Source organism: Takifugu rubripes, chromosome 8, assembly GCF_901000725.2.
Source record: "Takifugu rubripes chromosome 8, fTakRub1.2, whole genome shotgun sequence".
In the NCBI taxonomy this organism is placed as follows: domain Eukaryota; kingdom Metazoa; phylum Chordata; class Actinopteri; order Tetraodontiformes; family Tetraodontidae; genus Takifugu; species Takifugu rubripes.
Genome location: NC_042292.1, coordinates 960766 through 1102026, shown reverse-complemented (window position 1 = coordinate 1102026; position 141261 = coordinate 960766). Strand labels below are relative to the sequence as shown.

Sequence of the window (141261 nt, the reverse complement as noted above, 5' to 3'; positions counted from 1 at the left end):
TTACTTTTACCTCTGAGATCGTCGAAAAAGCTCCTTTGCTGTACGTTGTAGCTGCATGTGTTTAAGTGGCTCATTACTCCTACTGACTGGATTAAAGCTGTAGGTGGAATGATACAGGCCAACGTCACATTCTACAAACCTAACAACATGATGTCCTTCCACATTACCCGCTCTTAATTGGAGAATGTCAACGGAGGAGTGTTTTATCCAGAAAGATGCTGAATCGGCTGCTATTTCTCTTGTTATTACCTCGTTTCACGTGCCGCTGCGCATCCACAGCTGATAGCTGTCTTTAAGCGTATCACTCAAAGCTCGCAGCTGCTGACAGGACGTCGCCTTTCCCCATCCACCACTGGTTCTGTGCTCTGCCTACAGAGCAGCTTATGTAACAACAAGCAGCTACACACCCTGATCGACAGTAGAGGAGATTTTATTTTGAAAATCACATACTGATACCGTACTATCATAGTTGCCTTCCATCCCTCCCTCTACCTATGAACAAATCCATCCCTCCATCTAACATCCACCCATCTGAATCACCAGTTTTATTGCTCTGTGAGCTACAGGCGGTATAAACTGTTAAACAATTTCAGATTCTCTTCCTTCCAGTCACTCTAACCTTTAATTCAGCTTATGTTATTGAGGTTGTTGCCTTTGATGATATTTGGGTTGGATGGTAAATCCAGGAAAGGACGCCAATTCATTACCAGGCTGATATACAAACAAGCTAAATTAAGAAATCAATTAACCAAATGTGCCGTTGTTAGACTCCAGGCCAACACACTAAAATTAAACTTTTAATGGTCGACTTTAAGCAACAACGATCTCCTTTTGTTCCTGGTATATAAGTGACATCTCTAATCACTAACAATAATATACTAATAACACTAATATACAAACGCAACTCTCAGATTTATATAAAAAATATATCCCAGATGCATAGCAGAGGATTGTGTACAGGATCGAAGTAGTAAAAACAGATCATTCAATTGTAAACTACTGCATACTGCCTAACGGATCCATGCTAGCCAGAGAGATAACCACCTGCCACCGCTTCTGTTTTATATGTATTTTCATCACCAAGTTTACACTGAGATTCAACTGCAGTCGTTTCATCAAATTCTGAGAAATTCTCAGACTTATGTGGAGATTTCATGGGTTTCTCAACATCAGTGTCACACTTAATCTCAGTATCCTCAAGAGAAACTCTTGAGTATTCCTCTAGAGAAACAACTGAAGGAAAAATCAGCTGTAAGTGTTTGTAGTGAGTGGTTCAGTGCATTTCCTGTTATTTTCTTGTCCAAAGAATTTGGGCTCAGAACAAATCATTCACTCTGCATGTTAGCGTCATTACAGGCTTTGAGAAGTTTAAAGGCTACAGTCAACTTAATTTGCATGTTTATGAGTCTGCGAAGGCTGCAGTGCCTTTAGAAACACATGCAGGAAGCCAGAATCAAATCTGTCGATGTTTTAGACGGTAATGTCTCAAATACCCAGTTTTAGAATAAAGTAACTTTGCACATAACTTAAGCCCATGTCTTGTTTGTTTCCTGTATGTGCACAAACATCTTGATCGCTGTGAATACAGCTAGTGTGATCTAAGGATGGACAAGCAGTAGCTCCTAATGGAAAATGGCTTTGGCAGACCTATTTTCTTTCTTTCCACTCAACTGTTTCAGTTGTGTACTAAGGCTTGTGTATGATCCCCCCACCTCTCTCTCTTTCTGTCTGTCTTCATACCCTAAGTTGGAAAAATTGTTAATTTGCACTGACATGAGCATTCAAAAGAAAATTCCTTCTATTTTCTCCGTCTGTCTTACATCAATGCACGCAGAGTTAAAATAAATATGGGAAAGGATTTTGTAACAATGTAAATGTATGTAATGTAAAGCAGGTTTATTCCTTCAAAAAAAATAAAAATCCAGGGAGGGCATTTTAGATGGAACAAACCATCAGTCCTGAAAGAGTAAAAGCTTGTTTCACAGCACACTGCACAACAAATAAGCACTACTGCAGCGGCGGCATGTGCGCCTGGACTGATTGCTAACCAGTCAACTCCGAATGGCTGCAACACACACTTCATCACAGCAGGCAGAGCACACCACCTTTACACTTTACACTGCATTACTCTTCATAAATCATAACAGAGACCTCTGAGAATACAAACAGCCGAAAAAAGAGAGGCATCAGTTATTACCTTTGCTGAGTCATGAATAATAGATCAAGCTGCTGAATAATCCCTGGGTGCTAACTAGTGAAAGGCCTGGAAATAGAACTAAAAAAAAACACATTTCCAGCATCACAAGCTCTGCACGATAACCTTCATTCCACCAGCTGTGACAGAACTGCCCTTTAAAAGTTGTGTAATCTGTTTCTTTGTTTGAACATCCATCCACCTTAAGAAAGGGGTCCTGGTTCCGATCGCCACAGCAACAGTGATTCTATGGGGTGTTTTATGGCTGCCGCATAAATCCGCTGCATAGATGGATATAGGTGGCACCTCTGAGGTAAGTGATTGTATTAGAGCTGTTCACCCTGCCACTATTTCAAAGCAACAAACTTTGCATCGCCTTGGAGAGCTGAATAGCAAATACACCCCCGTACCTGTTCCGTCAGCCACAGATCAACTGCGCCCTCACTTGACTCAGGGTGGGACTGCATGTCTCCAGCCTCTCCCCGAAGAGACGCTGGCTGTCTCTGTGGACACTCCCCCGCATCAGATGCAATTCACCATCACACCCTCGTGTGTGTGTGTGTGTGTATGTGTGTGTGTGTGTGTGTGTGTGTGTGTGTGTGTGTGTGTGTCTTTCTTTCTCTCTCCCTGCACAAACACACACTCCCCTGCACTCAGGCATAAAGTCAGGTAATTGATATTTAATTTTAAGAAGGCTGCATTTCCTCCTCCATCTTTGTGGTTAACTACTTTACTTCCCACTCGGTTATTTTGATGATTCGGGAACTGAAATAGCACATTCCGATAAATGGACTTTTAAGTCTGAGAGTGGCTACCACGAGGTGTTTTTATTTTTACCAGATCATTCAGTTCGATAACTGGTTTTGTCGTACGTTTTATGTTGATTCGAAAAGACCAGGGGGCTGCTGACTGATATTGTGACCATGACAGATGAGAAAAGCTGAGCCCCATGTCACGTTCATATCATCATATTCATATCAGTCATATCAGCTTTGTCATTTTTCCCTAATGACCTGAGGGTTCGTGATGATGTGTGTTTCACAGTGATTAAAATAACAGTGCATGAATTTGGCTTTAAATGTTTGACACTCATAGTCTTGATAAAATGACTCTAAGAGCAGTAAATCTACTAGTTGGTTTGCATTTGTATAAATGTTGATGTGGTGAAATTGTCATTGCTTTTGTGAAGAAGTTAAGCTGGACAGGTACATTTCACATCAGCTATCTGAAGTTTAAGGCAGCAAAGTTAAGTTCCAGTCATCAATGGAACCCCTAAAGCTCAAAATCATTTTAATATTTTTCAATTTTCAAATGAAATCAATATATGTTTATTCATGATGATTCTCCTACATGTAATAGCAGTTATTTATTTATGAAAAAAAGTTGTGGAAATAATTGATGCATAAGAATTTCCCATTTATTTCCGTTGTCATGGCGCCCTGATCGATTCCAATCTAAATGTCATCTGTGCTTCCTCAAAGTTGTTTTGCCCATCTGAGACTGTCACTAGCTGATGAAATAAGCGTGCATTTATCATGTTTAATACTATTCATTATCTGAATTTCCAATCACTTCATAATAATGTGAGATAAATCACAACCAGATAAAGGTTATGATATTTATCAAGTCTGAAATGTACAGTACTGATAATAAAGTTACCCTTTTCCCACTTGTATGGGCTACATATCTGAACTGTTTAATGTGTTATCTAAATTTGGGTCATTAATATCATGTGCTCTAATCAGTTTTCTGTTCAAAGCAGCAGGCGCATATTTACAATAATGTTAGAAGACATAAACTGGGTGAATTGAGTGGAGTTTTGGCTCCTGGTGTTTAAAATGGTTCTGACCTGCTTCAAGAGATCTATTAAAGTGCGGCTGTGCAGAATCTGAAAGCAAATCAAGGACTGCAGTAGTCCATAAAAAAAGACAAAATAATCAAGTATGATTTTGTGGTTCTCTCTCTCTCTTTGCAGTCTTCCAAACTACAACTGGCTCTGCACCATGCCACAATTAAGACTTATTAATTATTAATTATTATCCGTCTTGTTATTGCTGGATTAGAGTGCCATCAGCGCCTTATTCATTTTTCGGCAAGCCGGAGCCTTGTGTGCCAAAGAACACTGAATGCAGGCTGAATAGCACCATTGTTGCTCTGCTCCCCACATTTCATTCCCCCCTCTGCACCACTCTGGATTTTCCCAACCAAATGCGAAAATTGCCCGGAAAAATCGTTTGTTGACAATTGAGGTGGCCAGTCGGGTGGGGAGGTAAAACGCTGGTGCAATTCCTGAGCCAAGCAGGAGAATTAGGGTAAATGCAGGCGGTAAAGTCAAAAACTGAAAATTACATAACATTATTAAACCTAAGAATTTACTATTTTAACGAATGTATCCTTTGCCCTTTAAAGCACATTTATTCAATATGCTTTTAAGTGTGTTACTTCAGTGGTGATCTATGTTGTATTTCTTTCTTGGCAGACTCTGGCATATATGCTGAAATTCTGGAATCTGTACAAATACAAATGTGGTTAAGAGATGGCTTTATTTTATTTCCAACCTTGTGCAGGAAGTGAAGATTATTTGCTATTGCTACACTGCAGTTTGAATTAAATTGCATTTATAAATGCATAAATCTGAAGGACACTCTGAGTAGTCCACAATTTCTTCATAAAACAGCACAGTTATCAATAGTGTCCTCATTCTGTTTCAGGAAAAGGCTGTTTTTTCTTTAACTGGTCGAGCATAATAAAAGACAATGTAGAATCAGTTTCAGGTAGAAGTTGCAGTCCCACCATCACCCCCTGCAGATATCCAGTTATTATAAACTCTGAGGAGGAACCATGTATCAAACAAAAGAAAGAGAGGGGCAGCAGTGCGCAGCGGCTTGACTTTTACAACACAGTGGCCCAGCCTTCTCTGGTTTGATCCACTGGGGAATACAAATAAGTGGAAAACGGGACATCTGCATTCAGCTCAGCATCATTCAGCCCGGAGAGGGGCAGCTGTTCTCCGAGCAGAACTCTCTGATTATGCTTCACCCTCACAAGGTACACCTTGGGATAATGCATATATAAAGTGGCCCATCTTGTTATTGTTATTTTATACCATTAAATCCCATTGTGCTAGATTATTCCAGAAGTCATTGTTGTTGCTGTTTTTGTTCTTGTTCATGTTGTTGCTGTTGTTGCTACATGGTTGCTGTTGTTACTGCTGCCCATTTGGCGTAATCTATTCACTGTCACTCTTAAATGCTTGCTGGAGCTGCATATGAGTTAAGAGTCCACCCCTGAATAAGTCACTAGTTTATCGCAGGGCCTTATGTGAGCATTTGGGGGATCTGTGCCTTGCTCAAGGGTAGCTCGGCAGTGCTCTCAAGGTGTGCTGGTACTTCCCCCCTGCTACGAGAACACCTCCCAAGTTTAGTTCCTGCCAGGACTTGAACCGAGAATCCTCCACTTCTATGTTCGGGGAGGATTGTAGCTTTGTTTGTTGCTTGCAAAAACAGAGAGAATTCAGATGTCAATCAAACAGATCAAAGAAGAGTGGAAAGGAAGCAAATCAGAAGAAGAAAACAAAGCCACCCCCTTTGAAAATATAGGAGTAACAGCATGGCTCCGCTGTGGTGCAGCAGGGCGACATGTTTCAAGCATTGACAAGCTTCTTCATATGCACTGAAATTTTGAAACACAAACAGGTGTGACTGATGTTTACACACACACACATCAGTCACAGAAGACTCATTCATGTGCAGAAAAGGTGACACTAGCGGCAGCTGAAAGAGCTTATCATGGTGCAACATACTGCATCACCACATACAGGCTCATTCGAAATAATATGTTGCACAATGATTACAGGTCTCTTGCAATCAGACCTGAAGTAGGGCCATTTTGAACTTGACTATTTCATGTCCACGCCTAGACCAGATATTGGATGGGAGAGAAAAATCAGTTTATTCTGTTTTGTATTAGTAGCAACACCTTTGTAGCAAAATATGTACTTAAAACAATATTTTACTTACAATGATACCGAAAAGCATTACACTTCAAGGATAGACCGATGAGATGATAAGGCTGTTGAAGTGAAATGTGGATTCAAACCTGGAAGAGAATGTGTTTCTTTCTTTCATAAAGATAAGCGTACTGCATGATTGTAAAGAAAAGTTAAACTGCAAATAACCTCTGCAGCGTCAACAGCCTGAGCACAGCCCTGAATCTGTTTTAGCCTCATAACGGTGCTGATATATCCTCAGTCCTTTGTCGCTCTTTTATTAGGTTATATTTCTGAGTTTAACGTATTTTGCAACATGCTCCAGCATTTCCACTTTTTTTGCCCTTTCTTTACAGCCAATTTGGTGATACTAATGATTTATGTTCCTGTCTGTCCATCTGTCTCAGGTTAAGACAGCTAATCAAATCCAATAACCAATACATCTAAAAATAAGTGTAAGGGAAGCCTGCCAAATTAGACACAAGAAGTGGTGCAAAGAAAATAGCACAGAAGGGAAGACAGGACCCAGTTAAAGACAAGAGAAAATGACAAAAATGAAATGAATGAATATGGAAAAAATCTGCACCGAGTGATGAATCCATGTCTGCCCTCTACAGTACAAAATCAAATTGCATAAAGTCCAGAAGAGTTTGCCTTATAACATCCTCTGATAGACAGGCAGGCAGGCAGGCAGGCAGACAGGCAGGCAGACAGATAGATCGATCAATCCACTTTATTGTGGAAGGTGCTGTGTGAAGGTTAACGATGTGCTCCATTCATTAACCTGAGTTAAGAAATAATGTGATCCAACTTTAGCATTTCACTCATTTTTATAAATTCTTGAAATGTGAAAACAGTCATTAATTCTCACCTTTTACTGTGTCAAGTCTTTTAGAAAAGTGACAGCCATGGACACATTGCAGTGGTCATTAATCACACATCACAATGCATTACGTTCTATGCAAGGCTTATATTACAGAGAAGGGAATCAGAATAGAGACGCCAATGTAATATTCTCTGGGAAAATCAACTGAAGTACATATAATTATAAACCTTAAAAACCCAATTTTCCCTTCTTTGAAGGGGGTTTTGTTACTCATGCTCTGTGGGACCACGCCACAGCATTTTGTTTTGGTTTTGGTTCAGGTTTTTTTTTTTCAGCTCACAGCAAAGAACAACCCAACCTAGATTATATTGTGTTTTTACAAAATCCTCCAGACACAAACTTCAATCTGTGATGCTCAGTCGGACATTTTGTGCTGCTAAATCGTAGCAAACTGAAAACGAGGGCACGGAACACAAATCTAATGCCAGCCACGGGGTGGTTTTAGTAGCAGCTGTTACATTTGTTCAGCTTCAAAAGAGAAAGACTGAATTTATGAGTCAGGATGTTGTGATAAAATTGCAAAGGCCGGATTATACGTGTAACCACAAACGCTGTTTCCTTTATGTAATAGAGACATATAAAACACTGATCATTTAAATGATATTCAGTAAAAAAAAAACAGCCCCAGAGTTACACTTTAATGTAAAGCGTGGGTGGCAAAAATGCTTGAGATTCGAAAACACCATACTAGTTTGAATAGAGATTTGTAAGAAAATTGACCAAAAAATGACTTATTAGCATATATACAGCATATATTATAAGCATATATATATATATATATATATATATATAAATTCTCTTCCTCGCCCCTTCTGGGCGGTGCCTCCTTCAGACTCGGGTCCTCTACCAGAGGCCTGGGAGTCTGAGGGTTCTGCGCAGGATCTTAGCTGTTCCTAGGACTGCGCTCTTCTGGACAGATCTCTGGTGTGGTTCCTGGTATCTGTTGGAGCCATCTTCTCAGGTTGGGTGTTACTGCCCCTAGTGTCCCGATCACCACTGGGACCACTGTTGCCTTCATGCCCCACATTCTCTCCATCTCCTCCTTCAGCCCTTGGTACTTCTCCAGCTTCTCGTGTTCCTTCTTCCTGATGTTGCTATCACTCAGGATTGCTACATATATCACCACCACTGTCTTCCGGTGTTTATCCACCACCACTATGTCAGGCTGGTTGGCCACCACCATCTTGTCAGTCTGGATCTGGAAGTCCCACAGGATCTTGGCCTGCTCGTTCTCCACCACTTTCGGAGGTGTCTCCCACCTGGACCATGGGACCTCCAGTCCATATTCAGTGCAGATGTTCCTGTACACTATGCCAGCCACCTGGTTATGCCGCTCCATGTGTGCCTTGCCTGCCAGCATCTTGCACCCTGCTGTGATGTGCTGGACTGTCTCAGGGGCATCTCCACACAGTCTGCACCTGGGGTCTTGTCTGGTATGGTAGACCCTGGCCTCTATTGCTCTGGTGCTCAGGGCCTGTTCTTGTGCAGCCATGATTAGAGCCTCTGCGCTGTCTTTCAGTCCGGCCTTTTCCAGCCACTGGTAGGTTTTCTCGATATCGGCCACCCTCAATTTGCCATATAGATAAAACTCACAACATCTAAATTAAAGACAAACACATCTCAGTATCTTGACTGCATATAATCCATTTACCGTACAGAAAAACTTTAGAATTGTTTTAGGAAAATTGTCAGTCCAAATGTCAGCATTGGATCCGTTACAAACATTGTTTGCACTGAGGCACATTTGAAACCATCTCTTTATTTTTGTTCATAATTAAATGGTATGTGGTGTTCCACACCAGCTTCATTATCTCTTATATAAACCTCTCAGTGTTAAGTATCTGGCATTGAGTGAACAATGCAGCATGCCATCCAACTAGTACAATTAGAACTTCACTATTTTAAGAAGATAATCTGGTTGCTATTACCACCAAATTACTGATAGATACACTTGTTGTATAACACCTGCAAATCACACCATCATCTCTCATGCTCATTGGTCCCCGTTCTGATATTTCTGGTGCAACCATCCAGCTTGAGCTTCTGATAGACAAGCTGCTGGAGAGGCCTCTAACCAACACCACAGTCTGGTTCTTGGACTACATCATTGGCTAGCCATAGTACATCAGCACAGATGAGTACACTTCTGAGGTGATCACAAACAAAAACAAAGTACCTCAAGGGACTGTACTGGTGCCATTCCTCTTCCTAGTCTACACCTCAGGCTGCCACTGATCTGCTGCCATCTGCAGAGGTTTTGGTTTATCAACCGATGAATCAGCAGTGACGATTAAGAGGAAAGGGGACTGAGCTTCACTCAGCGTCACTACAGAGCTTCACTGAGAGCGTAACATCAACAAAAAATGGCACTAATGCTGGAGTTCTGGAAGAAGAGGATCATGTCATCATTGAGGGACAGGAAGAGGGTAGACTCATTCAAGTACCTTTGGGTGTATAGCGATAACAAAACTGGTAGAGCAATACTGGGCCGTTCTTTAATAGCAGACAAAAAAGGGTAGGAAGCTCAAATCATTCGACAAAGTAAAGCCTCTCTGGAGACAGTGGTGGGGGGACAAAATCATTGCCATCCTGGAAAACTGGTGTCCATTTGTGCCCCGTGCTAAAAGACTGTTCAGGATCACTGCACATCAGTCTGTGATCATGATGTTCTACACCCACAACCCCCCCTCCTCCTCCCGTGTTTGTCACACTCAAGAATCACATTGTCATTTTATTGCATACATATTTTGTCCCTTTTTCTCACAAATTTTATTATATATAGTTCATTTTTAATTGCATTTTTTCATATCATTCCTTAAACCCAATGGATGATACTTTAATCTAACAATGATGTCATCTTTTTATTGACTGCAGCTAATTATGTAAACTTCCTTTCTCAGTGTTTCCAGACTGCCTAGGATCAATATTATCTACAACATCTTACTGTGACCAGGGGCCTAACCCAAATGCCAGAATGGATAACGACGGTCTGTGCATGTCTTTCGTGAAATTGATCATTCCAAGCACACTGCGGGGACTGGTTACGTGCTCATCTGTGATTGAACACTGACATCAAAAAAGCCTGCCGACTCAAGTTGAATCAGTTTGCATGTTGTTCAAATTAGTCAGAACATGGCATCTGTGTCTCGCATGCCCTGCAGCAAACAACAATTTTATTACTTAATAACAGGAAGGGGGCAGCAGGTTGGGGTCTGATTCCACTGGTATATTTTTAAAAAGATTCACCCATCCGAGACAGCACATAAAGTAGTTGGTAATAGAAAACAAATCCTGCCAGTGTGCAGTTTTAGAACACACAGCTAGCAGCAATACAATCTCCAGAATGACATGGCTGCGAGATTCTTAAAGATAAACCACTCATCCTTGAAATGACTATTGGCTTTCAAGGATCAGCATGTTTATTCGAATTGTAGAAATCAATCCTACAACACGCAAACATTATCCAATTGAATAAAAAAGAAAAATCTTTACATTGAAAGTGATTGCAAGATTGCTTTAGAATGCAAAATTACAGCAAAGAACCATGCACTTGTGAGCATGTGCTTCTATGGTAACTGGTAAAGGCCTCATTTTTTCTTTTCTGTTTATCCAAGTGATCATGCGTGACCGATTAAATCCCAAACTGGAGAGCGGTAGAAAAAGTTGGGTCCATTGAGTTTTAAGGCCTGCTCATCATAAAAAAGATCAAATGTGTCTTTAATGCATACGGCTCTTATAAAATATGAGGCTGACACATTAGAGAAACAATGAAGTGGGATAAAATGGGAAATGAGAAATTAACCTCATTATGAAAAATTATCCTAATATCAGTTTATTAAAACCTTACTTTTACTGTTTTCACTGATCTTGAGTGGGTTGGAAAATCATAACATCTGCTTAAAAGCTCCTGTCAAGCTTGAATTTCTAAAATCGTAGTCGTAGATTATAACAACATATCGATATGGAACAAATGCAAAACGAGAATGCGCTTTGGGGCTAATGATGCTACAAACCATGGCATCTGTTCCTCCCAATTCCGGGATGAATTTTCAGCTTTATATTTGGAACAAAGGATAAATATTTAATCAGTCTGACAAACACTGTGGAGGACAGACAAAGTGCTTTAACTAGCTTCAAGGTTTGGCAAATAGCAATTATTCATGACACTTTCTATTTGATGTTGGCTGACTTATTGGTGGAAAAGGGGAAATGCTTTGTCTGTCCTAGAGCCTAGATTTAAGACTAATGTGTAAGTGTAGAGTGGTAAGAGGAAGGGGGGAATGGCAGTATTTGTGAACGATAGATGGTGTAACTCTGGGCACATCACTATCAAGGAGCAGCAATGCCGTAAGGACATTGAACTGTTGGCCGTTAGCATGAGGCCTCACTACCTGCCAAGGGAGTTCACACATGCCCTCGCGGTGGTTGTGTACACCCACCCCCCCCACTCTGCTAACGCCGATGCAGCCTGTGATGTCCTGCTCTCAGCACTGAGCGGGCTGCAGACACAGCACCCTGACGCCCTCCTCCTCATCTCTGGAGACTTCAACTATGCCTCTCCATCATCTCTGCCCAAATTCACCCAGTTCGTCACTTGCCACACCAGGGACAATAAAACACTGGATCTGTCCTATGCCAACACCAAGGAGGCATACCACTCTCTCCCACTCCCTCCCCTGGGCCGTGCTGACCACAACCTTGTACACCTCCAGCCTGTGTACAAACCTCTTGTGCAGAGGCAGCCTGCTGTCACCCGCACAGTGAAGAAATGGTCCGAAGAAGCCGAGGAGGCCCAGAAAGACTGTTTCAACACAACCCTGTGGGATGTATTCTGCGACGCCCATGGGGAGGACATTGACAACCTCACCAGCTGCATCACTGACTATATTAATTTTTGTATGGAGAACACCGTACCCACCAGGTGTACGGAGCTTCTCCAACAGCAAGCCCTGGATCACCCCAGACATAAAGGCCCTCCTGAAGGAGAAGAAGAGGGTTTTTGTGTCTGGAGACAAGGAGGAGCTGAAGACTGTGCAGAGGGAGCTGAGGAGGAAGATCAGGCAGGAGAAAGACAACTACAGGAGGAAGATGGAAAACCAGCTGCAGCACAACAACATCTGTGGGGTCTGGAAGGGACTGAAGACCATCACGGGCTTCAAGGAGCAGAAGTCCCAACCTGTGGGAGACCGGGGGTGGGAAACGACCTGAACTTGTTCTTCAACAGATTTGATCAGGTACCCACCCCTCCCCCAGCCCAGTCTCCTCTGCTGCTACCCCCGCCACTGTCTGTGCCCCCAATCCACTGTTCCTCCTGTCCCCCCTCCCCCTCTCTCATGACCTTCAGCTCACACATACCTGACTCTTCACACTCTGGCCCATGTCCATCCCCCCCACCAACACCTCCCTGCTCCAGCCTGTTCCTCACAACACACCAGGTGAGGAAGGACCTGAAGAAGAACAGGGCCAGGAAAGCGACGGGTCCGGATGGCATCAGCTCGAGGCTCCTGAAGTCCTGTGCAGACCAGCTGTGTGGGATCTTCAGTCACATGTTCAATCTGAACCTGAAGCTGGGGAGAGTGCCTGCATCGTCCCAGTGCCAAAGACACCGCACCCCAAGGAGCTCAACAGCTACAGGCCGGTAGCTCTGACGTATCATCTGATGAAGACGCTGGAGAGACTCATCCTCGATCACCTGCGCCCACTGGTGAGCTCCTTCATGGAGCCATTGCAGTTCGCCTACCAGCCGAGCATCGGGGTAGACGATGCCGTCATCTACCTCCTCCAGACCTCCCTCACTCACCTGAGAAGGCTGGAAGCACTGTGAGCAACATGTTTTTTGATTTCTCCAGTGCATTCAACACCATCCAGCCCAGGCTGCTGGGGGACAAGCTGCAGGTAGCTGGGGTGGATCACCACCTCACAACATGGATTCTGGACTACCTCACACAAAGACCACAGTTTGTGAGGGAGAAGGGCTCCGAGTCAGATCGCCTTCTCCACTGGGAACAGATCTCGCTCCTTTCCTGTTCACCCTCTACACCGCGGACTTTTCATACAGTTCATCATCATGTCACCTCCAGAAGTTCTCTGACGACTCTGCTACTGTTGGCCTCATCACTGATGGGGACGATACGGAGTACAGAGGACTTATTCAGGACTTTGTGGACTGGAGCCTGCGGAACAACTTCCAGATCAACGCTGGCAAAACCAAGGAGCTGGTGGTGGATCTGCGCAGGCGTAACAACCCCCCGCCCGCACCGGTGAACATCCTGAGAACAGACGTCGATGATGTGAAGACCTATAAGTACCTGGGTGTTCACCTAAACAATAACCTGGACTGGACACACAACACAGACGCCCTTATCAAGAAGGGCAATAGCAGACTATTCCTGCTCAGGAGGCTGAGGTCTTTTGGAGTGCAGGGACCACTCCTGAGGACTTTCTATGACTCTGTGGTGGGATCAGCCATCTTCTAAGGGATAGTCTGCTGGTCCAGTAGCATCACGGACAGGGACAGGAAGAGGATGGACAGACTGGTAAGGAGGGCCAGCTCTGTCCTGGGATGTCCCCTGGACTCAGTGGAGATGGTGGGAAATGGGAGGAGGATGGCTAAGCTGTCATCCATGCTGAACAACACGTCCCCCCCCCCACAGGACACCCTGGCAGCACTGGGCAGCTCCTTCAGTGAGCGACTGCTCCACCCTCGCTGTGTGAAGGAGAGGTATCGCAGATCTTTCCTGCCGACTGCTGTCAGACTGCACAACAAGCATAATGCCCGATAGCACAGACTGAATATTATATATATTCTGTTATGTAATTGTACGCACCCTCTGTACTACATACTGGTATACAGGGGCTGAGTATCCATTTATCTGGATTATTGTATATATATATACATCCTTTTGTATAGTCTCTATTCTAGCCCAATTTTATTTTATTTTTTCTGTGTGCTTTTGCTGTTATTGCGCTGTAAATTTTCCCATGTGGGACAAATAAAGGATCTGAATCTGAATCTGAATCTGAATCTGAAAGTGTATCCCTAATGAAAGGACAGCCAGCAAGTGTGAACTTAAGAGGCCTGTAAGACACAGCACCAAGCTGATGCTCAGCTACCGTAACTCATCTAAAAGTAGCATTGGTTGGCCATGTTATGGCAATATGCTCAACATTATTGGCATTTACTGTTTACTGATAAACAACAACTTATCCTGAAGCACTGATAAGAGAGAATGAACTTTTTGCTTTCAGCTTCAGTGACTCAGAGATTCATGAATCAGGTTTAGTGAATCAGAGACAAAACAAGCTAGGAGGATTTTTTCTGCATGTGTCAAAAAGTGTTACTGGTTTTGCTATGATCTTTCTATAGTTTGATGAAACCTTTATGTGTAGCAAATTACCCCCAAAATACAAATGATGTTATTTCAAATTCCAGCTCAGCTTTCATCATTCATTAAAATATATTTTGTGAAAAAGCAGAGGAGTGGAAAAGTGAAAAACATGCAATAGACCATTTCAATTGTCTCTCTCCAACTCAGCAAATTGTAATATGCAATCACCCATTTAGGGCAAAACTCATTAAGTGTGAACAAAATGTGAGAAACTTCTAACATGCGTACAGGCATTGAGTTCTCTCATTGCAGCCACAAAATGTGATTAAGTCCAGTGGACATTTCCATGTATACACTATACGTTTCTAAAAATGCCCTATAGGTTGCACCTGCTCCCCCAACCCCAGTCCTTACAAATGGGTCATTTAAGGTATCGAGTGCCAATAGATGCTAAGCTTTTGGGATGTCGCACTGTTGTTGGATGAGGAGATGTCCAATTATTCCAGGACACCAAACTTTTAGCCTCATCCTCTCGGGTAAACTTGTTCCACGGTAGAAAGCAATTGAGTTTCCTGGATTTACCCCACCCCCCTCTGCTGCCAATGTATCCGCACTGAGAATCACAATCACCCCTTTCCTCCTCTTGAAGGACATCCAATTTTCCATTCCTTATATAGCTTGTCCTGTTTTTTCTGAGGACACTGGAAGATTTCAGACAGTCTGAGTGGACAGGCTACTGCTCATTACAGTGATCGTTGCAATGTTGTTTCTTTTGCACATCTGCTGCCTCTGAAGGTTAGCATCCTAACACGAGAACAGAAATTGCTTGAACAGCATTTGTGTTTGGGGGAAACAGCTATTTTCGTCAGGAGCGCTCACTCTTGCACTGGCATGGCACTAAAACAAACTGACATTATGATGAATCATGTTCATGATCGTGCAGTGAGTAATGGTCATCTACTCACACCCTGCCACGTAGATCTCAACTCAAAGGACAGTTACATGGTTACAATTGATGTGATTGTCCTAATGGCCTTTAGCAAGGCATCACCTCATCCCTGTCATCTGTCACATCCAGCAAGTTATTTTGCCATTATCCTCGCACCTACATGCTAGACTTCCATGGCTCTCACGGCTTCTTTACAGCACTGATTTCTTCCCACTTTTGCTTCAGCTCGGCATCCCATTTTGTGATCATGGGAACTATTTGATCTTTGGACAGATTCATTTTATCTATGTGACCTTGAGGTTTCTTTCCAACAGCTCTGCTGTGGGGGTGGAGTGGCTGGTCTCACTTTAATTTGCCTGTCTTTAAAAAAAAATCCTCAGCAGCTGGTCTGAGCCCTGAAGAGCATAATTACTCCCAGTATTTTGAGGCAAACATGAAAACATGCAGCCAACTCCAAATCTTTCTTCCAACATTTTTATGAAAGAGACACTTAATTACTGTATATGCTTTGGATAATGGACTGATATCTGAAATTGGACTTCTTCATTTCTTTTATTAAAGAATGGCATGGATTCTAGGCTGTGTTCTGCACATGCATCCTGTATCCCAGCTCTGCTTCATGGCCACAGGCCTGTCACCGGCAGCCACAGCCTTTATTCACTGGCATGATTAAATCACAGTTTAGTGTTAAAGCCTTGTGAGCCTCAGTCCGACTGGTATTTGAACAAATGCTGAGAGTTTTCTACTTGGTTATTCTGGTTACTCAGGCTTTTAATTAAAAAAAAAAAAAAAAAAAAAAAACGGGCACAAACCTTGATAAAACGCACACAGACCACTTCACCACTTACCGCCCCCTCCTGTAATCTTTTATCATCAAATAATAAATCTTAGTGTGTTTCTAAAACATCAGACCAGGGACGCTACAGTTAATGTCAAATTTTAAAAGAAAGTGCCGCAGCACTAGACAACTTCTAACCAATAAATGGCTTTCGGTGCGTGTTCTTAATCATCACTGTGTTGGGAATGGAAATTTATATTAGGTGAACAGCCCATAGGTCGCAAAGTGGGGCTAAAGCACTGTCCGTCATGTCAGTTATATAAAGCCTAAGGAGACATTGTCATATTAATTTTCATTACTTCATGATTTCCTTAGTAAAACATTCAGGAGTGAGTAAGTGCATGTAATCCATCTACTTACTGGCCAAAGAGAATGTTTTAGCATTATTCTGGAAAGTACAGTATTGCTACAGATACCACTCGGGTCTTACGGTATAATGGCATTGCTTTTGTTTTCTGTGTCGTTTTAACTGAGTAAGAGAAGGATTGTCTTATGGTCATGATACATTAACCTGTAAGACATTACACTGAGGCTCTGTAAGCAAAAGTGCCAGAGTAGCTGGGAAAGGCAAGAAAAGGTGAGCAGACTGTTCCAGGTGTCTTGACAACAACAGAAGATGTGATCCCAAAATGTTTCCTAGATGAGGGTTGAAGGGTTGAACCAAGACATTTGAGACACCAATAGAAAGGCTTTTTGTGTGATGCCTACTAGCTTTATCATACAACATAAAAAGGGATGCACGGGTGTGAAAAGCAGTTGTTCCATGGACAACGGTTCTAACGCTTGCTCTGGGACTCCAGAAGTGCAGTCCACAGCCTTCAGACTAAAACTGTTTCTCAAGCACTACAGTTAATGTAAATCATTTCAATTTGGAAGCCTCACTTTGAGAGTATACTTAAAATTGAAATGTAGCAGCACATATCAAACAGGTCTCACTTTACTCACCCTCGCAGATAGTAAAGTCCATTTCCTCCATGGAATCATCCTCATCCTCCGAGACAGTAAGGGTCAAGATGCAGGTTTCCCCACACTCTGCATCCAAAGGAAGCAGGAATCCAGAACCTCCCTTCTGGGCCACAACACTCCCAGTCCATAAGGTAATGAAGACCTCTACCCCACTAACAAGAGCGGATCAGACAGTGGGAGGTGATGGTGTTTCAAATTGTTCTGGACTGGCTTGGAGAGATGATTGGTAAGGTGAAGTCACATTTCGTCTGGCACCATGTGGATTGTGAATGGCCTGATTAAATTAGGTACCACCTTTTTGGTCACCATCGGGAGGGGGAAATCTCAGGTGGAGAACCACACTTGATAGGTGGGAGCAGGTGTGCAGCAGCGGTTAGAGGTGACAGAAGAGCATCCCACAGGATGACAGAGGATTGAGAGCTCACAGCCATGTCCTATAGTAGCAGACAATGAAGGCCAAGACATACGTGAAAGAAACCTCCTTCTCTTGTGCTAGAAGTAGCAGTGATTGACAGCCATGCACATTTATACATTGAAAAGGTGAGAGACTAGTAGCAGAGCAGACCGTGGAGTTGCAGTCATATTGAACTCACAGTAGTTGAGATGAACAGGAAGAGGGGTTCTTGGAGGCCATGCACCACAGCGCTACTTCCAGTTCTTGGTTCAAACGTCAATGCTCTTCATCGGTCTGGAGATTGAACTCAGACAATAGACTGGTAATGGATCCCAGTGTTTTGAAGGAAGTTTTACAAACTGGGGTCTACGGTCTGACACCACATCACCTGTGTGGCCATGCAGGCGGAGCAGGACCAACCGAACAGTCTCCAGGTTCAGCAAGTATACTCCACGCTCACATTGTGATCAGTCCACACAAGAAAAGGCTCCTTGTACCATCCAACCAATGGCATGTCTGCCACAGCATAATATGCTTATGGTGTCACTCATTGCCTCTTGGGGATAATTCAAGTGTTTTTTCTGATTCTGAGTGTGCTGGTGCGCATAAAAATTATGTAGAATCAAGAGGCAAAGAACTTCCAGCTCAAAGCACACTTTGAGAGGTAAAGACAGGTTCTGTTACGTACAGCACAGACTTTTTGTATTCCAAGCACGTTCATGAAATGTTGTTCTGTAGGCATTACATTTATGTGCCTCTTCCAAATGAAAGTGGTCTTTCAGGTCACAAAAACAATGAAGTCCAGTTCAAAAGTAATTGGTAACTTTCTGAAATCCTCAAAATGAGTGTTTTCATCAGTATGAAATGGTTTGACGTACACCATTTTGGTGTCTGTGGTGATTTAATGAATCATAAATTTTACAATTTTTGCAATCCAGTAGAAAACAAGGGGAAAAAAGCAGATACTGCAGCATGTAACTATCTGCTCACTGCAGATGGGCAACTTTGTCCAAATGTCAAGTGTAAGATAGTTATGCCTACAGCATTAGCTTACAATGTATAAGGATAAAAATAAATGTAAGTCTATCAGAGAGAAGTGACAGAAAAGTTTAAAATAAGTTGTATTCCAACAGAGAGAATATTACACGTGCAAGTTTTGTGGTGAGTGAATTAATAGCCATGAAGCTGAAACCTCACGCCGAAGGAGAGTTCGTGAAGGAGTGCCTCGTAGCCGCTGCTGAGGCGCTCACGCCGGACAAAGTAAAATTGTTTCAAAGCGTGATTTTTTTTTAGTGGATAACTACTGAACTAAGACATATATTGTTATGATTCCAGTGGCTAACGGTATGTTTTTATGGTCAAGGAATCTAAATATGTAGTCAAAGTATATGTGGGACTAATATTTATGGTGGAAAGCACAATATGCCAGGAATTGTTGCACTTGGCGGAGGTCTGCGCTCTCCGAGTGCTTTCTAGTTGTTATTATTATTGTCTTTATCTTTCTTTATTTTCATTTATTTTCCTGATTATCTTGTTGTATTGCAGTTTTTGTGAGTAGAGGCCTCGAACAGGCCCTTACGGGTCTCTTGCCTCAACTCTGCACCTCTTTTTTTATTGTTTTGTATGATCATGTAAACATATTTTACTTGTTTGTCATTTTATTCAATTTTTTTTGGTGATTTTATATGCATGTGTGCTAAATAAATAATTCAATTTCAAATGCAGCAATCATGAGACTTAGTAACACAGTGGTTATAGAATTTTCTTTTTGTCTTTTTTTTGCATCCCTAGGTATGTGTTCATAATAGTATGGCCCTCGGAGGACTTTATAAAAATTGAAATGGCCCTCGATATGAAAAAGGTTCCCCACCCCTGGTCTAGACCTTGAAATGCAATGAAATGTTTTTACTTAGATATTCTGCACACATGCCAACTTTTCCAAATAATTGTTTTGTTTTTGATAATGTGATTTTAGAATACAAAGTTTATGTTTTATGAATTAAATTGCTGGAAACAGTGCTGATACTATAGTTTTTTGGGTTTTAAAAAGCATCTGAACACATGACAGAAAAATTAACCCATTGACTGAAGTGCAAATGGGCAGAAAGGAGTGTTTTCGCATAAGACTCAGATAACAATTTGGATGCTAGAGAAGTGTAACTGTATGTGGTAAAGTGCTGTTTGATTGCAGTCCAATTGTAAAGTAGCACAATTTAATGGCTTGTGTAAAACAGGGCTGCTTGCATCCATTAATGAGAATTTTCCCACTGTGCTGCCAACTGGTCAAGTAAAAAGCCTGTAACCAGAACGGTATATTTGATCAGACTGCGTGGTATAAAAAGCATCCATCCCTGGTTAGGAGGGGGAAACAGCAGGTTTAATGTACAGTATACATTTTAATAAATACACTAAAATAAAATGATAAAACATTTCATGAAATATTAGGAGCACATTTGAATCAGCCTGAGTCAAAAGCCAGAGAAAAAAATGAAGTCTTCAGCAATTATTTGAGGCTGCACAGATGAATGCGATACCATGCAGTGGGAGCTTCTTTGGACATGTTCAGGTGAATAGTTTTGGAGGATCTACAAAAGTTATTGTTATGTTTTTTTCTTCCAGCACTTTAGACAGGAAGCGCAGATTAGAATAGGTCTAATGTCAGCAAAATGAGTTTACATCCACCTTTTTCATTTTGATTTTTTGGGACATTGTTCTGTGTTTGGAAGCTGTTGGAAAGTGGCATGAAGATGTGCATTGACTAAAACAAGAAATACTGAGTCACCTGATTCAAAACCCCACCTTGAAGACTAAATGAGAGAATGCTGTCTGAGGACCAGTGTGCGGGCTACAGTTTATGTACAATTTCAAATGGTATGAACAACAACCGTAGATATATTGTGTTTCAACCTGGTGCCACAGACTGCCATGTTATTACAGAACAATTGAAAGTTAAAAGGAAACTGTTACATCACATCAATTGTATTTTTTTATTGGCATTTATAAAAGATTTGGAGAATATTCCCTGACCATTTTAGTTTAATCCTGTAATCATATTACTCAATGTAGCAAATTATGCAATGAATGGTATTTTTTTCTTACTTTACCTTTAGATTTCTAAGACAGCATGAGATGGTTTGAGCCAGATGTCTGTTCTAGGGATTCCCTTCCCCTGTTTCTAGACACCAGACTAATGCTGTGTGTGTGTGTGTGTGTGTGTGTGTGTGTGTGTGTGTGTGTGTGTGTGTGTGTGTGTGTGTGTGTGTGTGTGTGTGTGAGAGAGAGAGAGAGAGAGAGAGAGCAATTTTGTTCAAACAACTTCTGGACTGGGATTTCTCTATTTTGTTTAAATGTTTCTCAAACTCAGGATTTAAATTCACGAAAGGAAAAGGGTTTGCAATTAAATGTCTTAATGATGTAATTATTTATTTTTTACAAATACTGTTTATTTTTAACATTGGAGATCTCACCCAGGTCTGGAGGACTGTGGGCGTTCCCGTTTTAATAAAAACTTCCTGGACAGCAATGTCACTCTTCTATAAAACTATGTCCTATTGGTTCATTATCAGATCTCTGCTCTGTTTCATCCAATCACTTCGTGATGACCGATAAATGGGCGGGACTTCCGTAAGCGCTAACGCTTCAGCGCCTCAACCGCTGGTCTAAAGGACTGAAGCGCTTTAGTTGCTACATGAACTAGTTCAGTACCGGGTTCAGTCAGATTTATGCTTTAAAAGTGAAACACATTAACATACACGGGAGGTCAGTGTCGTTTTTCTTTTTAACTCCAACAAAGGTTATCTGATATTGTCGCTCGTATACGCTAAATGCTCTGCTCACTTGACTTTCACAAACTGCTAGACTTTGATGTCTAGTTTTTCTTTTATTATTTCGCATGTGATAGTCAATACTGCGTGTATACCATTTCTCAGTAATAAAATAATTAAAAGCAGAATTCATGTATTTATTGTCATCACTTTTAGATCATTTTACTGTGCCCTTTACTACCCTTGTAATTACAGCCTGTGTAATGAAGTAATGATAATGTAATGACGTCATTATTATCACCTTCCTTTGAAGCAACATATTCAATCAATAATTTTATAGTATATTAAGCTGGGAACAATCCCTTGTCCACTTCTTCTTTCACAACTGTAGGACACTCCTTACAGCAAATTCATAGTTTTGGTCGTCCATTCATATTATTACTCTTATTTTTCTATCTTTTTCCGATGAAGACGATGACTGTCTCGAACCTGTCCTTTGCTGCCTCTGGTTTCCTGGGTATCTACCATGTCGGTGCTGCAGAGGCTTTCCTCCGCCACGGAGACAAGCTGCTGGTGTCCCTGAGGGCCTGTGCGGGGGCATCAGCGGGGGCCATGGTAGCTGCTGTGATGGTCACTGCTCCTGACAAATTACAGGTAGAGCGCTCATCTTCTCGCTGGTCCCTCAGAGCAGTAAAGCTAAAAAAAATGACTGGATAAACTTGCTGCTGCTGTAGAAAGTCTTTTTCCACTACAATCTGAATTGAATAATGCAATTTTAATTAGGTGCAAACTTATTGATCTTCCAATCAAAACAGGATAAATACCCTAGAAGCTAATTTAGTTGTTCGATGGTATTATGTACGGTATATACTTTGAGAGTCCAAAACTGCTTGTATGTGGCTCTTCACATACCTTCACACAATAAAATGTGTATGATTTAATGATGTAATGATACAGCTGGCTGTTCCTTAGATTTAGTGTTTCTACTCTGAAATTTAAACTGCAAAGTAGGCTACAGAGAGTGCTGGTAATAATGGGCCAGATTCACCAATATGTTCTTAAGAATCTTCTTAGATTCTTTCTTAAGTTGTTCTTAAGAAGTTCCTTAAGAAAACCCTACGTCGGATTCACCAACGCGTTCGTAAACCCCAGAATTGTTCGCAGTTGTGTTCTTAGATTGATGAATGCCATCTGTTCGTAAGTTGAAAGCGCGTGCCAGGTGAGTCTAATTAACATACGATTAGCATAAGTCACCGCCCACCAATGCCCATAAAAGGAACTGCAGCAGGACCTGTAGACAGAGCAAAAAGCAGCAAAATGCCCAAAGCTTGCCTCTCCACGGCTGATTTCTGACGCCGTGTTGAACAATCAAGAAAGGATGGCTAACATGCTTGATAAAATTGCCTCAACCCTGATGACTATAGCCAACACGCTTAAAGAAATCAACGAGAATGTAAAAAAAAAATAAGAATGTAAAAAGAATAAAAACGTGTAAAAGCTGTGCTCTGAAACCGGTCTCTCTTATTTTTTCTTTTTGAAGTGAATCAAGACTGTTAGACTAAAATTGTGACAATAATGCATTTTATTCACAAACGGGCAATTAATCGCGCTCGAACGTGAACCGCGTGCCTGCAGTCTGGCCCCATCATTGCGTCAGGACGCACATCCTCAAGGGGTTGTGGCTCTGTGTCCAAACACATCCAGCGCCCCTTTAAAATGCTGATGGTGCGTTCAATGGTGGAGCGACTGCGCGCATGCATCTGATTGAATAAAATTTCCTGTGGAGTCTAAGGGTTGGTCAGTGGTGTCAACAACCAGGGAGCCAGGGCATATCCTCGATCCCCTAATAAAATAAATCAAGATAAAATCAAATAAAAAGACAGTTTTGGCATGGTTTCCAATTTGGTTGATTAAAGTTAAGTCATTGGCACATTATACAAAAATAGGAAATAAATAAATATGACATAATTATCATTGTAATATGAAGAAAACACAACCATGCCAACATGTCGGCACTGAAATGTGCGTAAGAGTACTCCTGAGTGTTCGTAGGATTTGTTCTTACCTACGCATAAATCCAGGATAAGAAGAAATTGGTGAATGCCACAATCTTCGTAAAATGTTCGTAAATGGGACTTAAGAACAAATTTGTTCGTAAGAACGTTTCGTGAATCTGGCCCAATGTCCTCTGTCATACAAGCTGTGATAATAGCGTCTGATTTAAAGAAAAATTCAACATTCATGTTTGTCTCTGATGTTCTTTTTTCTCTTGGCAAAGTGACTTTTTGTTAACCATTTGTCAAACCGTGAATGTGCTGTAGGTAAGATGTAATACCTGAATTAGGATCAACAACAGGTTTTTTTTTTAAGTAACGAGAACAACAAACAGTTACAATAATCATTAATGCTGGATTCATAGTAAAACTTTCTGTTACAGATGACTAAACAGTTTGTCAATGAGCTGGCTGAGAGTGTGAGACATCGGAAGCTTGGAATGGTTGTACCTGGACCCAACTTGATGCTAACATTACGGTAATCATTCCACGGTGATAAAATCTGAAGACATGGCGTAGGCTTTCGTACAGAAGTCTTTAGTCTGTGTGGAGTTTTTATGATCTCCCAATGTCTGCATGGGTCCTCACCAGAAGCTGTATTGCTCTTGACCTGACTGTGGTTTTATTGTTTTGGTTGAATTTTTTGAACATTGTTTTATATTTGACAAAAGACGGCTTGTGTGAATTCTGTCCAGACAGTTGATGGAAGTGGTTTTACCCATTGACGCTCACCATCTGGCTACTGACCGTCTCCATGTTTCCATAACGAATCTCAAAAGTGGGAAGAACCATTTGGTGTCCAGGTTCACCTCCAGGGATGAGCTCATAATGGTACATGCCCCCACTCTCTAAACACAGGGATCTTACTTATACCTTAATTTCATAACACTGGCGCATACATGTAGCATTATTTCATATCCTTTGCTGTCCACATGTGCCATCTTGCTTCTTAATGATGCTTCATTTGTATCTTCACCAGGCCCTGTTAGCTAGCAGCTATGTGCCTGTCTATGCTGGACTTAAACCGGTGGAATTCATAGGAGAGGTAATGGCCTCATCCCATTATAATTGTTATTTATACCTTTATTTGAAAATTGAATAATCATCAAAATGTTTTTAGAATTCTGTTCTATGTGCAAGAGTCAGTTAAATCCAGAAACTCTTGTGTTTTGTTTTTGATTAAAAAGACACCAAAACGGATGCATGCTCGGATTTACATAGATAAAACAAACAAAAGTTAAGGCATATGCATATTAATGTAAGTTCTGATTAAACCTTTCAAATGTGTCTCTTTCAGTAGAAATGGATTGATGGGGGCTTCACTGACAGTCTTCCAGTTCTCCCAGTAGGCCGTACCATCACCGTCTCCCCCTTTGCTGGAATTCAGGATGTGTGTCCCCTCCACAGCGGCCAGTTCAACACACACCTCAGGCTGGCTAACATGAGCATGATGGTAAGAGATGGATGCTTTAATCAGAGCGATCAGGGGAAAATCAAACACAAACAACAGCTTGTCCTGTATTCGGGCACGTTATAGTTGTTATTCTACTCGGGATGGTGGTCGGGAAGATGGCAGTGACATCTGTGTGTTTAATTCCTCTTTAATATGCCAAAAAAATCCTCTTCTGATGTTTAAACCATTATCCGTCGCTCATCGTCGCACACTGACTTCCCTACAATCGTTAATCTCTAAATATGTTAATCTTAAGATTAATATGATTATCAAAGTACAAATTAATATTTTATTTACTGTTCAGCTTTTTTTTTTATGACAGACAACGGACAACCATTTAGAGTAGACTTTAGCTCTGGCCCCCTCATGAGAAGGGTCTGGGCTCAATTTTAATAGGAAAAACAACAAATGCGTCTTTAAAATTGAAAGAGATTCATTGAATTTGATGAAGCCAAAATACATCTTTAGTAGAAGAGGTGAAGTGCCGAATCTAGCATCAAGGTGGGGTCTGAAAGAGGAAGTCAAGAAAGAGGAAGTTTTCACATTTTCCAAACCATCCCATTCTGTACATTTCAGGGAGCAGCCTTTTTTTAAATGTTGTATGTATGACCCTCTATATCTATACATGCTTTGAAAAAGAAATGTATGTGATTGTATAATTTTTTGTGATTATTTTTAGCTCTCGGTGGACAATCTGAAACGCTTGCATCAAGCTCTGTTCCCACCACCCCCCAGCGTCATGCGGTTGTTATGTGAAGAAGGTTTCAGGGACACGGTGAGGTTCCTGAAGAGAGAGGCTTGGATGAGCTGACACTCTCCCGGAACCTCGGAGAATCGTTGAAGGAAGGGGATTTTTCCGCGCATGCCCTGAATTTAGAACTGTGCTTTTAGTTTTGTGTTACCTGATGCAACATTCTGAGGGCGAGTGCACAATCAACATCCTGCACGCCGTCGTCATGGGCGACGAACGCTCCCTCGGGACAGAACCGCCACGTCTGAGGTGCCGGATGCTTCCACGGGATCCGTCTGCTCGACAGGTGAACGCGTGCACTGTTGCACGGGTGTGAGAGCGGCTCCATCATGTTAAATAAGGTGTCTGTTTGTTTTAATCATATACGTTGAGATGAAAAACACAATTATGTGATTGGAAACTTTGATATTGACACACAGGCCAGTTTTTAGATGAGAATTAGCATCTGACCTTGATTTTTGGATGTCAGTGAAGTGTATTTAAATAACTTAGTTTATGTCCTCTGTTGGTTTTATGAACATGCAACTGTAGAAGCTGTTTCCTTTTCCTGTGAAAAGAATGTGCAAAGAAAAGAATCGTTTCTCATTAGAACAACTCATTGCCTCGTCTCATTCACCTGCAGCTAATTGACAGAATGCTAAAATATCAGCAATGAAAACCTCCCTTTAATCAAATGTGGCCTCTCAGACGCATCAAGAATTTATCATAAAGTGTTTGAGTCTAATAAGTTGGATTTTTAACAGGACGTTCACGTATTTCCTTGGATTGAGGGATCCAATTTTGATGTTGATTTGAGATCCTTCTGGAGGCGAAAGGTGCATTTGAAGACGCCGGCCTTCTGCTTCTTTTTCACCTGGATGTCTCTGCAGACACCAGTCGCGCCGCTGATGTTCTGATCCGGAGAACAGAGAGGAGTCAGTGACAGATGCTTCCTCTCCATCCCACAGGGAACAAACCTCTGCGTCTGACTTGTGATCCAACAGGTCAGGAAAGGATCATCCAGAACGTCCAGGGGATCAGCTGGATTCGACATCAAACTTTTAAATGTGGCAATGAGTCGTCAATCTTCTGCTCCTCCATCCCTTTTTATTCTTTCAGAAGAAATTCTGGAGTGTCTTCTTCATTGAAGTTCTAACTAAACACAAAATCCCTCATGTGTCCTCTTTAATCCAGCAGGTAATCTGCTTGTCGTGTGATCACTTTCAATGAGGCCCAGCTCCTCCACACTGAAGAGGTTGACAGCTAAAGCCATGTGTGAAACCGACACGCTCGTGCTGTAAAGGGACGGCTTCTCTGTCCAGCCCTCCAACCAGATGAGATGACCACCACCCCGTCTGGAGCCGGGCTAATAGTTTTAAGAACAAGGGAGAAGACTACTAATTCTTTTTTTAAATAAATGGTTTTATAAGCTGACAGTGATCAGGGGTCAGGTGGAATTCATCCTAACCTAACCTTTGTTGGATCGCAATATTCTCGTGTCACTGCCGATCAGCGTGTTCTCTGAATTAAGGCTTTAAGGAGAAACATGCCAATTTCAAAATGTATTTAGCAAATAGAATCGATTCAAGATACAAATAATACAGAGCTCCAGGCCAGTTCAAAACCCTACAATAACAGAGTCAATTGTCAGGGCATGAAGTCTGACAACCTAACTATCCCTTGACCCAGTCTTTTATAGAAACCCATAGGCAAATTATTGATGCTAATTCAGTCGAATGTTGTCTTCTGATTGGATGACCTCCTCTTCTCCTTCCAGTTCCATTGGATGCTGGCACAGTCCTTGTTCTCCGTTGTTTTTAACTGTTTCCCAGAGAGCCAGGTCAAAGTTCTGTCCAGTGTTACGATGTTTGTTTAACACTTTCAGCCTGACCGTTTCCCCTGATTACAATTAGCTAAACAACAGTCATGTCAAGGAAGGGTCAACTGACTAGTTATCTTCATGAGACTAGCTAATGATTATACTTTCCCTAACATCTAAACTAATTTTAACAGAAAACAGAAACATACAAAAAAAAGCAGACACAATTCTCTTCACCTTGGATGGTGACACCTACGTGATCCCAATAGAACTTCATCCATAAATGGAGTACGGGTAATCCACCTTATGAGGGGCCAGATTGCGTCAGAAATGAAAATCTCATCGAAACGAATCAGCATCTCATTGTAGGTGTTCAGAGAGGTCGTCAGTTTATAATAAATTTGCGCTGAATCATATGCAGCACGTTCAGCTGTCGGTATTTGTATTTGTTGGCTAAAAGTCCTGTAATGCTCAAACTCTTTCTACTCGTTTTCCTGCATTTTAAAAACTAAAAATTGCGGTCTGATGAGGGTGATGATGAAGATGCAGATGATATTCAATGCCGGGAACAGGTGAAGGTCAGAAGTGCAGCGTTTAATAAAGGCAGTTTAAAAGAATCCACACTTGGGTTCTTCAGTGTCTGAGACTTGTTTGTTCACCCAGTTGTGGCACTGGAATAAACAGGTTCTGATTCTAAGACAATGGCGACTTTATTGTGTTTTTAAAGTACCGTAAAGCAAATCTGGATGTCTCCAAATAGGGATATTGTTTTACATCTACAGCAACATTTGTTAGAAGACATCATCAGCTAAAGAAAAATAAAAAAAACACATAAAAAGTTCAAGCTTCTGGATCTCTCAACAATAAATGTATTTAGGCCTCAAAGTACACGTAAAGTATAGTTTAGTGTGGGCCCAGTCCTCTACTAGATGTAATATGAACCAGTAACATATTCATTTAACAGCCATTGAAAACAAATTCAGGGAAATAGGCTGCAAAGGGGATTTAGCTTTGACACTAAAGGCACAGGGAATGCTTCCCACATGGAGTATTACTTTAAAACAGAAAAGAAATAAATGCGATGCGTCTCACTGCTCCACACAGACCAACAGATTCAGTGAGTTTGTAGCAATACTGCAGCATATAAACATGTCAACATATCAGACCTGCATCACTGAAGTCCCAAGTACAGTAAATTTAAAATGGGATGCTTCAGATATTCCCTGAAACAGGGATAATAAAACAGCATCCATTCAGGGTTTTTTTGTATTTGCATCCTCTTTATTTCTCCCCCAGAGTCTTATAGTCTTCAAACTCCACCTGACCATGTTTTATTCAACCCCGCTGCTGTGCAGCAGCATCATAAAACACATTATGAACCCTGCAGTTTAACTAGCAAACAGATCAACATCTAAGAAACTGTGCTGCATAAACATGCGTGTCATATATCCTGCTACAGTTTCCTCGGAGGTGTTGCGCTCGCTCACCTGCTGACTGCGTTCGTAAAGCTCAATTAATGATTCCCTAAAATTAGTTTCCACTCGGGGTGGATCTACTCGTTTGGAAAATTCTGCCTCAGTAATGAAGCCACAGAGAAGCCTGTAACATGCCGACAGGCCGGCTCCAAATGCCGATTTACTAGTGCAGGTATGCAGCTGCTGACTTCAGGGTGTTCACCCTCCATAATGAAGTAAAATGAAGGGGGAAACGATGTTGACACGTGTGAAACATTAGATCCTGACGTGCAAACAAAAAGCAGGTGAGATTTACGTATGAGTTTCATGAAACACACCCCATAGGAGGGTGTTCTTTTGTGGTTTAAATGACCTCCGACCCTGCTGACCCCACTCTCCTCTTATACCAGCAGCTTGGACGATTAATGTATTTCTATGATATCTACCTCTCCTCTCTCCTCTCCCTCTCCTCTCCTCTCCTCACCTCCCCTCTCCTCTCCTCTCCTCTCCTCTCCTCTCCTCTCCTCTCCTCTCCTCTCCTCTCCTCTCCTCTCCTCTCCCCTCCCCTCTCCTCTCCTCTCCTCTCCTCACCTCTCCTCTCCTCTCCTCTCCTCACCTCTCCTGCTCTCTCCTCTCCTCACCTCCCCTCCCCCTCCCCTCCCCTCCCCCTCTCCTCTCCTCTCCTCTCCTCTCCTCTCCTCTCCTCTCCTCTCCTCCTCTCTCCTCTCCTCTCCTCTCCTCTACCCCCCCTACCCCCTACATGAGCCTGGTCCTGCTCAAGGTTTCTTCCTGTTAAAGGGGAGTTTTTCCTTGCCACTGTTGCTTGTTGGGGGTCAGGCCCTGGGATTCTGGAAAGCGCCTTGAAACAATTTTGATTGTAAAAGACACTATATAAATAAAGATTGAGTGATTGGTTGAAATTTCAGAAGTTTAGAGATTTTTCTTTATGCTCTTTCAGAGGTCAAAGGTAGAAATCACAGTCGGCCTTATTCCAGTTGCGCATTTGACGTGAACTCCTTGAATTAGGGCCACCGAGGGAGGGATGCAAGTGAAGGAATAATGAAAGGAATGCTGAATATCCAGTTAGGATTTAAAAATAACCATTAACTGCTATTTTGGAGTTCCCTGTCTCATTCAAGTCCACATGGACATGTAGTATGCAGAGGTCCGGGATCAAACCGGCAACCTTTTTAACACTGCCGTGACTACGGTACCACCACAAGCTCTGGACACATCAGACAACTGATGTGACAGTCAGAGAATTCTTCCATTCGTGAAGAAAACGTCCAGACAGGCCTGTGAGAAATGAGTCTTGCTAAAGTCTATAATCAAGCTAAATGATCCATAAATGCAAAAGTAGAGCGGCGCATTTCAGGAAGGATGGAAGCGCTCTCATTTTTCAGAGTTCATGAATATTTATGGCTGTTTTGGTGTTTACTGATACCACTGAGAGATTTAGTGGGAACAGTCCTGAACTGCATAGATGTATAGTCTGGAAATGACCTTAACATGCTCAAGACCTGTATATGAAATATTATATTGTAAAGAACAAGATACAAAACATTACCGATGAGCCCAAAGGAGGGTTGTTTTTTTTAATGGTGGTAAATTTGGCAGCAAAGTTGAAAGAAGAGGTTTAGCTTTACATGCCAGTTTGACTCTATGGAGATGGGTCTGTGGACTCTGCATCTAGTTGGCATTAACCTCATCAAACCCATCGAGCGAGGCAAATAAACACCAAATTGCTTCCACTTATTCCCAGTCAACTTATTTTCATGATGAAATCACATCTGAGCTTATTACGCTTAACAAATCACTACCAATTCAAATTGCTCTGCTCGGTCCAAATTTAATTAGCCTCAGCTCGTTCAGAGACAATCGCTTACACGCAGCAATTTAGGGCGTAAAACCTACGACATTGATCGAGGCTAGCCTTACTTCAATATTTTCAAGTGCATTTTTTAATTGTTGTTAGCCAAAAATACATTTACCATTTATCAGTAATCAATTACCTGCATGATAAGTGTTTTTAGCTGGATCAAGAAAACCAATAAAAAGGGACAACGGCCTAATAATTCCACCTTAAACATCTCCCGGAAACCTTGAAACAAATTCATTCTATTTTTAGTCATTGTGAGGTGGCTCCTAGAGTCTGACTGGCAGCAGCCGTTACACATCACGGGAACTGTTCCCAAAGGCCAACAACTCAGGGTTCGCTTTTCAAACTTGTTTGGTGGGGAATCCATTTAACCACGCCTGACATTTCATCACTTCATTTTAAAGGTTCGCTGAAGACCTGAACGTAAAAGTCTGTCGGGGAAATGATTAAAACTGCAAATCGTTGGACGCCGTTGTGGAAAAGTGCTCTAATGACTTACGCAGCAAGTTGTGGGAGCTTTCAGCTGTAATTATGTCAGTTCCAAATAATTGTTTTTTTATGGATTACATCTCCTCTTGCACACGCAACCTGCAGAGCTCAGTGTGCTCATTTACAATGTTCGCCCTTATTGTTTCATCCTCATGGCTTTGTTGCCGAAGCACAGAAATGAACATTTACAAACGCAGTTGTTAACTTTTCATTATCGTCTTAATTATTGAAACCGCAATAATATTCCCATACAAATAAACCACATTAACGAATTTAAAACACAAAGTAAGTAAATCACAATTTTAAAAAAAATACATGGAAATTGTAAACAAGAGGGGATCTAAAATAAACAAGATCCTTAAGGAACTCCAAAAAGCAAAGGTGCACAGAAGGTGGAGGCATCTTTTTATAAAATATCTATCCAGCAGACAGAGAATCAGCCTGTTTTGTTTTTTAGCAGCTGTTTGCGTTAGCTTAGCACCAACAGGCAGAGAGAAAAATTAGCTTACGGCAAAACATTAAAGTCAATTTCAAAACTATTTTCATCAGTCCACAATCAAGCAGTTCGAATAAATCAAACAAGACCAAACCAAAAACATTTGGTGATGTCAGTAGAGCTAATGAAGCTAATCCAAGCAGCGATGAGATTAGTCCCAACAGCCAAGATTATGTTTTTATACCTGGTGTTTAGTGTCAACTTGGGTGATTTGGAATCTAAACATTAAAGCAGGCGGCATTAAAGAAGTGAGTCAGTACCAGTTGCTGTTTCAGATTAAACATTTTTATCATTTCGAGGATACCCGATTCTGACCCTGATTAAAGTGGTCCTGCTGTTTCAACCCTTGCATTACACTGGCGTTGCGCTGGCTTTCTACTGACAGAGCTGACTGAAGCTGGAGCGGCACGGCTGCAGCCACGGCTTCCATACCACGTTCCCCAGTGACAGCTGGCTTTCCACAGGCCTCACAGTCCTCTTGTGTGCCTCCACAGCCTCCTCCATTGCGCTCAGGACGGCGTGAAAGGCCGGCTCCGTGTCAGGAGTCAGCGGCGTCGTTTCCGACGGGTCCCGCGATAGGTCGAAGAGCAGGGGAGGACTGTGGTAGGTCACGTGCTCCGGTGTGCAGAAGCAGACGTGCGTGTGGAAACAAGCCGTCTCGTTCTCCGGGTAGAAGTTTGGTGTGAAGTAAAAGGCTTTCCACACTGAGCTACCTAAGGGGAAGGGGATGAAACTGCAGCATAACAAATTTGCTCGAGGCTAAATAATGTGGAGGATCATGTGATTAACAGTCTGGGTGACCACAGCTATTAAAGCAGACTAAAAACCAGCTGTTTCTTTCTAAAGTAACTCACTGTGATTGTTCAGTCTTACTGTTTTGGGGGCGCCATCTGACTGCGTTCATGTAGCTGTTGCAGTAATGGAAGAGAAATTCGTGGTTGGACCGTTCAACTCTGCCCTGGAGCAAATCCATGAGGTCATGGCCGTCTATCTCCCTGCGGTCAGATCATGCAGTGATGCAACATATGTGTGTCAAAATGGTGAAGCAGCACTCATGAAATAGTACAGACACTTGACAAGGTCAAGTTATACTTCTGCAGCCTAAAATCCAAATCAGCTTTCTCGTACTCACGAGCTGGACGGGCTAGTTCCCTTAAACCTTCACATCTAGTGAGGGAACAGTATTGCAGGGTAATGCGAGGAGCACACCTCCTCGGGGAACTGCCACCCTGTGTTTGGGCTGGGGTTTGAATGCTCGTTTAACCTAAAAGAGCCATTTAATTCCGCTTGTGGGATCTCCCGAGGCAGACTGGTCCAAGGGGAAGAGCCAGGCAAAAGGAGCATGAAGAACAGACTTTACCCTCGGGGAGCCACCCAAAGATTCAGTCCTGGGTGTTCATTTGGCGAGAATCTAGGTTGATTTAACATCAGGACATGGGTCGGTAGAAAAACCCAGATCTAGATAAACTGATGATGTAGACGGTTTTGATGACAGAAGTCAAAGAGGAAAAACAAATGCAAACAGGCCGCACTGTCTTTAACTGGACTTTCTATGGGTCGAAAGAGGCGCTATTAGGACTCATCTGGCTCCGAAAGAGCTAAAGTATTGATGGGAATCTTCAGAGAAGACAAATTTGGCTTAATGGTGCCTGAATGTTTGCCTTCAACTGAAACAAGAGCCGCAGCAAATTGAAGGAACTCTGTTATAAGCTGAAAATGAAATGGCCATCAATCTATCCTGATCCAGATTCTGATGTAGTACGTTTTCTCCTCTGCACAAATTCTGCACAGTCTTGTTTTAAACCTGGACATAATTCAAGGATACAGTGGATTTTCTAAAACTGAAGAGTGAGCGTGTGTGTGCGTGTAAATACAAGTGTAGGTGTTTGCTACATTTCAAGTGGGTGGTTGTGGACACGTATTACTGCTGTCCATTTGTCTCCACTCTACTATACCTCAATGCCTCCTTTATTAATATATTACAGTCATTACGTTATCGGACAATAAGCTCTTATTTGTCAGTTGTACAGTATTCGGGGGTGGTTGAGAGCATTACAATCGCTGGTCATGTCACAATCGCAAGTGTGAGTCACAGTCAATAAAAGTGGAAACACACTTCATTAGCGAACACATTCTGCTCCACTCGCCTTTTTAAAATGCGACCCAGATTTCAGGCTCTACTTGTGTTGACTGATGCCTGGAAGGAGTATCTGTGTCACGGCTCAGACTCACCGGTCCAGCGGGACGGAAGCTCCGCTCAGCTGCACCACCGTAGGAAAGAGGTCCATGTTACTGGTGGGCTCATCTATCTTCCTGCCGCCTGGAATCTTCCCTGGCCAGCGCAGGATTCCAGGGACCCGGATCCCTCCCTCCCAGTTGGTGGCCTTCCCTGCTACTCAGAGAAGCACATTAACAAAAGTACAGGATTAGTTATCCAGAAATGCATGTCAGAATGCTTCATCTCCCAGCAAGAGTGGGATGATAACAAAGGCACTGAGATTTTTCCTCAGGACAGGCCACTCGCAGACATAAAAGAGCATCTCAGAGCGTCTAGCAAAAGTCTCCCTGCTCTTTGATTCAGTCCAAACACAAAGATTTCATCACGTCTCCACACTGTGAGGCTTTGTTTGCCTCTCTGAGGATGAACCAGTTCACAACTATTCTAATGTGGAAAAAGATGATCCTATTTTCAGTCTGAGGCTACAGCCAGAAACTACTTTTTGGCACACTTGCATGAAAAATAATGTCTAATTTTAGATGAGCTCCAGTTCCTCAATCTCTGCGAAGGATTCTTGCAGGGAGCCTTGAAATTTGGTTGATTAATTTTCAACCCTTCGTCTGTTTTCTGATGACCATAGTTTCCTATTCCAGGCAGCTGGAATCTGTATGTGGGGCAGATTATTAAGGCTGCTTACAAGGAAACAGATTTCTAAAGTGACGAGGTGATTTATGTCATATTGTAAACAACATGAAGTTTATACCCAGATCAGATAACTACGGTAATACAATGATCTGAAATCTGATTAACTCAACTGGATTTCTCCCAAATACGTTGATGATACGCATCATTTTGATTTGTTTTATTTCTTTACTGGAGTGACTACGGAGGAAATCAAAAGACAAGAAACAGCACATGGGAAAGCTAACCATCAGCCACTTCTGGAGTAAGGAGGGGACAAATTTTAGGTTAAGTGGAATAAAACCCCACAACAATCCAACACTCATTGTGCTCAACGTGACAAGGTCCAATGTTCTGCAAATAACAGAAAGTTGAATTGTCACTTCGCTTATAGGAAATAGAGCGGATAAACAGCCTGAAACATTTAAACACGGGTTTGCTGCTTTTCTGAAGTATATCTACAAACTTTGAATAAAAACTACAATTATTAGATTACTCCCAGGTATAAGACTTTTATAGTCATGTAAATGTTGCCATTAAATCCACATTAAAAAGACATATTTCAATACACCACCTTTATATATGCCATTCCATCCTCCCTGGACCACCCCAGTGGCTGAGATTTCCTCCACATGACCTCCCTGGTCTGAGGTCAGATAAACCAGGGTATCGTCTTTCAGATTGAATTTGTCTAGAGCCTGCATGATCTGACCTGAGAGCAGACACGGGGGACATATTAGAAATTTAAATAAACACCCAACATTCAAATACATTCTTCATATTTCTACTCTACTTTGGTAAGATGATAGCAAAGGCGCTACTTTCCAGAAATATTAAGGCATGTTTTGTTTCTTCATTATTTATATAAAACACAATAATTATTTGCCATGCAGGAGTCTCTAAATGCAGATGTCACCCTGAAGAGAACAAAAATATCAACCATAACAGAAAAATCACTTTTTGTTTAAGTTCAGTGATTAAAAACCTTCAGCCCTCAGCTTTTCCGTCTTCTGAGTGCGCTCCTTCTGGCGAATGACCAGGTCGATATTTTTGATGGTTCGACATAATGACAATCACAGACTCACCTACACTCCAGTCCACTTCATGCACAGCATCGCCGTAAATGCCATGTTGGCTTGTTGCTCTGAATGCTGCTGAAGCAAACATGGCTGTGTGGACTTGGAGGAAGGAGAAGAAAAGAAGGAAAGGCCTTGCAGAGTTCCTTTAAAAAAAGATGGTTTGAATAAAACAGCAATGAAAAACCAATAGCAGTTCAGAGGCAACCTTTCACAGTCTCTACCTTTCTATGAAGTCCACGGCCTCACGCGTCATCCTTTGGGTCAGATTTTCTGATACAAACGGCTGCTCCACAATGCTGTGGTCCTTCATGAGAACACAGTTGAATAACGGGATAATCATGATGAATCCTACTATGAAACTCACGACCAAAACCGCTGCAGCCAGAAGGCAAAAGGTCCTTTTTCTGCTGATACTGATGAGTCCACTGAAGTACAGTAAGACTGTAGAAGCCAACACGGTGCCTAGCGTCCTGTACGGTAGGTACTTATGGATCTGAAAGACCGTACCATGTCCTGGCTGGCAGTCCCGGAGGTTGGTCAACGGGATCCCAAAAAAATAGTTAAAGCCGTGAGCATTGGGGTGGTGGCAGTGATCATCTCTGCTCTCACAGTTGAGTCCAAGGTGCCATTTCCCTGAACAACAGAAAATACGATGATGTAAAGCTTATAATATATTAATTATACTGCAGTGCAATAACCAGTAACACAGCAAAGTGTATATATAAAAGATGCAAATGCAGCATATCACAGACTCTAACCCAGAGCCATAATCCCAAGGATGGCAGGCAAAATAAATTGATTAACCTCAAAACTGTGCAGATGTCCTTCAAATTGGATCATTAGATGTCATCAGATATGGTATTGACAGTTTTCCCACTCATAATGTGTTAAATGTAATGTGTGTTATGTTACTATACGTAGAGTATATTAATATAACTACACATACCTATAAGAGCTGTCTCGTAGCCTTGTTGCTGGGCAATCTTAGCAAAGGTAACCTCTTGGCTGGGAAGACCTCCAGATGCCGCATTAAATATAAAAACACCTAATCTCAAATTTCCAGCCATACCTGTAACAGGAGGAGACGTGTGAATAGAAACGACGACGTTAACACAACACTGATTCCAACACGAATGTGATGATAGTGATGTCACTGAACTAGCCTGATCGTACAGGGTAGCGCCCCGTGAGAAACGCTGCCCTGCTGGGAGTACATAGAGCCCCCGCTGCAATGTGGTGAGTAAGCTTCACCCCTTCCTGCGCCAATTGGTCAATGTTGGGAGTCCTGCAAAATCACAAGAGTAGCAGCCAACGGGCTGTTTTAACATTTAATTCACAGGCAACGTATCATTTAAAAGAGCTTTTTATTTACCAGCCCCATCTCATGAGCAATTGCTCATAATCACTTACCTGACATTTTCTGCTTAAATGCACTAAAATTGTTTGTGAATATGAATTGAAATGTGTTAACACTCACAACTGCCCCTGATCAATGAGAACATATTCCGACAGCCAAAAGAGAGCGGATAAGTAGATGTGGTAAAATCAAATTGATTGGACATAAACAAGAAAGCAAAGTCAGTGCATATTTACACCAAAGAAGCTCTTGTAAATTAGACCATTTGAGACTAATTCAAATTCAAATTAACGCTGCTTACAAACTGCTTTTTTCACATTTAAAAAAAAAAATGGTGTTGAAGCAAATCTTTATTTGATTCTTTCCATCAACATCACTGCAAAATTGTGAAGTACAAATTATTTTGTTTTATTTAGTGATGAACAAAAATGTGTGGTTGTGTAACAGGCTTCTTTATTTTGCTAAGTGTTAAGAAGACACAGAGCAGTGAGTTTATCATACTTAAGTGTTGTGTTGCCGTAGCAGCCCAGGTCCCCAATTCCAAGGTCATCCACCATCATCAGGACAAAGTTTGCTCTCCGGGTTTTCTGTAGAGACACCAGCTCTAAGAACCCCAGGAGCAGAAGAGAAGGTGGCCACCGTGGCTTCATATTTTTAGAACAAATGTTGACTGCAGGCAAAAAAGAAATTTAAGCAGTGAGAAGACTGTCACACAGGTTATTGCTGCCTTCCAGAAGCTCAAGTAAAGCCAACCGGGTCAGGACATAGCAACAGTTTAACTAAACTTGCCCCATTACAACCATACTGTAGAAAGTGCAGGGTCAGCCCAGGCTGTCTGTCACCCAGTAACTGCTGGGATGAGATCCCATTGGCCCATGAGCCTGACTAGGAATAAGCTGCAGTTAACACAGTGTCTGCAACATCTGCAGTCAAGTGTGTCAAGGCAAAACGAGAGCTACTTGCAATTAGTTTCAAGATCAACTGTTAATCACATCACACATGTGTAATACACTTCTTATTACATGACACCTCAGACTGCAGTTCAAATAAGCCATTTGGACATTAATAATGTAAAACCACAGTATTATATTTATGATTTCAAGCATATTTTGCATGCACACTTTAAGGAAGCATACAAACGTCTACAATGTCATATGTATTACTTTTACCTTAAACTCAGAGAGGCGACGGGAAACATTTCAAACCTTCCGGAAAAGCGCGAGCGAGACTTAGCGAAATCTCGCGATCACGTGATCGTGTGGGTGAAGTTCTGCTAAATGACGTTGCGATTTGTTTATTTGTTTATTTTTAAATGAAAAGTCTGTCAAATGGATTTTTAAAAAATTAAATCTGGAAAAATAAAAATGATTAAAAATAAATGTGGAAATAAAGAAAAAAATTGGAGAAATGTAAAAAGGAAATAATAATACAAGTAAAATAAAGCAGAAAAATAAACTAACAAGTCAATTAATAAATATACATATCTACATCTCCCAAATAAACTTATTTTTTTGGTTATTTTTTTGGTTATTTGTTTGTGATTTGGGGTGGAACAGGGAGACATCCTTCAGACCTGCTCTGTTTTTAATAAAAGAAGCTCCTCTCTGAACATACAGTCAGCGTCCAGATGACATAATATGACAAAAACATAAAAAAGTAAAGTTTGAGGAAAAAGTCATCCCTACTAACTTTTGTGAATGTGAAAAATAACTATATGTACAAAAATGCATTTAAGGATACTTAGATGTTGCAAAACACTTAGTATTTTCCTGCAATCACCCTTCCAACTATTTAGAATTAGGTGCACTAAACCTTTAAACTGACAGAATCAATGTTGTGAATAAACCTTCAAAGTTGTAAGAAGAGATATTTTATCTTTGTCAGAATCAGACTTTACTGTTCTTCCGAAGGAAATTCTTCAATTAGAAGCTTTAGACTTCTTTAACAATTAAATATCGGTAGCTGACACATATAATTGAGGCAAGTGGTAACCCAGGTGAAACAGTTCTCTACCTGGTTGTTCAAAAAAACAAAAAAACATCAACTGCCCTCAAGGCCTAAAAACATCTGTTATGCTTGGATTATATTACGACCACAATAGCAGAGTCAGACGGTGACGAATGGCGGAAATAAAATCTTTTAATATACAAAAATGAAAAAGCAAGCCAATGGACAGAAAAGACTAGCTTTTGGGTAGGAGGTGACTGGAAACAAGCTGGTCACGGCTGGCGGTAAGCAGGAGGTTTCAAAAACCCACACAGTGGAGGGCAGCAGTGAGGTTTAGACAGACAGGACGGGATTATCTGGCAAAGTGGTGGCGAGCCATAGGTGTGCCTGACTGCAGGTGGAGTGTGCTGTAGCCACGCCTCTAAGCCACAGGAAGACAAAAAGGAAGGAGGTAAAAGTTGGGGAGAGCAGAGGAAAAAACACACAATACTCAGACTATGACAGATACCACTGCTATAAAATATGATTCGGTTTATGTGGGAGGATTTTAGAGATTAGAGGCAGTTATTATTGTGCCTTTTTTTTATTGCCTCCCAAAGTTTCACAGCTACAAATTCTTCTTCACAAAGACTTCAGTAGTTTGACGGGTGGAGGACAGAGAGGGTAAATTTAGTGGTGAGTTTGGTGTGAGTGATTTTTAAAGAAAACTGTAGCATAATTAGGTCCCCGTGTTTTTGTCTCATCTGGTGTCATCTTCATCCGCTTATCCAGGGCTGGATCATGGAGACAGAAGTCGAAGCAGCGATGCCCGGACTTCCCGCACTCAAGACACTTCCTCAAGCTCTTCCAGAAAGATTCCAAACAATTCCCAGGCCAGCCAAGAGACATGGAATTTACAAAGTTTTGCATGTACTAAAACAAATTTGATGTCACCCACAAAATAATGTGCAAGCTGATCTACTAACAGTGTACAAAGAAGGTTCTGTCTTTGAAGTGAGCGAAACAACAGACACTGTCCATTTCGCACCTTGGTCTTAATGAATATGGAATATAAATATGGAACATTTTCTTCCTGGGTTAGCAAAATGCTGGGAGGAAGAAAATGCTAGTGCATGCAGTATGATTTATCACACCTGGGGGTATTTCCAGTGATTGCGATTGTGTTTAAATACGTTAGTATGTCGTAAGGGCAGGCACAAATCGCTATTTGCACAATGGAGGTTGTCATTTTGCCAGGCGGAGACACGGGAACAATGAACAATTTTCTCAGTATTTGGAATAACTGCAGAAAAAAAAATTGAGACTTACCTAACCGGCCATGCCACCTCGCAGCTGCTTGGAGTTTTGCTCCCAGATGTACTAAATACGATTAACTAAGAATGAGCAGGTACATAAAATATCCATCCACCAGGGAAGCACTGAAACCAAAAAGGTTTTATGCGGTTGCAAGTACGGTTGTGTTGGCTAGGCCCTACGCGGACCAGCTGTTTAGTGGGCTCAGTAATGGACTGGGAATTTTTTGTCCTGACAGAAACTTGTAGAGAGAGATTTTCTTTTGTTCTGCTCTGTGAGCCTTTCCCTCAGCCACCTTTTTTTTACTCCTTTTTTTACTTCCTCCACTGTCCTGTTTGTTTACGCACGTTTTTTCTTTGGCACAGATGTCACGACATACCAGATTTCTTTTTGTGATGTTTAGATTTATCTGTTAAAGGTCACAATTTTCCTCCTCTGCAAGCACTTTTAACTCAGTTGAATAGAATATTGTTTGGTATTTTCAGTCTTCCTCTACACTCACCGTGGTGGGAAAAGGCTGTAAACTCCTTATTTAAATAAAGCACCTTACAGCTGTAGTCACTTGGCTCATTTATTTTAGTAGATCACATGTCATTTACTATCTTACCATGATCATGCAATTTAGCGCTCCTTATCGAACATCTTAGTAAATCAGGCCCATAGTTTTCTCCCCCCGCCTTCTGTATCCATCTACAGGTCTAGTCGCCTTCATAGCTGCATGCTGACCTGATGACCTCTGACCCCGCTGACCCACTCAACTCCTATACCAGCAGTTTGTTACAATTAATGTACTTGCATGATCTATGCCTATTCTCTCTACCTGTCCTCCCCCTTTTCCTCTCTCTCTACCCAGCCCCCATCAGCAGGAGGGCCCCCCTACATGAGCCCGGTCCTGCTCAAGGTTTCTACCTGTTAAAGGAGAGTTTTTCCTTGCCACTGTTGCTTGTCTGGGGTTAGGCCCTGGGATTCTGGAAAGCGCCTTGAAACAATTTTGCTTGTAATAGACACTATATAAATAAAGATTGATTGATTGATTGATTGATTGATTGATTGATTGATTGATTGATTGATTGATTGATTGATTGATTGATTGATTGATTGATCGGTTATTGAGTGATTGATTGATTGATTGATAGTCTTCCTCAGGGCCTCCTGGGGGACATGTGGGACATGCCTGGAACACCTCCTTAGGGAGGCATCCAGAACCACTGTCCAAGTCATCTCAGCTGACTTTTCTTGATGCAAAGGAGCACAAGCTCTACACCAAGCTCCTACTACAGTAAGAGTTACTTTTAAAGGTGCCACCAGGCCATCCTGCAAAGGAAACTCATTTTGGTCGCTTGTATCTGTGATGTTATGGAAGCTAGACTGGCCGTTATATTGAGGGCTTCGCCTTTTGACTCAGCTCTTTCTTCACCACAATACACTGGTAGCATAACTGCAGAGGGTGCAGCAATCCACTTGTCAATCTCACAGTCCATCTTTCCCTCACAAGAAGAAGACTGAGCCCTGAGATACTCCTCAATTTGAGGTAGCACTTCTTCACTTAATGCAAAGAGGCCGGTTCACCCTTTTCTGTTTGGGAACTATGGTCTAGGACTTGAGAGTGTGGATTCTCATCCCAGTCCCTTCCCACTCAGCTGCAACCCAACCTAGTACACAGTGAATGAAGTCAGCAGGACATCATCTGCAAAAAGCAGACATGAAATTCTGTGGTTCCAAAACAGGACCTGTGAACTGTGTAATGTGAACCAAGCAGAGACAGATTAGCCCTTAGCAGAGGGCCTTGGACCCCATACTCGTGAAGAAGCCCGACAGGATAGTATGAATAACACATTTGGATACCTTTCCAGATCAGGAACGCACATGTTGACTCATTTGGCGAACTCCCTGGAATGCTCAAGCACTCTGTCAAGGGTCTAGAGCTGGTCCAGTGTTGTACGGGACGCAGAGTGTTCAGAGGTGTTCAGTGAGGCCGATCCATAGTCCTTCGCCATGGGTCGGCCTCACTGAACTCCTCTCAGACCCCTTTTTGCCTCCAGAACAGAAGTCCTTTTCCCCTTACTTTAGGTGTCTGCGTTTGGGGGTTGCCGCCACAACAGGCACCAGAGAAATTATGTGCACAATTCTGAACTGTCACATTGACAATGGAGGCCAAGAACATGGTCCATTCCAACTCAATGGCCCTAGCCTTCCTCAGAATCTGGGAGAAGTTATTGATACCGACCTCCATAACAGAGGACTCGGCCAAACATTCTGAACAGACCCTCACGGTAGGTTTAGGTCTCTCACGGTCTGTTCAGCGGTCAGCTTCATCCAATTCCCCACCAGATGGGAATTGTTTGATAAAAGAACAACAAATCTTATTATCAACCTCCAGGCTCGGGTGTCCTGGTGTCACTGATGGACATGCTTCTGCTTGAACATAGTGTTTGTTAAGGAAGCTGTGACTAGCACAGAACTCTAATAATAGAACACTACTTGTGTTCTATTATTAGAGTATGTCCAGTATACATTAATGAGATATTCATAGACATATTGTCTGTCTATGATAGTAACTGGAACTACTGAATTAGTAAAAATAAGCTTTTTCAAAGAGGTAGGTTTTGAGTCTGATCTTAAAAGTAGCGATGGAGTCAGCCTCCCGTACCTGGACAGGGAGCTGGTTCCATAGCAGGGGGGCCTGGTAGCTAAATGCTCGGCCCCCCATTGTACTCCTGGAAACTCTGGGAACCACAAGTAGACCAGCTCACTGTTGTTGCCCACATGAGCATTATATAACATTGCATTCACCAGTCAGAACATTATCAATTAGCATCCCATGGACTTCAAGAAGACAGGGTACTCTGCACTGTTGTTCAGTTTGGTGTGAGGTCATCACACCATTGCACTGGCCCCTCATGGACCTTACTGCAGCTGTTGAGCCTACCGAAAGGCAGACCCATGTCGCTATACCGAGCCCATGGTCAATGGAGCAGAAACCAAATGCTCGCCTGCGAACCCCAACCCTAGGTCTGGCTCCAGGGTTCCAGGGTTCAGAAACTTGGTCTTTTTGGGTGAGGCTAACCACACAAATTCTCAATGTATATTAATTAAAACACACACATGCACAAGGACAGAAAGGGATTTTTGGGTTGTATCCAGCAGAACGAGGGCAAAGTTTGAAATCATGCATATGACAATGAGGATTTAAACGCATGCAAGTCAATGCATCTAACACAAAACAGAGCTGCTGTGGAAGAAACAACAACAATAACAACAGCACCAAAATGAAACAGACTAAATCAAAATTCCGGACCTTTTGGGGTTTCTGTCATGCAGCAAGAAACATTTTAAATTCTCTCTGACAAAGAAAGTTCCCCCACAAAGAATAAAAAGTTAATGAAGATGAAAACACATTTCTTGTGATTCAGGGACAAAGTTTTTCTCCCTAACATTTGTTCCCTCTAATCTTGTTTTTTTTTTAATCTTGTGTCTATATTTATCTACTGATTGCTGAGGTTGAGAGGCTGATTCTGAGTCTAAGTCTGGAGGACTTTTTTATCAATCGCCACAGTCAGACTGATGTTCAAGGATCTTTTGCAGGCAGGGACAATTTTCAATTGCTCTACATCTGCAAGCAGCTAAACAGTATAAAAAACATTTATCAATGGCATCACAGTTGTATTTTTTTTATTATTGAGGCATTTGCTTTTTTTAAACTTTACTGTTTTTTTTCTAAATATTTTGTTTTGATGTCTATCATTGGTCTATTAAAGAATGTTATTATGGTATCTGAATAAGCTTGTTTAATGGCTTCTTTTAAACTTTAAAGAGACAGATACCAAATGTTTATCAGAGATGTGTAGAAATGGAGTCGGAAGCTGAAATGTCAAAATGATGTGTTAACAGCCCAGCTTACATTTGAAAAATACAAGCATCAACATCAGCAACGCCAGCAGTTACCTAACATTTATAACATAATATATGTTAGAATTACATAATATTTGTAATAACACCCTTGTGCCTAAAATATGCCATGCATGCAAATATGCTAATGACCAAATTCTTCACTGAAACTGATTATGATTGACTGGAAAGAAACTTCATCACAACTAGTAGCATCTTCCAAATTTGCACCTGGAAACGCTTGACAGTGAAATATACCATTAAGGCGGTGATACCTGTAAATTAATACAGAAGGGGGGGGGGGGAGAAGCAGAAAAACTACACAAGAATCAGCATAACTAGTCTACTTGATGAGGAGGAGGAGAGGAGAGGAGAGGAGAGGAGAGGAGAGGAGAGGAGAGGAGAGGAGAGGAGAGGAGAGGAGAGGAGAGGAGAGGAGAGGAAACCATGACCCAGTGGGGTGACAGAGGCCTGTCAGGTGATCATGTTTCCGGACCCCGGCAGCCTTGGCCTATAACAGCATAACTAAGATGTGACCTAACGATTAGACGAAGTATGATAATTTGTCTGTCTATGATAGTAACTGGAACTACTGAATTAGTAACAATAAGCTTTTTCAAAGAGGTAGGTTTTGAGTCTGATCTTAAAAGTAGCGATGGAGTCAGCCTCCCGTACCTGGACAGGGAGCTGGTTCCATAGCAGGGGGGGCCTGGTAGCTAAATGCTCGGCCCCCCATTCTACTCCTAGAAACTCTGGGAACCACAAGTAGACCAGCATTCTGAGAGCGGAGCGGTCTATTGGGCTGGTAAGGTGTCACTAGCTCCTCCAGGTAGGATGGAGCTAGGCCTCTGAGGACCTTGTAGGTCAAAAGAAGGGTTTTAAAAATTATTGTAAATTTAACGGGCAGCCAATGAAGCGATGCCATTACAGGAGTTATGTGATCTCTTTTGTCAATACCTGTCAGAACTCTGGCTGCAGCACTTTGGATCATCTGGAGGCTTCTTAAAGAGTTGTTTGGACACCCTGATAATAAAAAATTACAATAGTCCAGCCTGGAAGTAACAAATGCATGGACTAACTTTTCAGCATCATGCCGCGTGAGTAGCTTCCTGATCTTTGTGATGTTCCTCAGGTGAAAAAAGGCACTTCTAGAGACTGTTTTAATGTGTGAGTTGAAGGAGAAGTTTTGGTCAAAAGTTACTCCTAGATTCCTCACAGAGAGACTAGATGTTAATGAGATACCATCTAGAGTGAGCATGTGATCTAACCTATCCCTGAGAGGTTCGGGACCAAACACCATGACCTCAGTTTTTCCTTAGTTAAGGAGAAGGACATTTGAAGACATCCAGGACTTTATGTCTTTAAGACAGGTCTGAAGCTTCGCTAACTTCTCTGTCTCCTCTGGGTTCATGGATAAATAGAGCTGAGTGTCATCAGCATAACAATGAAAATGTATCCCATGCTGCCGAATAATGTTCCCTAAGGGAAGCATGTACAAGGTGAAGAGGAATGGTCCAAGTATAGAACCTTGAGGAACTCCATGGCTAACCCTACTGTATGAGGAGGGAACACCATGGACATACTGGTATCTATCAGATAAATATGATCTAAACCAGTCTAATGCTGTCCCTTAAATCCCAATCACATGTTCCAGTCTATGTAACAGGATGCTGTGACCAACTGTATCAAAAGCAGCACTGAGGTCCAGCAGAACCAGCATAGAGACCAGTCCATGATCTGAAGCTATGAGAAGATCATTAGTGACTTTAAGAAGTGCTGTTTCTGTGCTGTGATGAGCTCTAAAGCCTGACTGAAACATCTCAAACAGGCTGTTTCTCTGCAGGTGATCCAGTAACTGAGTCACCACCACCTTCTCAAGAACTTTAGAGATAAAAGGAAGGTTGGATATTGGCCTATAATTTGCTAACACATCGGGATCCAGTGATTTTTTTTAAGCAACGGCTTAATCACTGCCACCTTGTAGGACCGGGGTACATAACCTGTCACTAAAGAACCATTGATCTGGTCCAGGACAGATCTGCCTATCAATGGAAAAACATCCTTCAACAGGTGTGTTGGGATGGGATCTAAAAGACACGTGGTGGTCTTGGATTTCTGAATTAGCGATGACGCCTCAGAAAAATATATAGGGCTGAAGGAGTTTAAGGGCTCATTGGAGAACCTGTATGTTCCCACAGTCAGCACATCTGGTGATGATCCAGTTGTTGGGACGGCCTGGTTAGTTTTCTCTCTGATGGCTAGAACTTTATCAGTGAAGAAGCTCATGAAGTCTTCACCACTAAGGGAAGAAGGGATACGTGGATCTAAAACACTGTGACTCTTGGTTAATTTGGCCACAGTGCTGAAAAGAAACCTGGGGTTGTTCTTATTTTCCTCAGTTAAAGAAGAAAAATAAGCTGTTCTAGCCTTGCGGAGGGCCTTTTTGTAGACTAATAGACAGTCTTTCCAGGCTAAATGGTAGCTGTCTATTTTACAAGAATGCCACTTCCTTTCCAGTCTTCGCACTTTCTGCTTGAGGGTCCTGAGAATGTGAATTATACCAGGGGGCACACCTCCTCTGATTTACTATTTTCTTTTTCAGGGGGGCAACAGAATCAAGCGTGATTCTCAGTGAGGTTGCTGCACCTTCAGCAATAGAGTCAACCTCAGCAGGGCTAAGATTATAATGATTGATCCCTGGGGAAACACACAGTGGTCCTGGGATCAACGCAGGTATTGTTTCCTTAAACTTAGCTACAGCATTATCTGAAAGACATCTGCTATAGTAAGACTGTGCTCTGAGCATAGAAGAATCCTTAATTATAAATGTAAAAGTGATCAAAGAATGGTCTGACAGGACTGGGTTCTGAGGGAACACTGACACATGTTCTACCTCAACACCATAAGCCAGAACTAGATCTAGGGTGTGGTTGAAGCTATGAGTTGGTTGGTTTATCTGCTGGAGGAAACCAACTGACTCCAGTAAAGAAATGAAGCCATTTCTAAAGCTGTCATTTACAACGTCTATATAGATATTAAAGTCTCCAATGATAATGACTTTGTCCGTTCTAAGGACCAAGTCAGATAAGAAATCAGAGAACTCAGACAGGAACTCTGAATGTGGCCCAGCAGGGGGCCGATATACAACTACAAACAGAAGTGGCTTTTCTGCCTTCCAGTTCAGATGGGTGATGCCAAAAGTCAGGCTTTCAAATGAACTGGAGCCATGTTTTGGTCTAGGATTAACTAATAACTTGGAGTGATAGATTACTGCCACTCCCCCTCCTCGACCAGTAACACGAGGAATATGATCATTAAGATGGGTAGGAGGAGTAGATTCATTTGTCCTTTCATTACACATTCAGTTGGCATGCATCTCTCTCTTTCTCTCTTTGTACATGTGCAGATGTGTCATCAGTTCCTGTGAATATCCAATAAACATGGATATTGAGCAGAAAAGCCAGTGAGTGATTGCAAACTGTCACCAAGCAGACGTTGGTGCCTGCAGCTTGCTTGCAAAAATCAACAATCCATATTGACGAGGCCCCCAAGCTACTGACTGCTGTGCTGGATCTCTCTCCAAAGAGCAACAATGTTGCCTCAGTAGAGGCTACAAGTAGAATACTCTCAGATACTAGCTTGAAGCTAGTAGCTTGAATCCATTTGATTCAGTTTTGGGAATTTAGTGACTTCAGAGTTATAAACTCTTTCAATTTCTTGGTCTAGGATACATACCGCGTAACGGCATGAACGCATCGCAGTAGTTGTGGCCTGTATTGTTACTGTGTGTAGTAACGTTTCTAGTCATGTTAGGGGACAGTGTTGAGGGTTTGTGTAGAGATAAGACCACAGGTCTCTTGGTGTAAGACTCCCCACGGAAAACAGGAAATTTAGGCAAATAAAGGTAGGAGAATCATCCCACAACAAACACGTAAAACATTTTTTTTCCTTTTCCTTTGTGTTTTCATTTGCAAAGGATCATAACAGTTAAGTGGATCTTATGAATCAATATTAAAAATGGCCACAGACATCATGTTAGCTGAGACTTATGCCATATCAGTGAAGTATCCTATTATTAGTTCTACATCTTAAACCATGAAACTTGAGAAGCTGTAAAAGATCTTTTTAATTAAATGCATGATTTATTTGCATATCTATTTGCACATGCAAGTCACCGCACACCTCTGTCACTATGTGCTCGACAGTTATTTTTCACGGTCCATCTGCTTAACACTTCCAAATAGTGTGGAAGAAGCAGCTGGTGAGGAGGATGGAAAATATTATGGGCAGTACAACTTCAGAACCTTTTGTTCTTACATACACGTACATTGATGAAATTACATGCAATTATTGTGTGGTTAACTTAAAGAACTTTCAGGATCTTTGTGTTCGCAGCTGTTAAATGCTTGCGCTATTAAAGATTTCATGTTATTTGAGTTGTGGATAATTGATTTTTATCATACAGCAAAAGCGTAAATTTAAAGGGATACCTTTCACGCCAGCTTTGTGAAGCTTCAGGCACCTGACTGGGCACCATTATTCTCTCACCTGAGTCTCTTGGCTATCTCTGAGTGTTCCGGAGCAGAGATACATCAAGAGGTCATTCTTAAGGTCAACACTTTATCTTTAGCCCAAAAATTGTTCTCTAATGACTGTGTTTCAAACAACAGGACATTCTACATAAATGTGGCATGTGTCACATGTCACATTTGTCATTCTGCTCCATATTTAACCATGCTAGTGCTGTGCCTGGGTGAATATATGATGCAATATATGATCAGTAGGTAAATAGATAGGTATGTTCTCTACAAAAACAGCACAGAGGACGACTTCAGAGGGAAGGATAAATCCCATTGAATGAAATATGTAAGTCTGCTTGTTCATTATGGAGAGCACGTTCATGCTACTTCTTAAATATGATCAGAAACCGACATTTAAAACCATCATGTATAATGTGGAGGGTAAACGTGGTCAACATGGAGACATAAAACATTTCCCCTTTCTGCCCCCTGCTGGACTGGCACAGAGTCACCCTTTCATATCGTTCCTGAAAATTATCATTTCACACAGTTCATTTCATGCATCCCCTTTGATGCCTTATACATCAAAAATCCATTTTTTTTCCCTCTCTCTCTCGGCCAAACCTGGTTTGGGCGTAAAAAGAAGAGAACAAGTTGCAAACCTCTCGCAGCATGGGAGAGGTCGGGAAATCTGCATCCTCAACTTTAAAGAATTACTCCGGGAGGCAGAAAATATAAATGCATATTTTCTAAAGCAACCACCTACAGTAGAATTGTGCATCAAAAGAATGTGAAACCACTCGGTACTCTGGCAGTCTTTGACCTTTTCATATGTGGTGGCAATATCCTGAAATCAGGCATCCATTATTGTTCTTATTAAGTCACATTGTGTACCTAATTAATCAATATGTACATGAAAATATTCAGTGCATAAACATGCACATGCTTTGTAGTTATGTAACTAAAGATTATTATTAATTAATTCGACTTCCTATTTTCAAAACAAACAGCCACAAAACCACAGAGGCTCCATTGAGATCCAAGTCAACCCTGCAGAGTCATTCTTGTGTTCAGCAAACCATTCCTGAAGCCTTTTTTTTGTTTCGCGGCATTATCCTGCTGAAAGCGGCTATCAGCCATTATCAGAGATTTTTATTTCCATCTCTGGGTGGACGTGGCGTGCAACAGTGCTTGGGTGGGTGTTTCATGTCAAATTGCGCTGTGTTACGATGAATCTGTACCCAGCCATCCACCAAAAGAGATCAGACCAGTAATTCATCAGACGGGGCCATCTTCATACATTTCCCACTGGTCCGTTTCTGATGATAATGTGCACGCTGTTGGCAGTGGGTGGGAGCGCTCAGCATTGGCGCCCTAGACAGGCCTCTGCCATGCAGCCCCATAAGCAACAGATTGTGATGCAGAGAAACCCAGTAGGTTGCTTGTTGTGTTACACCACAGGGGTAATACATAAGCATCTATCAATATTTTAGCCCGGCATCCTTTCATGAGCAGAGCCCTCTTCCGTCCTTGGAGCACTTTTGATGGACACTGGCCAACACAGACTGGGAACCAGTGCTTCAGTTTGGAAGGTGTTCTGACCCGCTCATGTAGCAATCTGCGCCTGGCCAAATGTTTCCATCCCTTAGGCTACCCAGTTATCCTGTTTCCAATACATTCACTTTGAGGATAAAACAAGTTGTTTTTGTTATATATCCCAGGAATCATGAGAAAGAGATAATCGACCTATTCAACGGAAGGTGTGCATATGTGTGTGTTCTTGCAACATAGTGAGGAACAAAATAGACACATAATACACACAAAACACACTAGCAAATTGAGGACAGTTGACCGTGAACCTGTGTGTCTGTGTGTGTGTGTGTGGGTGTGTGTGTGTGTGTGTGTGTGTGTGTGTGTGCGTCCTCAGGCTTGTTTTGTTCTCACCCTGTGAAGAATAATGGAGGCAGCCTTTACACCATCATTATTAAATTTTCTCAACGGACAAAGGTCAGAGCTGGAAAGTGGCAAGAAAATAAGACGGTAGTGAAAATCAAATAAATCTTCGAGCCATGCATGCACACTGGCATGGATCCTTTTCTTTATTAAAAAGGAAAGAAAAAACACCATACTTTACAGGATCTCTGGTTGTATTGATATAGGTAAAAACATAAAATTCAGTTGTATTTTTGCAGAATGCCCGGTCTCTTTTATACCACCTCTAATAAATAATAAACATTTGTACAGAATTTACAGAGTAAAGAGGAGCTATCGTTGTAAACAACAAACAAATCTTATCACTCAATCAGTTGCATCAATTGTTGGTATTTGCATGCATTTAGAGGTCTTTTTAAAGGTGCATCAAGGGGAAAGCCCTGAATGTACTTAAGGAATAAAGTCTTCAAGTCAGCAACATGGATGCAGCCGGGATTGATTTTTGGTTTGTTTTTCTATCAGTTGTTTTTTTTTACATTGCTTCCCTAATTGTGTTCCACCAGTTCCAATTCTTAAATGTAATTAAGACAGGACTAGTCCTTCATTATTTTAGTCCAATTTCATAATTTGGATTCTCCTGGTCCTGTTTCCAAAATGTTCTCTTCATAGTCCCACAGGTCACTTGTTGCTGCTGCTACTACAACATCATGCTACATTATGTACACTCGCACATCACAAAGAACCTGCCTACTGGTACCGGGTATTCATACATTAGACGCCGGGTTTCGGGTCAACGAAGGGACTGAACAATAGCATGTATGGTCAGCACGTCTTTTGTTCCATCTTCTATAAGCTATCAGAGATTTTCCGTTATATTTTGGTTGGATTTAAATGAAAGTGCAGACATAAGCTTTCAATGACAATGTCAATAACATCAGCCCGGTGTTGAGGCTCTGCATTCTCGCATTCCGATGAGCTGACAGCACTCACTGTCTCTCCATGATGGGTTGTTTATGGTGCTTCCTCAGCCTGGACCCTACATTAGGGAATATGGAACAAAACATACATTTTGAAGCTGCTGTTAACAATAATAATGATGATCACGCATTTTAATTAGAGTAGCATTACACAAGGTATTGTAAGATACTGTCTAAATGTACATTTCAGCTGCAAAATCTGGAACAGACACACAATGCTGTTTGTCAATTGATTTCTCACTGTGCTTGGGGATGCTTTGGCGTGTAGGAGTCTGGAAGGTTCTGGAGGTTGTAGGTCCTTCTCCATCTTCAGTGATAGCCTGGACTTCCAGCCTGTACAGACTTGCAGGGTGCATGTCTGATACCACCAGAATATTATGGTCCTAAAAAGACAAGGAGAAAACACAGGAGCGCTAAGGTTAATGGACCCTGAGGTTTGCCTGCACATAAATGTTGATGTGGGATTCATTATTGTTTTCTCACAGCTCACAGAAACGCTGGTGCAGAGGAAAAGAACGATTTTTTAAACAGGACCTTATACACCCTTGTATGGTAGCAAAACATTCAGTAATACTGTTATATTATTGCCATAATTTAAAACAAAGGATAAAACTATTTTAAAATCAGCTACTTTTGAGAGAGGTGTTAAGAATCAGATAGACGCTGCATTAATTTACCTCATTTATACATCTCACATACTGATCAATTGCACTGAGAATCTGGGTGGCACTGAATTGGAATATGAATGCAGATATGAAGGAGCAAATGTGTGCTAGGGAGCGGCTGAGGCAGGAAGATGCAGTTTATGTTGCAAGAGCTCAGCAGAACCACTCTTCAAACTCGACTAACCCTCACTCAGTGGCTTCAGCTGTCGCTAACTTTACACCCTTTTGTAGCAGAGTTTGGCTCATTTCAAATGGGTTGATTCCATACATCACATCTAATTTAACAGCCTATTCAAGCTGTCGTTGTAGCTCAAATTAATGCAGCATGTAAATGTACTGAGTAATATATTAAAAAGGCTGTGTAAATGCCACATTTACAGTAAATTGTCCTTTACTGTAAGTAAAGGACAATTTACTGTCAGCAAAAATGCAGAGATTCAATTTTCTCTCTGAAAAAGATCACTACATTTCTCATGCTGGGGAATAGCTGATTAACGCTTGCTTAGTGTTTTGTTTCATATGCCTTTTTTATTTCTTCAGGCTCTTTCTGTCTGAACCATTAATTTTTATGGAATCTTTATTTCTAATAATCTACTGGAGGATTGTGGGGCAGACACGATGGGCTGTGCAAACATTCAGTCTAAAATCGTAATGAAATGGAAGTAAGTCTGTATAATATGTTTTTACCTTATATTATCAAATAGAAAATGGTGCAAATTGTTTTGAGCAGTTTAAAAGTAAATCTTCATGTAGTTATTGGAAAATGAGGAAAATAGCAGCACTGACCGGTGGTAGAATCTGCGACTGTGATATGAGGCTTTGAGACATCTTGTTGCTGTGGTGGTTGTTGGGGACGAGCTCCACCCAGGTCACCCGGTAACCTGTAAGTGGCTGATGGGATGGATTTGTGATCACATCCCAGCTAAAAATGCCTGTGACGTTGCCACCCCAGAGCTTGAAGGACACCATCAGGTTGGCTGCTTTCGCCACAACCTTCAGATGGGACTCTGCTGGAGGAAGCACAGCTGGTAGTTAAACCAGTGCTGAAGGCAAATAGAGCTGACACATAATGTGTGGTTTAACATACAGCGGGTCTTCAGAAAGGCTCAGAAACAATCTAATATCGATAATAAAGAAAGAAACTGGGATGAAGGTCCAAGCATCTCACCTTTTTCCCCAGGACAGATGATGGGTTTTGGACTTTTGTCTTGGATGGTCAAGCAGGAAGGTGTAAAGAAGCTGGTGCTCTGAGATGTTGAGTGACTCCTCTTACTGACTGGTTGCAGGAGCACTTTATACTTACAGGAAAACAGCAAACCCTGAAGGATGACGAAGCTCTCCTAGGGCAGGAAAAACTAGAAAGTATGAATATGGTTTCGTCCTGCTGCCCCTGAAATCAACATACCCGACAGTCCCAAAAGCCCCTTCTGCGAAGTCCTTTGGGCATTATTGCTTTGATAGTGACAATATTGCTGTCGATAGACTACCTGTGAAGTGGTCTTTGCCATGGGTTTGGTCTGGTTGTGTCCGCAGAACTCCGGTCCCCAGCGGATTATGTAGTATTCAATGGAAGGATCTAGACAAACAAGTGGCGTGGTCATGTGAGCGGTTTATTTTGTCTATCTTACCCAGAACAAAAGGTTGGTACCAATTTATTTGTCTCAGACAGAGGAAGGTCACAAACACGCAGCTTGAAAGCTCAACAAATACATCTAACAAATCCCCAGTAGTCTTTTTCTTTCCCACACATTGTGGCCCTCCAGCTAAGACCAGAATTTTTTTTCAAGGCGTCAGCGCTGTGCATACAGAACACAGACGTGAGATCGATCCTCTCTTCTGCTACCAGCTATATCGGCCACTGATGTAAGAAATAACCCTGAAACTGGAATATACTCAACAATAATGTCGATACGGGATAATAATTAGAGTGTTTAGAATTCTAAAGACTTCTAGAGACTGAGATGTTTTCACATTTTAGTGTGATTTTCAAGTTAAACAAGATAATAATGAAAACGGGTAAAGTGAATGGAGCCTATATGGGTGAAGGCAGGGTACCCCCCCGAATGAGTCGCCAGCTCATCGCGGGCCCCTATGTGAGCATTTGGGCGTTCAGTACCTTTCCTAAGGGTTGCGCTTTCAACGCTAATTTTTTGGGGGAGATGTTTGCTTGTTTTTTGGCACACTGAGAAAGCACTCAAGAATTGTACATTTGAATCTCCTTCACATACAAGTCACAGTCACACATTAGCCTAACACAAAAATCCCACCCTACAGACATGTCGTTGCCTACATACCCAGAGGTTTCTGCCAGTAAACATGGACCTGCAGTTGTCCATCCTGGTAGAATGGTGTTCCCACATCTACAATGTCACCTGATGAGTTCCCTGAATTTGTGACTTGAAAGGGAAATGAAACTTCATGAGGTGAAGCCAACCTCTACTGTAGTGGCATATAAATCATTCTATCACAGCTGATAAACATCAATTAAGACCTTCTTTAATATTAAACATCAAATCAGATATAGCATTTGTCACTTATACTAAAAAGACATTCAAAGAAAAAAAATGTTAGAAGCATTGTCACAATTTATTTAACTAGAAATTAGTTTTCTATTTTTTGCATATTATTAGATTTACAAAATATGTGAAAAAAATCTCAATCTCAGAATCCAGGGGTTTTTTTGCAGAAAGAGCTCTGACTCTGTGTAAAGACTAATCAAGGCCTTCCCAGAGGACTTTCTCATCTACTTGTCAGTATGTCATTACCATGTTTCTGACTTGTGGTCCGACCACAGATCAGTTTGCCACTTCATCATCATGATCAAAGAATATCTGCTCTCGAGCTCCTGGATCTGGTTTGAATGTGGTTTTCTTAGCTGTCTTTTTAAAATTTCAGAATGTACTGCAGGGAATAAAAAGAGTTCTTTGCTTTTTAATATTGAGGAATATGGACGTTCCTTGCGCTGGTACGATAGTGAAGTCTCAACCACTCGGCATTATTTCAATATGTTACATCTAATTTTCTTTTTTTGTCACCATTCTTAGCTCATTTTTGATTCAGAACAGGTTTTTTAAAATGAAGGCCCTTATAATATTTAACGTTTGATTTGATTCAATACTACTTTTCATTAACAATTTGGGATTTTGGACCTGACTACAGGTTTAGGCTGTAAACCATGCAGCATCCTCTGGAGTTTTACCAGGGCTACACACACTGTAAATGCTTGTGCAGTGTGTGAGGACGTACTCTGTTGTGTGCTGAAGTGGATGATGGCCCGAGGGCCTTTGAGTGGAGTCTGACCCCAGAAGGACACCGCCTGGACCTCCACACTGTAGGTCCTATCAGAGCGCATGTTGTCCAGATCCACATGGTTCTGCACAACCAACACACACACGCACACGCACACACGCACACACAGGGTTATTACACTTGATTTACACAACATCGGAAGAGTCAAGTGATCACAAGGAGCCCTGAAATCTTAACTGCTGACCTCTGGGAGTTTAATGTGCAGTCTGAAGTGCTAATAAACTCAGCCAATCATGCAAAAACCTCAGAAGAACACTCAAATTAGACTCTTAATGACACACAGTGAATACAAAGTAGACCTCCTGCATATGCTACTTTTAGTTGATGTGTGTATAAGCAATGCACATGTTGATGGTCATGCATAGCACAAATATTACCTGTTGGACTGTCTTTCGTCTTTTGTTCACGGATGAGGCAGCAAACTGTCCAGCGTGGCTCCAGCTCCAGCTCACCTTGTAGTGGTGGACAGGCACATCCAAGTCTGCGGGCATACTCCACTGGAGCCTGGCCGACACGACTCGTCCAGGACCGAAGCTCATGTTGGCCACTCTCAGCTCAGTGGGAGGAGGAGGATTGGAGGGGTCTGAGGAGGAAAACCAAACTCTTTCATGAATAAAGGACATATTGTCTGTCCAGGCACTTCTGATTAGGCAATGGCATTTTTAGCCAATGAATTAGTATATCTAGTGCTGCAGTCACTGGGCAACAATTAAAGTTATCAGTAATTCTATTGTCTTGTGAAAGGACAGCTAAAAATGAAGGCCACCTACTGTCCTAGTAGGTTTCAAGATACATGTCTAAACTGTGGTGAACATACAGGTACCTGCTCTCAAAACCACAACAAAGTGTTAAAACCAATCAGAAGACAGAAATGGGTTCTCCACCAGTTAGATTTGAAGCTGGTGAAGGGGGCGGGCCAGGCAGGTTTGTTTGGTTTTGAGAATATCAGAATTGCTGCGAAAACCTTAAAGCAATGCATCCTGATAAGCCATGGTAAACGCTTATTATATCACAGCTAAGGGGCCTTGTTCAGCCTGACAGTGTAGCCTAGGATCATTTAGGCTAGCATGAATTTAAGTTTGGAGCTTGTCATTGTTTCTTAGACATGGAGTGACGTGCTAACAGTGTCTACGCTCATTATACCACAGCTAAAAACCAATCAGATGGCTTCAATTCACCTTTCCACCAAAGTGATTCACGTTATGGCTGCTTTTGGTACCGTGTAAGGGACCGACGCGTTTGGGGAGGTCGAATATGCAGGAAATCAGAAAATAATTTGGGAGCCCTTGAATCTTGACTTCATCTACTTCATCCTCAGCAGCTGCATCTTATTATATTCAGCTCAATTCCTAGAAGTTTTATTATTGATAGCATGACCAGCATCATTAGGGAAGCGTGCTTTTTAGTGTTTCTGATTTCCTGTTGACTAAGCGTTTACCCTCAAAAATGACCAGAACAAACTCATCTCTTTCACAAACACATACTGTATATATCAATGAATAATGTGAGCGTAGGACCTCTGCTGGCGTGGATATGCCTGCTGGGCGTGGTAAAACCTCTAGTCCCACGGGTGTTGGTTGCCGCAACCCTAAACTGGTACCAGCGGCCTGGTCGGATGTCCACGAGCCTGGCCCCCTCCTCTGTGGTCTGGGAGGAATCAGCGAGAGTTGTGAAAATCCACACAGTTTCAGAACAGAGTAAAATACTGACAATAATCTCATTGTGTGAACACAAAGTGTGACGAATCACAGTGGGTGAGTGACTTCAAGCTGGGTTAGAGAAAGGCCTGCTCATCTTTGAACGTGCAAAATATTCCTATTCATTTATTCTGTCTGTTTCATTTATTTTTAGTTCACATTTCTCCCACTTTTGCTGTTTGCATACAAAACGTTGGTAGAAGTTTAGTCTCTTGTTCACTCTGATCCTTGAAAAATGTTTACTGGTACTTCTCAGTGTTTTGTGTTCCTACATTCTGGCTGAAAACCATGATATGACTGAATGTTTCATTAACTATTGGCCTCAATATATTTATAACCCCCAAGAAAATCAATGCTACTGTATTTTGTTCACATAAAGGACCTGTGATGGTGATGAATGAACTAGCATTAACGTTGGTAGTGTGATTTGTATGGTTCCATAGTATTCCAGTGTAACTGAAATGTCTGCAGAGACACTTAAATTATACGATTTTACAATATAACTTTTATGATTTTAATTTTAATATGGAAGCATAAATACTAAATCAAAAGTAGAAGACAAATGCAATAGTGTGGAGGACCGAGTTGATTTCCCCTCCAGTTCAACAGTAGACTGACAAAAGTGAACTGACCTGTAAGACCACCCGCCAGGAGGTGGCGGTGTCCTCGCTGGGCTGGATGCCGAAGTTCCACCTCCTCTGTAGGACATAGACGACCGGCTCAGCCGAGATGTTAAAGCGGGAGGACCATCGTACTTCTAGCACACCAGAAGGAAGCTCCTTGAAGCTTAGTTCCTTCCGAGGCCTCAGTGGGACACCTGCAAAAGCAGCATCATTGGTTTATTGTGATGCTGCAACCAACCACGAGGATGAATATGAGACTCAACCTTATTTATAAAGAATTTTACCATAACTGTGCTGATGGTCTGTACACAAATAATAAACTAGGTAGATAACTTTGTATGGAAATTACTGATTCAAATGGAGTCTAAACTGCCTGTTTATCCCTAAACTGTTCAATTATTATACTCTCTACTAAAATATGAACGTCTCTGACCTTTTCTAAAATGCCAATACAAGCCTCATGGAATCGGCAAACCGAGTCGAATTATTTATTTCACATCACCCTCTACCGTAATTCTCGGCCAATTAGAGTACACGGAGGTCTCGGTCAGGTCAGCTCACATCCCTCAGGGACTGCAGAGGTTCACGGCCCCACTCAAAGTGAAAAGTGAAAAGGCAAACAAAGTTTCCAAATATCGCCGTTATCCTAACAAGTGTGTTACCTCGAGAAAGACTGTACTGCGAGAACTGTTTTCCTCAGCTTCCTTTGATCTCCCTTCTGACAATTGAGGACTAAGTAGGGCAAACTCCATCTGACTCACAGCCGCAGAGCCACACATTTGTTTGTTAGCCAGACATTTCCCACCTGGAGATACCTCATTTATATGAGTAAAGCCCCAAGAGGCAGAAATTACATCTTCTTCCAGGCTGAGTAAATTTAGGACAGTTTTAGAATTTCAGTGTGTATTAATCACGGTAATAACAAAGACACATTGTTGCTCTCAACTGAAAACAAGCAGATATTTATCAGAATAGTGCTTAGTGGAGATTTTTTTCAGGATATTTTGTATTTGCATATTCTTCCTGTGGCTAGGAATAAACAGGGTAATGTGTTTGCTCCAAAAATCTTGAAAGCACATTAGTTTGATTGAAACCGCTGGATTGTCCTGCGGTGTAAATGTGTGGGTGAATGTTGTGTCCTGCAGTGGAGTCACGACCTGTCCAGGGTGTATTCCCGCTGCTCCCTCCATGAGCATTGACGTAAACTACACCGCCATTGGGCTGTTATTCTAGCGAAATGGTTTGCAAAGGTGTCACATGATCCAAAGTATTGTAATGGAATATGTAAAGACATACATCTACTATACTATACCTATAAAAACTGTGATACGATCTGCAACTGTGTTTAAAATTAGCAAATGTGTCAACACTCAGCTCAGGTGTAGGGACCTCTGTAAACCCTCACAATGAAGAAGACTTTCAGGAATAAATTCAGGAGGGGGGGAAATTCATCAGTGATGGAAAATATTTGGCTAATCCAACCTCTGAGACTAAACAAAGCAAAGTGCAAGTTCAACATCCCCGTCTTTGCTTTAAACTATTTGGGAGAACCAGTTAGGCAGAACTGTAGGGTGGACAAATGACAGGCAGGTTGGGAAGTTTCAACGTTTATTCGACAAGATGGTGCCATAAATCACTCTAGACAAACAAATCTGGGCAAATACTCAGACTGAATTAGGGCAGAAGTTGAAGAAATGTAATGGTAATTATATGATCCAAACAAGATGCAAGGGTCTTTGACAACAGGGGACTAGGGCTTAAATCCACGGGGAGGGGAGCAGGGACTGTCAGGTGCAAGGTAGATGACATGATAAGGTTACATGACATGATGATAATCGTGCTTCAAGGCTGTATCAGTGACATGATGTCCCTATCGCTGACAGATGAAATATTCCCAGAACAGGACAGTGCTCCTTCATCAGCATGAAAGGGGAACATACATGAATGTCAGAAGAATTCCAGCCCCATCGGCTGGGTCCATTTCTCATTTTGACCAGTGTTTAAAGGCCAAACATGTATAACATTAAAATGTACATGAATGTAAAACATAAAATTAAAAGCCAGGCAGTTTGTAAAAGTTTGGTGTTTGCTGCCATCATAACCTGCTGCTTTGTTCAGCAACGCAAAATCAGACATGACACCCACTGATACACATGCTGTGTACATGCATGTAACTGGCACAGAACCCCACTCCTGCCCTTTGATTGGCTGGAACACTTTGTCGTGGTTTTGGGGAGGTTAACAACTGCTTGTGAATGTTTCTTGGCCTTTCACTGTCATCTCATTAGACAGGTTACAAAGTTTCTAAGGATAAATGTAAATAAATAAATGTAAGAGCATTGATTTTTTGCAAAAAATTGCTAATACAATCTTTAAGACAGGTAGGGAGGAAAGGCAAGGTCCTAGATAAACAGGACAGATGTGATCGACATGTGGCAAAGGTGAGCCCAAATGAGACAGAATATTTTTAACCAATTTGGAATAAACTAAAATAAAGTGTGATTAAAATGAGCGTACAAAGTTCACTCACCCTTGTAAAGGTCTTTAGGGGCCTGGCAGGTGTGCCCACAGCCGTTGGAGCAACATTTTTTTTGGGCGGAGCATTCTTGGTCATGATCACAGCTCTCCACGCAGGCTGCTGCGAAGCCGCTGGCCCTGTCTGGAGGGGGGCAGGTGCCCTGCTTCACTGCCAACACAGACTGGAGGAACTCACAGCTGGTCACACACTCCCAGTTCTTCCTGGAGAATGCCCGCTTTAAGGTTGGAAGGGGGGGAAAGTGCAGCATTGATGAGATGCCCCAAAAATGTTTGCATCAAATTATAGGAGACGCCCAACAATTCACGCATAGTATTTCACTGGAAGAAATGAGCCAATTTTATTTTTTTTTAAATAATAATAATAAAATACCTTCCATCATCATGCTACTGTTTGCTTGGATTGATAGTTTTTGTGTAATCATTTATTGTAGAGAAACTGAAATTAATGTACTTTGGAGTAATGCACCACAAACCGCTCCATTGTACTTTTGTCTTTGGGAGAACTCTCAATAACACAGTTATCCCAACCAAATGCCAAACACCTTCAACTAAATCCGACTCTAAACGTAACCTTAGAGCTCAAAACCATGCAAAAGCCCTTTAAAGATGTGCGGACAAAATGTCAGCTCTCTAATGCTATGCTATATTTTGGTTTTTGTTTCTTTTTAAAAAAGGCCATCCTTCCGCTTACAGAGAGTCTAGCATCATATATAGAAGGTTGCAATATACCTCACAGAAGTCTTTGCAGTTAGTTTTCCTGTCCATCCCACGGGATTCTTTACAAGGTTCCAGGCACTAAAAAATAAAAAGAATTGCAGATATTGGGCCCACATAGTCAGGTGACGTAGCCTCACAAAATCAAGAGAAAATTGCACAGGTAGACTGCAGGTGATGCTAAAGCTGCCCTTTGCCCTGTGGGCCAAGCAAGTGCAACAAGTGCCCTTTTGAAAGTTCATTTGTCTGTGTTTTTTTTTTTTAACAGTGTACTGAATGTGGCCCATGTTGACATGATCATTGACCAATCCTCGATTAATCCCCCCCCCCCACCCCACACACACACACATCTTCCATTGTCAAGGTGAATACACAGAGCTGAAAAAATATAAATACTTGCATTTATTTGCCTCTGTTATGAGGTATTCTGTCTCACACAGTGCTAAACAGCTGAGCCTAAATTAGCTGACTGTCCACTTACTTAAGAAGCTAAACTCTAGCCATAATTAATAATAGATAGAATATGATTACCACTACAGAACTAATGTCATTAGAACTTGTCATGTGAGGCTTTTAGTCTGCTTATCTGGATATTTTGCATTGCATTGGCTTAAGTTAGAGTACATAATTAACACTTGGAGTAACAACATTAATACTGTTCAGACTTCATACTGTTGGTCTCTTTCATTTAGTAATCGCAGTATTATGCCTAGAAAGAAGGGCTAAGATCAAAATAAGAAATAAAGCCAGAGGATTCACTGTGTGGATGTCCCAGAGAAATTAAACAACAGTTTGACTAATCACTGCCCTAGCCAAAATGAAGGGTCATTTTATTAACATATTTACATAAATAAATATACATTTACATTCAACATGTGCCTGTAATGTGTTTTTTGGGGGTTTTTTTAAATCTCACACTGCTATAATAAACCAGCCAGCTGTTCCACGTGCCTTAATTTTTTACTGAAGACCTGCCCCCACAAACATGCCAATGGTAATAGATGATCCAGGAAGCAGCGCAGCCTATGATAGTGTTTGTTAAATGTCAGCTAAACGCTGCTGAATATTAGCCCTGTTTTCAGAGCGTTTCTGCTCTGCGCACCACAACACTGCATCCTTCGCCAGTAAGCACAGGTGGCCCAGGGGAGAGACTGTACACCGACTGTAATTTCATGCTGAAGTGAGAAACAGTGGGGAGGAAAGCAATCTGAAGAAGCACCACAAGGATGAGTGACTTTCTCTAAAAGTTAGAGAACTGCTGAATATTTTTATGTTGGCGGAGGTCGGACGGCTAAATATCTCAACAGTTTGAAAACTCCAGCACAGACAGGATTTAGATGCAGTAATTGCATTTAAATTCAAGATCTAAGAAGAGAAAATGTAGAGCATTAAGGACAAAAGCTTTGAGAACACAATCATTTTAAAAAAGGAACCGCTTCCTCTTTTGTTTCCAATCAGATGCTCACATTAATCATCATGTAATATCCAGTTGCATATCTCATGTACCGGTAAGTCAGTATTTTTTTACAAGGGTTTTGGTTTATTAATAATAAAGCCACTCTCCAGGTGGAGTTAGACACCGACGGTTGGATAATTAACTGATAGATAATCAATGACAGCCATCTCTCTCTCAGTCACTGGTGTAGTTCAGAGTATATAAAGGTTTATGATGTATAACCACTTATTTTTCAGGCAGCATTGCATTTAGCCACTTCTAAGTCCGTCCTGAGAAGCACCATTCAGTAGTATCTGCACGCCAAATTGCTCATTTTGTCGGTAAAGCCATGACTCGCCCTGTTCTGTCTCTAATTGGCTAGTACTCGCTGCCTTCACTGGTTAGATTAATTAGCTTAAGGTATGAGGACTGAGGAAGCAATCAGGTTACAAGTACAAGTTCACTTGATATGTTTTTGCATTTAGAATACATAAGGAACAGGTACGATAAAAATGACATTCCAAAGGTTTGTTGTCACAACTACAAATGTCCTAACGAATCCACCAGCCAAGACCTCAGCTAATGCTGGTGACATTACAATAGTGCAGGTAGCCAGGAGCTAAATGATATATCAAAATTAGCCAAACATCTTTGTTGCTTTAAATATTTATGTTTCAGTGTAGTTATGCCTTATAAACAGTACAAATAAAATGAATGATATGAAATTACAAATGTCAAAACAGAGACAAAAACATTTGCTCGATAACTTAATGGGTGGTGATTCTACAGCTAATACATGTCAACAAGCTCTGGAGACCCTATGCAGGGCTGTCCTCTCTCAGGACGGGGCTTCACAGCTGCTTTGGTGGCTATAGATAAAGACGTCTTCTGAGACCCTGTCATTTGCGTGAGTAGGCCACTTGGAGGACAAATCTGGTGCAAGCGCTCTCGACGATTCCAGCACCAACATCTTATGAAGATTGAGCAGATGGATTTTGAAGGACGCCACAGTTGTTCCTGCTGCCACCAGAAGGTTGCGGCTTCATGTTTGGGAGGTTTGCAGGTTCTCCCGGGAGTCCTCTATGGTTTTTCAGCTGGTTCTCATTGTCGTTGACCGTCTGGCGAGATGGTGATGCAGAGGCTGACGCTCTCATCTCACATCAAGAAGGTTTTGGCTCCTGTGCTCAAACTGGGTTTGCATGTTCTCCGGGTGTTCGGGCTTTCTTATAGGGATATAGCTGGCGTAGTGATGCTTCAGTGTGTATGTGCTGACTATGGCGGCACCCTGAAAGATCAAGCGTGATGGCTTGACGGATGCTGTGCTTTGTCAGCTCAGAATCCTGTCTGCAGGTGTCAGTGACAGAGGAAAGCCCGGAACCAGAAACTGGTGCACCGGGTACGCGCAGGTCCGCACCGTCGACACACCAGTCAGTCTGGGACTATGGATTTATCTTTATTATGCATAATAACTTAAAAGAAGATGGTGAAAGATGACCTTTACATCATCATTAATTTACCACACTTTAGTATGCTATTAAACGCATCAGACGTAAAATGAAACATTTCTTTAAATTTCCTGACTGCGTTGTGTTGCAGTTTTGGAGAAAACCATAATCTAACCCCTTCAGCCCAAACGTGGATTTTTCTGTTTGTTTGTTTTTTTTAATTTGGAAAAGAAGCACTGTTTCAGAATGCAACCTTGATTGTGACTTGATTGTGTCTAATATAATCCTATAATAAAGGTTCCACCTTCTTTGTGTTGAACAAAGGAAACAATTGTGTTTCTATTTTTCATTTAAGTTTACTGGTTTGGCCCAAGCAACAGCTGACAGTCCAACTGAGGCACTGTCAAGCCAGTAAAAAAAAAAAATATATTAAAAAAAAACACATTACCACCATGAGCATTACAAGGGAACAACTTGCTGCTGATCCTCTGATGCTGGATATTTCTGGACAATTTAAATAGTTTAAAACAAGTCATGTAGACCTGATTCTCCCTCCATGGAAAAGGCTGCATGATGATGAGGAAACCCAGTGCTTAGTGGAACTGCACAGCAGGGCTTAAGTACTAGAATCTAGTAATTGCTGCTAAGTGTCATTACAACAAGGTCAATGTCAGATGTTTAGATATAAACTAAGACACTCAAGATTCAAGATTCAAGATTCAAGATAACTTTATTGATCCCTTTAGGGGGTGTCCACCAGGGAAATTAGCAATGTGCATTCCATGTGCATTTCATGTGCATTCCAACACGGGTCTTACCACTGTAACCACTCTTCGAAGAGTCGAATTGAGCTGGATCATGTGTGTTAGAGCTGCTAATCAGTTCTGGCATTTGCAAATGGCCGCCTGCCTGAGAGCGATAGCGACACGGGGATTAAAAAGTACCCTCATTACCACGAGGGTACGTGAGAATAATGAGGGGCCAAATGGTTGCGGCGCGTCATGGCAACAAGCCTCTCAAGATCTGGACAGTGATGCAAAGCAGAGAATAGAGTTTGAGTGCTGCAAATGTGTTTTTTCTTTAAATAAACAATGGAAAAGGGTAAAGCTTTTCTCTGCTGGCTGGGAACCGAAGAGGCCAAAAAGACTCCTCCGCCCATCACTTAGCAGGCTCGTTAGGATTGTGTGATGCAATCACAACCGTTACCACAGTACTGTTGCAATTTTATTAAACATCCTCTTGTGTTATTTAAAGGCTTTTTTTTTTAAATTCGGTGGACATTCCTGACCACATTGGTGACTATACAGCCTAACCACAATGAGCAGCATCTGTGGTCTTATTAATGCTCCAGAATTGTCTAAACTGGTCCTACAGATATAAGGTTTCAGGCAACATGGCTCTCGTGCTTACATTACAGATATTTTTAAAGCAACTGTACATCCAAACATCTATTTCCTGCTAACCACCACATGTTTATAATCAGTCTATCTCAGCAGCCTCCACACTAGAGGCAGGAATACATCCTGGACAGGTTAGTTGTTGAAATTATTTGGCTGCCACTGGTGTTGTGTAGCTTGACTTTGACCCGTTAAGTGTCTCTGACAGGGTAGACAACACCTTAAGACATCTGTCAGACTCTACCCAAAGACATATTTCTGCAGAAGCTCAAGGGTAATCCATTCCAAACCACAGCCTGACACTAAAAGTAGCTCACATAATGTAAAAATAGTCCACGCTGTGCAACAAGGAACCAGTAATGAGCACTGAAACCCGCTGTAATGCCGACTAATGAACCTTCAGATGCACAAAACAAGCAATGCATCTGAGCCGAGCCGACCGTTGCCTCTGCGTCCGCTAATCACGGTGGCCTTTGATCAAGACACTGCCATCATGATGAAAGAGCCCCGAATGGAGACGCTGTGGATAGCGAGTACCTGTCATCACCGAGCAGCACCACTGATGGAAAGCTGGTCCATCAAGAGGTGCGGCTGCTCTGCTGCAGAAGAAGAGGAATGTTGTTTCACGTTGCACTCCAAGGTTCTCATTTCATAATTAACCACCAGTTAGCTGGTGTGTAATTGGACAGACTCTCCAGTTTGAAAGCCACCACAGGAACCGTCAAGTCCTCTTCACAGACCAGACCAGCATTCTCAGAGAGACGCCAGTGTTAGGTGGATAAATTAGATTTATTCAAATTAATTTACTTTTAAAGATGTAAATCATATTAAAGCAACAATCAATCGCAGAGAACACAGGCACAACTTGTAGAATAGTAATGAAAGAAATTAATTAAGATGTTGTTTACATCTCATTTTACAGTATCAGCGCTGACTAAAAACTGTAATGCATTTCAATAAAATACAATATTTCTTGAAGATAGAATTTAAAATATACTTCAAGATCAGAGTAAAGCTAATTTTAAATTAAACTAGTAATGAAAATCCAAAATGTAGTTGAATAAAAGTATGTAGCGAACTGGAGTTTAAAAATATCTTGACTACTTCAAATGCATCTCGGATATTTACGGCACAGTGAGAGACTCCCAGAATGGCACCACGGGTGTCGAAATCCTGACTCGAATTCGAAAAAAAAAGAGAGCTAATTTTATGGAAGCTTTATGATACAAAAAGCAATATTATGGAAGGTGCATTTGACAGAGTGTCTTATTTATTACTGTGGTCGGAGTTGATTTAAGGCAGCGATCGCTGTGATGTCAGGGGCAGAGAGATTTATTGCACTGGGAAGCAGCCATGAGGAGTCCCAGCATGCTCCAATCTTCATTTTCTATATGTTTTTATATTCAATTATACAACAAGGTGGCACCGTCATCAAAAGAAAGGACATGTGCTTTATAATTAAATATTCTATTTAGCTAAGACAATTTATCATATTGTCTAAGACAATTTATGGGAAATAACAACTCTTTAATGGCCGGTTGAACCGAAACTGAGAGGAATCACCTACGGTAATATGATCTGCTTGGTTCTTCTATTTGTGGATATTTTAAACTCTATTAAAACAATTCAAGGAGCCAGGCGATGATTAAATCAACCATTTGATCATTTCACTTGTGGACATTAGGTGTAAATAATTAATTAAATAACAAGAGTCTAAGACAGCAATTGAAGTATTATTCTGGTCATCGTTTTTAAAGGTTTTTAAATGACAATACAGCAATTGTTACCTTACACAAAGTTACTGGTACTGACCTTTGAACACTGTTTATCAGTCTGACACCAGCCCAAGGATCCATTATTCTGCAGAAACAAAGACAGAGGTACAAATTAATTACTCAAATAAGTGAAATAAGAGGGCATGAATAAAAGTTAACACCTCAATTACAGGCTTCACTGACGCTAGAGCTTTAAGGCATTTAGTGTAATTACAGTCGGGCTGAAGCTTTAACACAACACGGCAGAGTTTGCACAATGTAAAGCGCCGGCTATGTTTTCTTCTATAAGACTGGATTTATTTTTTTATTTTTACACTTTAGGGGACTTGACGTCCTTCATGGCTCAGTGCTGCGTCTGCCTGAGGCTGTTTGCTGACACATAATGGGGGCACAGCCAGGATTACTTGTCAGGTCAAATTAGAGCAGAGAAGTCACTTTTAAGACTAATGTCGTCCTTTTTCGAACAGAACAGTTGACTCTCAAAGTAAACTCCCTAAAACCAGAGAGGCTTTTAAAGAAATGAAGGAATTATTACAGCAGAGTTAATCTGTTGGTGAATTTTTGGAGGGAGGGGTAGCTGCGATGAGTGGTGCTGATTAAATGGATATTTAATCTTTTTAAGAATTTTTATTTGTGTATTACTCGCAAAACATCCAGATGATGCATAAAATGTAAAATAATATTGAAAACTTGAACTTTGGAACCCTCAGGAGTGGCACTTTAATCTGTATCAAAGCTTTAGACAGCTTTAGGTTTTTGTGCTATTAAATATGTTATACTTACTTGTCATTTGTTTGTCGATGTACTATTAGGTATTTGATATTTAATGTAAGTATCAATTACTTATTAGTGTCATGTCTAGCTTCTTGTGTGCGACCGCAAAGAATGATGGGATATATTAATTGATTAGGGAGCATCAGATATACAGTCCGCTACTTTTTGCAGTGCATTATGGGAAACATTGAGTGCACTTTAGCAATCCTCACTTATCATTCAGACGCCCCTCTGAAATGGTGTGTATACATTTGAGTGCACTATATATGTACCTTATAAGTGCACTCAAACGTGCGGTGGTTTTGGGGGCACGGCGCTTGATTTAAAAATATTTACTGAGGTAAATTACCGGATGTCTCCTGGCAGTGTTCAACAGTTCGACAGTTTTCCTAATTTTCTAATTATATTAGGAACTGGTAATCGTGATGTAGTTTTGCAGTGAGCAGAGGTCAACAAAGTACTCTCCTCTCCTCTCCTCTCCTCTCCTCTCCTCTCCTCTCCTCTCCTCTCCTCTCCCTCTCCCTCTCCCTCTCCTCTCCTCTCCTCTCCTCTCCTCTCCTCTCCTCTCCTCTCCTCTCCCTCTCCTCTCCTCTCCTCTTCCCCCTCCTTCTCCTCTCCTCTCCTCTCCTCTCCTCTCCTCTCCTCTCCTCTCCCTCTCCCTCTCCCTCTCCCTCTCCTCTCCTCTCCTCTTCCCCCTCCTTCTCCTCTCCTCTCCTCGCCTCTCCTCTCCTCTCCTCTCCTCTCCTCTCCTCTCCTCTCCTCTCCTCTCCTCTCCCTCTCCCTCTCCCTCTCCTCTCCTCTCCTCTTCCCCCTCCTTCTCCTCTCCTCTCCTCGCCTCTCCTCTCCTCTCCTCTCCTCTCCTCTCCTCTCCTCTCCTCTCTTCTACCTCTACCCAGCCCCCCATCAGCAGGAGGGTCCTCCTACATGAGCCTGGTCCTGCTCAAGGTTTCTTCCTGTTAAAGGGGAGTTTTTCCTTGCCGCTGTTGCTTGTCTGGGGTCAGGCCCTGGGATTCTGGAAAGCGCCTTGAAACAATTTTGATTGTATAAGACGCTATATAAATAAAGATTGATTTGATTTGAGAATTTGAAGGGAAAGAAAAAATAATGAGCAAAAAAGAAAGAAAAGTCCATTCTTTTCCCCCTAAAGTATTCTAAAGAGCTTCAGGGTCAGGGTTCATTTAGGGTTATAATCTAACAAACACCTTTTTATTTGTTGCATCCATGCACTTCTTTTAAGGAGTCAGTTGAATTTTCAGGAGCAAAAACATTGGTTTTCAAAAGAAAATATGGGCAAAATTGTCGTTTAAAAATGACGCTTAGAGCTTTGAGTTTCGGGGTCCTCTGGTCGCTGATGTCACCACCAAGTTGAGTGGAAAAGGTAGAAGTATAGACAGACAAAGAACAATGCTCATGATGAGAGCTGGATGGTCCCTGAAGAAGACCATCAAACACGTGGCCACAAGGTCAAATTGAGTCTGAAACGCCCTTCATCACGTTGCAACGGGTTTTAAAATCAATCAGTCATGCTGACTGGTACTGTCACCATCAGAGTGAGGGAGACATCGAATCCCATTAGACAGAGACTATTCTCACTTTTAATTGTCTTGATTTCCATCAAATGCAGCTTTACCAGGGACACTTCATATGTAGGAAACGAGAAATCTGAACTTCCGTTTCTGAGCCGTCATCAACCTCTGTGTTATCATCAGTCTGACTGTGTTCACGACTGTTGTCCCCGATGCTCTGAAGCCTGAAGCAGTGTGTGTGTGTGTGTGTGTGTGTGTGTGTGGGTGTGTGTGTGCATGTGTGTGTGTGTGAGAGAGAGAGAAAGAGAAAGAGAGAGAGAGAGATGAGAGAGGCTGACAGAGGAGGGATCAATGTAATCAAGATAATAAATGCTCCGCTATGTTCTCTTTCTGTCAGTTTAGTTCAGTAAAAGTTCAGTTGCACTGTATGAAACGTTGGATTAAAAATTATCTAGACGGTTAGTTCAGTAGCCACAGTTCAAGGCAACCAAAAAGGAAATTAAAAAGGAACTTCTGGATTTGAAATCAAAATTCTTGTATTTGAAAAGATTACTATGCATAATATTTTTTTTCAATCTAAATCTTTGATATATGAGAGAGAGAGAGAGAGAGAGAGAGAGAGAGAGAGAGAGAGAGAGAGAGAGTCTCTGTCCTGTTCCATTAACTGACTGTTAATGTTAGTGCAAATAAAACTAAATGTGCTGCCCTGTCATCCATCCTTGGTTGCACTGTCTAACTCCAGCTCCTCGTGGAAGGTTCAATGCAGAGGTTAGAATTCACTGGTTATAATATGGATCCATAAAAAAAACATCTATGTTTCTGTTTCTAAAGTACATGTAGCAGAAGAAGAAAAAAAAAAAGTTTAAGTACATGCATTTAAGAATCTCGTGTGCCCCAACATAAAACTTCCCACATACCACCTCTTAGTATAGACAGGATATAATAGAACTTTATGTTGGTTTATGTAGAATTTGAGTAAACAGATCCAATATCCGAAAATAAAATTGGTCATGTTTTATTGGATCAAATGTGACTTTGTTAATTGATTTCTTACTGATTGGCTCACACTTGAACGGAAGAAGGCAGAGGAAGTTGGGTGGACCAGCTCATGTGTGCCTACCTGCAGCGGGGTGGAGAGCGCAGCGACGCTGTGCAGGCTCAGGCACCGCGATGCGCACCTCGCCCTGGAGACGCTCTCCGACCACGACTCCTCAGCATCAGGATCATCGGCCTGCCTCCGGGCACTCCCGCCGCAGCCGAACAGGACAATAATCCAAAGGGACACGCTCGGGATCACGGCCAGCATATCGTCCGACAGCCGGGGCAACGAAACAAAGAGGGCGCGCAGGAGAGGAATCCGATAGAGGCCAGTTTTAGGGACATTTATAGGGATGGGAGGAGCCTCGGATCCCGGCGGAAACGGTCAGGGTCAGGATGCTGCCACCCCGGGAGGTCAGGCTCATTCTCAGCCACTGTCGGGATGGAACAAAGTAGATCTGCTCAAATAGGACACGTATTGACATACTTGATGATCCAACTTTTTTATTGTACCACAATAGTTTAAACGCAAGGGAGCCAGATGTTGTTTTACTCTGCTGTACTTTTATTAAATAATTTCATTTTCTGATGCAGCATCAGAGGCAACAGCAAATGAAATTAAGCTGTATATACCTTGTGTTTAACGTAATAAGCTCTGATTCTAATATGTGCAATAAGTTGTCTTGCTCATAAATATACGTTTTCAAAGACATTCGTAGAATTGTGTTTGCAGTCAGGCAGCTTTTGCTGTGACTCTTTCTTACATTTAAAAATAAAAAATTGCCCCCAAAAAGTGGAATTTCACTTTTAGAATAGCATAATTTTTGTCAAGTCAATTAAAATGTTGGCTTTTGGTCTTATTTCTTCTATGTGAGTCGTCCTACAGTAGTCACGGGTTTGAAAAGCACTGTACGTCTCATCATTTATTTCTTACAAGGTTTTATTTTTCATTCTGCAGAGATCTGATCACATCCAGTCTCCCCAAACATTCTGGGGACATCCAAATGTTTAAAATCTGTCCTTTGGATGTCCAGCTTTAGTGCATTTGAGTACAAACAGTAATTTCATGGACAATTTCATTTTTAAAGCGGGCCCTGCAACCTGTTCTTACTCCTCTTCCAGGGTAGATGGAAGACTGACACAGTCACTCACAGATCCCCTCCAGCATCCCCCTGACAGTCACACCAAACCTCCACACCTTTGTGTCTTTTCACATTACATCCATTGGTTCCCGACGTCTTCCTGAAACGACATAGCCCCGAGATCAGGTGGGCTGTCTGCATTGTAATGTGATGGGAAAAAGGGTGCTTTTGCTTCCGAAATGCTCGATAAATCCCCAAACCTCGTTCAACCCTACCGGAAAGGACCGATTAACTCGTCTGTTCCCGAGGTTTATTGGACCTGTAAGGTCTTTAACAAATCCGTTAGAACCCACAATCGATCTGCCTGGAATCCACACTGCCAAAGAAGCAACTTTACTCGTTGACCAATCCGGAGACGAAGGCAATATTCTTGAATAACCCGACCTGGCTTCTGAACCATCAGCCCAGAGAGGAAGTCACTGGTAGCGCTAACTAGCAGAGTATTAAAAACCTTTGTGCACCAACCCATTATCTGTTTAATAAGTGGCTGCCAGCAGCTTTCATGGTGAATCAGCAATAGGGCCCTTGAGCAAGAGAGCACAGTCTGATCGTCTGTGCTGCTTTGACTAATGAGCTTATTAGCTGTATCAGTGATGGATGTAGACACACACCCTGTTGACAGGCGAAGGCTGGAACCATTTCAATGGATCCCTAATAATTCTGAGCATCCCAGGATTGCAGCTTTGTATCTTATGTTCTCAGGTTGTCTGCTGTTTTCCACTATAGTTTTGAAGGCACATGTGGAACCTTTTCCTCCCGAGAAAGCGAGGGAGAAATGACGGGTACTCCATCAGAAGCACAGCTGATTCTGGGGAGGAGACAGGCGAAACATTTCTCAGGGAATCCCAGCTGTAATTTTCCCTGGTAGCTACAAATCGACAACACTTTATGGGCTTCCCCCGTTAATGGAACCACAAACATGTCGTAAGGTAGCGGGGCATCGCCGTTTTCCCGGCTGGAGGGGAGAAGAAACCATGACGTGAAGGAAACTCTGAAGAACACCTCCTCAGGACACCCCTGCAAATGGGGGGCAACCTTCACTCCTGGATGATCCTGCTGCGTTAATGCGATGCCTATTCTCCATCACACACGCACACACACACACACATCCTTGCTGTATTTACCAACACACACTCACACACTTTTCCAGGAGTGTGTTGTAGGTGTAATGAGCCTTTGCAGCTGAGGGTTTACACCTCCAATACAGTGTCAGAGTCTTGTGTTCTCAAACACTCACAGCAATTAATTTGCTTGACCTAATTGTCTACACAAATAAGTATAAGTATGCCCACCGGAGAAATAGGGTTCTGTTTGGTTTTCCAGTGGTCCAGGTGTGTTCCAAAAATACTGTGGCAATAAAGTAAATGCTTCCAAACACACTGGTGGTCCAGCCGCAACAGGAAGGAGAAAAGCCCTGCATTCCTGGCTGAGACACCGAAAACAACAAACTACGACAGCGTAACTGACTTCATCTGTGCAGTTGCGCTTGCCAGCATCTAGTTCAGGGCCTCGGGACAGAAAAAAACAAAAATTACATTTCGTAATTACACTTTACGCATTACACTGTAAAAAAAACAAAAACAAAAAAAACACATTACACTGTTAAAAAAAATGGTACTTGTTGCTCTAAAAGTAAATCTTATAATAATAATCTATAATAATGTAATGTAATATATGATGGATATAATGTAATAAATTACATTTTTTTCAGGGTTAGGGCAACTCAACACTTTTTTTTTCGAACTCCTTTGGTTACATATATGAGTTTCCTGTTTTTTAGAGGCTAAGGCTCAAAGTCATAGATGGAGCCTTTCCACTGAAACTAAAATTGCAAAACCGTATATATAATACACACTACACAAAATACACTATATAATATACACTAATAATAATTTTTAATTTTAATTATTATTTGATATTTTGTGTTCACTGTTTACAGTGTGTCTGGTCCAGTCTGGTATTGGTCTTGGGTGGTTTATTCTAATTTTTCCCCGACCATACAAGCAAGTCACTGGCAGTTGTTGAAGGCATATTACCGGTATGTTAGAATATAATGATGTTGCAACACTGGTAATTCCTATACGGACTGATAATGACCTGATGAAGCCTGCAAACATCGGAGAGTCTGCAAAAGTGCTGCCACAGCAATAACATATATATCCCAATAACCTATAAGCTTTGTAGCCTGGTCCCTTGTGTTTTTATGCAGAGGACAGGCCAGATCAGATTCTAACCAGCTCCACCATGATAAGATGCTCAGAGTCATGATAGCTGTAGCAGTCATCAGGTCCCTGAAGACCTCCTTCTGGCTAAAAAACCTCCTTCCTCCACACACACACAACCACGCTGTAGTTTGCAAACCTTGATGATGAAACACATTTCAACCACTTGCAGTTACAATCTGTTTCTGTCTGTAACCACCAACCTCCTTTAGTCACTACCAAAGTCTTCTGGCTCAGTTGTCTTTTCACCACAACAAAGCAAATGGTAGCTGTGCTTTACCCTCAGTGAAGAACAACTCATGCAGCAAAATGTAAAAACAAAATCCTTCTGAGAAAATCTGCACATAAAGAAACCTTAAGTAAATATACAGTATATAAAGCAAAGACACAAGTTAACTTGATGCAAATCTGTTGAGTAGATTTTGTACTAAGCTGCTTACTTTCAAAAAGTGCCAACACTTAATTGCCCACATGTGGCATCATTTGTGTGTAGGAAGTGTTAAGGAGCACACCTTGGCTCCAGAATTCTCAAAAATGCTTCACTTCTTCACAAAGAAAACTAATGATGGACTTACTGACACTTAGTAACAAAAGAAAGGGGGCTTATTGCTTGCTGCCTAATTAGCATTAGCCATCTCTCATCTAGGTGGGTTTGCACGACATTGTTTTTTCCTGGGCGCTTAATAATAATTATATCATGTCACATTAAAAGCCAAAGGGAGTCCAGAGTCTTTTAACATGCCACTGATTCATCCTCTGGCATCAACTGCAGGAGAATATTAGCCTCTAATTAGCAACTGAAATGCTTTTGAAAACAAGGTCCCGTGTCTTAATGAGAGTGCTTGTGTAGGGAAGGATAAACAAAATGAAGCCAATGCGCATGTTTTTGGACAGTGAGAGGAAACACAACTATATGGGGAAAACCTAGCAGGTGTGGGTTGAAGAGGCACACTGAGAGGCCTCCAAATCCCACCATGGCGCCTCAGGCTTTTCACCACGTGCTGAGAGGAGATTCCACCTCCCAGCATTCAAACACAACCACAGGAGTCAGATATAGAATACTGAAAATACCTGTGATAGTAACAAAGATTTTGATTTAGTATCAGACCTCACTGTTACCCACTGTGGATGACCCCCCCCTATCAAAAATGGACTGATGCTTACAATTAAAGCTAAAACCCACTGAGGGCTTATGTGTCGTCCTGACAGGACTTTGACAGTAATCACAAGCACGTTCAGATGGTTCTCCTTCATATTTACACTGTCAGGTCCAAGACCCTTACAGGTGAAGCTCAGCAGTTTCTGCTCTATCACTGTTATTCTGTAAATCTGCATGACAGAATAACACTTTCATCTCACCACAGTTGGCTAAAATGGCAAATTCTCGGGTACAAGCGGCCAGAATGAGCTTCCTCCGTAGGGTGTCTGGGCTCTCCCTTAGAGATAGGGTGAGAAGCTCTGCCATCCGGGAGGAGCTCGGAGTAGAGTCGCTGCTCCTCTGCGTTGAGAGGAGCCAGATGAGGTGGCTTGGGCATCTAGTTAGGATGCCCCCTGGATGCCTCCCTGGTGAGGTGTTCAGGGCATGTCCCTCCAGTAGGAGGCCCCCGGGAAGACCCAGGACACGTTGGAGAGACTATGTCTCTCGACTGGTCTGGGAACGCCTGGGGATCCCCCCGGATGAGCTGGAAGAAGTAGCTGGGGAGAGGGAAGTCTGGGCTTCTCTTCTTAGGCTGCTTCCCCCAATGACCCGACCCGGTGGAAGATGGTTGGATGGATGGATGGCAAATTCTGATGTTTTAGTGACATAGATGTTGCAGGTGAAGTGCTCCATACATGAATCAGGCCAACAGAAATGGGTTTTTTTGATGATTTAATTTCCAGGAGCCACCTTTTTTCATTTTCCTTCTTTTCTTTTTTACATTACATAGTATGAACCTTGAAAATGATGCTCTAGGTCAGGGGTGGGGAACCTTTTTCATATTGAGGGCCATTTCAATTTTTATGTCCTCCGAGGGCCATACTATTATGAACACATACCTAGGGATGCAAAAAAAAGACGAAAAAAAGGTCTATAACCACTGTGTTAAGTCTCATGATTGCTGCATTTGAATTTGAATTATTTATTTAGCACACATGCATATAAAATCACCAAAAAAATAGAATAAAATGACAAACAAGTAAAATATGTTTACATGATCATACAAAACAATAAAAAAAGAGGTGCAGAGTTGAGGCAAGAGACCCGTAAGGGCCTGTTCGAGGCCTCTACTCACAAAAACTGCAATACAACAAGATAATCAAGAAAATAAATGAAAAGAAAGAAAGATAAAGACAATAATAATAACAACTAGAAAGCACTCGGAGAGCGCAGACCTCCGCCAAGCGCAACAATTCCTGGCATATTGTGATTTCCACCATAAATATTAGTCCCACATATACTTTGACTACATATTTAGATTCCTTGACCATAAAAACATACTGGAATCATAACAATATATGTCTTAGTTCAGTAGTTATCCACAAAAAAAAAATCACACTTTGAAACAATTTTACTTTGTCCGGCGTGAGCGCCTCAGCGGCGGCTACGAGGCACTCCTTCACAAACTCTCCTTCGGCGTGAGGTTTCAGCTTCGTGGCTATTAATTCACTCACCACAAAACTTGCACGCGTAATATTCTCTCTGTCGGTACATGGTCGTATGAAAGCTGCTTGTTGAGCCTCCAAACTCCGACAAAGAGCGTTAATTTTATTGTTTTGCCTTTTTCATCACTGCCAGCACCTTGCCACAAACTAGGCACACTGGCTTGCCTTTTACTTCAACAAAGAAAAAATCATTGTCCATTTCTCCTGGAATACACGGCATTCTGCATCCACCTTCCTTTTCTTGACAGTCGCCGTGATGCATCAATTTTTCGTCCGTGTCAATCAGTCCAGCCCACTACGTACATCACATGCTGTGTTCACTGACCCTGACCTTGACTTGGACATAACATAACCGTCTGTTTTATCTCAGAAAACGGGAAAATATTTCCTCTTGTTACGAAAGAAATTTCAGGATACGAAAGGCAAAAATACGCTACCACTGCTACTCGCAGCTCGCGGAGTTTAGCGAACGGTCCTACTGTATAAGTCAAATCAAATCAAAATCAAATCAATCTTTATTTATATAGCGTCTTATACAATCAAAATTGTTTCAAGCCGCTTTCCAGAATCCCAGGGCCTGACCCCAGACAAGCAACAGCGGCAAGGAAAAACTCCCCTTTAACAGGAAGAAACCTTGAGCAGGACCAGGCTCATGTAGGGGGACCCTCCTGCTGATGGCCGGCTGGGTAAAGAGAGAGGAGAGGAGAGGAGAGGAGAGGAGAGGAGAGGAGAGGAGAGGAGAGGAGAGGAGAGGAGAGGAGAGGAGAGGAGAGGGAGGGGCAGAGGAGAGGAGAGGAGAGGAGAGGAGAGGAGAGGAGAGGAGAGGAGAGGAGAGGGAGGGGCAGAGGAGAGGAGAGGAGAGGAGAGGAGAGGAGAGGAGAGGAGAGGAGAGGAGAGGAGAGGAGAGGAGCTCCGAAGGCGGCGGTACCTGTAAATGAATAGGGGGGGGTGGGGGAGAAGCAGAAAAACTACACAGGAATCAGCATAACTAGTCTGCTTGATGAGGAGGAGGAAATTAGAGGAAAGGAGAGGAGAGGAGAGGAGAGGAAACCATGACCCAGTGGGGTGACAGAGGCCTGTCAGGTGATCATGTTTCCGGACCCCGGCAGCCTTGGCCTATAACAGCATAGCTAAGATAAGATAAGTGCACATACAAAATATAAAAATCTTATTGCGTTGCGGGCCGGTAGAAATGGTCTCGCGGGCCATATACGGCCCGGAGCCCGGGGGTTCCCCACCCCTGCTCTAGGTTCTAACCGGAAGTAGCCTCACATCAACTCTGCTTAACTTGCTTGATTTTCTCACAGAAATTAAACATGAGATTGTTTTTCCAACAAATACCATATTTTGATCCTACGTCAAGTCCGTCCATCCATCCATCCATCCATCCATCCATCATCCATCCATCCATCCATCCATCCATCCATCATCATCCATCATCCATCCAGCCAGCCAACTTCTACAACAAAAATTACAACAAACAAAAGTTAACCATTTAGGAAACTAAAAACATTTTGAGACATCCCAGAATTCAGAATTCCCAACCCTTTTTTTTTATTGATGCAAAGCCAAAGAGAACTCCACGATGTCAGAACTCCCGGGACTCTATCTGTGTTCCGAGTTTTCCACAGTCATGCTCTTTTCCATTGCTTCAGCCGATGCATGCTGGTAGAATCATAGTATTCGCCGTGGGTTCTTTGGGCTCCAAGAAGACAAACAGGTGGTATTTACATGGTGTTTCCACTCTGCTTGAGGCACTTCTTACTGAAGAGAACCCCTATTAATGTAATGCACCTTGTAAAACAGCAGGTTGGTCAATTCCTCGTGGTTTTTACGGAGTATGTGGAGAGAAGGAAGGGAGGCCGCATTTGCACATTGGTTAAATTCTATTTATGCAGTGTACGGAGGGTTATCTGTTTGCAATTTTATTTTTATCAGCTGCCCCAGGCCCGTTGGAACTGAGTCTACCCCGTTTACATGCAATCACAAGCGTAAGTCCCCAAAAATCCCTGATGCAGGGGCCTATTCAGTGGAACCCCTGATAGATTTCCACTTCAGCTAAAATAGCTTGGAGACAGAGAAAAGGCTGAAATGAAACTGCTAACTGTGTCATGCTGAGATGGTGAATGGGTCGTGCAGATTAGAGAAGATCCAGCCTCAATCCCAGCATTTTATAAGACCAAAAATGAAGATAAAACATCCAGGATAGGTGCTGATAACTTGTTTAACATGCAGTTGGAGTTTGTATCATGGTGACATGATTACCACTCAGTCACAATGTGTTCCCTGAATGCCACAGCCACCTGTAAATCTAATCTCTTTTAGTCCAACCTCTAACAACAAGCTTGTATTTCATTGAGCCATTATGAAAGAAATCCCCTAAAAAATTAAAAAACTTGCAATGAGGTTTATGCAACACACAAAAATACTGTATAGAATGATGAGATGAGAATAACAATAATGTAGTTTAATTCATTGAATAGACATTCTGCAGTGACTTTATTATGAGGCTGAAATACACCATCAGCTATTAATTACACACATGCACCCACAAATCACCAGCACGGCTGTTTTGTGTTTTGTTTTGCACAGTTAGGTTTAAATTATTTAGTTTTGGAGGTGGGAGGGGGGAGTGGGTTCGGTGGAGAGGTAGAGCTGGGTGTCGTCCACGTACCAATAAAAGCTGATGTGTTTGCAGAAAATGTGGCCAAGGGGAAGGATGTAGATGATGAAGAGGGGGGGCCCCAGGAATGAGCCCTGGGGGACAGGGGACTCATTATCTGAGTGTAGCTGGAGAGATCTGACTTATTTGTTAAACAGCCATGTTGAAAGACACATGCAGTCGTGGATGTTGGTCTGTGTGAGAAGGGTTGAATTATTGGCTGCATCACGCCCAGAAAACATCTAAGATTGCGACTGATTGCAGAAGCTCGTAAAATTGGGTTAAGAACGTTTGAAGGCATTAATAAAAAACTGGAAGGACAATGGAGAACCATCAACTATCTTTGAGGAAGAAATGTATTTAGAAACAAATCCTAAATGATCGTAACTGACAACTGCTCAAAGGTTTGCTGAAATCAAATAGTCGAAAAACAACAGTAGAAATCAGGGAACTTGAGTTAATAGTTAAACTAAGAGCACTTTCATGTGCACATTGTGAAGGGAACTCATTGCAACTGAACTACCGCTTTAAGAAAACCACTCATCAGAGAGGTTATTCAGGGGGAAAAGTCTTTAATTTGCTAGTGAGCCTAATGATTGGACTCTGGACCAATGGAAGAAGGTCACATGGCCTGATGAGTCCAGATTTACCCTGTTCCAGAGTGATGGGGCATCAGGGTAAGAACAGAGGCGGATGAAGTGATGCACCCATCATGCCTCGTGCCTACTGCACCAGCCTGTGGGGGCAGTAGGTGACAATACCAGGATGCATCAGGGTCAAACTGTGAAAGAGTGGTTCAGCCTGAGAGATGCTTTTCACACATCAGAGTCCAGACCTTATAACCTCATTGAGAATCTTGGAGATGTTTTTGAGAAGGCTTCATTCAGTGGTCTGACTCTCCCATCATCTCTACCAGATCATGGTGAGAGAGTACCGGTAATGCAACACTGGACGGAAATAAATCTTATGACATTGCAGAAGCTTATCGAAACAATGCCACAGCGAGTGTGTGACGTAATCAAAGCTAAAGGCGATCCAACGAAATACTAGAGTGCGTGACCTATTGTTTGGATGTGACTTTTTTGCCTGGGCAGGTTATTCACTCTTCTTTATTAGACATGACTCAGTAGTAAAAAGTTGGACCAGAACTTCAGGGCACTTTCAACAAGGTGTCAGAACCATTCCCCAGAAATTTGGGTCCACATTGTCATGATGGCATCAAGCAGTTGCTGCAGATTTCTCATCATCTTGCTGCAGTATTCATCTATGACGCAACTCTACCGTTCCACCACATCCCAAAGGATTCAGACCTGGTGACTGTCATGTTCCAGTTTGAGGTGATCTGAGGTGATCTATCCTGCTGGAAGTAGTAGGCACCAATACTTAAACAATGCTCAATTGGTACTAAGGGCCAAGAAAATATCCCCCACACCATTAGATGTGGGGGATATGTGTACACACTCAATAATGGCATCTGGGAGAGAAAGACTTCTTCTTCAAAAAAGTCTTTAATATGGACATCTTTACAGAGAGGCTTTTAGTGGTCAATTCTTCCCAGGCTAGAAGGATTTGAACAAAAAAAGACAGATGCATTTACTCATTCTCTTTCTCTGTCTTTTGTCGAAAGGTTTCTCAATGTTTCAAAAATGCCGCTCCATTTTTTGTCCCAGTCCAGCCCTACTGTAAACCCCTAGAGAGGCTGTGTGTGAAAATCCCAGTAGATCAGCAGTTTCTGGAATACTCAGATCAAACTGTCTGGCACCAACAACTATGCCACATTCAAAGTCACTTAAATCCCCTTTCTTCACCATTCTGATGCTTGGTTTGACCTTCGGCGCGTTGTCTTGACCACATCTACATGAATAAATGCACTGAGGTGTGGTCATATGATCTGCTGATTAGCTTTGTGCAAGCCAACAGTTGAACAGGTGTAATAAAGTCTTTGTTAGGGGTGTGTGTGTGTGTGTATATATATATAGTCTATCCAGTTCCTTTAGATGTACCTGCACAGTCACAACTGTCCCAAGTGGGGCAGGTTTGCACTGAGCTGTTCCTCTGATTCTACAGTTGCACCTGTTATTCCCAGTTGCAGTAATTATGGTGTGTATGTCAGTACAAATCTTCAATCCAATACAGTGTGCAGCTTGGCCCTTAAGTCTTCAATGCAACTCTGGGTTGTTAGTTGTATACTGATTTGGTGGTCATAATTAGATTTTTTTTATAATTCTGTGTGCTGTTTGTTGACTATGTTTACCTTTGGTTGAGTATATTCTGATTGATTGTGCATTTGACTTGAATTCCTTCTTCACTGAGTTACCAGAGCTTCTGTCTGCAGAGGCCAGTCATGTTGTGCGGCCCCTGGTCATACGCCTCCCTACTTTCTAGAGTGACTTTTGGTTTGGTTGCTAATTTATGCTTTTCACGAGAATTTCTTTTTATGTCTTTCACAGAGAAGGATCAGGAAAAATATATTAAATGTTTATTTGTTCAGAATTCAGTTAAAATCGTGATTGATGTAATTCACTGTAATTAGCATTTTCAACCACACATATTTTACCTTTAAATGGTTTGCGTGTGCTTTAACTACTAATTATATATCATTAATAAACCATCAGAACTCATTTTTATAGTACGTGAAAATCTGTCCACATGCACATCCATCTATACCTGGTGATCTTTGCTTCAGCCGTGCATGGAATGTGATGTTCTCCATAAATAATCCATTATCAAACGACAGGTAATGATTTCTTGGTAAATAAATGATAAACCTGATTGAATGGCATTTAGACTTCCACTCGCGTGTCTCAGTTCCATTAAAATTCTTTGTTTGCGTTTTAACAATGCAGCGATTCTGGCTGCGGAGCTTTACTCCCACCTAGTGGCGGTAAAAGAGCCTACGCTTGACCTGGTTTGACATTCTACCGTAGTTGTGTATCAATAAGGTTTTACCATTAACACTTCTCTAGCTTCACTACACCTTGGATTATTGTCATCTTTTGCATTTCTTACTATTTTCACATATTGAACATTATTTTAGTATTTGTGCTGCGTGTCGTGCATGTAAAGTGATATAAGGACACTTTATTGTTGTCATTTATACTTATTATTCATGACAGCGGTGAAGCAGCAATATGAAGCCAAACAAATTCAACAATAATGCGATGCCCCATGGATGCCCCATGGGCTCAGTTGCAGAGGTCGGTGCTGCAGCAGCTGGCGAAGGCACCAGGTGTTTTGATGTAGCCCTGACACACCGCCATGTTCATGCACTGCCGGAACGAAGAGTCTAGGAATTTAAACAAAGCAACTCTATTCATGGACATGTTTATTCACAAGTAGGCTGAATCAAATCTAATTAAAAATGTACTTTAATTTGCAGTTTATCCCCAATTTCTTTCCTTTCTTCCAAAAGTTGTTGGTCCCCATCAGTGTTTTGAGGGATCTATTTGAATTGTGTGAGTGACCGTTTCTCAACATTCACAGCCTCTTTTACATTTCCAAACAGTGAATTATCCTAGCACCATGAGGGACTTACTCAGTGGGCTTCCCAGGATGACAGCACCACAGGCATTGGCTAATGGTGAGCACGTTTGCACACTGGTTGGTGTGCAGAGGGTGGTCCCTTTGCCAAAGCAGTAGTTACACCGCAGGGCTTCTCCTGTAAAAGTAATCATTAACAAGTAATGGCCTGAGCATCAACAGGCACAGATTTTGTACAAAAATAAACAAACAGGCTGTGTAGACATGGACCATCCTAATGCAATTTTAAGAGCCATAAATGTTGGAGGACTGAGGCTTCAAGATTATTGTACAAGTATCACTTCAAAGTAATAGCTTTATCATATTTCATTGTATTTGTATATGCAGAAGTATATGTGTATAGATTTAGATTTATTTGGAGGTGTAAATCTTATCGGTAAGTGAAATAATGCGCTTTTTAACAGTTAAATATTCACAGCGCCACCGGAGTGCCTTTCACACTTGCACACAAGTGTCACAACACATTTGGAATGAGCTGTGAAACAGGTGCAATCACCTTCAAATGAATATTTTACGATATTGGAATGAATTTCTTGCAGGTCAGAGTTCAGCTGAATTTAGAATAATAATTATATAAGATACAAAGAGAGATACCTTGATATATCATCAGCAGGAGGACGACGGCGCATGCTGCACTTCTCATTTTCAAGTCACAGTCAAGTCTTACCTGAAAATATGGAATAAAATAATAAATGCATTAAATTTGCAGGTGATTTATTTTTTTAGAAAAAATTCCAAGCACTCATGCTTCATTTTAGTCATCTTATTTTGTTTTCTTTTTAGACACGACAGGCCGTAGTTGACTGTTTACCTTGAGAATTATTAACCTGGGAAAAAATGCAAAATTGATTTGGTTTTTCAAAGGATTGGATGCAAATTTAGAATTCTAGTTGTATTCCATGCTGAAAACGTCTGTGAGTCTAGAATGTATCTCCAAATTTACAAGTGTTTGGAAAAACCTCTTCGTGGCAGAAACGTCTGCACAGATTCTGCGGCTCACTGCTTATTTCAGGCTATTCTGGGCTGTTTTGATCACATTGGGATCTCAGACTCTGACTAACTGCTGCAGAACAAACCTCAAAGCCTGTCAGGACACAAGCAGCTGGCCTGGAGGAAGGACGTGTTGCTTTGCTGGCTTTCTTAAATGAAAGGCTGCCACGTGGGAATCCTCTAAAAACTGTTTCCAGTCCCCATACTGGTGTAAGTGCACCAATGGGTGCAGACGCACCCATGTTATCATGACCTGCTTCACACCCTGAATTATACACAGAAGCTAATATAGGAGCATGCAGGAGACGGTTGTTACCTGTGCGGGCTCTCAGTCTGAAAGGCTCCCTACCGAGGTGTGTCACCTCCCTTTTCTGCTCTTCCTGTAAATGCTGCGGTGTAACGAACCAGGCAGACCTTGTGTTGACACGTCCTGCTCAGAGATTGCATAACAGAATCTTTCACTGATGTTGTTAATCTGTTAATCGGCCCTAAGGACCCTGAGATCAGAGTTGACAGTTTAAAATCTTTCAGTTTCATCTAATTCATTCATTCATTCGTTTTGAAGTCATTGTGGCTGGTTTGATCGGGTTGGAATGAGTTACCTTGAAAGCTTTGAAAAATTTGGACTTTCAGGACCTTTGACCTCAAAAGGAATTTAACCCTGTTTCAACAGGCTTGCAGTTTGTGGTTCAGTGATTGCAACACGAGAGATTTTCCAGGGCAGATGCAAGAGAGGAACACCAGATTTACCGTAGTTTCAATCTGGTCGAATGGATTAAAATGTTGCAAACGGATGACACCTAGTGGCCACTCGATGTAAGTCGTCGCATTCTAGTCCACTTAAATTGATTGAGTCGATTGGACATTTAAAGACACACGAAATTGCCTCTGATGGAAGCAGGATTGAACGAGCTCGCCTTAACTCACATGTCTGGAGGTCCCCATATCCATCCTAATACCAATCCCCTCTTTAATCCACAGGGCTCAGGATCTCATCTAATGACACAATGACACTACGCAGATAGTCCAGACGGCAGGAGCAGCTTCAAGACAACTGCAACATAATAACACGATACAATGCAAAAAAGTGAGCTGAATCTTTCCAGACCGCAGTGTTTATCTTTTCTTTTTGTTTTTGTCCTCCTCTCCTCTCCTCTCCTCTCCTCTCCTCTCCTCTCCTCTCCTCTCCTCTCCTCTCCTCTCCTCTCCTCTCCTCTCCTCTCCTCTCCTCTCCTCTCCTCTCCTCTCCTCTCCTCTCCTCTCCTCTCCTCTCCTCTCCTCTCCTCTCCTCTCCTCTCTCTACCCAGCCGACCATCAGCAGGAGGGTCCCCCTACATGAGCCTGGTCCTGCTCAAGGTTTCTTCCTGTTAAAGGGGAGTTTTTCCTTGCCGCTGTTGCTTGTCTGGGGTTAGGCCCTGGGATTCTGGAAAGCGCCTTGAAACAATTTTGATTGTAAAAGACGCTATATGAATAAAGATTGATTTGATTTGATTTTTTTCTGTCACCATTTCTATTGCAGTGTTTCCCAATTACCACCTTTCTTAAAATAAAAAGGAAAGCCGACCAATACAGTTTAATTCACCCTGAAAGCAAATTCTAATGTCTTAAAGGATTTCCAATTTTCCCCTAAAATAATCCATTTGATACAATTTTGGCTTTAATCTGGAAATTGGCAACAGTCAATGAATGAATTTAGCAGACTGGTACAAATCTAAGATCATTTTTTTATTGTCTGTTTAAAGTTTCCACACATTAAGATTACAGTACGATATTACCATACATGAGACAAAATCCACAACATATCAAAAGTAAAGTTATGAAAAAAAACTCTGATCACTACATATCAATAAGTCAGCATCATCTTTCCCATGGAGAAATATTGTTCACTGTCACTATGACAACAGTTACAGCACTAAGACGCATAGATTAGACAGGCCGTAAGCGATCAACAGAGCTGAGAAGGTGAATCAGATCAAAGTGGCGTCCGATTTAATGACGAGATTGTGGTCAGACTCTGGCAGAGAGAATGTTCCTACCGGAGTTCAGACCCCGGAGTTTAGGAGGTTACGTTCTGCAGCCTGTGATCGTCCACTACAGCTGAGCCGCGTCGCGCGCAGCTCATCGTCAATCTATGGCATAACGGGCACTTGGATGGCGAATCACATGATCAGAGGGGGACGAATAAGGCACAAGCATGCGCACACACAAATATATTCCACCTGACGACGATAATACACTAACCCAAAAGCACACACACGCGCGCACAGGAAACGCACGCTGCGTGTCGTGCAGCCGGGTTAGCATCAACACACAATCACACACCCGTACAGTACAGATATCTACACCAACGACAGATCAATGACACATGGCACAGCCATGATGGGGAGCTGCAACAGGTGATCCTCCGAGGTTCCTCTGCACTTTTTTGTTTTTGCTTTACCTCTCGTTCAACAAAATCTGTCTTTTCCATCACGACAATGAGCAACACCACAACTGTAATATTCACTGAAGTACTTTGGGATTCAACAGTAAAAGAGTTCATACATAAACTGCAACCCAGATTTATTAACATCCTAATTCTGTCCAAAGCTTGGTCACTGTAAGAGTCTGAGTGAGTTGGCTTTGAAGACAAATGTGATGGATTTAGAGGATACGTTAAGGCTTTGGGAGGACGTTAAAAAAATAAAACAGACGTATAAAGATACACAGAAGTTTGGAAACGAGTGATCTGTACAAGAGAATTTGTAATAACATTTTTAAGAACATTTGCAAATTATGTGCACTCCACTGGTGTGTTATGATTCTTGTTTATTTCCTGAAACGTCATGGACTGTTTTTGGGAAGGGCCACAAACAGATTTTACCCAGGTTAAAGCCTTAAACTGTGAACTTGAATGTAGCTGAGATATTCAAGGAGTTTCTCATTATGTATCCAGAAGAGAACAGAACAGAACAGAACAGAACAGAACAGAACAGAAGGGGGGGATCAGACTATTAATGATAGAAGTCGTTTTAAGACATATTCAGTCAAAATCTTCCTGCGGTCACAAATATTCCCTTCTGACTTGCAATGCAATACCTACAATTTCTGTGAAGAACTACAAACATTTTGAAAAGCAGACAACAGATTCTCCATGATAATCACAGCTATTTATTCTAAAATATCTTGGCGTATGTTCTGAATGTCTCAAAACACTGTATCAGTGATGTAATACAGGTTGTTCACTATACTTTAATGAAACCAACGGCATCATCTGTTACCATGATCCAGTCCAAGTTTCCTCTTTATTGTAAAGCCCTTTAGCTTAGCTGCTAATTTGGCAGTTTGGACCCATGACCAGCAAGGAATATTTACTAGAGTTCATGCAACAGATTACCATACATTTACACCATTGTACAGATATATTAAATTCACCGTTTATTTCACCATGACAGTAACAACAGTACTGTACTTTAATTACTCTTTTAGTGGAGTTAGCAACTACACACGCTCCCTGCGCTAACTGAAGGAGATTCACAAATACAACTACCGGTACATCTAAACTGAGCTGGAGGGATGGAAATTTAAATGAAATGTGCAGAAATCTGTGTACTGTGATGCTGAATGATCCACATGATACCCAGAGGCAACACCGCATGGCTGTAGTACCCAGGACATTACTGCACTACTATATAACAAAGCTGTTATTGTCCCTTCTAAACTTTGGACAGTTTGAAAACAGTGACGATATCATCCTATTTTTTCTTCCAGATATTTGTATGAAGCAAATAATTCCTAATAAGCAACAATATTACGATGTTGTAATAGGGTAAAAACAAAATATATACTGTTTTAATATTTAAATTATATTCAACACAGCAGCATATTAAGGCAAACGGTCCAGCACACAATTAACTGGACAACCAAGAACCTTGGATATTCTGAATTTACACACATACACAAGCATATGTGGGACACCTGTGAAGGCCCGAATATGCTGCTGCAGCCTGGAGACGGCCTTTAAAAATGTATCCGCGTCATGAAGTGCACACGACATAGGTGTGACTTCTGTGCAAGCACAGCCATGTTTGGGTTCTGTCACTCCGGCGCTGCTGGTGTAACAGCTCAGCTCCTATTCTACAGCTACTTCAGCTACAGCAATTCATAGATTGTCAGCATCTACAGTAGTACCAAGCTCGCCATTTCCCTGAGACGTCTGTGCGGACGCTAACTCCATTCTCCTCCTTGTTGCTAGGATTTGAATTTGGGCTAATTAGAAATGCACTGTAGTGTTATCTGTATGTTCCCTTAGGCTTCATCTCCAATCGTGCAGGCGTGTCATTTTGAGGCCACTTTTATAACGATAGTTGCCTGAAAAGAGGAAATTTAAACCGGACTATATATACCTCTATGCTAAATATCTGAAGGAAATGCCTTGGGTGACCATGGAGACAATCACAGTACAGTTTTGGGAACATGCATTGGTCTGATGTGGCCAGAAATGCTATTTTCCTCCATTACAGCCAGACTAGATGCACTGCAATCACTAAATATTTGCATTTGAGTTTTTTGCCATTTGTGACTTCTTAATATATGCAAACAAACATCACTTAAGGCTTTTTTGAAAGACTTATTCACCATCTAGGGGAGTATAGGCAAATGGGGGAAAACAGTTAACAAAAAAGGGCCTTTTTTTTTTTTTTTTAAATGCACATTTTTAAAATGTACTTATATAGACTTTTGGTGGTAGCTAAACACAGACACCATTTCTGGGCAAATCAGTAGGAGTCAACATATAAATGGAAGTAGAAGACTAACAGGACATACAGTAAAGTGGTCCGTGGTATCTGTGATCTTCATGTCTGTGTGCTGCTGGAAGAGAAGTACCATAATGATGCTGCTGAGAGCTAAACGCCAACTGTGCATCTCTGTTTCGCACTTGAACAAAGAGTGCAGGGTGACTGGACGGAACTCAAGGAAAAACCAGATGATGCTGATCCAGGAGGGTTCTGGTGAAGTTGTTGATTGGCCCAATCGCACTCAGAGTCATGGCGTTGTCTTGTCCCCACAGCAGGTTGGGACCAAACACCACAGCCAAGTTGCTGTTGGTCATTTTGTTCACTTCACTGTTGGCTGATACCTAAAAACACAAACGCACAGGTTACCCCAGGTGACACACGCGCAGTAGAAAAAACATATATTGAAAACAGCAAAGCTTAAAATGATTTATTCAAATGTGACTGCCGTGCACTTGTCTGATATTAAAAGATATGTAATGATAAATGGTTTTTAAAAAGTGCCATAACCTGCACCTAGTTTAGAGATGAAAATGAATTAAGGGACAAAGTTTGCCCCCACACAGCAGTTTAAAATGGCAGTGGATCAAAAACTAGAGTGCAAACCCCTCAAAACTGGACATAATTACAGCATGTGAACACCGTTAAACTATATCCATACTGCACCTGAACGAGGAATGTGATGAGATATCGCAATGATTCATAGTTCTCTTCTGGAAGGGATTCGACCAGTCTCTTCATAACAGTCACCTGACTGTCACTGGGAGCAGCTGAGAGTCAGCAAACACAAACAGCAACATTAGTCACGGCATCTTCAAGCCCAATGAGGTGAAGACTTGTGACTTGGCTTCACAAAAACATGGCATTTACTGTTCAGTGATTACAGGTACTTATTCAAAGTCCTTTTATATTCAGGGGTTAAAGGTACAATGGTTTTGATACCCCTGAAAATGTTACTCCACCAAATGAAAACAACCCCTTAAATTAAGGGGGTGTCAATAAAGAAAATAAGCTAGCGTTACATACAGGAGAAGTTTACAATGTCGTTGTACAGCTTGTAGGTCAGCAGAGGCTCAGGAAGTTCCCTTAAGAATGTCTTCAGAATCACAGCAGCCAGGTGGACGTCTTCCATCTCACTGAAATGTACTGTCTCACCTGTAACACACACCATTGTTTCACTTTATACAACAGTTATTGGGTGTTGAAAGAAAGAAAACTTTATGTATATAATTATGGATTTGTAAAGTTCTAAGCTATGTGTCAGTAATAGCATCTTGTTTTATTTACACAATGCCATAACGTTTGTGGAAACTACTAGTTCTGTGATTTTGTGCCTCAATCATCTGAATGTTACAAGACTCCACAGACCAGGTAATATTTTTACAGTCTTCTATTGTCCAGTTTGGTGAGTCTGTGCCAATTGTAGCTTCATTTTCCTGTTCTTTGCTGACCACAGTGGAAGCCAGAGTGGTCTTCTGCTGTAGCCCATCTTCTTCAAGGTTCCACGTGTTCTGTGTTCAGAGAGGCTATTCTGCATTGCGTGGTTGTAACAAGTGGTTATTTGAGTAACTGCTGCCTTTCTATCATCTCCAACCAGTCTGGCCATTCTCCTCTGACCTCTCACATCAACAAGGGCTTTTCATCAGAACTCACTGGATATTTTCCCTTTTTGGGACCATTCTCTGTAACCCCTAGAGAGGTTGGTGTGGAAATCCCAGTAGACCAGCAGTTTCTGAAATACTCAGAAAAACAACTGTGCCACATTCAAAGTCATTTAAATCCCCTTTTGTCCTCATTCTGCTGCTTGGTTTGAACCTCAGCAAGTTGTTCTGACCATGTTGCACCAACCAAAATGACCAGTGAGAGTGGTTTCCAGTTTGCACAGAAGACTTTCCTCTGTAATGTGTGGGTGTTATCAGGAATGTTATTGACAGAATGTTTTATTTTTAACATGTTTTCTACCCAATTAAATACATACGAATGAGCTGAATGCTGGAAAAGGACCAGTGATCTGACCTGAGTTGTATCTCTGCTGGGTCTCTTTAACCAGAGTCACATTGGCAGAGCGTCGGAATATTCCCTCAATCTCTAGACCTGGCACACAAATAAAAATAAGGGCTTTAATAACAGGTCCATTAATCAACTTTCATAAGTATTTATTTACAGTAACCTTGTTCAGAAAGGAAGTTAATGGTGTCCCTCATCACCACCGGAACACAGTCACCATCTGAACTTCTCTGTCTCAGCCTAGAACAAACAGTGGTCAGGATCACTTCCCATTATAGCCCCCATCAGCAGAAGCTGACCGTGAGACTACAAGCATCAGCTTAAAAACCCAAAGTGGACTTACAGCTGCAGGGGAACACCAAACACCTGGTTAGGGAGTGGAGGGCTGTGAGGAGGGGACATAGGAGGCTGACTACTTGGCTTCATGGAGGCTCTCAATTTCTTGTCGTACCTGGCAAGGAACCATCAATTTTAGAAGTTACGTGGTCCTCTTACGTAAGGTAGAGGACATTGGACACAATGATGACAATGAAATGAGTATGTGCCCCATATGTTTTCCTGAAAATCATAATGTCGACCTTACTCTTTGACGGGGGTAGGAATGAGCAGCTGTTCACACTTCACCACATCCTGCAGCTCACTCAGATAGCTCACGTAGTTTATTTTCCTTCCAAACTTAAAACTATGTGTAGAAACAGACAAGGGGGCTCAGATTATTACAGGTGTACAATAACTAATTCAATGCCATTCAGTGGTCTGAGGTGTAACATTTAACCTTGGTTACAATAAATACTCAACCAATGTTATTTCTAGCCTTTACAGTGTAAAGCCTCGTTAAAGTCTATCAGGTTTAATATTACATGGTTACCTATTTTTGCTACCATAAGGCGCACTTAAACGGGGGGGCCTTATAATACGGTGCGCCTTATGGTCGCGAAAATACGGTACATAGAAAGTCCTTTTAAAATCCCCCAGTTGGATTCGAAGATGGAACAAACCTGATGATTGGTTTGAAGAGTATCAGCAGTGTTTTGATGAACATGGTGGGATGGACAATATACAGAGCCTTTATATTCTTCTTATATCTAAGAGCAAAAAAAAAAGATTAATTGGTTATTTACAGGTGTATATTCTGAATCACCTAAATGCACCTTAACCTGCCCTAAGAATACATTTAATAACCGGCTTTTTTTTTTTTTTTACTTTTAACTCAAACATCTATGAACAGATAATGAAATTTTAAGGAAACAAAATTGAGCCAAGAGAGAACTGATTTAATTTTGATTATGTTGACTTTAAAATTTAAAGGATCAGAGCCAAGTAGCTTTGATTATTAAGCAGTGACCTAATACCTTATGAAAGCTCATATAATTACTACATACACACGTTATCTTGTAATTTTTTAGGAAAAACCTCATTAAAAGGAAGACAAGCCCGATCTCTCTCCCTGCAAATGCCCTGATTCTCTGAATCAGTCTATAATCTCAATCAGCGATCCTTTCAACCACGCAAATCCCCAAACAAAAGACGAGCAATATACAGTGACACGCAAACACACTGAGCTTACTTTCTGTCAAACTCTCTGTATGCTTCTCGTAGCCAGCCAAGAGATGGCTTGTTGTCACTGGTTAACCCGTGGTGGAAATAGATCAAAGTGTAATCACTTTCGACATACTGATCCAGGGTTCCTTTTAGATACCTGTCAAAATATGTCAGAAATGGAAATAGTGCTTAATTTTACACTGGCTGGGTCCTATCCAGGGATGTCAACACAAATAATGACAACACTTCGTGTTTTCTTGATTGTTTTTAGCACTTACATGAGCAACTTGTGATGGTCCAGTTGGTGTTGGGGTGGCATCCTGCAGGCATTAAAGACAATCACCTTTCTGCCAAAGTTATCATCTCCTACAAATAAAATAGAATAAGATATTCATTTGACATGTCTGGAAGGTAGATTTGTATGGTTTTTCCAACTTTTTCAGGTTAAACTTTGCGGTAAATGGACAGTTATTCATTATAAAGCAGATTTTCTTAATATTTAGATATAACATTAGTTCATGCGTGGTCAGTGCCTGAAATCTGGAACTTATGATGAACCAATGAACATCACTGGAGCTGAGGTTTCCTTCCTGAAAAGGCTTTTCCACAGGATTAGCAACTACAAATGCTGAGGGGCCTTTAACCTTCATGGGTGATTCATTTAAAATCTGCTTAATTTAAGATAAGATCAAGCTTTCAGAAACTCATTATCCACGTCAATAGTGTCATGCTCTGGTGTCATCTCTGATTTTATAATGCTACATTGTATCACCCTGCATCTCCTGTTCCGGATCCGAAATAAACACCAATTTTTTAATCATCGTCAGGAATTTAATTTAAAACTGAATTTAATAGATGGCTACAATGCCATCAGATGCTCAATTCCCTATTTTAAACTGCAAATAGTATGTTGGGCAATAAATCTGGGGTTTACAGGATTTTAAAAAGGTTTAAAGATCAACAACACCTGTCCATTCCAGACACTCTCATCGATCCCTCCCAACATCCTGCCTCCTCTCTGCAATCCTCTAGAAGCTCCTAGCCCCTCCACAAACAATCCCATGAAGTCCAATACCTAAGCGTAACGGCATTTCTAAGCCGATACTGTACGAAGCATGTCTGATTTGGAGGTAGGAAAACTTTTAGGTAAACAAGTAAACTTTTGAGATTTTTCTCTTATTTCTAAAACACAGTAATTATTCATAAAAAACAGTAACTTGGTAAACTGACTATTAGCTGAAGTGACATAACAACAGGATCTAGGGATGACTACACCCCAGGGACATCCTGGAAAGACCGGGGCGGAGAATGGAAAGCTCCAAAAGAAAGGCAACAAGCTTGGAGTCTGATTGAAATCTTTACAAATCCCAAGTGTCAACTGTTGCTCACATTCCACTCACGTATTCAAGCCTTTTTTATGTTTCACAAGGTCCAACTTTCTGCGATTTTTCAGAAAGAGATTTTGTTTTTAACTTTGCCTTGAACTGTTATGATTCAGTGTATTTTTGTTTTTTCTGCCTGCGTTTTTCCCGTTCTTGTCCTGTTCCCTAGCGGGTAGGTCTGAGGCACCACCCCCGCTGAAATCAGCCTCGCTGGCCTGTGCGTTGCCCTTCTACAGCAGCTTCACCTTATGCTCATATCTGCCATGGTCTTGCTGCCTGTCGAACGTCTCCAAAAATCAGCTGCGTAACCAAACCATTTAACAAATCAAGAACACAGAGAAAGGCCAACTTCTAAACCACTCAGGAACCCCTGGACTAGAATAGATTTGACTGCTCAAAGATACCTGGACATAGACCAAGAGCGTAACAAATGTTAACAAATGAGAGATTTAGTTAATCGAAGACTAACCTGCCACTTCAATGATTTGATGTCTGGCAATATCATAGAATGGATGATCCCAGGGCAGATGGGGGGAACCAGGGTCATAGCCCTGCGAGTCTGTCTCTGAAACATGCAGATATGGAAACAATAAACACAAATTCATACAGCAAACACCAATGTAATGTTCTGCCCTGAAGCCAGGTAAGTCTTGTGACTGCACTATCCACATTAAATGAAACAGCACAGTGTTATTATATTGCAAACAATGATAGAAGGGAGGTTTTTTATTAATAAGGGATGTTGTGAATCCCTTACCCGATTTACTGAGAGCAGACTCATCAGCTGGCCACTGTTGGTCCTCTATAGTGGCCAATTTCAGCTGTCCCAGCTGTGCAGTTGCAGGGTCTTCAGTCAAATCTACGAGCAGCTCTGAAGACATAGCGCTCACTGCAGAAGTGCACTGTAAGCACCCACTCACAACCGCTGCAGTTACGTCTGTAATTCACATAAAACAATCAAGCACGTCCAGCTCCAACTGCCTGATCCAAAGACCTGCAAGACATGGGGAACACCATGATTAGTGAGGCTGGGGGAAATAACTCGCCTGCTGATGCAAAATAAACTCCATCAACAAAGTAATGAGGTGAGTAATTACAACAAAAATGGCTCTAGCTTCTCACGTGACAAATGTTTTATACCATTTCACAAATTTGGAAATAAATTATTTCTGCAGACAATAATGTCTGGTAATTTTGACAGTATTGTTACTGTACCCACAATTCATTTCAAATGTGAATGATATCAGGAACCAACCAAAATGTTTGAATTAATACAATAACATTCACATAGGAACAAAAAATGCAACATTTGATCCAATAAACTTTGCTAGAATAGCAGCTGATATTCTGTGTAGGGCACAAATACTTTATATAACCTCCAAAGTATGTGTACTGTAATACCAGCATTCTTAAATTAAATTAATAGAACAGCCTGTGTTACTGAACTATGATACTGAACTGAACATTTTGCTGAAAACGTCTACAGACTTTTTTAAATTAAAGTTATCTTCTTACTGAGACAGCCAAAGCCACAAGAAAAGAAAATCATTAAAAATTACAATTATACAACAGAGTTTCCTTTTTTCTAATTGTTGCTAAAGTAACCTGAGAATATCTAAACTTATCATGGATTCTGGCTGAATATCACCTTAAACAGGGTGGTAATTATGTTTTTTAAGGTTGTGTTTTCAGTGTCACAAGCTTCTCATTTTTTAATATACATATACATTTTTAATATATATATAGATTAATCGTTGATAACGCATGTATAATATATTTGAATTCTTCATATGTCATGTGAAAAAAATGCTGGATAGGTGCGATAACGCAGGCCGCAGAGCAAACAGCCAAATTCTCCAGCTGATCAAACATGGGAGATGTTCGTGAGCCTGTGACACTGGAATAATGCAGCTGCATCTAAACTCAAGACGGTTCATCTCTTCGTCATCTCACACGTTTCATTTATCTCCCAACCCCCAACAATTATGCCCTGCATTCTCCCTCACAGTGCCTCAGTGTGTTCTGGATGTGATGTAATGCTGCTTGACAGCATGTTGCTTTAAATAAATATTGCTACTAACCAACAGACAAAGTCAGCTTGTTAATGCTGACCAACCACAGAAGCACCATGAACGAGAAGCGGTGAAAATCGGCCTATCGTAGACAGTCACAGTTCCTTTTATTTCTGTGTGTGTCATCAGTGCAGCTGTAAACACTCTTAATAAACCTAGATATAGGCTAATTATGCATACTTTGGAATCATTGTAATAAAAAAGAAAGAAAGAAAATGAAACAGCAGCTTGTAGAGGTACTAAATCATCCATTTCCTGTATCATTATATCATCTTGTCACACTTTTAGTCCGTGACATTTATGCAGTTCTTTAGATTTTTACGCAGCTCCCTGCCCATCTGATGTGTGGTTTCCTCTTACAATCCTAAACTGGGCTGTGACACTGGCTCTGAACTATAATCAACATCACTCAAGATTAGGGTTTTATTATCTGACAGTACACCATCTTCTGTGCCATCGGTATCCACACGAAGAAAAGGATCTGACAACCTATCAGGTTTATGACTGCGGTAAACCCGCATCGGTCATATTTTTGGGATTGTGGCTGCAATGGTAGCTATAAAAAGAATGAAAATGAACCGTTTCTTATTTGTCCATGCCAAGCGAAATTAAGATTACCTGCATTGAGCGTAATGTGCAGTTTACTCACGGCCACTTGCAGTAAAAATGGCATCAAGAAAAATATAAGTCAGTGAGCAGGAAGTTCTTGGTTGACTGACATGGTATTACTGTAAATAGGGTATTTACATCAAATAAAAGTGACATTGAACCAGACAGAACATACATCTATGTTCCTGATCCAACAGCATTGGATCATTTTAAAGGGCAAAAAACCCTTAAGACCAATAAAATGAACAATTTAAAGAGCAGAAACTTTTTTTACAAGTCTAAAAGCCAAAGCCCATCAGTTAATGTATGTACAACAGCGTTTGTAACAATTCTAATCGATTTAAGTCCAAAACGGCATCTACAGCTAGACGAAAATGTGACGAGGCGCTTAGTTTCTCTGCGTAAAGCTACATAAACTTAAAATATTAGTATAAAATATTAGCGTAAACAATTTTTAAAAAAAATACACTTTGCAGTAACCACATGCCTACTGTAATATTTTCACTGATAAAGGCAACAAGTAAAAAATAGGCAGGTACAAGGACATATTCACTGCAACTATGTTAATACCTTTAATAAAATGTATGCGATTATTTCTGAAATGCTGATGTAAAAATGCTAATCCTGCTAACCCAGCGAAGGGTTTCAATCGTTTGAACTATTAAAGTACCTTAGCAAGCTAATATTGAACATTTTAAATGACGTATATATATTAAGAGTAGATGCGCAGCTAGTTTATCGCGTTTGAGACTGCGACATAAAATAGGAATGAGAAAGGTTTAACACAAATAGATTAATGCACTCGAAACCCCGTGTTATTAGAACAAATTAGCTTCGCAACAACCAGAGCAGCCTCGGGCCTCCATTGCTTATTTATAGTGTTAAAATACCAATTAACATAAGCTTCTCTGTAGTGATAGCAAAATATTAATTTACCGTTAATGAGTAAAGATGCTTTTAACTGGCAAAAAAAACACCTTGACTCGTCCGTGAACACGGTGGACTTGCTCCGCGGTGTTGACAGCAACAAATCTATCTGCGTCAACACCTTTTCCGGTTTTTACTTTCAGAATAAACGCACCCACTTCCGTCCACCTTGTGTCACAACTAAAAGCGGACAATGGCGCGTGTGTGCGCGCGCGCGCTCGTGCGTAGCTATACAATATGTGTATACAGTACATAGCATTATATATATATATTAACATTATATATATATATATACATATAAAATGAAACAGCGAGAGGGATGCTTATAAAACAACTCTTATAAAACAACTCTTCCGCCTAAAGTTTAAATTAACTTTCAATAAACTAGAAAATGTAACCGAAATTCTCTTAAGCGGGGTAGCAAATGTAGAGCAAAGAAAATGACTCAAGGAAAATTAGGCTTTAGTAAATTAGAGAGGAAAAAAGAGTTATGGTTATCTTTTTTAAAAGAGGGCAAAAGCAAAAACTACATGAGTGAATGACAATCTGCTATACCTATCATATTATAACAAAAGACTGACTCATTTACCGAAAACTGTTTTATGCACTATTGTGACGCTCGTTCTGATTTGACAGGAGTGACGGAACAGCCCGAGGGAGAGTGTTTGTTTGCGGAAGTGCAATTTGGGAAAGTTTCCCGAGGAAAGTGCAGCACTTCCTGGTTGGTCATTCGGTGGCCGTTTAGAAATATTAGTGCAGCGATGACTGAAACCATCTGTTAACATTGACGGAATAGACCAAAAAGCCATACGCACATAAGATAAAGTGCACGACAATGCCGAGGGGTGCAACAACGAGGCACGTTTTAAGTTTCAGACGATCGTATTCTTCAGAGGATGAACCGGAGCCGAAGGATCCCGAGGTCTCCGGCCAGAACCCGGACCAAAGACCGCTGGAGCCCGTGGCCTTGCAGCTCAGAACCAGAACAGGACCCAGACTGTGGTGGTCCGTGGGAATATCAGTGCTGGGTTCGGTCGCGGCTATGATGGCTATTGGGTGTTTTTGCGCGCTCGTCTACCCCATAATTAAAGGTATGCGCGTGTTCGTACAGTACAGTTTCGAGGTACTTACTTACATTTCAGAATACTGTCGTTTCACTGGACTACATTTATTTGATAACATTAGACAGCCTAAGTGCTTGATTGGAAATTAATTATCCGTGACTTTTTCCTCTCTCAAAGGAAAATGAACCATAATGATACTTGTATATATATATATATATATATATATATATATATATATATATATATATATATATATATATATATATATATATATATAATAATGATTACTTCTTCAAGCGTGGACATTTATGCTTCAAAGAGTGAATTTTTTGTGTGTGTTTGTCACTCTGACAATCTCCATAAAATATCCCAAAATTGTATCTGTCATACTATCATTTTGGGTCAAGAAGCATACAGTGGTAGACAGTTTACACTTTATAACGTTCAAATAAGTGATGTTGCTGATAACAAACTTTGCTTAGTCTTTGAAAAATCTAAATATGGATGACGTGGTTGTTTTAATATGTCCCATCCTCCAACCTTATCAGGTTCACAAGAGCACAATTTCCAAATTGTGGACCCGACTAACATATATTTATCTCATTTATTTTGGAAAGACGTCATGTGCTTGTATTAACATTTATGGTTTTATAAAGTGGCTAATTCCACTTAGTCTCAGATTAGACATATTAATTTTGCATACTCTTTCTGATTTATCCCTTTTTGTATTTCAAGAGCTGCGGGCAGAGACAGTGAGAGGACAAGATGGGACACAGCAAAGGATTCTGGGTAAATATAATTAGAGAGTTCTACATGTTAAGACCTACATCAAAAACCTCCTAGATAAAAGCACAAGTAACTCTAAAACAGCTTAATTGCTGGAATATTATTTATCATGTCATTGTTCCATAAAAATATGCATACATGAAAAATTTAATTTTGAATTATTTTATGTATCTACTGACCTCTCAAGGAGGATTAACACTGTACTATGTAGCCATAAATACTTCTGTTTCATACAGGAATTAACAAAGAAGCCTGTCTTAATTTTAAATTTTTAATAATTTTGCCCACGGCTGCAAGCTTTAATTAAAATGTAAAATAAACATGTCATAAATTTTGCACAACTTTTTCAATATTTTACCAACAGGAAAATCATTAAAATGAAATTGAACTTTAGAGGAAATACTTTTCTGTCCTTATGAGGGTGACATACACAAATTGAAATCATGTTTGGCAAAAATGATTGCATTCAGTTGAGTTCCTTGTCTCCTGTAATGGTGAACACACTTGTGTGCTCAGGTTTCTGGAGTATCCTGGTTCTGTCAGTGTCCATAGGAGGCATCTGTGGTGTTTTTTGCTGGACTCTCACTTGCATTGACTCTCGTGAAGGATCTGCTGGGCTTGCTCTCTCAATGACACAGGCCAAATGCGGGTATGCCAACATGCATCAACATATCCTTATAATACATATATAAAATATTATTCGACACTTCTCTAAGCCTCTAGCTCATGATGCCTTAGTCAATAACTTAACTCATTTGGATGTTGTGTGTGTTTCCTATAGAGAAGCATCTTTGCGTGACTCCTACTTGGACCTGGGTGTTGCTGTCCTGAATGGCATCATTGGCTTCCTCACTGTGATCTGGAGCCTTACCTGACACCCAGTACTTAGTTTATTTGGAGTGAGCAGGCAGACAGTTTCTATCTATTATTATTGCTGTAATACTTGCCATGACAGTTTACACAATGAGACATATTGATAGTATAAAGTACAAGCAAGTAGCACCATCACAACTAGTTGCTTCAACTGTACACTGCATTCAATGGAAACCAGTGTATATGATGTTTACCTTGTCAACTTGCTGCAAGAATGCTGCCCAGAGAATGTTATAGAAGGGTTAAGCTATTTCACTTGTAAGATGATTTTGTGCCCATGTGCATCCTCAATATGTTGAGGTACAGTTGACAGGAAATCTGCAGAGTGTACTGTCTTTACGTTGTCCATTATAGTCAGACTACGCATCAAATTAAAGGCACTAATTTGGTTTCAACAGATTTTTTTAAAGCTGGAATTCTGAGATGTTTGAGTCTTAACTTTAAATTTTAAAACCATCACTGTGATGTAATGAAATGCATGAACTGTCATCAGTTTTTTAAGATAAAAGCTCGACAATGTCACAAACCCATTAGTGTAGTTGTAGTTATTTCAGGACAACTGTTATAAGAAATATCACAACTGGGAATGTGTGATGCATGAGTTTCTGTTCCACGGTTTTTAAATACTGTATTTACGTATTCTGAAAACCAGAATCATTCTGGGTTTTGCCGTTTTAATATCAAAGATCTTCAGATACTACTGTCCTTAGAACACATCAGCACTCCCATTACATGTATATACAGTTCTAATGAATACAGGATGTTTCCCACAGCATTTACTTTAAGATGTGCTGATATGTACATGCTACAAATAAGCTAAGAAGCTATTTTTGGGGGGAAAAAGGACGCTGTGATTGGTTTTAGTGTGGTTGGTCTTTATTTAAACAAACATTACAATAAGTAGACCTACAGTCTTTTTTTTTTTTACAAAAATGGCATAAAAAAATACATACTTTTGAAACTTTCATAACAGTCACACTGTTTTTCAACAAACCTTACAATCAATATATTCCTCAATATAAAATAAGTGCACATTTTTCAGTGGAAATAAGAGCACATTCATACCGAGTCAGATACAGTGTGACGAGGACAACAGGTGATAATCAGCAATCATCTAATTTTACAACCTTGTCCACTGTTAACACAGTGGATCACTTCATTTAGCCCAATAACAATCCCATTCTCAACACAATCAGGTTCACAAGAGCACGATTTCCACCTCTACGCAACTATATCGGGTGTGCGTTTCATTTTTATTCCGACTGTGTGTGCAGAGATTGCCAAATCCCTGTGGCCCTGACTGTAGATTTCCAGCATAACTTATTTATCTAATGTATTTTGGAAGAAGTTATGTGCATATATTAACATTTACGGTTTTATAAAGCAGCTATATTTGTTCACAGAGACATGTATTTTCAACCTTAACTCGGCAGAGTTACAGCAGAGTTTACAAGATGTTTTTAAGACTGGAAAATGATTCTTTTTAAAGGGCTTCACTTAGACAGCAGAACTAAAATCAAGTGCATTCCATGAATTGCCTCTACAGTGCACACATAAAGGTACTGAATGACGAGCTGGATAAACTGGATATATTTTTGGTCTTCCTTAAAAATACTTATGTTTTTTGACCTTCAAAGGCACAGACAGCATCACTCCCCATGTGTTTAGTGTAAAATCTCAAGATTTAACAGTTCAAAACTCTACAACAGAAAATACAGATCAACAGGATACCCCTCCATTATGATAAGTTTTCTACTTGTAATGTGTATTACAACTAAAAATCATTTTTATGAAAAGAGAACAAATTCATATACTACAAATATACTCGTGTTAGATTAAAAAAAAACATTGTGTATAGTGTAAATTGTAATATAGCATTTTGCAGTATTAATACTGCAAAGTGCTATATTTCTGCTGTTAGATCAAGTGTTCATTTATGTGTAAGGCATTGATGTTGTCAAGCTACAGTGCATGAATCTGTATCTCCAAGCACATCTATGCTCCAGTCATATTCAGTATATGTAAGGGTGAGGACTTTCTGTACCAAAATAATACTAGGGCAGATGTGCGCCATTAGCCAATTTCACCATTGTACCTGTTTCGTGTCTGTCAAAATTTGTTTCAATAAGCATAAATTCTACTAAATGATTATCAGATGCTGAGGAAATTTGACCGGGGGATCCTTAGTTCATCTCTCTTGTGCAGGAAAAGTACCAGTCACGTTAACATTTGCGGTGCTAATCTGCAAGTAGGAATCTAAGCCATCGATCGGAGGAGGGTCTGTCCCCACCTCTGCTGGATTGTTTTCTGTGGCCTCTTGCACAAAGTGCTTTCTGGAGAGCACTTTGCAAAGCCCAGCGATGCAGAAGACTAAAGATATGATGGCAAAGTATCCACCGTAGATGAAGAACTGAGGGAAAAAATGTACAAGATGACCATCAGTCAGAGGTGAGAGGTGAAATACACTAAAATAACACAGGATATCACCTCCGGACCTGAGTGAAGACTTCAAGGCCAAGTCCAGCTGAGTCCACCACCACCAGGGTGATCAGAGACTGAAGCAGCAGAGCCATGAAGGTGTTCACTCCAAACACCAAGGCGTAGCGTCGCATACTGAGACTGGCTGCAATCTGAAACCTGATAGATCAGAGAAAAATAAGCATGACATGTAAGCAGAAGCTTGGGATCTGCGCTGCAGCTGCTTGCTTTATCAGGAAATTCAAAATGCACACAGGAGCCAGTCTCATAATGAAAAGGAGTGCATTGTCAGGGGAAAGGGTTACTCATGCTGGTGTACAACATGAGTAAACTGCTGAGTCGCGTGACCTTTCTTTGACAAAGAAGTAGCATTAGTGGCCTGACATTGCGAGGGACAAACGAAAAGAAACTACTCCCACACAGCGGCTGCAATCTGCGTGTCGAAAATATCATTGTGCAACACCGTAAACCCAAGGCTGCTCTCAATGCTGTGTCTCTGCAACTGTGAATATTTCCTTCCTGATGAGCGGATGGCTGCCAGCAGTGCAAACAGTCTAAATATGAAAGCTCCTCACCATCCTGTGATACTGGTTTTCTGATTCGTCTTGACAGCCCTACTGTTAATCTAAACTTCTGCTTTTTTCTTGGGTTCTGAAGGGGGTTTGTGCGTTGTTTCACACCAGGAAACAGTCACAAACTGGGAAAGGAATTCCATCCCCGTCATCCACAGTTGGGTTTGTTTAAACAAAAGTAACATAATATATCAGTCCTCGATGTGGGGTTGTTGATAACAAAAACTGTTGATGTTTAAACTCATTGCCCAAGCTACATTTCTAGGTTATGACAATGGCTGTAAAGGGTGTTCAAGATAAACATTTGTCTTTAACACAAGTCATAACGCTCCCATTAAACGTTGATTAAGTAAGAAGAAGTGTCTGCACTTACGTGGCCACAGTTATAAGCAGCATGTACGTAGTTCTGAAGACAACGTACGAGCTGTAACACAGCCAGATGTTCCTCAATGTGTCCATGATGAACACACAGGCCGCCATCAGCATGGACAGGGAGCACAAGGCCAGTTCCCCCCACAGATCCCAACGCACAGGTACGTAACCCACCAGCAGGGCTGCCAGAGCACCTGTAGGAAAGCAAAACACATAACTGATCAGTCATGACGCTTCAGGAAATCAGACTGGTACGTCTGTGTAGGTACTCCACAGGCCCAGCTATCACCGATATATCAAATATATGAATATTAGTCTGCCAAATGTAATATTATTCCTCCCTTCCTTTCTCCTAAAGGTAGATTATCATAACTGTGAAGAACCCTTACCTAGCAGTGTTGAGAGTGTCTCTACGTAACCATTGTAGATTTCATAGTCACGGGACGGCCGAACCTTCTCCCACAGTGCCTGAGTATAATTGATGACTTGGAAATAGCCGCAGGTAGCTAATGCCCACCACAGTGACCAGGACAGCAGAGTGCGACATCTGTAGCATTGCACAAAGTCGCTGAAGAACATCCGCATCACATCCACGAGACCAGTCCGGTTATTCTCGCCGTCCTTGACCGGTGATATCTGCACGGAGAACTGCGCTGTTAACAACGCTTTTTGAACATCTGTCACATCTGGCGAGAAATAAAAATCTATAATTTCATATTCTAAATTTCTGAGTCTGCTCCAGTGTATCGACATTAAAGCTTTCAGTGACAGACAGGAGTGACTAATTTAAAGTCTCCAACAAAACAGTACTCACTGTAGTGGTGTTGTGGCCAGTCAGAGGGACCCTGCTCTCTAACTCGGCACTGGTCTGCAACAGCGTTGCGCTATTACACCGTGGTTTACTGTCAATTGTAGCCGGAATCTTGTGGAAGAACAGACTCCTCCTAGGCATCGGGAGAAACCAAGGAGCCAAAAAGGCCACGACAGCAGAGGCCAGCGTGATTGTGACGAGGTGGAACAGCTTTACTTTTGCCACGGACAACAGGAGCTGCCCGGTCAGTGATCCAGCGGCTGACCCAAACAGGGTGATGCTGCGGCAGTAACTTGTGACACGCTGGTATTGGGCTGGTTCCACAACACTGTAGATATAAGAGAAGTAGGCTACTTCTGAAGCTGTAGCCAGTCCAAAGAAAAACTGCATAAGCTGCATGGCTACAAGATTTTTCTTGGTCAAAAGCACAGAATAGGTAACTACTAAACTAGTAGCCTGGAGGATTAACACTGGTTTATAACAGAGGTAGTCAGTTGCCAGGAAGATGGGGAAGAGCAATGCCAAGTAGGAATAGGTCCATACTGGATAGATTTCATTCACCACCTGTAGAAAACAGTGACAGAATTCTGATTAAAATTGTTCACAGTCAAAAGTGACATGAAAAAAACATTCACAAAACCTCACCAAAAAAATGAAGCAGAGAGAAATATGGCAGCCTTTCTGCATTTAACTGGTTCTACTGGTGGTTCCATTGGTATAAAATAACTACCTTAAAATTTGTTCTGGAAACCAAGAGGTTCCTGAAAGGGTATGTCAATGAATCTGGACAGGAATCTGGCAACGGAGCAGTCATGAGGCTTGTACTGTAGAGTAGGATTTGTGCTTACCAAGACAAACACCAATGTTAATTCTACATGTTCAATCTTGTTTTTACACTGGACTGTGAGGTGCTACCGATCAGTTCGTCATTAAAAAACTCAAATTTAACATGTTCAGAAAGAATGCCATTTCAGTTTCATCATATGGGATATTGCCATTTGATGCATTTTGTAAATAATTCTATTTTTGTTTTGGTATTTTTACAGTGGTCACCATATTGGATGTTGTAAAATGTATTATAATTTTTGCTTCCATTTTCATGATTTTTACTAAATTTTACTTAGTATGTAAAACTACACTGACCCAAATAAAACTCCCCCATAGCGGGGGGGGGGGGGAAGGACATGGCAAATGGGGGGCTTTGCCATGTCCTTTCTTTGACCAGCATGGTGGAAGTGATTATTTTAGGATTAGGCAGAAAATCCAAAGATTTCAACATTTTCTTTTCCACAATAGGGCTTTTTTCTGTCTGATTAAATTTCCCTGTTGATTTATTCACCCCAACAAAGAGAGCAGAAGTGTTGAGTCACAAAATGCCACTCACACTTTTCTTTTCTTTTTTACCCCCCACCCCCCCAAAAAAAAAGATGACGATCAACCTATTCATTGTGCTTTAATTAAAAACACAGTCAATACAGCTGTGGTGTGTTGTATTCTTGTAAGAACTGTAAATAAACCCCAAGGAACACTCACTTGTCACTCACAAAATTTGGCCATTGGCTTATTAGAGGTAGAGTTATATATTATCATTAAAAGCTCTTGCTTCCTCTACAACCCAAAGGTATTCACTCAAAACGTCATGATAATCAGTCATATTGGTTTTTACTCTGCTTGTTTTGCTGATATTGTAATAATAGGCGTGCAAATTCAAACGCCAAAAGCTATATTAAAAAAGTTTTTGTAATACGTAATACTTGTAATATGAAAACTTATCGAGTATAAAAAAATGATGTCAAAATGACAATGGCCTACGTCGAGCATTGACGTCACAGTAGAGTAAATAAACGAACGTGTGTTCACTTGTCATCACTGTATCCACGGTTAGCTTGTAGCCGCCACAGCTAACTCACCTGCGTCTCGGTCAGGTTCTTGTCTGGTCCCATCAAGTAGGCAGTAAGGAAAGGCTCCGACGGGCGGAGGTTAAAAAAGAAGCCATGGACGCAGAGCAAAAGTGTGGCATGCAGTGCCTGCATATTGGGCTCACAGAGCGTGACCTCCACTCTGCGCGCACTGACGGCATACTAATGATGACACCCGCGTCTTCTTCGCTGCTTTACTGCACAGCGACTACTTAGGCGCACTGCTCCCACCTTCTGGTTCAAAGCGGATCTACAACTACAGAAAGATTTTTATTTTTTTTTAGTTCTTTCCTCAACTAAAAAAAATCGCTGCTTTACTGCGCAACAGTAAAGTAAATTTTAAAAAGGATTTTTTTAAAAAGGATTAAAAGGTTGGGTGTGTATATATAGTCAAAAGTCTTTGACAGTTGATCTAACAAGCATGAAAGACCAAAGGAGCTTCACCCAATTTGTTGTCAGGCGGCAAAAAATAGAATAAATACAATCGCAAAGAAAAATATGGAAGTGACTGTTCATTATGAAACGGTGTATGCTGTATATAGAAACATATTACACGACTGAGCAGTGTAATTGTGCGCGCCTACTCCTTTTTGCCAATGTTGTTTTTTATTTTATTAATAACCAATGAATCCAATATTTTATACCCTTCTACTTCCGATCCTCCCCTTCACAGTAAAATACACACGTCCGGTCTCATTACTAAACCGGAAAAACAATTTTTACAAGTATATGTCAGAATTAACTAAATAGGTTACAATAGTGTTTTAATTCATATTTTGTAAAAACACTCGGATGATACTTTCGGGAATATTTTTTATTTATTAGTATGTACAGCGTACTCTTAAAAATGTTTTAATACAGCTGAGCATTTCCTATCTGGAGACTGGACCGACAGGTAGTACAGATTATATATTTAACCCAAGCAAGAGACAAAAAAGATTACTGAAGCCGATACCCAATTCTGTCCACATTATTTTACTGCAACTATCGTATAATTTATCCTTGTCTTTATTTTATTTGTATTGTGAAAAGACAAGGATATCTGACAGAAGATTTCGACAAACAAAATGTAAATAAATTGTTTCATGAAAAGGCGGCCAATAGGTCACAGTCAACCTTCACAGACACAATATTGCCATTTTAAAAATAAAAAACTCCAGAAATTCTCTCAAGGTTATGACAGGAATGGCAGAGGGTACAACTCAATGCTAAAAAAAAATGCCGAGAGGTGAATACAGGTCCTGTCTTTGAACACATTCACAGAATGAAGCATTAAGACAAACTGGTATCGAGAGTTAAAATAACGAGCTTCAGCTCAGGTCGTTACAGCAAAATTAAAGCAACAATAACCACCGCAGAGGCTTGACACGGTTAATAACAGCTGCTGTCTCACAGATGTTTGAATGACATTCGACAAAACATATCGCCAATATTTCCAAAAAGAAGTTTGATCATAATAGCAGTTCATTTTAATATTTCCTTTTCTGAAGCTGAATAAATTACTGTACGTGCTGATGACGAATACGGAGGCAAAAGAGTGAGTACTGGACCTACATTCATCAGATGAAAGTAAACTGTTGACAGGATGCGTGAACTTGTTACCTACAATAGCTGGGGGTGATACTTTGATATAACATTTGAAGCGGCATGGAAAGAGGCAAACCTTAATGATGGCGTTGAAATCAAAACCAGACCTTTTGCAAGAGCTTACAAACTGAATCCTTACAGGCAAACATCAGAGGAACAGTCCGACTCTTGGGGTGAATTCTTGCGTGCACTGTCACGCTGATTCACCTTTAAAAGGGGGAATTCATTTTGATTACTGAAATACAAACATAGCAGGAAAATTGTCAAAATGTTCGAAAATATTCTTTTTCTTTCCAAAACATGGGACTGTTCCTTTAATATTTTTCTTTTGTTTATATATTTCCAACATACTTGAAGTCTAAAACATATAAAGATGTTGTCTCAGAGCAACAAAAACCTGTTTTAACCAGACAAAACCAGACCAGCTCTACACTGAGCACAGCAGCAGAAGCAGCACGTCCTTGTGAAGCTACATGGTGAAGTGTCTTGTATAGTCATATTCTATAGTAGGAATGACCGCCTGGACAAACTTGAGGAAAATCAGGAGATACCTGAGGGTTTCACTTAAAGAGAAAATGGAGCAGTGAGAGAAACATTTACAAGAGACACAGACTAAGCTCTTCACAGTCTTGTGACAAAAGCTAATGGGGTGTAGAGTGAACCACGGAAGCTACCCGTCACACACTTATTGAATTTTCTTGCAATAGCATTGCCGTTAAAACTAGTTCAGTCAAAATTAGCACAACTGTTTTCAATTTAGCATTATGCAATCCAATTCCTTTCCAGACAGTACGTGTATACATTAAAGGAAGATGTTACAATAAAAACCTATGAGAAGGGGAAAGTGTTTAGGAAATGACTTATTTTAGAGGACAAATTCTGAAATATTGGCTAAAAAAAGAATGTGAACTGAACTAAATTATGGTGCACAGGAGACAAAAACAAGAGGCTTGCACTTAAGTCATGTGCTCCTGGCTCATGAAGGATGAAGACACACATGTGGTAATAACCAACATGTCATCAGAAGTGTAAAAGCGAAGTAGCTGAATGTTCCCAGCATAAAAGGATACATATGCACTCCCAACTCGCCTCCCCCTTCAGCCACAGTCTCAATGATCTTCTTCATGACTTCAGCATGTCTGAAAAGAACATTAAGAAAAAGGTCTTACCCAATGCTCTGCAAAATAATTAACATAACAATAGAACATAATAATGTAATAGCACTGCAAAATAATCCTAAATAATGGTAATGAAATAAAAGTTATGGGAAGGCGGCTTTTTTCTGCTTTGGAATCATGGCCATTTGTAAAAATAAAAACTGTATCAGGAGAGTATGTGGAAAAAGTAGGTCTAATTATTATATTGTTAAAGGTGACAGGATAATGGTGAAGGCACTCTAAATTCCAGCTGTATGCATGCTTTGATTGTGGGGAAGGCTCCTGGCTGAAGAGCTCACCTGCAGGGATGAACCGAGCACATGGCTGGTGGGGGAAGGTGTGGGTGGTTTTCAATGGTCACGGTCTTCTTCACATGGTCCTGGCTGATGTCCTCATACATCTGCTCCACAGTCAGAGGCTGCCTGTCCTGAAAGAGCCCGATAGGTTCAGGTCCTCAGCACCATGTTTACAAATGATGGATCGTTTGTTGATCTTAATGCTGCATATCCATGAAGGAAATACATACCAAATATTTTTTTATTGCAACACGGCTGCAATTACTGTCACAGTTGATTTGTTCTTTATTTCCACAATTAACATATTAATCAAACTTGGAAAAATCAAATCAAATATCCTTTTGGCCACATTCCAACAATACTTGAATAAAAAAAAATATCATTACGACAGCAGTGATCAAATTACGCATATATTAGCAGTTAAATGTGTCATTGAAAACAAAGACAAAGTATTTTCATTTTAGCAAGTTAACAAATGATAACCATGATGAATCCTGGAATAAAAAATGTATTTTTTGCATAGCTTTGTGTGTGTATATATATACTGTATGTGTGTGTGTACACACACACACATACACACATACAATATTTATAAAGGTGTCACAACTGTCCTGACTGTTAATCCCTCTAAGACAATCAATGTATGTAATTTTGGGTTCTAAACAAATTTGAATGACTTTCTGACACTAAAATGATGAGTACAAGCAGTAGAATTTTTAGCAAATACGTACTTCATCATATCCAAAGAGCCAGAGTCGAGGGGTCTGGTAGTATTTATCGTAGGTGATGCACAGGTCGTATGTTCTTGTCTGCAGAATGCCGTCTTCGTTCCCACACTCCACTTTGGCTTTATTTTCCTTTATCTTACTGGTGTCCAGGGTTGCCTGCACAGACAAATACAGTGTAATATGAAGAAGAGACAGCAACCAACACTCAACAGTGCCGTTAAGTAGGAGCTTTGCCTACCTCATCTGTTTCCAGAAGGCCACTTTCCTCATACTCTGAAAAGAGACAGAAGCATGAAGCTGAGACAATATGGCCGGAGTGGCAGTGAGGTGAGAACGGTACGCTACCTTCCATATCTGCTGCTTCGCCATCATCGTCGTCTCCATCATCCTCATCAGCACATGTTGCAGAGGTGGCATTCATATTCTTGTCCTAAGACACATTCACATTTTAGAGGCATCATTTTCATGCTTTAGTGCGTGTTATGCTACATTTTTTTCCTGTATTTAAACCAAAATTGGACAATTGTAAGCATACCTTGTTATTATCTAGTGAAATATCCTGCACAGCATCCGTGACTCCTAAAACTGCTGCAGAAAGACAAGATTAATGAATTTGTATGTCACCATGACAACCATTTATTAGTATCTTATCTGATTTTAATCTGATCAAACAACAACTGGTCTCACTTTCACATCACATCTCCACACAAAGATTTAAAAAAAATACACTAACTTACTCAGGTTTCTGATAATAAATGTACAAAAAAAGTTAAAAAATACAAAAAGTACTTTTCGTTAAGACTGCTGTTCCAAAATAGACATCAGATCCTAAAAATGGAATATTTGAGAAAGAGGTCGCAAAAAATCTTCGTCTTATTTTTAACAATTATTACTGTACATATTACAATAAAAAACAAACAAACCAATTTTTAAAACATAAAATGACTTACTGGTATTTACATTTAAGAGTTATTATGAATAACATCCTATAATAGTTTGACTATTACTGCAGCTGACATGAGGTGGTGCTCAGCATAAATGTAGCAAATGGATGGGGAAGTTTTTCCTACCCGAGTTATGGTAAGTGTCCACCCAGCCCCCGTCACCATCATCCTCCTCTATGATGGCTTCCAGCTCATCTGAGTACTCCATTTGTTTACAACGTTTGTAACAAGGAACTGAAAAACATGAAATACCCAAAGACTAAGGCTGGTGAAAAACATGAATGCTACGTTTTCAAAATGCAAAGTTGCGAAATCTGAAGTCTGTGGTGCAGATACACTTTCTGTTTTAGATGACACAGAGCTGGGGTGAAACGAGATCAAAAGCTATATCGCACCATTGCGTGTCAAGAGAAACTGTTTATCCTCAGGTAAATATGGCTTCACTTTGACCTCCTCTCCTGAAGCCCTGGGAGGATGAAATCAAAAATCAGGTCAAATATTAGAGTTAAATGTTGTCACTATAAACATACATTGAACATCGATGCCAAATATCCTATCTCAACTAACATCTATGTATATTTAATCCAGTCCAAATTCACAATAAGAGAAGTGAAAACTGACAGAAAAAGGTTATTGCAGTAGTTTCATACTTTCAGATTCACAAATGATTTATCAAACAATTGAAGGAACCTCATAATATAATACATATCAGTATTGTTAGCAAAGGGTACTAATTATCATTAATAATTTCAATTAATAATTGTAAAAAAGCCAAGTCATTGAGCTCCTAACACTCACCATTTCCATGTTGGGCAGTGGTGAACCAGATAATCTCCAGCTGCTACAAACTGGCCGAAACAGGGAAAATAGATTACAAAATATCTGGCTAGAGATTTATTGATTTCTTTAAATCTTGAATGTATATTCGCTCACCTCCTCTGGAGTAATGACTCCAGTCTCTTTAAATTTGGATTCCTGTAAAGGGGAAATCGAACTCCTTATCAAATCTAACTAGAACGTCGTATCTTCAACGGAACAAATGAGGGTTCGATATTTCAGCAAAGAGAAGCTAATTAACACCGTAACTTCATTAAACAATATCAAACACTCACACCGATGCGAATGTTACTAGAAAGCACTGGCGATGCAGTTATGTGAAAGAGTAGCCAACATCTCTCAGCAAGCTAGCTCATCTGTAAGTTTACCTTCAGCACTGGAGTGAGGTATTCAGCCACGCCAAGAGCCGTTCCCTTCACGATGTTTAACATGTTCTGCATCTTCGATAGTTTCTTTGCTGAATACACTACCAAAGTTCTTGTAAAGCGCGTTCTTTACAATTCATATTATTTTGACATAACTACTCAGGAAAAAACACTAAGCAACAGCACATCATATGATACGTTTGCACCTTTCCGGGTTCGAACTCTCACGAGAAGTGCAGCTAAATTTACAAAGAAGAGCTACGCGCCAAGATGAATCTCATGTCCATATGTGAAACGTTGTTTAGCTTCCGGCTTTACTTCCGGTTTTGCGGTCCGCCGAACAAGAGTGGTTGTAGTTTAAAAATTCATTTTCCCAATTAATGGAAGATATTACAAATTTAAAACCTATTCGCATTTTGCGTAAAATTGATGCGTTGTATCTTTTGTTTGCGGTGTGTTGTTTCAGCATTTTTACAGACGCCTTTTGAAATAATTTTGAGAGCACGCAACCAGAAGACGAACATGGAAGTAAGCGGCTTGAACCATTCATGCATTGATGCACTCTGGTTCAAATGTGAGGCGACAGCAATGAAAACAGAGAGGTATCGACTAGTTATAGTAATTACCACATGTTGTTTACTATGTAACTTGTGATTCCTAAACAAAACTGGATAAACCGACAGCGCCATGTGGAGCCCCTTAGTGCGGTTAGTGTTAAGAGAATCCAAAGTCCTCCACCGGCTCATTAGTTCAGCTAGGTCAGTCCACACCGGACCGTGCAGCAACATTTCGGGGACGGAATGGACGAAACCCAGCGGGTTCGACACGGGGTTGAAGGTTTTCAACAGTCTGACTAAACAAAAAGAGCCCCTCATTTTAGCAAGAGAGGGTGTAGCTACCTGGTATGTGTGATCCCTGCTAATATAAACTCTACATATTCCTAGATGCTCCATAACACTGTGTGAACCCCCTCAGGTACAGCTGTGGCCCCACCGTGTACGATCACGCCCACCTGGGTCACGCATGGTAAATATAATCAGTGTAAAACTGGAAGAACTCTTCACAATGAGTCACAGAATTACACCAATTTACAATCATAAGATACGATTTTGACATTTGAACATTTTGACATCTTATTATAAATCTTACTTACAAGTATTAGATATATGTATATCAGTTTTTGCCTGATCATAATTGGTTACACTTCTCTCGTGACAGCTCATACGTCAGGTTTGATATTGTGCAGCGGATTTTGAGCAAACTGTTTGGAATCACCGTGATCCATGCAATGGTCATTACAGACATTGATGACAAAATCATCAAAAGAAGTTGGGAGGTAAAATCACATATTAAAACTAGGGATGGTTGTACTTCTTTTTCAATTATTTGGATTTTATATATGGTTTTTACTGCAGGAAAATATCTGTTCAACCGTGATCGCATCAATGTATGAGGAGGAATTCAAGAGGGACATGTTGTCATTAAAGGTGTGTGATTAAACATTTGATAAGTAGACCTTGACTGGTAAATCTTCTATAAAATTGACATTATGTGTTCTTTTTCAGGTTATCCCTCCTGCAGTGTATTTACGGGTGACTGAGAATGTGCCTCAGATAGTCGCATTCATAGATAGGATCATAAAAAATGGACACGCTTACACCACACAAGAAGGTGAGTATTTTGGAGCGTAACAAGGTAAAATAATAATGATTTCAGTCGGACCAGAGTGACTGTCAGACGCTCGTTTTTTTGAAGGTGATGTCTATTTTGACATTAAGTCCATCGGCGAACGCTATGGCAAATTCGGGGGGGCTGCTGATTCTCAACCAGAACCTGGTGAGCTGTCTAATGTCAAAATACTGAAATGTGTTCCAAGGTTCAGAGATGGTTTTTGATTTGCTGTGGTACGATCATTGTCTGATTTAGTGACGCAGACTACTCAACAACGAAAATTGCGTTTTAACAGAATCTTCCGACACCATCACCATTTTGATTGTAAATTGAGAACCCCAACTTGTTTTTTAGAATTTTGACTTTAAAAGAAGAACTGAGACTTTCAGTTGAGAGAATGCAGTTATTCACATTAGAATCTGTACTGTATCTGTGAATTCTAAGTTAACCTCTGACACCTTAGGGAAGTCACAGTTTTTAGAGTCATCAAAACCTTAACTGTCATCTGCTGAGTTGAGTTCTCACTTCAATTTCTCTATCAGGTCTTCAGGCCTCCGTATAAAACAAATACACTTAAATATCCTTAGATGCACATTGGATTATTGTATATATACATCCTTTTTCTGTATATCTTACCCCAAATTTTATTTTATTATTTTATTTTACTTTTTCTTTTGCTGTTGCTGTTGCGCTGTAAATTTCCCCGTGTGGGACAAATAAAGGAAATCTGAATCATTGGTGTATAGTAGAGTGTCACACTTCATAACTGATATCGACCTCATGATTGTGCACAAGGATCACATAAACGAGACGCAAGAGATTTTGCTTTGTGGAAGAAATCCAAAGCTGGTGAGCCATACTGGGAATCGCCATGGGGCAGGGGAAGACCGGGGTGGCACATTGAATGCTCCACAATTGCCAGGTTAGAGAGTCTGTCTGCTTCATTTAGTTTTTTATTATTCGTAGTAGTAGTAGTAGGAGTAGTGTTATTATTGTTATTATATTATTATTACTATACTGGTCATTTAAAGAAAAAAATGTAAGCTTGGTTCATAGTTTAGTTTGTTTTCCCATCTGTCCTCTGTGGTGGTTTCAGCACAGTCTTTGGAAGTCAGTTAGATATCCACTCTGGAGGAATTGACCTGGCCTTTCCTCACCATGAGAACGAGATTGCTCAGAGTGAAGCCTATCACCAGTGTGCACAATGGGCCAACTACTTCCTCCATTCAGGTGATTTTGTGCAGTTCATTTAAGTCTAAAATCCTTCAATTTTAGACTTTGACATTTTGGTGCGTGGCTCTGTATAAGACCTGAAGTTTTTTGTTGACTTTTCAGGTCATTTACACCTGAAAGGTAGTGTGGAGAAAATGTCAAAGTCTTTAAAGAATTACATCACCATCAAGGTAAAACCAGTTTTGATAATAACTCATGACTTAACTTTTTTTTTTTTTAAATTGAAATTTGTCATTTTTTTCTGTTCCGCCAGGATTTCCTGAAATCTTACTCTGCCAATGAGTTCCGGATGTTTTGCCTTTTGACCAAATACAGATCAGGTGGGTGATAATGAAGAAGGCCTAAAAATGAAAGGGGCTTGACAGACTATGAATGTTTTGTTATTTCCCAGCTATTGACTACAGCGACGGCAGCATGCTGGAGGCCCGGAGTTCTCTGGAATCCATCTCCAGCTTCATCCATGATACTCAAGCTTACATGAAGGGTCAGCTCCAGTGTGCCCCAGTGCAGGAAGCCTTCCTGTGGGAGAGGTACCGCCACACTAATGTCCGTGTCTGCTGTCTGCGCTGTACTTTAGCTTACTGGGATAACTGGTGTCCCCCTCAGGTTGGCTGAAGCCAAGTCCAGCGTGTTAAAAGCTCTGGCAGAAGATTTTGACACTGCACGAGCTGTCAGCGCTGTGATGAGTTTAGTTCATCACGGAAATCGACAGCTCCAGCCCGTTTCCAAGGTAACCCTGCCTGGCTATCTGAACCTCCACATTTGCTAAAGCTAACCGCTCAGTTTCGAGAGCTGCAACAAGATGTTGCTCTTTCTTCAATTTAAATGAATTGCTAAAAGGGAGTTTCTGAAATCAGAAAGTGGTCAACAAAATAATCACAGACTGGGTGAAACGACTCCTGTTTGAAGTCTTTATCAGATGATTCGCCAGATGTTGATTCAATATTGATAAGAACGTGTGCATTCAATTTACAATCCACAAGCACAAAGAGAGATTTTACAAAAATAGGGCAGCCAGGTCACCGAGCAGTAAAGCTTAGTGAGCTTTGAAGGACGGCTGTGAACACGCTACAGCTGACCTGGCTGTGAGCCACTGCTGCAGGTCGACTCTTCCTCCATTGTTTGTGTTATTGCTTCAATACTTAACTGGTTCTTTTACTGTGCTGAGGTGCAGAAGCTGAGGGGCTCCTGTTTAAACTCTTCTATGGAATGACTGAGTCATAATCTAATGGGACTGAGTATAGATGAGTATAGATGGGCAGTAATTCCTGAAGAGGAACACGGCATTATGAATTGGACCAGCAAGGATATGAGGCTATTCAGATTGGATTTGGATTTGTTATGGTGGTGTTACACATCAGATTTATTGACACAGGCTCTTCCAAATTTAATATGTCCCTTTAATCTCACAGATTTGAAATACTTCTTAATTTAAATTCAGAATATTGACTTCATTATCGTTACATTTTATTTCAGTTGGTTTTGGGGGGGAGCATTGTTTGTTTAACTGTAAATATACTTCACTTTCTGTTGTAGATTGTTGTTTTTTACCTTGTTTATTGCAAAATATGCTTAAAATTGGATAAGATTAGCTCATTAGATTATTAACTATTTTACGTTTTTTATGGGAAATGTTTATTTTCATTGTCTGAAAAAGCCGTTCGTGGGGATTGTTTTACAGTAACTCTGTCTTCACTGTGTCCAGAGTGGTGAAGGAGCGCGGAGTCCAGCTGTGTTTGCAGCAATCGTCACTTACATCAGGGACGTCTTGGATGTGTTTGGAATTGAGCTGCTTCATACTAGGGTTAGAGTTTATGAGTTGTGTTCAATTTATTTTCTTGCATTTGTTTTGCATCAATATACATTTAAACTAAGTAGGAAGTGGAAGCAAAGTACAGGAAAGTTTCACTCGATCATTCCAAAAGTATATCAGGTAAATAACCAATTTTTTTATTGAGAAATCCCTTACTGCCTTTAAATTACCATTTAAGTTACAGTGCACAGAACTTTAAACTGCATATAGTTCACGTTTTATGCATGTTCATTTGATTCTGTGCATTTGTCAGAAAGTAAACATTGCTTCCTGTTGTGCTGTATCTGCAGGAGGCTAATGGATCGAGTCATTCTGGAAGTATGGAGGGAGTTGTAGAGCAGCTGGCACGCTTTAGAAGCCAAGTCCGGGCATTTGCCCTTGCACGCCACGAGTCCGCCACCAAACCTGGTCTGTACCCAGAGAGAATCCCCCTCCTCACAGCTTGTGACACCCTCAGAAACGACTTGGCACCTCTGGGTGTTATATTAAAGGTATTTGGGCTTTGTAAACAATGGCCACGTGTACGCTTTGAGTGTCACACCCTGCCGCTCATATACTTGTTTATGTCATTGCCATACTTCAGGACAGAGGAGCCACCTCAACCTGGGAAATCACTGGTCGACCACAGAACCAAAGAGTTCAGGATAAAGATCAAGAGAGTTCCACCTAAGACAGATTAAATGCCAGATGTGCCCAGCATGTCTGATTTAATGCAAATAAATTCTAAAATGTATATATTTACTGAGTGAGTTTTACTGTTTTACCTTGATTTCAGTATAGCAATAACTTTAGTGGCTGATTATCAGTTACCTTTCCACGCTGGCTTTCATCCATATGTCAACGAAACATACAACCTTAAAGCATTCAATACCCTCTAGATGTATAGAGAGAGGTTCTTTGCCTTTATGTAACATTACACCAAGACGGACTCAGTTCAACACTGCATTTCAGTGAAGTAGGCCTTCATAATTTCAAGAATTGTCAAATAAAAGCGTACACATTTCATTTAGTATCACAGTTGCCAATTATAGTCTGTCACAGTTGATATGTTGTTGGGAGCGCTGATTAAAGCCCCTCTTCACTCACCCCAACGGTGGAACTTTACCCCCTTAATACCATGCAAATCCCTATTTCTACCTCCTTAATTTTGGATCAAATTATTTTTCCAATATAGACACGTTTCTATATTGCAATCATTGTTGTTAGTATTGTCTTAAAGAAAACGGTAATATCATATATCACATGACACGTGACAACGTGTAGTTGTCTGACGTCATGGTGCTCAGTGTAAAGTTTGATGGAAGGGGGCGATTATGGTGTGGGGTTGTTTTTCAGGAGTTGGATTTTGGGCTCATCACCTTAATTCTCGTTATAGGAACTCTTAAGGCATCTATCAAGGCATTTTGGACAATTGCATGCTCCTAAATTTGTGGGAACAGTTTGGGGAGGGACCTCTTCCTGTTCCTCCATGACTGTTCACCAGTGTACAGAGCAAGATGTGAATGATACCTATGTATGGAACTCATCATATTTTACAAAGGTTTTTAAAGCTATGTGACTGAATAAACCACTGTAAAGGCTATCTGTTCTTTTCAGTGCACTTTAAAAACCTTTTTGATTTAATATTTATTTTTACAAGGTGGCTTTTTAGAGCTTGACCTCATCCTTGGTTCTTTCGCAACTTAATATTTGCAGAACTTGCAGAAGTAAACTGTATTTTCTCAACTCTTTAATGTTTATTGATAGTCACAAAATGTCACAAGAATTACAGCTGTTTAGTTCTGCTTGCTGGTGTTCTCTCAGGGTGTCACACATCTGTCTCCCTCCAGGATAAAAGTGACAGTTTTCCTTGCCCTGCCACCAAACCATTCAAAACGTGACTTCCATCTTTTGATCCTGAGTTCAGCATGCCTGGGTGCTGACACACAGTTTATTTGGTCAGAATCCGTTTCCTTGCGTCTGTTAGGCAGCATTGCAGCTCTCTGGCGTCAGATTGATCAGAGAGTTGCTGGCCTGAGCCAGCTCGCTGATGGACACGCGTCCTCTTTGTCGGATGAACTGAGCAACAGAGTCCAACTCTGCTGGAGTGATGTAGATAAACTTCCCTCTGTCATCGATCACCCCTGCGGGAAACACCAGAGAGTCTTAGACCAGAGAATTCAGCTGCCGATTTAACTTGAACTGGAAACCTGTAGCCGTTTCACAGATTCGAAGATCTATTTCATGTCCTGCACTTTGGAGAACAATTACACATTTTATAAATAAATAACGTTCACTTTGGTGATCATCTTGGCTTGATTCTCTGCCCACTGTTCATTTCTATTATATTTCCTTTTGAAATAGTTAAATGAAAGAAACTAATTTGTGAGTTCTGGCTGGAGGTATGAAATTTATGCAACACATCTTGTAATAAAACAGACATGCAAATGAGATCACTAATGGAAAGATGCGGCCCGGATGGCACAATGAAGAGCATGTGTGATGTGTTTGGTAGTGGCAGGTCCTAAAAGTATCCTAAGGAGTTTTGCAGTTGAGTTTATTGTGAAGTAATATAATCATTCAAGTTGCCACAGTGAAAAGCTCAGGTTTCTAATAATTACTGGATCTCACCAACCTGTGAGGCAGCCATCAGCCAGCAGGGTCTGCAGTCTCTCAATTGCATCTTGGGTCCTCATTCCAAAATGTGAAGCCAGGTCCTCCAGGAGAATCACCTTATTGTCCTAGATAAACAACCATGGTTCACATGGATACACTTGATTTTTGTTGGCTTCTTAATGATTCACACAAAACTTAAACCTGTTTGGTTTTATTGCACATGCAGTATAGAGCGCTAATTCATTTAAAAGGTTTACCAAATGTCCATTAAATCAACACTGATAATGAATTACTTTTGGAGGCTGAGTAAATATGTTCTGCAGTTCTTATATACATTTATATATCATTTTAAAAGTTGACATGCATGTGTTTGATTGTCAACTCCTACCTCAATATACTGGATAAATTCTTTCAGGAGATTGCGTGACTGGAATGATAGAAAACAAATATTCATTCTGTTTTCAAAGATAACAAGAGATGTGGCGAGAAGTCAGTAGAGATGATGTTACCTGGTCCTCAGTGAGCTGATCTTCTTCTCCCTGTTCCTCTACAACGAAGGATGCTTTGAGTCGCAAGTACTCCTCCTCTTCCTGTCTCTCCTGCTCTTCTTTAGCTCGAAGTCTGTCCTCTTCCTGTTGAAACAGCAACGGAATACAACAAAATACACAAATAAAATTGATAAAATAAAATATGCAGACGAATCAGCAACCAGCCGCTGGCATCTTACATGACTTTTGATATATTTTCCATCGTTGCTATACAAATCGTTGCCACCAGCAGGCGCTAGCGCCCAGTGATTTCAGCATACAGAACCTTCTGAAAAACTACCAATATGTAATTTGCAAATTTTTAGCTTTTACAAATAAATTTACAGATTGTTTTTTTATGTGCTCACACTTAGATACTGATTACGTTTGCAAATTTGTAAAAAATAAAATAAAATAAATAAATACAGTACAAATTTCATTCTGCATTTTGTGTGCATGTGTTTGCACAAATTTTCAAATTTCAGCACATATAATCAGATTTTCAAAGAGTTTCATCACAATAACCCCCTGTAATAGACCAATATCAAGACCACATGTGATCCTAGTAGTGTTTTCTTGTAGAGCTGCTGACTGACCTGTTTCTGTTCCATCAGTCGTTCCTTCTCCTCATCCTGACGTTTTTCCTGCTCTCTCAGTTCCTGCATCCTCTTCCTCTCCTCCCTCTCCTCCATCTCCATCTGTGTTTAAAGAGGTTTCAAACTCAGCACTGTGGTACATCTGAAGTGTGCAAATAAATCAAATCACACCTTTCCCATTCAACGGTCCAGTTCACTCTGCATTAGACATTATTTATAGTTTTTACTTTGGAAGGAGTTAAAAAAAAAAAAAAACTACATTTCAGTGTTTTAAAATACAATTTGCAAAAGGAAAAAGGCCAAAATGTAAAGAACAAGCTCATTAGATCATGATGATGTCTTGTCACCTCTCTCTGGGCTTTCCTGGCCTGTTTTTCCTCCAGCTTTCTTTGCTTTTTGGCGCCAATCTTGGCTGTGGGTTGAGTGTTCTGCTCTTCTGCTTCATGCTCCTCGTCGTGGTGTTCCTCTGAAAATACAATTTTTTTTATTAGATATTCCAAAAGCTTGGAATCCATGACCAAAATAAAAAATCTATGTCAAAATAAACATCAAATAAAGTTATTCCTTTACAGTAAAGACATCACTGCAAACATTGTTTGATGGACCTTTATTTTAAGCTTTGACGTCGTAACAAAACAATCTGAAACGGTACCTACCTGGTTCTACAGCTTCCCTCTGGGGTCGTCTGCTGGCTACCATGGAAGCAAGGTTCCTCCTCCTGCGGGGCATCCCAGCTCCTCGCTCCTCCACTGCAGGCTGAGGGGCTCCTGCCGCTCGAACAACATCCCTCCCATGTGCCTCATCAGCTGTGTATAGCACATATACTACTGTCTGAATCAAAATATTAACCCTAAAACACATCAAATGTATACGGTTTAAATGAACCTCCAGCAAATTCAGAAAGTGATCAAAGCCCAGAGGAGACCATACAAAAGGAACTTTCTGCTCATTTATTGAAGAGGCAAAGTATTGACAATCCCAGAGTGTAACGTTAAAACTGCTATAAAAGGCGAATACAAGGACGTGTAATTCTGTCTTCTTTGCTGCAGTGCACGAATGTCGTTCACGTGTTCTTCAGGTTGCTTTCAGGTAGCTCATCAGTAGGTGACACTTCAACTCATATATACATATTCTACAGTAAACTCGCGCTGTCTCAAGGATGTGTTCTATCCTTAATCGATACTTAATGTCAAACCGTTTCAATATTGTGAAAGTGTAAACATCGGGATGAGACTTGATCGACTTTAGTGGCCGCTACAACTTAGCTCAGCTGAATATGGTGTTAGCTTACCTTCCTGTGTTTTCATGCGCACCTTTAGCGCAAACAAGATGAGGACAATGAGTACAGCAATCGCTACCAAATACAGCACTATATCCATGATGCTTTAGCTATGATTCAACTTAAAATACTAAAGAAATAGTGTAACTGTTAGGTAGCAGTCACTCGCCCAGCTGTTGACTTAAATAAACGTCACGATTCTTCTTCGTGTGGAAAATTGGACGGTTTCAGTGAAACGGTGTCTACTGCCCCCTACTGGACGGAGCTGTTGAAGAGTATGACAAAGTGAATCACATTTAGTTGGAAAAAAAATAACAGAAAACAAATTCTTCCTGTGTTAATTGTTATTAATCGAATCACATGTGTTCATATGAGTTTTACTGCCCAAGGCTGGTTTTAAAGGCTACTTTTCCGCAAATATTTGATATTAGTATTAGTATTAATAGGACTACATTAAGCCAGCCACCTTGGCAAATTCCACCAAATAATTGAATGGGTGATTTGATACTTTCTCTTTTGGATGTCTAGACCCAACTTAATTTGGATATGATTCATATTATATTGTACCGGTAATTATTATGTGGTAAATACACTACTATTTGGACAGTGTTTGGTTTAATAAGTCTGAAGGACACTAATGTGATGCTAATGAAAATTCCCCAAATTTTTAATAATCCATTTAAGATTTGTTCAAGTATTTTAATGATGATTGGAATTTAAAAAAAATATTAATTGGCAGTTGGTCAATGATGCTCTTTAGGGTGTATGAACTTATCTATCTGGTCCAAAAAAAATTGGTGCAAAATTACCCAACATGGTGGTATGACTCATCAGACTATACCTTTTGATGTAATATGAACTCATTAACTGCTCACGTACAAAAAAATCACGACTCAGCACAATTATCGATGGGAAAATATAGCTGCAGAATATCTGTGCAGAGGGAAAAAACATTAAATGAAAGTGAACACGAGCTAATCACTTAATCCCTCTCCCAGGGAGGGAGGTAATGTGGAGACGGTTTCCATCATCCATGACATCTGGAGGACACAGACAGGAGCTCCTACTGCAAGCTCAACCCCCTGTGCATCTATGAGAGCAAGTGCTGCCATGTACATGAAATGATTTGTTGTTACTAATAACATGTAATGTTTGCCTTTATGCCCACGCTATTTATATTGTGGGTACAAAAATCCCTGTGCAGTCACCCATATATGGGCAAAATGGTGTCTCCCACTTATGTGGATGTGTCTTTCTAAGTTAATGCATGGATTGACTTCAGGCAAGAATGAAGATGCCATACACCCGAACACTACAGTAATTTCAATATAAAACATTTATGTAAAGGTGAAAATTTGCATAACTGTAAGTCTGTGTCATTAGTCTCCTCTGCATGGCTGCAGGATGAGTACAATGACACTGCAATATAATCTCAGTCTGTCAGGTGAGTGCGGAACCAATGAAAAAAGAGTTCACTTTCTGTTTTTTTTCCACAGCGAGTTGTGCCTTTGCAGCCAGATAACAATGTTTGTGTTTGTTTAACACACCGATTGTCTTCACGATGAACCTGTCTGCTGCAATCCTGCAGTATGCAAAGAATTTCTGCACAGTCTAAAGTTGAAGGTGAACACTCGAAGGACACTACACTTGCCGCAGTCCTTATTTCCTGGTTGACTGCTCAGGTGATCTACAGGGGGTGGAGATTTCTCCCATCTGGGGACAGTGTTTAAAAAAAGAAGAAAAAAAATACAGGCAGCACCAGTGACTATATGAGTGACACCCTGTGTATCTAAGTCAAACCTCCAGGTGTCAGTGTGGCCTCCTAAGGACAGTATATAGTCAAGGAAACAGAGCCTGGATCAGGTATAGTATAAGATACAGTATAAATATACAGATACAAAAAGGAAGTAGTAAGGAGGAGCTAGACATAAAGACAGGAATAGGAAGACAGGAAGGGTGGCAGTACTTTACAGGCACAAGGTGACTCCTCTGCAGTGCTGATCAAGGAAAATTTACACATATACACACATCCATGCACCCATACAGACAGACTTACCCACCCACACAAACAGACTCACACACACACACACACACACACACACACACACGTTTTTGGCAAATAAATGTATCACAATTCAGATTCAACACTACCTATGCATTTGTAAGCATTTCCCATTAGATTCAGAAGATCAAGGCCCAGTTTGAACACGGAGAAAACAATATTGTCAGCCTGTGTTACAAATGTTGTTAGAAAAGTTACGTTTACCATTTTTACTTTCCACACAAACCATGAGGCACAGACAGAATCACACTGTAGTTTAGCATCTTACATCTTACAGCGATGCCACCAGAAACTATAGCATCCGTGTCAATATTTTTACTCGTCCACATATCCTCTGTTAGATAAGTAGATGATTCTTTTGGTTAATGGCAGCATCGAGAAGCTTAACATCCTCCCAGTTCAATGATATTTGCATGACAATACAAGATATGCGGGGGTTATAATGGTGACATTTCTGTACTGTGCTGTGACTGTATGGCATCTGATGTTTTCTTTGTTTATATTTCTATTCATTAAAACCATTCTAAGTTGTTTTGACCCTTTTAAACACTGTTCACCCTCGAAAAAAATAATAGCAAATGAAAATCCTTCAGTTAGCTTTAGCTAGGTTTCAGGAATTTGACGTAAACACCGTTGGCCTTTATAAAATCATGTCATACAATTTTATTAATTTGAAAACCAAAAAAAAATGCTACAGTAAGCTTGTTTTTAATCATCTAAGTAATTTTCTGTACTACTGCAATAATCTTTAGTCCTTCCTGAGACAGGGTGTATATAATGTTTACAATAAGTCCGAAAGTCAAGAAGAATACTGACTTGGACCTATTACGGTCACCTTGTTGACTTGTAATGAACTTAAAGCTTTATCAGTGATCTTACACCGAATACTTCTCCCCCACAGCTCTTGAGAAAAAGATCTGTCTGGTGGTTGATACATTTGGATCGACTTTACTTGGCTCTGACATGTCTTTCTGCAGGTTTCTAATAAGCAGATTTTTTAGCATTCAGTCCATAGACACTGCTTTCTTTTGGAGAGAGGGGTATCAAGATAATGACTGTAATTCCATACTTTCCACTCTGTTTAGTGAATATCAACAAGCGTGTATGCACTTTTATACAGTTTTTCAATTGTCAAAATAGACGGGATAAAGAGAGTCTTGCTTATCAATCCAACAGTTAATCTGTAAATGGTTGTCTGATTTATATGACTGTAGATCAGCTATGATGTGCATGTTGTTTTGCTTTCACCTTGTCCTTCAAGGGCACCGTGGTTTCAGTGGGACACTATTTCTTTTGTCTTTTATGTCAGACCAAATATTGTGCCAGGCCTTTCAGCAGCCGTTCATATAAAGCTACAACACATCTACAAGGTCTGTGATCAATCTGGAAGCAAAGCAGTAAAGGGGAAAATCTTAAGGCCTTGGCTTCTCAGCCCTTATTTGGCTTTTGACCTGTTGTGAAATACCTTTATTGTGTTTTAAAACATTTGATGCTGTGATGAGTATTTATTGGTTTGCCTAATGGTGATTTATTACTCCGAGCTGTTAATCATGAATATATTTTGGACATTGAACCCTGAAAATTTATTGTAGGCAGCCCTTTTGGAAGATTACAGAAGTTAATTAGATAATTCAAAGATTGCTCTGAATCCTTTTTCCTGTTCAGGAGGTTCTCTTATGTGAGTAAAATATGAGCCAGTTGACAGAGGTCAATGTGCTTTAATAGCAGAGCCCACATGGGAGAGAGAAAACATTGCAAACCAAGCGAACAGATGCTTTAGATCTAAAGTCGTGAAATCATATACACAATGTGGAATTTATTTTTTATTGGAAATAGAATTCTAGTTCAAAGAAATAGTCACTGAATCACCCTGGGAACTCAGATTTTATAACCAGCGTGCTACGCGGTGCTAAATAACTGCAGTTCAAAGAGTTGTCGTCTAATTCTGTAGATCGGGCTATCTTTCTGGCTCAAATATTAACTCTCGCTTCAATTATTGGAAGAAATGACTGCTAAACTTTGTACTAGGGTAAGCGGTAGCTAAATCTAGGGGAGGCAAGCGAGCCAGGATTAATTTGTAACTAGTGCAAAGTTTCGCAAGAACGTATATGTCGTCAAGCATACCAGAATGACCAATCAGAAGGGCAGCTCTGCATTAAACAGGTTCAGAACGTGGGGTGTGCTCAGACGAGAACTCAAACCAATTAAAGTTTAATGGGGACAGCGTTTATTACACCGTAAACGCAGGTTGAGTTGCGTTTGAGGCTGTGGATTATTCCTTGCTGAACGTATTTAATTTAAAGGCAAACTGAAGACATCACAGGGATTATGGTGTGTTTCTTGTTCATAAATAGACAAAATTTCTTTTAATTTTTGTCATTGGCACTTGACAAATTGCTTGGTAACATTGTTTCTGCTCTTAAAGTAATTACTTGCCCACTACCTGTTTATTTTCAAGAGTGTGTAGATGACAGTGAAGAAGGTGATGAAATGGAAGTAGCCATATCTTGTTGCCACCTTCACTCTCTCGTGGCATCACAATCTGCCTTTGGGGGGGGATAAGGTATCAGAGTCCTACAACATTCAAAGACAAATATTGACTTAAGTGTAACATGGGTGGCACTTAATCAGGCAAAAAAGAGACAACATAAATTCTCAAAGATGAATTTAAGCAGTGTAAGATTTTCAATGGAAAGCACAGCAGTGTCTGGTAGAAATCTATGAACACACAGGTGCCTTTATATTGTTTGACGGGTTCATGTTTATTGCTGAGGCTCCCCTTTTATCAGGACACCGGAAGTGAATTGTTTGAGGATTAGAGGTGTTGTGATTGTGTCAGTCCTAGTGCCCCAGTGTTACAAATGTTAAGAACGTTCATTACATTCAGGGGAGGTGGAAATGTGGAGAAATTTTGAACATCCTTCCTGTGAGGCAAATACAATGTTTCCTTGATATGTTGCCATTATCATGCAATTGTTTCATGACACCCAAAAAGTAAATGATCCATTGTCACATACAGTATTTCTTTCTACAGTCATAGGAAGAAATACTGGAGTCAACATCAGAAAGTAATCCGATAAACCACGGTTCTATCACAGTGACCTTGAATAAGATACAGAAGAGAAAGTACACTGGCCAAACCCGGAATTATGAGAACACAAGGGGAGACTACAGGGCACGTTTATAGTGCGATATGATGTTTCCTGTATATCTTTCCTAGATACTATATCGACTGATGAGCTTGATACCCTTGTTCAAATGGGAATTTATAAAAAGAAACTACAGTTGTTATGCATTGGTGTTAGCTGGAGTCAAACTGAGCTCTTAATGTCCTAACATGAAACAAACCACCTATCAATCATTGTCTGATCAGAAAGGAGACAATAAATTTAATATGTTCCATTCAGCCAGTTTAACTTACAATATCATTTGTGTGTCAGTGAATATTGTTTTGTCCTTCCTGTCACTGCTGGATTCCTTGGCTCCAGTTTTCAGCCAAAGCAGGGAAGTTAAATTCAAGCCTGTCTGCAATTCTTATACATTAACCATTGCTTTTCTGAAAGTAGATTTATACTTTCCTGTCAATCATTGACTCCTATGGCATTATGCTATGGCCTTGTGTTTCGCCTGACAAAAAGCACACCGCTGCATTCTTAATGTGATTTTATTTTTAATTCTTCTTTTTTTTTTAAAAAATCAGATTAATACAAAATCAAACTGTGTGTACAGTAATTTTCATTAACAGAGCATTTAATGTAAATTTTTGAAAACTTCTAGAGTGTTCGGTCATGCTTTGGCGTTAATTTCAATGTGTCACCTGTAAACACACACACAATGTGCACACAGTAAGCAAGATGACGCCAAGGTCAAAACATTTGTGTGTGGACATGGATACCGGCGGATGTAGTTGTAATGATTTTTACGCTCAAAGGGCAAGTTACTGAAGCACTGAAGCATTAGTCCAGGAATAAATATATCTTGTATTTTAAATTACCTCAAACTTCATCACACCTGATATACAGTCTCATGACCTTGTGTCGTTCTTGGAAGATATACTAATCTTATTCCACCACTTTAAAATGCACCTCTGTTTATACTTTCTAAATAAAGAACTGAGAGTCTATATTTAGTGTCAGTTATAAAGAAAATAGGGAATCGGCTGTTCTAATCCCTGCCTCTTGGATTAATTTGTAATTAACCTCTCTGACTCACCCACTAAAGCTGCGGGTTGGTTTTGAACAACCTTGTGTGTAGTAAAGGTTGCGTTCAAAGACGATTGTTTGGTGGAGGTGAAAGTCTTTTTATCTGGCCTGAATATTTGGTGGAATTGATTTACAAAACAGGGACTCAAGTCAATATTTACCGGTAAACATACCTATTACTCCTCTCCGTTTGCACTTTTTCCCAAATTATGCAAAAGCTACAGTACATGCAATACATGGAGGCAAAGTTTTGATTGTTAGGTGGGGGTGTTCTTTTCTAAATAGGCAGTTTAAAGAAATGAGATAAGTAGTATTGAAAGGGTCTTTCTCTTCATGTCAGCTCTGTTGCTATAAATATGATAGCAAGTAAATACCCACACTGTTGTATCTCCAAACTGCTAGTAACTGTAGCCTGCTTGTGTTTTTCTTTCTCACAGTAAGAACAGTTTCCATTTCAAATCACTGTATCTCTGCAGTACAGAAATAAGTTTGGTGTGTGTCTCAGCCATGAACCTTGGGAAACCCTGAGATTAACTTCTGTGCCTCATTTGAAAGGGTATCATAGAGGCCGAATGAGGCCCTTGCATTTATTTAGGGATTTCAAAATCAGGGGCAAGTGGCCAAGCAGATGATAATCTGGGGTTCCATTGTGAAACTACAGCCTACTGCAGGCATTAAAATGATATTAAAATATGCTAAACCTTATCGTGCCATTTGCACAGGCCGTTCATCCAAATCACATTCACCTTGGACAATTCCATTCCCCCCATCACCTTTACAAAGAACATGTTTATTGTATACACAGTCTGAAAAACAGTAGTCTGCCCATGGCTGCTCGCAGACACCAAATGCTATCATTACCAGAATTACAGGCTTTCTCATAGGGTTTTTTTGTTTTTTTTGTTTCTTTTTAACCTGGTGTTTACCTTCACATTAACGACATCATCCAGGAAATGAGTACTGTAGTTATGCAAATTATGAATTTTGGATTGTTGTTCCAGGATCTTTTTATTTCAGTCTTCCACTCAAAATGAAATGAACAGTATATACTCATTTATATAATACCCATCCCTCCAACATCTATCTGCCACTGTATTATTGCACATTATAATTTGTCTTTGCATGCAATTTATTTTCTCTTATTCCCTTTATTCTATTGCATACCTCTAGCATTCTAACTTTATTACACTCTCATATTATCTGTATATATGTTCATTTATTTTTTTTATACATGTGCTACCTTATATTTTTTATTCTTATTTTGGAAAAATTACTTTTTGTCACAACACGAAGAGAAAACAGAGCTTTTGGTACATGGGTCATTACCTTGTTCCCACTGCTCACTGTAATTTCTTACATTGATATTTAGTTTCATATTTGTCATTTGCTTAACAGGAAAAGATAAAAATGAGACTTTACTCTGTTAATTACAAAATATTCCCTAACAAAATAATGTGTTGCTTATATTTACAAATTGCTGTTTTGATATATGACTAAGGAAGTAGTAGCCAAGGGACCAGACAGGTAAATTGGTGACCGGAAGGTCACCGGTTTGAATCCCTGGACCAGCTAAACCACTATATCCTGATGAGTTGCCATGGCTACCTGGGTCAAGCAAAATTAAATTCCTGGCTTAATTTAGGTTAAATTCTGTTAAGGGATAATAACTGTTTCACAAAGAAATTGGGCAAATTTATCGATTGAGCAAAAACTGAATGACATTGTTGATTTGACTTCTTTTGTCCTTGTGGTCACATTCAAAGGTCCAAACCCCTATGATTACAAGCCCGGACAGTTGCACCTACGCGCCTGTGTTTACATTCAAACAAATGTATATAGCACTTGAATGGCAGCACATTGCTGAGCGATTTCACACATGCATGCATGAGCACACATATCACACGCAGTTCACACAGTCAACCAAGAATGTGTGGCTGAAGGATGTGCACACATTTTTGGAGCCTTTTGTATGCATGAAAGGATGTTTCAACACGGATTCTGAAAACATATTTAAGAGCGTTGTCATTTTGATCTTATAATGGGCATGAGAGCAGTTTTCTGAGAGGAGAGTCACTGAAGGCAGCAACAATGCTAAGCTAAGCAATGACAAAGTTTCAGTTAATTCATCAGGGCTTTAGATTTAAAAGAAGCCTCATGACTTGATTCATGAACAAAACCAATTATAGGGGCCCCATTCACTAAACTTTTTTTGTTTCCCAGACTTTTTTGTGGGTGCCCTCATAAATTTAGGCAATTGTGTGGGTTCTGTGGCGTCAGTAATGCTGCAGCATTACGGGTCTTGAATGGAAGAGGGTGTAAAATCCAGTATACGTGCCTCAACACAAGAACACCCACCAAGCAAGATGAGACCTGGGTGACAGTCTCAGCTAAACGAATCCTTCTGTTAGTGACGGGAATAAAATGATTGCGACGTTAGGCTCTAATGAGTGTTTAGAGAAACTGACGTGGATGCTCAAGCACTGTAATTTCCCATTGTGTGCGCTTAGTGGTAACCAGCCATGATTGTGCTTCAACCTGGACAGCCCTGCTGCGTTTAGTTACACATCACTATCACTAAACCTGTGCAGTGTCTCACAAACAGACACAATGTCCAGCGACTTAAGTCTTTAACGCATCAACTCCACACAAACTTTAACACAGTCTGCAACGTTTGTCATACATATAATCTAACTGAACAAAGAGCATAGCATGTTCTGTCCCTGCAAAAGAGACAAAAATAGTGTTTTTCTAAAGGGGAAACAAAATCCCAATCACTGAAAATCTTTTTAAGTGTGTTCTTCCTTCACTCAGTCGGTTATATCGCCACATACTGACTGATCTCATTTTGCCTGACAGATCAAACGATGATCCCCGTTGAATTAATCTTTTGCTTTCGTGCGCGCCTGTGCCGCTAAAGCTAAACTGTCAGCGTGATCTATTGTAATTTCCCACATGACTCTCTTTAGAAATGCTCAGTCAAAATTGATTTTATCGCATAAAGTAATTTGGGTGATGGGTCATTGGTCTATCAGCACTTCCGACAGTTCGCCAGTTGCCTTCATCACAGACAGACATTTACAGCATATTCTGGCAAAGTAAAAAGAAAAAAACAACAGCACTTTCACTTCCTGAATTCCTTTGGTTGCCTTTGACTTTGTAACACTTTTCTATTGATCTTTTTAGAGCTGAACTGCCCATTAGAATGATTTCTCTCATCAACAGAGAGCAAACTGACTGCAAAACATACCACCAGACTTGAATGATCAAAGCTCATCAATCTACAGATGACTTCAGACATAGATCCACTGGCTTGTATTAATTTGTAAATGAGAACTATCTCATGTATTGTTTTGCTTTTACAGTGGCATTAATTCAAATGCACATGTAATTTCATGCAGTCAAATTTCTACTTAAAAATTCCTTATATAATACCAATCTACTTCAAAAGTTGAAGACATTTTGTGACCTACAGCTATTGTACTTCTTTGAAAAGTCCAAGGTAGTTAACGACTCTCAGGTGACCACCCAGATCATTAGCATGCAAATGGTCCACAGGGGCTATATATTTTCAAGCTCTCTCCCCAGCGATTTCAGAACTGAAGAAGCCTTCTGGATAGAAGGCGAAACGTCTTCAAGAGAAGAAACCCAGTCCAGTTGACAGAGAAAACTACCTTGGATACAATGACCTGGATGACTGAGAATTTACACAGACTTCTTTGAAAAGTAAAACCTATTTAAAGCATTAACTTACACAGACACCCACTTCAGGAAGATTTGGCCTATCTTACTGTCCCTGTGAAGTCCTTCCAAGCCATGTGATAGATGCAGGCCCTGGCATAAATCAGACAGCTGTCATTTGCTTATCTGCATTTACTACGAGAAGGGTCGGGGTGTCTCATTGGGGGATGCAAGTTTGGATGATTCTGGGGGGCCCTCGGGAAGATAAATATTAACTTAAGAGATTCAACCCCTGACATGTGCAAAATATCCATTACACTGCTGTATTTTTCTTTGAAATGCAACACTGGCATCGCGCACACACACACACACACACACACAGACACACACGTATGGCTGTACACTATCCCCCTAATGTACCATATCTGGTGGAAGTTGAGCAGACAATACCGTTTTATCATAGGGTGTCTTTTCTGTAAAAAGGCTGAATGCAGCTATTTTCTTTGAATGGCAGCCTGGGAAACAACCCAGTAGTGTTCACACTTAATTATTTGAGATCGTCGAACACGTGTAGGCTTTCTGTCCATCTGCCAGACGTCACCGTTACGCACGGCCTCCTCGCTGTCTGATTGGCCAGCGGAGCTCCGCCCCCCTACTAGGTAACTTATTGAGTGCTACGGGCGGAGCCGGCGACCAACGGTTTATATTGGGGAGACTTTGAGCAGACCGAGCTGGGTGCCTGTGCATCGGGTCGGGATTGGAAAGTGAGACGGAGGGTGTCCGCCGTTTAAAAAAAATTAAGCCTTTACCGGAAATAAACCCAAAATGCCTTCCAAAAATGACGACGGCGGATGGAAGAAGTTCATGTGGAATTCGGAAACAGGAGAACTGCTGGGTCGTACCGGCGGGAGTTGGTGTGAGTATGATTGTTTGCGGACCGAATTGGGTGAACGCGCTCGCGGCGTGGAGAGCGTGCGCCTCGTGCCTCCTGACACCTGTTTGATTTGACTTTACTGCATCCAAGCACGAGCTGGGAGACCGAGGTGTTCCGGTCCCGGTGTTCCGGTCCCGGTGTCCCGGTCCCGCGAGCGCAGTAAAACATGACGGTCGGCTCTTCTACGTCCAAAATATCGTTGCTTTGGTAAAACATGTAGTTACCGCCAAATAATGTCGTCAGCTCTGCCACGTTGTTATCCCACAAATGTTTCCAATAAAACTAGTTAGATATTGTGGGTGCCACCTTTGCTCTTGGTCGCGTTTTCGTCTTTCTCCTTAAAATTCGGTTGGACTGGGCAGGCTAAGGGTTAAAAATGCATCATAGTCCAAGGTGAGTCAAGGTGATGGGGCCTGCTTGGAATGGAGAGTGGGCTATCTCTCCGTGTCAGGTTCCCCTGATCAGATGTCAGTGTAATCTAACGAACAATACAACTGATTAACTCGACCGACCTTTCTTCTCCCGTTGCGACATTGCGCAGTGTCCTTTGGGCCCCTACCGCTTGTCAATGTCATGCAACGCAGTCTGGACGTTGTAGCACCCAAGTGAAAATAATGTTTTAGTGAGACGAAGATGAGGGCTGCAGCTGATGCGTGAGGGTCACATTTGTCCTTCTGAGGTCGTCTGAAAATGCTGATGCGTTTGGGGAAGTGTGTCATGCGCACTGGCGCGGCTGAAGGTTGCGATGACAAGAATCCTCCCCTAACATGACGGACTTTGAGGAAGAGTCACGACTTTGGAATTTATTGTGAGAATTTGACCTTCTTGGCTGCTTAAAAGAGGAACAAACGCTGACTGCAGAGAAAGAAAAGGCATTTTAAGGAATGTCACATTGACATAACTATGAATATTGTTTCCTTGTTCAGTTTGAAGTTTGCAAGTCTTCGGCAAGCGCCTCTTAAAGACAAAGATGCAGCATTTGCGTATTGATTTGGGAAATATAAGTCAAATAGTGGCACACGTATGCATTATTGGTGTCCGTTGTAGCGATCTCTATCTGGTGACAGCAACCTGATCTGGACAGATTGTCATTCCACCACAGGGCAGACATGTTCACTCACACCTTAGAGCAAATTAAGGTTTTCTATCAAACTCAACTGTATGTTTTGATTTTGGGTGGGAAAGGACCCTGCAGGCATATGAAAATGTCCAAATTCCATATAGAAGCTTTCATGCTGTGAGGTGATAGTTCTCATTTGTCTTCAATTGATACATTGGACAATTCTAAATAAGAACAGTCTTGTTGAGCTGACTGAGTCATCATTTTGGTACTAGAGGATTTTTAGGCTTTACAGAAAATGCATAAATGTCACTCGACTTTTTTACGAGAAAAGCCTGAGTGGAATATTGACGTCTGCAGTGACTTGTCTAACGCATATACCCGGTGAAATAGATTTCCATGAATTCCGATTGTGTGTCCTTACCTATGACGGGCTGAAATGATTGGTCATGTATGAACTGCTTCAGCTTTTGACCTTTTGACATTGCGTTGCTCAGCAGAGCATGCGCCGCATGGTTGGATCCAGCTGCAGATGATAAGATTGTAATGCTTCATTACCCACAGTGTCCTCAAATTAAAATGTCTTGCAGCAAAGTTCTCCTTTTGAGTCCTCCGCCTTTCCACACCGGTTTACGTCCTGTGACTCTATAAAATGCCGGTTCCTCGGCTGGAATTCACCTATGTTTTGCTCTTCTTTTGACCTTCTACCTTCCCCTAGCTGTGCCGCAGAGCTAACGTTTTCACACCGCCTTTCACAAGACACACAACCGTCTTTCATGCCGAGGATTGTGTCTTTTCCTCCGAGTGTGTAGTGTAAACCACACAATCTTCTATTGGTTATTATTCAGAACACGTTGCAAGCAGCTAAAACCATTTTTTGCGGTAATGGCACTAAAGCCCTGTGTGGTTGGGTTCATTTCCATTGTTTTGTATATGTATAATCCCTGAGTATACTTATGTTTTTTTTCTCTCCTTCTTTCAGTCAAAATTCTGCTATTTTATGTGATTTTCTACGGTTGTCTGGCTGGAATCTTCATTGGAACCATCCAAGCCATGCTTCTCACCCTCAGCAACTACAAGCCCACCTGGCAGGACAGAGTTGCACCTCCCGGTGAGAAATGACAGCCGCTTCCTGTTTGTCACGGTGCCAGCGAGCATGCTGGTCTGTCAGAGTCTAAAGGTCACGCGCTCCTGAACGAACTTCCAAAATGAACAAACACTGCTAAGAAACCGCGGAAAGGAAAAGAAATCGGCGGATCAGAATGCTCATCCAACTGTAACACAGCGTCTAACAAATTGGCTCGAAGATTTGGGAACACACTGCAATCTTAGATCATTTATGACCTCTTGGTGCTTCATTAACAAACCGGTGGCAAGGTCATTGTTCCAAAGTCTGAAGAGGCAACTTAGCTCCTGTGCTGGTTGGGTTTTTTTGTGGTTATTCTACACATTAAATCAGCATTTGTGTCTGGTTTCTCGATCCGTGTGTATTGTTTTGGAAACTTGCTCTTGATATAGTTGTGCATTATGGCCTTTCATGCATGACGATATCTCTCCTTGTGTGTACACACCACAGCCTGGTTGCCATGGAGAAGGCCAGCTGGGATTGACCTTGTCAAACTGAGCATGTGCAAAATATTGTGTGTGTGTGTGTGTGTGTGGGTGTGTGTGTGTGTCTACATTTCTACAAATCCAACCAATGTTTAAAAAAGCATAGTTGATATTTTCATAGACTATATAGATGCTGTCTTTTATAAAATTGTTAGAAGAAGATGTTATCAGTACTTATTCAAAAAAGTCTTTTTAAATGAAATGCATTTAAATGTTTTGGTGTCGCTAACAATGTTTTGGTGTCGCTAACAAGCAGATGCTATATTCCTGCCAGGCCTTTCACACACCCCAAAGTCAGACAAAACAGAAATGTCCTATAACCCCGACGAATTCGAGACATACCTGCCTTACACCAAGGCCCTGAGGGAGTTTCTGTCCAAGTATGATGAGGAAGCCCAGATGGATCCGATGAAGTTTGAGGACTGTGGTGGTAGGTTCTTATATTGTACACAACCACACAAACCAACCAATTCTCTAGCTATGTTTTTAAGCCTAAGGCGTCACCAAAATGGCAACTCTTTGACTTCTCATTCATTCGTCCAGAGGAGCCTGCAGACTATAAGAACCGCGGCGAGCTGGAGAGCGACATGGGAGTCAGGAAGGCCTGCCGTTTCTCTAGGACTGTGCTTGGACCCTGCTCTGGCCTGGACGACCGCGAATTTGGATTCAAGGAAGGCAAACCCTGCGTGATCGTGAAGCTCAACAGGATCGTCAACTTCCGTCCAAGGGTAAATGTTATCAGTTTTAGAGTTGTCTTACCTCTGCGACATGTGTTAATTCTGTGTAGTTGGCCCGGTGACATCAGTCTGCCCAAGGATTTTACCCTTATTCACTTTTTTTCTTCAGCCCCCAAGCTCTAATGACACCATTCCTGAAGATGCTCAGCATAAGGTCCAGCCCAATGTCATCCCTCTCTTCTGCACCAACAAGGTACCCCGGTGCTCTTGAAACTATTTAACATATTTCTGCTTGGTCTTTACCCTCTCTAATTAAATTTTTGCCTCTTCATTCAGAGAGAGGAGGATGCTGGCAAAATTGGGGAGATTAAGTACTATGGTATTGGCGGCGGCTTCCCCATGCAGTATTACCCGTACTACGGCAAGCTGCTGCACTCGCACTACCTGCAGCCCCTGGTGGCGCTGCAGTTCACCAACCTGACCAGGAACACCGAACTGCGCATCGAGTGCAAAGTGTTTGGAGACAACATTGACTACAGCGAAAAGGACCGCTACCAGGGACGCTTTGACATTAAGTTCCAAATTAACACTTCATGACCGTAAACAAGATAGTAGCACTTTCCCTGACTACCCTTCCCTCTGTGCCCCCCCATGATGAAGAGAGGGAGGGGTTAGCCTGTAGCGATGAAGTCAATCACAACTAGTCTTGAATGAATAAATGAAAGAAAAAAGAAAAAAAAACTTGATAGGGGACCGACGTATAATCTGTCTGCTTCGTCACTAAATTCACTTCTGTCTAGCCTTAGATTGTAATTTAGAAGGAAAGTAGCAATAGGCCTGATAAAATATTTATTCTGCTATAAATAAGACTTTTCCTCAAGCCATGAGACATCAGTCACTGACAGTTGAATTGCATCCCTGATGCGTACAAAGCTGTTCCTCTGCATTTCATTGCCGGTAAGATTCAGCCATCGTAGGTTTGTGTGTCAGACATGATTGCACGCAGCTGCCATTTTTTAGGACGATCACATGACATGGTACACTCTTCTGATGTAAGGAAAAGTCTGCACTCCAGGGAAGGTCTTTCCTCTTTTATTTTTTTCTTTTTCATCTGATCACTGAGTCTCTTTACTTTGCCTTTGTTTTCTGTACGTGCTTTATTGAAATCACTTAAATGTGTGAAGGGGTTTTATTATTTTCCATGCCTTTTGATTGATTTTGTCTTGAATGTAGTAGAAATGTGACCAGCCTGTTAGTTGACACTGGCAACGGTGCTAACTTAAGTTTTATTATTTTTGGTTTTTGTTTTGCTGAATTCATCACAGCATTTTAGTGTAACTCTCTGAATGTTTTGACCATTAAACATAGTGGAAGAATTTTATATTTATGCAGTTGTACATTTTGTTTCTTTGCAGAATATTGTGAAGTATAAATGCAATACCAAAGTGATGCAATGAAGAGAGTTGATATCGGAAGCAATGCAGTACTCGTTTTTACGATCTTACCATGCAAAGTGCTAAAGTTTTTGTCCCGCCTTGCAGCCTTTTAGTAGTGAACTGTCGATCCAGCCATGAATGTAGTTAGATATAAAGTGAATAACAGTTTCCACGGTGGCATGTTCATGCTTTAAAAAAAATAGAATTCTAGAGCTAAGAGGCTTTACATGATTCATGATATTGGCTCTAATACTCAAAGGAGCTCATGTTGATGTAAAAGATAGATATATATTTAACCATATGCTACCTTTCCATCAAATTTGTCATCCAGTTAAAAGCGGAAACAAATAAAATCTTAATGGGCCTTTCACCTGTCTCCTTTATCTTTTCTAGCATTCATCTCCGTCTATTCTGAGAGTCCGTATATATTTACAGTGAAGTTATAGCAACAGTCAACTTTTTAAAAGCATCCCCTTATTATCAATTCATGCATTTTTTTTTTTTTTAAGTGTTTTCATGTATTTAATCTAATACATTTAATGATCAATGAGCTACCCAGCCCCCCCATCCGCAGGAGGGTCCCCCTACATGAGCCTGGTCCTGCTCAAGGTTTCTTCCTGTTAAAGGGGAGTTTTTCCTTGCCACTGTTGCTTCTTGGGGGTCAGGCCCTGGGATTCTGGAAAGCACCTAGAGACAGACACTACATTAATATAGATTGATTGATCAGAACTGTTTATAAATACAGTTATGTGTGAATTTAGCTAAATATTATGGGTAAAAATTTTTTTTGATTTATGGTGCTTTTCACATACAGAGATACCACTCCACCAAATAAAAAAAATTCACATATTAAAGAGAAATGGGCAGATTTAAAACTGCTGCTCATTTATTTACAAAATTAAATGTCAAATATAATATGATGGAAAACTTCTTTAGAACTAAGAGATCAGGGATCAGGTGGTGGATGGATGGATGGATGGATGGATTTTTAAATAGATTCTACATTAGAATGAAAAAAAAATATTTAATGCAAGAGGAGGACACAAAACATTGAGCATTACTTTGAGGCATCCATGTCTGTCACATGTGTGAATACCGGTACTCTGTTTTTTACTTACATGTTTTTATTGATGAACTGCATAATTCTAATCACATGAAATAATTGCGCGTTGGTTTCATGACCATTGTTTGCACTTAACATTACTAAACCTTGAGATAAGTTTTCAGACCCTTTGCAGTGACACTTGAACCTCAGCTATGGGGCCACCTATGTCATCATTATTTTTGAGGTAGTGCAACACATATAGGGGGACCCTCCTGCTGAAGTCCAGCTGAAAGGAGAAACAGAAGGGGAGATGGTGTAGAGGGGGCAGAATCAGCAGAGCAACATGCAGCATACGTGCAAATACAGTGGTCAAGAGAATGCTGAATAAAAACGAACTGGATGAGTGTGGTAGGAGGTCAGCAGATCAGTGTGCAACTATGGGGATGGTGATAGCTGTAAACAGAGATAGAGAGTAGTGTTAATGACATCAAACACATATCAAAGACAGCCGTGGATCGAGACGCAGATCTCCAGAAGGCTAAAACGTATTGCTGCATTGAAGGATCTCAAGAAGAACACAGTATACAGCCATTGTTCTGCAGTTGAAAACAAGTTTGGAACAGAAAACCATCCAGAGCTCAAAATAATGGCCCTGGTCTTGGCAAGGGATGTGACCAAGAGCACAATGATCTCTGTGGTTGAGCTCCAGAGAGCCTGTATCTAGATGGGAGGAGGTCCAAGAAGGTCAATGATCACTGCGGCAAACACAGTTCATCTTCTCTTCAAAGACCCATGAAAGAACTCATTGAATTTGTGGAATCAAATAGCATCAGAAACACTGTAAAACAAGATTCAATGCTCCATTGAAATCAACTGTAGAAGCCCTAGTAAAGGGTGGTGGGGGGGCTGGAGGCTGTGAGGGTGTTTTAGATTACCTTGAGCAGATCTGATCAGAGGGGGGAACCTGGATATATTTGATGAAAACCAAGAGGACGCAGCAGCGGCTCAGGGACATCTCCGAGACAGCCCAACTTTAACCCCATCGCGGATCACTGTCAACAGCCAGCACCTGACAGAGCTCAGGAGATTTTTAATATGTGCGCATGTGTCGTTCTAGCGCATCAAGTGTGGAAGAAATTTGGGAGAACGGTGTAGCATTTCAATGTGACAACTCCAATTTCTATACGTTAAACTGAAACTTCTACTCTCTGTTTGGAGTGAATGGTGGACTGTTGGCTCCCGAGGAGCAGCCGAGTGACTGGATAATCGTATTCTTTCAGCTCTCAGCGTGTAGCAGGAGGCTGCTGGATCAGTTACAGACACACGGCTCTGTAATTACAGGAGACGCTCACTGTGTCGGCGCTAACAGAGGGATGTTGTTTCACATACCACCAGAGATTGGGTCCAGAGGCACTGCAGCCAAGCAGGATATGCAATAATCAAATGATTCTAATTCAATAGCTTTCTGTGTATCTGGATTATTCAGAAGAATGTATCAAAACAGACTTGGATTTTTCTTTTTCATTCTCTTTTCCTTTGAAACTTCATCATTGGTTTTCATCATTAAAAAGTTTATACTGAACTTTATACTAGATGAGTAGTTAGACGAGTTTCTTTATGACCTTAAGAATCCAATATACCATCCCTGGGAAATATTTGAACAAATTCAAAACTTGTCACACGCCCTGACTCCAATGGCCACCGACAGCATTTCTCTTATCTGTGCCAGAAAAGGGTGTTTTCTCTGGTCGATGGCAGACTTGTGCGTTTCCTTTTAACAGCAGAACAGCAGGTTTTAGAGCACATTGGTTTCATCTGGGTTTGACTGTAATTTGGACAAAGCCTTGTTCTATCAGGACACGGTTGATGTGAAGAGCAGCTTCATCTGTCTGTGCTGGCCAGAGACGTCCCTCATTCTTCTTCAGTGTTGAGTAACATGTGACAGATTTCACACATGATGCATTACAGTTCTGAGCTTCTAAATGAGCCAGACTGTCGATGGCGCCTATGACACCAGGTGCTGGTCCTGCTGTATCATGTCAGTGAAAAAAAGAACCACTGTAATAAACTGTTCCCTCTCCGTCCCACTATTACAGTCCTTTTAGCCTCCCTGTTCCACTATACTCAGACTAATGACACGCTTTGATGCATTATAACCAGGTAATTTGTCCTGTTTTAACATATCCCGCCTGTAGACTCTTGCCAAACATCATCACCTCATTATGCTTGATCTCTACTGGTACTACCTAGTTCAATCAAGTCAATTCAACCTTATTTTAAATACTGCATTCAGATACTTTACAGAGGCAGGACTGAGTGTGTAGCTAATATCCGCTGTAGACGTTAATCACATGGAGACGCAGCATGATTTTACACTGAAGAAAATGATTGATGTCTTGGAAGAGAGGAAATAAGAATAAAACATTCGTGAAATTTTGTTGGTATGTTCCGTGTGATCCAGCCACCAAGCATCAGATTTCCCGTGTGTAATGAACACCGAGACACCTCCAGAACACACGCCACGGCAGCCAACCGCACCTCCTGTAATGGAAACAGCCCACAATATGCAGGCCTGGTGACAACACACACTCTGTGCTTGTGGAGCTGGAAATTTAAAAAAAATCATGGTATTTAAGATCTTGCATACATGTTGATGCGTACAAATCAAATGCTCGTCATAAAAAGAAAAGTAGTGATGCACAGCTGATAAATCTACACGTCATATTCAGGAGATTAACCCAAAGCTACTGTACATTGTAAATTCTTACTGTGAGACAAACCTGAACACTAGAGGGCAGAAATGCTACATCAAGAGGGACCCAAGCGTCTGTTGGAAGGATTTTCATAATTACATTTTAAATGTATTTTTAGATTCATTCTGGTTTCACTGCCATCTGTTTGACTGACTGACATTAAAATATGTTTCACTTTTTTCTGCCAATGAATCAGCTGTGTGCAATTGGTGTTCAGTTATATTTTTTAGTGATCTAATTTTCCTTTGAACAACAAAAAAAAAAAAGAACTAACTCAA

The 141261-nt window shown here is 41.0% G+C and overlaps 10 protein-coding genes across 20 annotated transcripts; 4 read left to right on the top strand and 6 right to left on the bottom strand.

Moving 5' to 3' along the window:
* The first annotated feature begins 21173 nt into the window (after positions 1–21173).
* On the top strand, positions 21174–26978 carry pnpla4 (patatin-like phospholipase domain containing 4). 6 transcript variants are annotated; one of them, XR_003889366.1, is made up of 8 exons: positions 21174–21302; positions 21779–21961; positions 23745–23839; positions 24057–24192; positions 24341–24406; positions 24662–24814; positions 25494–25851; positions 26513–26978. XR_003889366.1 is itself a non-coding variant. In XM_029840885.1 (8 exons), the coding sequence occupies exons 2-8, from the start codon at positions 21782–21784 to the stop codon at positions 25718–25720; spliced, it is 741 nt and encodes a 246-aa protein (XP_029696745.1). In that variant the 5' UTR covers positions 21174–21302; positions 21779–21781; the 3' UTR covers positions 25721–26161. The 6 variants fall into 6 exon arrangements, 2 of the variants coding, with proteins under 2 accessions (XP_029696745.1, XP_003977633.1); XR_003889367.1 differs by having other exon boundaries at positions 25494–25906; positions 26739–26978; XR_003889364.1 differs by having other exon boundaries at positions 25494–25906.
* Positions 26979–31947: 4969 nt separating this feature from the next.
* sts (steroid sulfatase (microsomal), isozyme S) lies at positions 31948–38250 on the bottom strand. 3 transcript variants are annotated; one of them, XM_011618773.2, is made up of 10 exons: positions 38186–38250; positions 37518–37686; positions 36823–36944; positions 36606–36728; positions 35881–36292; positions 35666–35802; positions 35155–35292; positions 33914–34073; positions 32555–32676; positions 31948–32394 (listed from the first exon to the last, which is right to left on the bottom strand). In XM_011618773.2, exons 2-10 carry the CDS (start codon positions 37664–37666, stop codon positions 32057–32059), a joined length of 1701 nt encoding a protein of 566 aa, XP_011617075.2. In that variant the 5' UTR covers positions 37667–37686; positions 38186–38250; the 3' UTR covers positions 31948–32056. The 3 variants fall into 3 exon arrangements, with proteins under 3 accessions (XP_011617075.2, XP_029696651.1, XP_029696652.1); XM_029840792.1 differs by having other exon boundaries at positions 32256–32394; positions 32536–32676; XM_029840791.1 differs by lacking the exon at positions 38186–38250 and having other exon boundaries at positions 36833–36944; positions 37518–37653.
* Positions 38251–50725: 12475 nt separating this feature from the next.
* Positions 50726–70867, bottom strand: anos1a (anosmin 1a). Of its 2 annotated transcripts, none has more exons than XM_029841082.1 (14): positions 70592–70867; positions 67209–67256; positions 61135–61200; positions 60398–60620; positions 57877–58061; positions 57065–57194; positions 55925–56130; positions 55485–55611; positions 54533–54634; positions 53726–53814; positions 53407–53578; positions 53025–53248; positions 51815–51956; positions 50726–51632 (listed from the first exon to the last, which is right to left on the bottom strand). In XM_029841082.1, the coding sequence occupies exons 1-14, from the start codon at positions 70775–70777 to the stop codon at positions 51583–51585; spliced, it is 1950 nt and encodes a 649-aa protein (XP_029696942.1). In that variant the 5' UTR covers positions 70778–70867; the 3' UTR covers positions 50726–51582. The 2 variants fall into 2 exon arrangements, with proteins under 2 accessions (XP_029696942.1, XP_029696943.1); XM_029841083.1 differs by having other exon boundaries at positions 53025–53245.
* A 14548-nt stretch (positions 70868–85415) lies between these two features.
* On the bottom strand, positions 85416–97167 carry arhgap1 (Rho GTPase activating protein 1). Its single transcript, XM_003977587.3, has 13 exons — positions 97032–97167; positions 94172–94408; positions 93884–93979; positions 92311–92398; positions 92058–92189; positions 91489–91575; positions 91074–91172; positions 90834–90941; positions 90654–90730; positions 90500–90577; positions 89510–89638; positions 89150–89253; positions 85416–88827 (listed from the first exon to the last, which is right to left on the bottom strand). Exons 2-13 carry the CDS (start codon positions 94293–94295, stop codon positions 88660–88662), a joined length of 1290 nt encoding a protein of 429 aa, XP_003977636.1. The 5' UTR covers positions 94296–94408; positions 97032–97167; the 3' UTR covers positions 85416–88659.
* Positions 97168–97684: 517 nt separating this feature from the next.
* On the top strand, positions 97685–100275 carry arl6ip6 (ADP-ribosylation factor-like 6 interacting protein 6). Its single transcript, XM_011618775.2, has 4 exons — positions 97685–98113; positions 98822–98875; positions 99389–99521; positions 99654–100275. The coding sequence occupies exons 1-4, from the start codon at positions 97858–97860 to the stop codon at positions 99745–99747; spliced, it is 537 nt and encodes a 178-aa protein (XP_011617077.2). The 5' UTR covers positions 97685–97857; the 3' UTR covers positions 99748–100275.
* Positions 100276–100659: 384 nt separating this feature from the next.
* On the bottom strand, positions 100660–106101 carry slc19a2 (solute carrier family 19 member 2). The gene is made up of 6 exons (XM_011618776.2): positions 105889–106101; positions 103982–104542; positions 103557–103803; positions 103169–103361; positions 102241–102382; positions 100660–102155 (listed from the first exon to the last, which is right to left on the bottom strand). The coding sequence occupies exons 1-6, from the start codon at positions 106009–106011 to the stop codon at positions 101934–101936; spliced, it is 1488 nt and encodes a 495-aa protein (XP_011617078.2). The 5' UTR covers positions 106012–106101; the 3' UTR covers positions 100660–101933.
* A 592-nt stretch (positions 106102–106693) lies between these two features.
* Positions 106694–112056, bottom strand: atg3 (autophagy related 3). 2 transcript variants are annotated; one of them, XM_011618777.2, is made up of 12 exons: positions 111815–112056; positions 111543–111584; positions 111408–111457; positions 111005–111075; positions 110736–110843; positions 110201–110250; positions 110011–110095; positions 109904–109938; positions 109669–109821; positions 108941–109068; positions 108555–108623; positions 106694–108035 (listed from the first exon to the last, which is right to left on the bottom strand). In XM_011618777.2, exons 1-12 carry the CDS (start codon positions 111884–111886, stop codon positions 107954–107956), a joined length of 945 nt encoding a protein of 314 aa, XP_011617079.1. In that variant the 5' UTR covers positions 111887–112056; the 3' UTR covers positions 106694–107953. The 2 variants fall into 2 exon arrangements, with proteins under 2 accessions (XP_011617079.1, XP_003977632.1); XM_003977583.3 differs by having other exon boundaries at positions 110201–110253; positions 111815–112054.
* Positions 112057–112130: 74 nt separating this feature from the next.
* On the top strand, positions 112131–117273 carry cars2 (cysteinyl-tRNA synthetase 2, mitochondrial). Of its 2 annotated transcripts, XM_003977589.3 has the most exons (16): positions 112131–112413; positions 112495–112713; positions 112787–112837; positions 113030–113147; positions 113227–113298; positions 113377–113482; positions 113567–113647; positions 114278–114404; positions 114579–114712; positions 114818–114885; positions 114969–115035; positions 115107–115245; positions 115322–115445; positions 116421–116519; positions 116819–117019; positions 117112–117273. In XM_003977589.3, exons 1-16 carry the CDS (start codon positions 112241–112243, stop codon positions 117196–117198), a joined length of 1866 nt encoding a protein of 621 aa, XP_003977638.2. In that variant the 5' UTR covers positions 112131–112240; the 3' UTR covers positions 117199–117273. The 2 variants fall into 2 exon arrangements, with proteins under 2 accessions (XP_003977638.2, XP_029696110.1); XM_029840250.1 differs by having other exon boundaries at positions 112132–112713.
* A 967-nt stretch (positions 117274–118240) lies between these two features.
* LOC101068109 (DDRGK domain-containing protein 1) lies at positions 118241–121740 on the bottom strand. Its single transcript, XM_003977590.3, has 8 exons — positions 121538–121740; positions 120903–121052; positions 120594–120712; positions 120247–120348; positions 119633–119755; positions 119512–119550; positions 119143–119248; positions 118241–118651 (listed from the first exon to the last, which is right to left on the bottom strand). The coding sequence occupies exons 1-8, from the start codon at positions 121623–121625 to the stop codon at positions 118491–118493; spliced, it is 888 nt and encodes a 295-aa protein (XP_003977639.2). The 5' UTR covers positions 121626–121740; the 3' UTR covers positions 118241–118490.
* A 10422-nt stretch (positions 121741–132162) lies between these two features.
* Positions 132163–137555, top strand: atp1b1b (ATPase Na+/K+ transporting subunit beta 1b). Its single transcript, XM_003977591.3, has 6 exons — positions 132163–132383; positions 134444–134572; positions 135347–135502; positions 135616–135800; positions 135919–136002; positions 136086–137555. The coding sequence occupies exons 1-6, from the start codon at positions 132293–132295 to the stop codon at positions 136344–136346; spliced, it is 906 nt and encodes a 301-aa protein (XP_003977640.2). The 5' UTR covers positions 132163–132292; the 3' UTR covers positions 136347–137555.
* Positions 137556–141261: the final 3706 nt, after the last annotated feature.

What these genes read in the sequence shown, in the direction of transcription:
- atg3 (XM_003977583.3), bottom strand. Translation starts at nt 111,886, where the DNA reads ATGCAGAACATGTTAAACATCGTGAAGGGAACGGCTCTTGGCGTGGCT. An exon ending in CACTGCCCAACATGGAAATG is followed by an intron (nt 111,076 to 111,407) that starts GTGAGTGTTAGG and finishes TCATCCTCCCAG; the next exon opens with GGCTTCAGGAGAGGAGGTCA. An exon ending in GGCTCTTTGGATATGATGAA is followed by an intron (nt 109,069 to 109,668) that starts GTACGTATTTGC and finishes GGGCTCTTTCAG; the next exon opens with GACAGGCAGCCTCTGACTGT.
- LOC101068109 (XM_003977590.3), bottom strand. Translation starts at nt 121,625, where the DNA reads ATGGATATAGTGCTGTATTTGGTAGCGATTGCTGTACTCATTGTCCTC. An exon ending in GCGCATGAAAACACAGGAAG is followed by an intron (nt 121,053 to 121,537) that starts GTAAGCTAACAC and finishes TGCTATACACAG; the next exon opens with CTGATGAGGCACATGGGAGG. An exon ending in GACTGATGGAACAGAAACAG is followed by an intron (nt 119,756 to 120,246) that starts GTCAGTCAGCAG and finishes CTGTTTCAACAG; the next exon opens with GAAGAGGACAGACTTCGAGC.
- pnpla4 (XM_003977584.3), top strand. Translation starts at nt 21,782, where the DNA reads ATGACTGTCTCGAACCTGTCCTTTGCTGCCTCTGGTTTCCTGGGTATC. An exon ending in CTGCTCCTGACAAATTACAG is followed by an intron (nt 21,962 to 23,744) that starts GTAGAGCGCTCA and finishes TTTCTGTTACAG; the next exon opens with ATGACTAAACAGTTTGTCAA. An exon ending in TGGCTAACATGAGCATGATG is followed by an intron (nt 24,815 to 25,493) that starts GTAAGAGATGGA and finishes GATTATTTTTAG; the next exon opens with CTCTCGGTGGACAATCTGAA.
- arhgap1 (XM_003977587.3), bottom strand. Translation starts at nt 94,295, where the DNA reads ATGTCTTCAGAGCTGCTCGTAGATTTGACTGAAGACCCTGCAACTGCA. An exon ending in GTCTGCTCTCAGTAAATCGG is followed by an intron (nt 93,980 to 94,171) that starts GTAAGGGATTCA and finishes TGCATGTTTCAG; the next exon opens with AGACAGACTCGCAGGGCTAT. An exon ending in GACCATCACAAGTTGCTCAT is followed by an intron (nt 92,190 to 92,310) that starts GTAAGTGCTAAA and finishes ATATTTTGACAG; the next exon opens with GTATCTAAAAGGAACCCTGG.
- cars2 (XM_003977589.3), top strand. Translation starts at nt 112,241, where the DNA reads ATGCGTTGTATCTTTTGTTTGCGGTGTGTTGTTTCAGCATTTTTACAG. An exon ending in CAACTACTTCCTCCATTCAG is followed by an intron (nt 114,713 to 114,817) that starts GTGATTTTGTGC and finishes TTGACTTTTCAG; the next exon opens with GTCATTTACACCTGAAAGGT. An exon ending in AGCTCCAGCCCGTTTCCAAG is followed by an intron (nt 115,446 to 116,420) that starts GTAACCCTGCCT and finishes CACTGTGTCCAG; the next exon opens with AGTGGTGAAGGAGCGCGGAG.
- slc19a2 (XM_011618776.2), bottom strand. Translation starts at nt 106,011, where the DNA reads ATGCAGGCACTGCATGCCACACTTTTGCTCTGCGTCCATGGCTTCTTT. An exon ending in CTGGCCACAACACCACTACA is followed by an intron (nt 103,804 to 103,981) that starts GTGAGTACTGTT and finishes TTCTCCGTGCAG; the next exon opens with ATATCACCGGTCAAGGACGG. An exon ending in CTGCTTATAACTGTGGCCAC is followed by an intron (nt 102,383 to 103,168) that starts GTAAGTGCAGAC and finishes CTGATCTATCAG; the next exon opens with GTTTCAGATTGCAGCCAGTC.
- atp1b1b (XM_003977591.3), top strand. Translation starts at nt 132,293, where the DNA reads ATGCCTTCCAAAAATGACGACGGCGGATGGAAGAAGTTCATGTGGAAT. An exon ending in TCGTACCGGCGGGAGTTGGT is followed by an intron (nt 132,384 to 134,443) that starts GTGAGTATGATT and finishes TCCTTCTTTCAG; the next exon opens with TCAAAATTCTGCTATTTTAT. An exon ending in GGACAGAGTTGCACCTCCCG is followed by an intron (nt 134,573 to 135,346) that starts GTGAGAAATGAC and finishes TATTCCTGCCAG; the next exon opens with GCCTTTCACACACCCCAAAG.
- sts (XM_011618773.2), bottom strand. Translation starts at nt 37,666, where the DNA reads ATGAAGCCACGGTGGCCACCTTCTCTTCTGCTCCTGGGGTTCTTAGAG. An exon ending in TACGGCAACACAACACTTAA is followed by an intron (nt 36,945 to 37,517) that starts GTATGATAAACT and finishes GTGATTTTGCAG; the next exon opens with GACTCCCAACATTGACCAAT. An exon ending in CTACGAGACAGCTCTTATAG is followed by an intron (nt 36,293 to 36,605) that starts GTATGTGTAGTT and finishes TCTGTTGTTCAG; the next exon opens with GGAAATGGCACCTTGGACTC.
- arl6ip6 (XM_011618775.2), top strand. Translation starts at nt 97,858, where the DNA reads ATGCCGAGGGGTGCAACAACGAGGCACGTTTTAAGTTTCAGACGATCG. An exon ending in CGTCTACCCCATAATTAAAG is followed by an intron (nt 98,114 to 98,821) that starts GTATGCGCGTGT and finishes TTGTATTTCAAG; the next exon opens with AGCTGCGGGCAGAGACAGTG. An exon ending in GACACAGCAAAGGATTCTGG is followed by an intron (nt 98,876 to 99,388) that starts GTAAATATAATT and finishes TTGTGTGCTCAG; the next exon opens with GTTTCTGGAGTATCCTGGTT.
- anos1a (XM_029841082.1), bottom strand. Translation starts at nt 70,777, where the DNA reads ATGCTGGCCGTGATCCCGAGCGTGTCCCTTTGGATTATTGTCCTGTTC. An exon ending in CCCTAAAGACCTTTACAAGG is followed by an intron (nt 58,062 to 60,397) that starts GTGAGTGAACTT and finishes CTGCTTTTGCAG; the next exon opens with GTGTCCCACTGAGGCCTCGG. An exon ending in TGGCAAAGACCACTTCACAG is followed by an intron (nt 53,579 to 53,725) that starts GTAGTCTATCGA and finishes TTCCTGCCCTAG; the next exon opens with GAGAGCTTCGTCATCCTTCA.